This window comes from Pecten maximus, chromosome 10, assembly GCF_902652985.1.
Source record: "Pecten maximus chromosome 10, xPecMax1.1, whole genome shotgun sequence".
Taxonomy (NCBI): domain Eukaryota; kingdom Metazoa; phylum Mollusca; class Bivalvia; order Pectinida; family Pectinidae; genus Pecten; species Pecten maximus.
Window position 1 is genome coordinate 33,717,442 of NC_047024.1, and position 128,539 is coordinate 33,845,980.

At 35.2% G+C, this 128,539-nt stretch overlaps 2 protein-coding genes across 2 annotated transcripts; both read right to left on the reverse strand.

The window, feature by feature from the left end:
- Positions 1-8,107: 8,107 nt before the first annotated feature.
- Positions 8,108-21,055, reverse strand: LOC117335424 (ecdysone-induced protein 78C-like). Its single transcript, XM_033895399.1, has 8 exons — positions 20,377-21,055; positions 18,233-18,360; positions 17,465-17,606; positions 15,325-15,533; positions 14,297-14,441; positions 13,638-13,801; positions 12,916-13,021; positions 8,108-12,677 (listed from the first exon to the last, which is right to left on the reverse strand). The coding sequence occupies exons 1-8, from the start codon at positions 20,627-20,629 to the stop codon at positions 12,415-12,417; spliced, it is 1,410 nt and encodes a 469-aa protein (XP_033751290.1). The 5' UTR covers positions 20,630-21,055; the 3' UTR covers positions 8,108-12,414.
- Positions 21,056-30,481: 9,426 nt separating this feature from the next.
- LOC117336101 (DNA-binding protein RFX6-like) lies at positions 30,482-82,818 on the reverse strand. Its single transcript, XM_033896482.1, has 20 exons — positions 82,290-82,818; positions 70,973-71,156; positions 56,220-56,343; positions 55,856-55,917; positions 55,260-55,337; positions 51,829-51,856; positions 49,119-49,226; positions 47,281-47,358; positions 41,125-41,238; positions 40,619-40,668; positions 40,261-40,420; positions 39,776-39,917; positions 39,371-39,465; positions 38,821-38,938; positions 38,572-38,691; positions 38,185-38,408; positions 37,456-37,612; positions 36,699-37,001; positions 34,370-34,567; positions 30,482-34,028 (listed from the first exon to the last, which is right to left on the reverse strand). The coding sequence occupies exons 1-20, from the start codon at positions 82,456-82,458 to the stop codon at positions 33,895-33,897; spliced, it is 2,646 nt and encodes an 881-aa protein (XP_033752373.1). The 5' UTR covers positions 82,459-82,818; the 3' UTR covers positions 30,482-33,894.
- Between the last annotated feature and the right edge of the window lie 45,721 nt (positions 82,819-128,539).

The window sequence follows — 128,539 nt, forward strand, 5'->3', positions numbered from 1 at the left end:
ACAATGTATACACTGTTAGGGAGACCGTGTCCTGTCTATACAATGTATACACTGTTAGGGAGATTGTCTCCTGTCCATACAATGTATACACTGTTAGGGAGATTGTCTCCTGTCCATACAATGTATACACTGTTAGGGAGACTGTCTCCTGTCCATACAATGTATACACTGTTAGGGCGATTGTCTCTTGTCCATACAATGTATACACTGTTAGGGAGATTGTCTCTTGTCCATACAATGTATACACTGTTAGGGAGATTGTCTCTTGTCCATACAATGTATACACTGTTAGGGAGATTGTGTCCTGTCCATACAATGTATACACTGTTAGGGGAGATTGTCTCCTGTCCATACAATGTATACACTGTTAGGGAGATTGTCTCCTGTCCATACAATGTATACACCGTTAGGGAGATTGTCTCTTGTCCATACAATGTATACACTGTTAGGGAGATTGTGTCCTGTCCATACAATGTATACACTGTTAGGGGAGATTGTCTCCTGTCCATACAATGTATACACTGTTAGGGAGATTGTCTCCTGTCCATACAATGTATACACCGTTAGGGAGACCGTGTCCTGTCCATACAATGTATACACTGTTAGGGGAGATTGTCTCCTGTCCATACAATGTATACACTGTTAGGGGAGATTGTCTCTTGTCCATACAATGTATACACTGTTAGGGAGATTGTCTCCTGTCCATACAATGTATACACTGTTAGGGAGATTGTCTCCTGTCCATACAATGTATACACTGCTTAAATATCCTCCAATCCACACAATTCCCAAACCCCATTTAAACAAATAACTTTACAAGCAGTTCTGTTTAAACCTCTGTAATCTACTCCTAGAACTGTTGTATAACCACAGACAATGAACAGGGCAATGATACTTAATATGGGAAGTTGTATATGATAGGAGACCAAACTGATACTGCTCTGTATAGAGGGATAACCATTACATAATCATCAAACAGTATGGCCAAACTGAAACCATTTAAACACCTAGGCAAACAGGATATATACCGGTATTTTACATAAATTCACTTGAAAATTCCATGAGATCCAATAAATTAGTACCTATAGTATCATAACAAAATAGAAAGTTATACTGTTATCAGAGAATTAAATCTTCTGTGTGACCCATATTCTAATTTTAACCCTCATTTTTACAGCATTGTTGACAATATCATTATATAATTATTACAGTAAATGTTTAAAGTTAGTACTTTTATTAGGTTATTTTTATCATTCTAGCGTAAGTTACTAGTAATTGTCCACAAAAACAACATCCAAGTTTTTAAATCTACATATATTCACAGTAGCATTAAGTTGTAAGCACTGGTTACAGTCTTGGAAATGTGGGATGTAAAAACTGTATGGTCTTTGGCAAACCAGTATACAATGAACATGTTTTACATTGTAATACAAAATGAATATTCATAAACAAGCGATATGTGAAAAGAAGCTCTGCAACAGTGCATCATTATGTACACAATAAGTTGTTAGAGGGTTGTCTGAAATAGCACTACTACAGGTGTCAAGCCAGTAAAATACAAATCATCAGTAATCAACAATAAACTTAGGAGTATATGGAACAGAGAATGAAAAATTACAGGTGTTGTTTGTTATAATGCTTCTGTCAAATTCAGAGCTTCGTGATACAATAATTTTCACATCTTACATCATATATCTATTCAAACAAGAGTTCCAAAATGTATTTTCATGTCACATAAATAGGCTCCATGTGTCTAGTGGTAGTTTTACTTGAATTTCATCTTTTAGTTTAGAAAAGATATCATGGTTATTAGTAATTCAACAGTTATTCATTTGATCAAGTATAAAATCGTTAAGCAATTGATGAAAATAAAACAATTATGAAAAACATCAATGTGTGACTTCTATATACATACATCATAGCATCACATTATATTTAAAATTAATCCTTAAAAGTGTGATTACTTAAAAAAGGTATAAATTGCTAAATCACATCAATGGTACAAGTACAGTATAACTTGTCTAAACTGGATGTCACTCTGACTGAAATGTTTGGTCAGTTTAAAGAGGTGTCAACCCTTAAATAGGTGTTAATAGAACCTAAACTAGCACTGATTCAAATATAAATCTAGAGGTGCCCTGTTCATAGAAGTTGGGTGGATCCCTGAATTTGAAAATGTAGTTTTGAATTTATATACCTAAAATTGCACAAAACAAGTGAAAAAAACCCATTAAACAACTTAGTTGTTTACAGCAAGCTTAATATGCAACGTTAGAGTAAACAACCAAGGACACCATGATGTCTTATATCTCAATAGTTCATCTAAAGAAACGAAAAGAAAAAGAAATGCAATAAAATTTTGGGAGTTATGGATGATCCTCATCTACATTTTGGGATTATATTCAGAATAAACCTAAATCACAAAAGACACCCGACAACCTAATGTAACCTTCAAAACATTCAAATTGTGTATGCCATTAAGATTGTTGTCAATAACCACAGAAAGTAAGAAACTGGTCTATACAGAAAAGGTGTGTATGCTAAATACTGACAGAAAACGAAATATTATATGGTTTTCAGAGTAGACAGGATCTGAATTGGAAAGGTTTAAAGCAAGGGGGAGATAAGAAATCTGTTACTGACAGGGATCTGGATCAGACATGGTTTAGACAAGTTACACGGTATATAATTAGGATTAATTAATACATTAACGACAGAAATCTGATGTAGTCGCAACTCCCTAAATATGGCACTGAGAACCTCTGTACATTCTGTAGTAACAATCATCAATGAAATAAAAATGTAACAAAAATAGTTACAAAACGTATTGTGACGAGCTTACACCATGTAGAAAATGTCATAAATTTTTAGCCCTTTATTTTTTGCTTCAATCATCTCTAGACAGTTGAATGTATCAACCTCTTCGTATAATGCGGTATATATTCAACAACATCTGAAGGAACACTGCAGAGAACAGAACCTCCCTATTAGAAACTATCAATCATTACATAGAGGGCACAGACATATCACCAGGAACAAAGTCACAATGCACAGGTCAAACAGAGGTCACATAAACACTGATTACAACATACACTTCCTGAGTCATACAAAGTTAATTTTCTTTTCAAATAATAAAATATGAATACTCATTATTATAAACATATCTGAAATTCCACTGTGATTGCAAACACAATCTAACACCCATGTTCTAGTTACATGACTTTGGGCTCCAGTCATGTGACTCAATGCACCAGTCATGTGATTCCATGCTACAGTCATTGGACTCCATACACCAGTCATGTGACTCCATATCTGTGTAATGTGATTCCAAGCTCTAGTCATGCTTCAGGCACCTGTACATGTTACTTACTGTATCAGGATGAAGTACAGGAGTTTAAATTACAATAATAAACATGGAATCTATAACCTGCCATTCTAGTCTTTCTCACTAGTGCTGCTGTTAGACTTATCCGGTAAGCTTTTTAATTTAATTTTAGAGTGGGGATAACAATCACAAAGAAATCAAGATATACTTAACAGTGGCCGTCACTGGTATCTTTTGAGTCTCATAGATATTGTATTGGACATGGAAAATGTGGTAAAATTAATTCCAGTTGTGCAACATAGTAGAGACTGTTTGTACATATACCCGTTTATACTGGTTCTAAAGAAACAGATACAAGACACATAAATGATGTAAAAACAGGAGTCACACATCACACAACAGTTACACATAAATCAACAATTACCCAATTAAAACTCTATCATTAATATAATTTGGCAGTCATGACAGCAACATCGGTTAGATAGCAATTAACATTAACCACAGATTTCTGGAAAAATTTGTGCTTATCAACTGAAGTGAAGTATAAAATCAAAAAAAATCCACCCATCATGTCAGATACATATGTTAAGTGACATGATTTGTTGTCCCCATGAGCAGGTAATTCAAGATAGACAAAGACAAAGTTTGTGCATGAAATGTATGCAATAAGTTCCGGGGAGAACACTAACTGAAATTCATTTTTAATTGGTGAAAATACTCGGTAGTTTTGGATTAAAGTTTTTAAACCATTGAGGTAAAAGGATATATCAAACAGTTGATTTATATAGAAACTCTAGATTAATTTACTGTAAACAATTGACTAACCTTAGCCTAACCTGTCAACTAACCTTAGCCTAACCTGTCAACTAACCTTATCCTAACCTGTCAACTAACCTTAGCCTAACCTGTCATCTACCTTTATCCTAACCTGTCAACTAACCTTAGTCTAGCCTGTCATCTACCTTTATCCTAACCTGTCTACTAACCTTAGCCTAACCTGTCAACTAACCTTAGTCTAACCTGTCATCTACCTTCATCCTAACCTGCAAACTAACATTAGCCTAACCTTAATTTGTCAACAAAACTTAACCTTATCTATCAACTAACCTTAGCATAACCTGTCAAATAATCTTAGCTTAACCTGTCAACCAGCCTTTAACTAACCACTCATTACAACTTACTTAAACTGTCACCTTAACTTTTAACTTTAGAACAAACATTCATACCCTGCCTTCACTACTCTACAATGAACATCTGTCAGAAATTATCTGTCTGTCATCCAGAGCTACATTTAAGCAGCTACTGCCAACTAACATCAGGCTAACTTGAAAATTAACTAATCCTAACTCAGCCTAACCTGTCAACTTACCAATAGTTACTGGCCAATTAACCTTACCTGTCAATTAAGGGTATTTGTAAACAATGAACATTTACCTGTAAACACCTAAGGGCTATTTCAGTAAAATATCTACCCCATCCCAGGACTCCAGGTTTGGTTAAGGGGTACCACCCATAGAATTTATTTAGTAAATTACATAGAGGTAATAGGGAGGACATCCAACCATAGATAGAAGTGATTTATTTTGGAGTCCTGGTGTCAGGTAGATATTTTAATGGAATAGCCCTAACCACACAAGTGTTCACAATTTTACAGAAACATCGGACATACTTACTTTTGAAATATATGATTATTGTGCAAAATACTTTATAATTTGCAAAGGAAAATCAATTTTTTGAAGTATCAAGAGATAATGCTCATAAAGTGAGGTAATATTGTCTTACTAGTGACTTGATTTAATTTCATGTAGATGAAAAGAGAGTTGACTAAAGCTTGGATTTACCATTAGGATTATATCATTTTAATTTCATCTTCCCTGTACAGATTATAACCTGAAACACACATCCTCCTTGGTCATTCAAATGTTTTCATGAAAAAAAATGATTCACTGTACCATTAAAATGCATCCAAAAAAATGTGTGCCTATCCATATAATACTAATATTTACATGTTCTCGATAGTGCATTCATATACAGTGTATTAGTTTATATACATGTGTCTTAGATCTCACAACCAGAAGGCTATCAGCAATTTGCAATGATTTACTACATTTCAACTGTTAGGTATTTTTTATGTGTTTTTTTGGCGGATGCACGCAATCATGTATAAAAAAAAACCCAGCAAATACAATGTATTTCAGTGTTAATTTTTGCAATGCATCTAAACTGAAAAAAAAATCAAACAGCTTTGGAAGCAATTGCTAAAAAAAGAGAAGAAATAAACAGTTGTACTGTTGTATGATCCCAGATAATTCCAAGCTATAGTATACTGTTTCCAGCACCAATATGAGTCCTGAAAGCCAACAAAACACTTTTAGAAGTCTAAATTATCAACAAGTTTGAACAATAAAAGAAGAATATAAGTACCCGTTATTTCAGTCAGAAACAATTTCATACATAATTTACAAAGGTATAACATAAAGTGATACATGTTTTCAAAGACCAAAATGGACCAAAAGTTATTATATATTAACAACCAACCTCCAACAGGAAGAACATTAGCAAAGAAACTCAAAATTTTCCAACAATTACCACTGGAGGGACGTGACCAATGGTCTCGCTCTCAGAGAAAAGAACAAATTCTTGGAGGAAGAATACTTTATGACTGCCAAAATCTTGCATTTAAAACATCTGGTTTCTCATAGGAAGAACACTTAACATGAACACAGACGACACCGTCAGACATAGGAAGCTTAACAATGACCAGATTCTCAGTTTAAACGTTCCATCAGACATAGGAAGCTTAACAATGACCAGATTCTCAGTTAAAACGTTCCAACACCAAACTCTCACAGGAAGAACAGAGACCAACATGTTGGTTTTTTTTGTAATGTTGAAATTTCAACAGGAGGTGAAATGTAATCCTGGGCCCAGTTGTTCAAAAGGTGATTATATATGCTAATAACAGTTTAACAACAAATCATTTCTGGTAAAACTAACTTGACAAAATGTTATGAAGCTATAATGCTCCTCAGTCTTTTCCTGCCTGCCTTTCTTCAGGCATACACACACATGTTTTAAAGTAAAAGAGAAATGAGATTTTCACTAATCAAGTGATTAAGTTAATCACCTTTTGAACAACTCGGCCCTGGAGATAAAAACTTTTGTGTATTCAATACTATCAGATTAATGTCATGAGTTTAACATCATCTTTATCACTGAGGTTATTGTGTTTAACATTTTCTTTATCACCGAGTTAATTGTCTGTCACATCGACAGATAACCACCGTCAATGTATTACACTATGCTACACTTATCACTTTTAAAATTCATTAATTATTTAAATCTGTGTGGTTTTTCTCCGAGTACTCCGGCTTTCCTTCACCTCCAAAACCTGGCACGTCCTTAAATGACCCTGGCTGTTAATAGGACGTTAAAAAAAATAAACCAAACCAAACCAATATTACACTATGCTACACTTATCACTTTTAAAATTCATTAATTATTTAAATCTGTGTGGTTTTTCTCCGAGTACTCCGGCTTTCCTTCACCTCCAAAACCTGGCACGTCCTTAAATGACCCTGGCTGTTAATAGGACGTTAAAAAAAATAAACCAAACCAAACCAATATTACACTATGCTACACTTATCACTTTTAAAATTCATTAATTATTTAAATCTGTGTGGTTTTTCTCCGAGTACTCCGGCTTTCCTTCACCTCCAAAACCTGGCACGTCCTTAAATGACCCTGGCTGTTAATAGGACGTTAAAAAAAATAAACCAAACCAAACCAAACATAACCTGATCAAACTTACTATAATATGTAAAATAATAGTTTACCTACTATTTTTTATACTAAAAGGTAGCATTAAAAACATCCCCTAATTTGACTAGTATAAATGGTATTACCAACATAATCTATGTACTCCTTATTGATTAATAATAACATATCAAAACGTCCAGAGTGATCTTGTGGTTATACAAAAAATATATAATTAATTGATTTAAAAGAAAAAAATATATATTTAGAAGATTTTTTTAAGTGACAAGATTTTCAAAATCTTGGACCATACAGAGGAATTATCTTCAAAAATATTTCACTTTCCAACATGCAAAAAGCATAACACAACTCTGATGAAGTGTTTATAGATAAACTAAATATTGGAATAGTTCATTTTGTACTTTTACCGGGTAGTATTGGTGATTGACACATATCATGAATGTTCTTAAACAACTTATCCCAACTCTGTCAACAGCCAGCAAACATATTTCATGCACAGATTATCAATCTGACAGTATTTGGCAGTGGGAAAATTCGAATTCAAAGGTCATAATGACTTGACAGTGCAAAATCAATGAAGATGTAAAACAAACTGTTAGGAACATCCTTGGAGAATGTATAATTTATGTACGGTAAGCATAAATAACTTTATATGGTAAATTAGTTGTAAGTAACCGGTATTCATTGGATAATAAAAAAATATTGTCATTCAAAAAGTTCATTCTCAAATAGGTGTAAAAATTCACATCTAGTAAATATTTCTCAATCTAAATCTAGTTCTAGTCATTGTGGTAAATAGCTTTGAAATGTTATGTATGGTTACAATATACAAATATGAAAATCAGATCCTTAAGAGATTTCTATATACATCTCCTCATTCTTGTAACAAATCCATCCCCACAAGCTGGGAATTATGCAAATTTCACCGGCTCAACAAAAGTGTGTAGAGTTTATGAAATAACTGTTAATATACATAACAATAGTCCAGCTTAGTGGTTTTTTTTTAAATATGACAGAAAATATATATCAAACAGTACACAAGCCGTTTCACCATGTTCAGGTAGAGGATTATAAACCACACACAGGTGATCTTTGTATATATATATATATATATATATACACAGCACAAATGTAAAGTTCGGGGTGAAACAGTGTCCTGAGAAATACTAGTACTTATTGTCATAATGACTGAAAAGTTAATGTAGCATATAAATGGAAAATAAAGCTGAGACAAGAACTCAAACCTTGAACAAGGGTGACAAGACTTAACCCATTCCATAAACCTGATTGGTGTATATTTCTTTAACGCTGAAAAACATTAAAATTGTGTAGGAATTTGTGACAAAATGATTATGAATGTTTAACCAGAGAATAGAATACAAGCATAATGAATCCAAGCTTCATGGAGTGTAACTAAAATTAGAGCCTTGATTAAAAGTCATCAAAAGGAACATAATTTTATTTAAAGCAGTTTCAGTTATACAATTTACCATATTAGATATGTTCATTCAAAAACTGTTTCTAATTAAACCAAAACCCCATTTAACAAGTCCTTTATGCTGAAAAGTATTAAACAACGGTCTTAAAAAGCTCACTTTGAAGTTTGTGTTTCTGAAGTGTAATATACCCGGTAGTTGAGGTCAGAAGCATACCAGTATTTCTGATTGAGGCCTTTTTGCTGATTATTATAATATGAGATGTCATTTTGTGTATTTATCAACAATTTGTGGTTCTTAACACAGAGTCCCATAGCAAATGATGCCTTGTGTCAAAAAAATCTACTCGGCCATTCTGTATATCTTTTTTAAATGAGAAGTTGAGTGACAGCTAAAGGATGAATGTTGCTGCACAATGGGTTAAGTATGTACATGTATTTTAGACAGATTAAAAGCTAGAAATCCTTTATTATATTGGAATTATTTATGATGGACACAGGCAAGTTTTTTTTCTCATTATCTATATGATAGTACTACATGTACCAATGTACTCTAATGGGTAGATATCAGTGTTACTTCTAGATCTGTGTCGTCTATACAATGTAGATAATCTAGATACCTAAATTACAACTGTAATTTCAAAACTAGTTATCAATATGAAATGGATTATACACCTGTTAACACAGAGATATCTTATATAAAATGTATAACAATGAACATTGAGCTCATCCTAACAATTTTAAAAGTCACTGGCCTTCATTATCTTAAATCAGAACCCACAGGTCATGCCCCCAATATGGCTGACCATCACAGTAAAAACTTTACAAAAACATTAATAATGAAATAACATAATTCTATCCTATCCCAAACCCTCTTGAATACCAAGTAAGTATTTCTCCTTCCCTAAAACAAACAAAAACAATAGGTGTGATAGCACTAATCTGTTATAAAACTTAATCTGCACGTTTAATCGTTGCTTATAATTTGTTAATTAAAATCAATAAAACAATATATAAAACAGAAATCTTTCATTGTCAGAAGCAAAAGGATGCCTTTTTATCGAGTGATTGGAAAAGGTTTTGAGAAATTAATTCGAAGGGTTCAACCTACAGATAAACAGTAGAAGCTAAACTGTTGACAAACTTTAAATTCAGTGATGCTACAGTTTCAATACCTACTGTCAGGACTAGAAACTCTAGCTGTGTTAATCATTTTTTCTGAACATGACTGTATTCAATAATGTATCAACACCAACTGCAGAACATACAGTAAGATGAATACCACTGTGTGTAATTGTGATATGTAGTGCAAACAGAGATTTATAGCCATTTTACTTCCTGGCCAAAGAACCTGTCCAGCTGAGTTCATAATGGTAAACTGCCAAATCTGTACACAGTTCAAGATTCCATTTTTCTCTCCAGAGTTTCCTTTGATACAGTGCCAAACTGAAAATGTGCAAATTTTACTGGTGGCAGTATAACAAGATTTCACCTGGTGGTACTTGAATTTGTCAGGCTGTGCTTCTGAAAATTTGAATTCAAAAGAATCACTAATATCGGTAATAAAAGGTTTAAACTATTAAACATACTCTAGGTTCCAAGTTATCCCATGTTTCCATAGATAGACTGGAGACAGCTTAAGTAAACAAGCAGATCAAATCTGCCTTCAAAATTGAAAAGTGCAGTTAATCTATGATTGCAGAATATACATAAAAACCTTGCTCTCGTTACTGTGCTAATATAAGATTGTTTGCAGTATATTATAACAGACAAATTAGAACTATAATTATATTTGAAAATACTTCAGATTCAGTTGAAAAAAATAAAATCTAATATTCTTTTTATATTCCTTCTACAGCTGAAAATGTACAACAAAATATAAACAAGTAATATGTAAACAAGTAAAAATCATTAACAAAAACACTGGTAATTGTAGTAAAGATCAGTTTAAGCCAACTCCTGGTGAAACAAAATTGCACTTTACAGCAATATATACATACACTGGAGTTGATCATCATCATCTTATCCATTATAGTAATTGAAAACAAAACAAGATTTTAAAACAACAATAATAAAAACAATAATATGAAAACACTTGATGTTGATTCTGTTTGATTCCTTAATTATTTTCTAGCAGTTAAAAAAATAAGCGCTATATATAGATTTTCTTGGTTTGTTATACAACCAGTCAATACAACAATACATCAAAAAGTATAAACTCATGGAGTCTAGCTACACACATATATGACGTGATACTGATATGGAAATATTAACAATGCTGAGTTACTGTGGAAGCTGATCAGAGGTTTAAACCAACTAATGCAAAGATTCACCTGAGCATATCAAGACTGGCCATTTTATAGACGACCTTACAACAGACAATTCCTACCAAACATGACCGAAGACAATCTTTTAATTAAACCTGAGTTGAGGACGAAGTAAAATTCGAAAACTGACCACAACACTTGTTTGCATATATATATATATTAAAACATGTAAATTGTGATTCCATTAATGACACTTGGTTTAAACTAAACTATTCTTAGAAAATGAACTGTTTGCTAATACTCTTACAAGTCCTTTCTTGAAATAATCATAATATATCTATTAAAAAAATACTGATATGATGCTTAGTTACAAAATAACATCTTAAGTCGTTATTAAATATTCACATTTTTGTTTATGCCTGCCATTTTTCTTTTCTTTTCTAACTGACATCTTGACATAAATTCCGGATCAGGAACATTTTTTATGAATAAAATTTTCATCATATAAGGTAATTTAATGTTTAAAAGATCTGATCACATTTACACCAGGAATTCTAATGTTAGATGAATTCTGTAAAGTCACAAACAGATTTTATGACACATCCCAATAAAATTAAGATCACACTGTCAACATAGTTATTTTGGCGCAATAAATGTATAGCTCAAATTTTTTTTTAAACAAATTAACGCGATGATTAAACAATATACTAAAAACTACAATAAATACATTTGTATGCAGCACATTGTATGCAGCACAATGTTGTACTGTAAAAAATGTGTATCAGCACAGTATTTAACAGCGTGACAAAGGGTTGTACAAAGCGTAGTGATCCAGCCGACTCATTATCTATGGTATGTGTAATACTAGATGACATTGGTATCATGTGACTTTTCTATCAAAACTAATACATCGTTTCATTTTCATGATGCTTAATAAGTAAATTGTGTGAAATTTCTTGTGGAGGGTTTAACATATTAAACAAATTTAAGTTAATATGACCCTGTTTGTTATACTGATACTTAATTAACAGTTGAGGTTATTTTGGTAACAAACCAGACTTGAAATATACTAGGGCAGATGAAAGCTAAGGCACCCAGGAACTGGGTTTTATACCTGACCAGCCTGTAAAACCAGATTTGATAAGCTGCCAACGGTCAAATGGGCTAAATGTAAAAACACTCCATACAGGTGTAAAATTTCCCACATTCTAGTGAGAGGCTTCTTTGGTAGATTTTGCCAATATTTAGTGAAAGGAAGAAAAATGATTTTAATCTGTAAATACAAGTGAGGTAGATTATGAACTTTTCAGTAAAAACCTCTGATCAGCCTTCACTAGTTAGATAAAAACTAGCTAAATATGTACTAGATATATTGCCATTTCAGTGTAACATGATATAAACCCTTGGGGTTTTCCTTACTCATTACAATCTTCAAAATGACCTGAAACCAACCCAACCAGTTCCAAAATCTGCTTAAGACATATATGTCACAAAATCAGGTAATTGTCTTCCTCCCAAGAGATATCACCCAGTAATGTTAATCTCCTGGGTGTCCAGTGGATCTTCACAGGTCACCAAGTATTTAGAATCAGCTTATTGTGACACCATAATCAAGAATCATCTGCATGCTTTGGTATATCGTAGATTTCTGAGAACAGGGGAGGTAACCTGATTCTTTGCCACTGGGCACGGTACCACTGTATTATATCACTGTGCTGACTCCCTAGGGATCGCAGCTGTGGTAGCTTCACAATGGTAGTACCAAACAAGTTCTCCTCTGTTGAATGGTTTCGACAGATTTGTAGTTTAAGGGCCTCTATCAGCTTGTCCTGGATTTTTTCAACCGACTTCATATCACCTAGGCCTCGCCGATCTGAGTTTGAAAAAAAAATTAAGTGGAGTAGAATGTGCATTCATAATAAAAACATGCTAGAACCACAAGAATATCTTGACAAATAGCATCAATTTTTATCAAAATCATATATCAGTGCATTAGTGATTGTTTTATCCTTAAGTCCTGGTCTGTTAATAATCTGAAATGATATGGGATATCAGCTTTAATCAAGTGAAGATGAAACAGGAATCACATCATTTTACAGTATACAGCTTACCTGGAGTAGCCAGCACTATAGCAGCAAAGAGACCAATCTCTGTGTCGTTAAGGTTAAGTTGGTTAAAGCTTATAGCCAAGTCAAACATACAGGACACAAACTCCGGCTGGAAAGTCAGAAAAGATGTATGGAGAATATTACCTCAACCAGACTTTCTTTATTATAATAAATAGTCTATACAGATAAAGGTTCTTGATCTGCTTAGGATTAATAGTAGAGGTAAACAAGGATATGTTTGTGGTTGTGATTTCAAATTGCATACTTTGTAAATAGACAGCATATAATGAGTACAGTTTTAAGAATAATTAACATCATTCAGAATATCATTGGAATTTTCACAGACTTTTATATATGGATACAATTAAAAACAGCGTTGCTGTGCGGATTGGTGATGTTAATTTTTAGGTTCAATCATTTTTTATTTTTGTAGTACATTAAAATTTGTATTGACATTTGAAACATTTATATAATCAATCATCATTTAATTATTTTGTGATGAATGGCAAAGCTATGAGAGTAATAATCTTATACATCATGATACTATATATTACCTTTAGGGGAATCTGGAACAACAAATCTACAATGTACTTTACTACAAAGAACAATGAAGACTGTACATGTTGAACTAGTATGCAAATAGGGAAGAATACTGGACTACAAATGTATGTATTTGTACCAATCAATAGATACTTTACTAAGATCAGTCAGTATGTTAAACTTACAGAAAATACAACAGACAATTCCTCGCGCTGTATCATGTTGCCCTCCTCAAATGTCAGAAAGCCTTCATGTTTGTTGAACATGCGCGCCATTCTGGTGAGCCACACCTCAAAGAAGCTGCCCTTGATAAGGATGAGCTGATCGTCCTGAGAGAGGTCTGAAAAACCTTCAAATAAAATAGGTACATTTACAGGTGTGAATTGTACTTTAATACTTTAAATCATAAATATTTCTCTTTTCTATTAAAGTAATCTCAGTTATATCTAGCTAGCCATTTCAATCAAAATAGCCTGTTACTGGTGAAGTAGTGATTGATTTAGACAGCTTGAGAACATGTGTTTTGAATGTTTATAACAAGTATCACTACAGTGACGAAAGAATTTTTTATGGTAACTGGTTCCGTTAGGAATCACTTTAAAGTCATGATTGATCGTCACTGTTGATCAATAACTCAAGGCAATAGTGAACAGACAAAGAAATATAGATCTACAAATTTTAAGTATTCATCATAAGGATGAAAATGCAGTAAGGAATATTACGCTGTAAGATATCCAGCAATGTTTGTAAATATTAATACACGTTAAGGTAAATTTAAATGTATGTCGATCAGTGCAGAGGCAATTTCCTGAATGATCAGCATATAACACTATTTGGGATATACCTGGTATACGCTTGCCAAACTCCACTACACTGTTAATTGTTGGTGTGATCAGGGAAGCGAGACACAACCACATGGACAACTTCTGTGCTTCCAACTCCTCATCTGTAAACTGGACAGGGGTGGTGGGGATGGGTATCTGCTGCATCTGAACAATATGCATAGAATATTAGATGTGGTCAATTCGTAAAAGTTTTTATTTTCCTTTACAAGAAAAATTGATATTTTGACAGATTTTACAGTCAAATTGTTGAGGACAAATTCTACAAGTGGTAGCCATTTTGTTGTACCATTTTCACTTCTTGATGTAATGTAATTGTCCATATCACGATGTTACAATTGGTTTCTTACTGGTGCAGCCAATGGAAAATGCTCTAGGGTATATATTTGTATAGTTGGAAATATTCTCAGTGATTTGATTTTGCTATATTTGAGGTCATTAAATATAGTATGAAAATATATACTCTGTGAATATTTATAACCTGAATTATAGATGTACAATGTATATTGTACATTGTACATCACTTAAATGTATAGATGTTTCGAACTGTTTCTTGCAGAATATTTACAGAGATGTTTCGCAAAGTATAATACCTGTGAACTAGTTTTTACTGATACAAACACAAAATACTTGTCCATGGAAATCAAACAACTTATAAAGAATGCAAAAATGTTACCAAGATGATTTCACTGGATAATAGCTATATAGGCCAATAATAATGTGATCGAAGTCTTTGTCATTTAACACTTACACTTCAGCATTAGGCATCATACCTGATGATCAGTGTGGTATTTCCACAGAAAACATTGGTGATGATCACATTTGCCCTGGTGTAGCTGAAGTCACTCTCACAAAACTTCATCTCACAGGCGCTGCATTTTTATCAACACCAGACAGGGTTTTGGACAACTTGGACATCTGTCATGTATTGTAATGATTTCATATTTGATTTAATTCTATAATAATTGTATTTAGCTGTACATGTTAACCCTTTAATTTGTATGCCCTGACCCCAGCACTGTATACTTACCAGGGTAGACTGTTTCTTCTGTATATGCTTGACTTTATCCTCAGTTACAGTACAGTTGGCATGGTGAGCCTGTGAGACACTGAGAATGATGTCGTAGATAGCAAGTTGTTTGTTTTCCAAGTCTGTCTGATCCAGGTTCTGGTCTGTAGATGTAACACACTGATCGTCTTGGCTTTTGGAACGTTTTGGCACACGACCGTAACGTACAGCTGTTAATACAAAATATGATGGGGTCTTAAAACAGTATTTTTTACACTTTTCATGCAATTTGCAGTTAATTACTAAATGCAGCTGAATTTGAAAAATAAAAATAAAATCCAAGATGGCTGCCTGTCGGCCATGTTGTTTTCTGATTGGTCTCAAAATGCAATATGCATAACTAGGCACCAAGGGGAACCTACATATGAAATTTGAGAATGATCCCTTCAGTACTTCCTCAGAAATAGTGATAACAAACTTCATTTGTCAAAATCAAAGATGGCTGCCTGTCGGCCATCTTGTTTTCTGATTGGTCTCAAAATGCAATATGCATAACTAGGCACCAAGGGGAACCTACATATGAAATTTGAGGAAGATCCCTTCAGTACTTTCTCAGAAATAGCGATAACAAACTTCAATGGTCAAAATCCAAGATGGCTGCCTGTCGGCCATCTTGTTTTCCGATCGGTCCCAAAATGCAATATGCATAATAAGACACCAAGGGGAACCTAGATATGAAATTTGAGAAAGATCCCTTCAGTACTTTCTCAGAAATAGCGATAACAAACTTCAATGGTCAAAATCCAAGATGGCTGCCTGTCGGCCATGTTGTTTTCCGATCGGTCCCAAAATGCAATATGCATAACTCGGCACCAAGGGGAACCTACATATGAAATTTGAGAAAGATCCCTTCAGTACTTTCTCAGAAATAGCGATAACAAACTTCAATGGTCAAAATCCAAGATGGCTGCCTGTCGGCCATGTTGTTTTCCGATCGGTCCCAAAATGCAATATGCATAACTAGGCACCAAGAGGAACCTACATATGAAATTTGAGAAAGATCCCTTCAGTACTTTCTCAGAAATAGCGATAACAAACTTCAATGGTCAAAATCCAAGATGGCTGCCTGTCAGCCATCTTGTTTTCCGATCGGTCCCAAAATGCAATATGCATAACTAGGCACCAAGGGGAACCTACATATGAAATTTGAGAAAGATCCCTTCAGTACTTTCTCAGAAATAGCGATAACAAACTTCAATGGTCAAAATCCAAGATGGCTGCCTGTCGGCCATGTTGTTTTTCGATCGGTCCCAAAATGCAATATGCATAACTAGGCACCAAGGGGAACCTACATATGAAATTTGAGAAAGATCCCTTCTGTACTTTCTCAGAAATAGCGATAACAAACTTCAATGGTCAAAATCCAAGATGGCTGCCTGTCGGCCATGTTGTTTTTCGATCGGTCCCAAAATGCAATATGCATAACTAGGCACCAAGGGGAACCTACATATGAAATTTGAGAAAGATCCCTTCAGTACTTTCTCAGAAATAGCGATAACAAACTTCAATTGTCAAAATCCAAGATGGCTGCCTGTCGGCCATGTTGTTTTTCGATCGGTCCCAAAATGCAATATGCATAACTAGGCACCAAGGGGAACCTACATATGAAGTTTGAGAAAGATCTCTTTAGTACTTTCTGAGGATTAGCGATAACAAGAATTGTTTACGGACGGACGGAGGGACGGACGGACGGAGGGACGGACGGAGGGACGGACGGACGGACGGACGACGGACCACGGACGCAGGGCGATTTGAATAGCCCACCATCTGATGATGGTGGGCTAAAAATCTTACCAAAAGGAATATGAATATGCAATTCTTATTAATTTTGGAGATTATGTTCAATAGTCTTTTTTTATTAACAATCTTCTAAAACCATTAAGTTGAACGAAAACTTCTTAACTATAGCTCCTTTGAACCTTATAAATACCTTGTCAACTACAATGCAGATCATTTCCCAACCACTACTTTTTGAACCTAACAAAGTTACGTTTCTGATGGTAAAATAACAACTAATGATAACATAACATGCTGGAGGCTATATGGTAGTCACACATGTGTTAACTGGTTTACCTTAGATGTCAGTATTTGTAAAACTTACAGTCTCGAGACATGCCCACTGCCAGGCACTTCTTAAAACGGCAGTACTGACATCGATTGCGGTTTAACCTGATCACCATACATTTCCCATCTCTCAGACAGCGATACTCGATCTGCTTCTGTATGCTCCGACGGAAAAAACCCTGAATTGAGAAAACAGATCATCTGCAGTATTAAATATACCTGGTAGTTTTAATAACATATGAATATTTACTCCTGAATAAAGCAGTAGTTATTTATTACATCACATACAAATTACGTATGATAAAATTGTGATAAAAGTGACTTTCCCAGTATTGCATCCCAAAAATGCATTCTAGATTGATATCTGGATCTGTATATTATTACATTACATGCATATATATGTTAGATTTACATTTACAGGGAAAAGTCTATAATAGTAGTCCTTATTTTGTAATTTGCATAAAGATATGCATGTTAATTGATATTTAGTCCTTAGACTTTTAGTAAATAATATGACGATTTGACTACTTGCTTTCATACACGAATATTGCAGAATTATTTAACTTTTCAAAACTGATACATTGTGCAACGTCCTTCACAACTGTAATTAAAGTTCTGTTTTTTAAATATCAACTCCATAAACTAAAAAGACGTCAACTACAAAAGTCTGATCTTGATTTCATTTCACCTAGGCCTAATAATAGCACATATAATGAATCTCAGTTTTTATTTATTATCTATTTAAATTATCTTTATATGGATCATCAATCATTCTAGAAAAGGGAGATAATCAACTTTATTTTACCTTACACCCTTCACAAGATGTGACACCATAGTGGAAACCAGATGCTTTGTCTCCACACACTTTACAGGGAACAAAAGTCTGCTTAGGACTGTTGGAGTCAGCTGCAGCAGCCTGGATCACATTTTCTTCTGTAAAATGGTAATTATTTATCAGTAGGAACTCAAAAGTGAACCGATGAAAATAACACACTGAAAATAATCCATGCAGATTCTAGTCTAGCTATCGAACGTGCTACTTATGAAGCCATTAACCCTTTTAACCCTAAGAAACTTTAGTGGACTCCGCCTTTCTTTCATAATTTCAAGTCCAATATGGTCAATAGGGGTTAAAGGGAAAAGTATTCCCATATGCCTCAGAAATACAGCTAGTAATTATATAAGATGCCCTCTCCACTTAGACACAAGCAGCAGAGATTATTTTATGGTGACAGTAGTTATACATATAGTGTTACATGACACACCAGAAATTTCAAATTTGACTGTTCCGAAATGAAGCACAATTATTGGTCAACCGTAGAGCTAAGTTCTATCAATTTCATATTGACCAGTGTCAAATCGTTCATACTATCGTAGTGTGTCCTATAGCTAGTGATGTGTTAATTAAACTTGACCGTGATGTGTTAATTAAACTTGACCAAGATCCTTGTGTGAAATGAAAAATAAAGAAGTGATTACAAAACTTCTACTTTGATGGTCATTATCACTTTCCTTGTCATATGTTCTATATTTGTTTAACTTCAACCTAAATCGTGCACAAACATAACAAGCTTAAGTGCTAATAAAAAAAAATTGGGATGTTTTAAACCATGCCACCAGCATTAAAACTATTGCCGTTTATCTTTTTTTAAAGATACTTCTTCAAGTGTCGTTTTGGTACTTCAGTGCAAAAGATTTGTACTTAAGTGAAAAGTTTTTGCTGTTATGTGATTTTTTTTGCCATTATGTTAAGTTTTTTTTACTTGAGTGCATTTTTTTCCCATTTAAAGTAGAGCAATGGAGGGTATTATCGTCAGGCGGTTGTTATCGTCAGTTTTTACAAAAGTTTTGAATATTTCATTAAATGTTGAAGTCAAATTGCTGTTGTTTTCATTGAACAAATTTGTGATTTTTTAGAACGTTTCTGGCCTTATTTTCATTCAGACAAAGTTTCCTAACAGATAATATTTACGTTTAAATATTTTAATAATCTTCACGTCATAATTTTTTGATGTTCTTACGTCACTTAATAAGGTAAGTGCATCATATTTCTCCTATCAATATCCAAATCTCGAAGCAAACATTGGAATGTTTGTGAAATATGTGAAGTTCCGCCGCGTCTGCTAAGTTGACCCGCGTTGTATGTACATCCGGGCTTCTTCGATGCCGTAAATCGGCCTGACGATAACTGCCACAATTTGGTACACTGGAGGCAGTTATCGTCAGTTTTGCATAATCAAAATAAATAACCTAGTCTTTTAGAAGACCCAATTGTTTGTTCTAAATTAAAGATTTGATTTTAAAAGATCAGTATTTGATCTGTGTCTTCCAAGTTTCATCTGTTATTTATTGATATCGTAATATTGTATTAGCATACGTAAGATCGATGTTGAATGTAATTTTCACTGTTGCAAAGTGCTTGAAAGCTAGGGCAGCACGTGCAGAAACCCAAAACATTTCCGACAATGATAATTGCCCGGTTGCATATTTGTAAACGGTTTAAATGCATTTTTTTTTGTTGATCAATGCATGTTCTTTAAACGTAGACATGATATTTTTTGTGTTTATAACAAGAAACATTTCAAAACGCATGAAAATATTGACGGTGACGATAACTGCCTCTGTTCGGCCGGAAATACAAATAAAGTATGTTCCCTCGTATAAGTGACAAACGCTCAACGAGTCAGACTCGGGTAAACACAACACTAGCCTAAGCTTAACCTACAACAGTTATTTTATTTTTATGAACAGTATTCACTGGTAATGAAGCAGTCATACTTAACCTGACGATAATACCCTCCATTGCTCTAGTTTGTTATTTATCCTCAAACAGCCAACCATGTTTGACAGATCTTATGTTTTTTAATTACATTACGTACATTGTGATGTGTACGCACAACTGTCAAGCTTTTGATTGTACCGGTCGTTGAACTTAAGATATTTGCATACCTTTTATGTGTTTGACAGGTGTAAACATTTCCTCGCTGTGCGAACTGTCAATCAAATCCCTCTCCCCCCGGAAACCAGTGGAACTTGAAGCCGCCATCACTCCTGCCCCGAAGTCCATGCTATTTGTCGTTGACCCCTGACTGTCCACAACATCAGTGGACTGGTTGAGGTAGTGTGTCGAGGTCAATCTGCTTCTCCTGGCGTACACATCAGATAGAGAACTGCTCGCCTCAGCACTCTCCGATACCTCCATGGCCTCAGATGACGTTAGGTCAGTGAAAGTGCATTTAAGGATAACTATAAGGCCCCAGTAAATTACGAATTCTTGCAAGATCCCATTTCATCTTCATATCTCTAGTTGTCCATTTATATAAGATCTGGACATTTAGTCCAATCAGTTTCTCACAAACAATGAGAAATTTCCTCATCCACTCGACATCGCCAATCAGCTGTTCAATGTTTTATCATGTGGAGCGACGAAATATCCGCTTCAAAGAGAATGCGCGTCAATTTGATGCATATCTTTTACGTGCAAGGTAAATGATAGTTCTTACCTCCTATATAAGCTGTGTATTGCACCATCATCATTTGCAATATTTGTCACAAACCTAAATAATGAAATTCGATAAGACAAAAAACATATGTAAATGATTTCAACATGGTGGGTCTATTTACCACATTCCTGTCTGTCCGGATAATCTCCCATGATGCATTTCGAAATTATAAGAGTGCGCGAGTACTTTCGGTTTGCGACACTTTGGTATTTCATTGATCCACCTTTGATGAGGGATGACAGTAGCGGTAGATGTTGTATGAGTTTATTTCATTATTGAATGCAAATAAAATGCGATTTAATTAAAAAAAATTACATTTTATACTGTGGACGACTGACACAGCTATACTAAGAAGATTCTAATCACGCTCGACATGTTATTCAAGGTTTAGCCTTGAGTTTGAGCTCATTTGCACTTGACATAAACACTACACACAACAGACCAAGCGTAATATAGGGAAAGTTCTCAAAATTCAAATCAAGAGTACGTTTTTTGTTTACATGTCGGGCCTACATGTACCTGTATATCCAATTGGGCCTATATTAAAGGTCTCGATTACCTCCAACTAATATACAATTAACAAATTTATTTAATAAGTGTTTTCTTGCACATTTCGATCAGTCTACATAGAGAGAGAGAGAGAGAGAGAGAGAGAGAGAGAGAGAGAGAGAGAGAGAGAGAGAGAGAGAGAGAGAGAGAGAGAGAGAGAGAGAGGGGGGGGGGGGCGGGGGAGTCACACTGACATATTTTAAATTAGTCATTAAGTCACACTGAAGTAAGAAAGAAAGAAAATATCAAACCAAATGTATCATATTGCACAAAATCATATTCAGCTGGTCCTGTTCCACAATAATGGTTCCACAGCCTTTATTGGTAGCAGAGTCATGATTCATTAATTTATGTTTGTATACTGAATACAAGCATATTGTTTTGAATTTTCCCCTTTTTTGCTACAAAAGAAAGAAAGAAAGAAAGAAAGAAAGAAAGAAAGGGATGAGGGATAAGTATAACTGTCAATTGGTGATCAATATTTTGTTGGGTGGGTGCTAGGGTAATGATGTGTATGGGGCGCCGTTTTACTATTTATTCCCATTTGGTGATATCACCTATTCAAATGAGTGATATCACCCATTCGAATAGGTGATATCACTCATTCGAATAGGTGATATCACTCATTCGAATAGGTGATATCACTTATTGAAACGAATAGGTGATATCACTCATTCGAATAGGTGATATCACTTAATGAAACGAATAGGTGATATCACTGATTGAATAGGTGATATCACCAAATGGGAATAAATAGTAAAACGGCGCCCCATAGATGTGAGCGGTCAATACTGTAGCACGTACTGTGACATAATATAACTTCCTACGACAGTTATTCAGATATATATTCGTTATTCGGTTTATACATGTAATTTATCTTTATTCTTTCCGTAAGTCTAACTATAAGAAGCCAGAAAAAAGATTCGTCAGCTTATTAGGAAGTATACTGTTGTTTGACCATACATACATGTACTTGGTTTTGACTTTTGATGATGTTCTAAATGCGCTAAAATTACCCCTCATCTTACATAGCTGTGTTTACAGTAAAATGTGTGCCAATTAGAAAGTATTTGTGGATAGATTTATCAAAGTAGGCGCGCCGTCTATAAATTTATCGTCAGGTATATTGTGATAGATTTATTGAAGAAGGCGCCGTGTATAAATGATTTAATTACAAACCATACTTATCTACTATATATGTATACATTGTATTATTATTTGCATCGGTACGTATATTACCGGTCAGCAGGCAGGGTCTTTCTTTCCAGGACCTGACAGGCATGCTCTCAACAATGTACATCATTATCTTTGTCGTCGTCGTCGTCATCGTCGTCATCATCACCACCACCATCATCACCACCACCATCATCATCATCATCATCATCATCATCATCATCACCATCATCACCACCACCACCACCACCACCACCACCACCATCATCATCATCATCATCATCATCATCATCATCATCATCACCACCACCACCACCACCACCACCACCACCACCATCATCATCATCATCATCACCATCATCACCACCACCACCACCACCACCACCACCATCATCATCATAATCATCACCACCACCACCACCACCACCATCACCACCACCATCATCATCATCATCATCACCATCATCATCATCATCATCATCATCATCATCATCATCTGAATTTCGTCGACGAAGAAGACACCTTCCTTTATAGAACTCATCGTCTTATTTTCTCTTACGTATTAAAGGTCTCCACGCGATTCTATCTGTTTGTTTATATTAAGTTAGAAAAATTATATTTTTGTATAGAAAACTACTTGAGTGCAAGATTAAAGTGCTAGATTATACGTTTTTACAACAGATTGTATCAGGGATACAAACCCTCACTTAACCTGACGGAGACTTTTTATGAAATTGAGGTATAAATTTGTAAAATGCTCATTAAAAAGAGGTGGAAATGTTGCTTTCTTATGATGTACTTTAGACACAGTCTAAAGTTAATATGTATAAGAAAATAGTGCCCCAGATATGTTCCAGAAATCTGTATCATGCTGAAGTACCTAAAGTTAATATCAAAGGTAAGGAATCACAATGAGCCCTTTTTATTAAGCGCCACGTTACATATAAATGTACTTCACACAAAGTCTGGAGACCATTGGAGAACAGTAGAGTGTAAAATGTAATTAATGGTTCAAGGACGGAACCTTGCGTTACACCAGCATTTAGTATATTTAGTTTGAGAGAAAAATCATATGGAGCACAAACTTGTTAATTGCAAACTTCTTTTTTTCAATTGAATATCTCGAAATCCGTCTTTATTTATTGATTTACAAAAAATGTATTTAATATCTATTTCATTTATTTTTGCATAACACTCAGACTCTAGCGATCGCCTTCGATATACCAGAACAAAAACATTCTTCATCTCAAATCTACTTTAAAAATGAACAGTTTTGACAATTTCTCAAAAATCAACGTTTACAATATATATGAGTTCGAGGCCCGGTCAGGGCACGAGTCAAAAAGTTGTCTTCCTTCATTTGTGTTGCTATGTTATACATCTATTTATAAGTACAATGTATCATATACACTATGTATTGGTGATCCGAAGATATAGATTTGAATTTCCTGTCGTAGTTGTACCGAGAAAAATATATATAATTTATGTACAATTCGTATCCATGTATGTAAATACATTGCGATCCAGGTATTCATATAATCGTATTGACGACTTCCACAATGATCATGGCAGGGTATCGGGCCTATGGGGCGCCGTTTTACTATTTATTCCCATTTGGTGATATCACCTATTCGTTTCATTAAGTGATATCACCTATTCGAATGGGTGATATCACCTATTCGAATTGGTGATATCACCTATTCGAATAGGTGATATCACGTATTTGAAAAATGAATTGGTGATATCACCTATTCGAATAGGTGATATCACTGTGATATCACCAAATGGGAATAAATAGTAAAACGGCGCCCCATACGGGCCGACCATCACTGCGCCATTGAAACGTTCTTTTTTCAAGAACGCCGATGTGGCGCAGCGGTATAAGCTGCGGGTATTTCTGGCTAGGCGATTGGGTGCCGTAGATCGTGAGTTCGAGGACCTGTCAGGGCACGAGTCAAAAAGTTGTCTTTTTGATATATATAACTTAGCAACACAAATGACGAAGGAAAACAACTTTTTGATATATAGGGTCTAGTAAGTAACAACGACGGTATAATTCAATATAGGTACTGGATCCTAGCAAACAAATGTTGGATGCGTATTACTAGAAATAGATAATTGTCAAGTAGTAATAACGACAGTACAGACAAGTAAATTGTCGAATTTTCGAGGCAATCTGCCTCTTTATCAAGACAAGACACAGGCAAATTACATACGTCTATATGTGATCGTATGTAATTTACCTGTGTCTTGATAAAGGGGCAGATTGCCTCGAAAATTCGACAATTTACTTGTCTGTACTGTCGTTATTACTACTTGACAATTATGTATATATATATATACATGTACATTTGTATGTATGCCTTACTAAATGTAATGATTCTAACCTGATTATATGAGAGTTGTCTCGCTTGCATTACTTATAAAAGAGATAATAATATTATTATGAAGGTGTGTGATATATCTGCTATATTTCGGTGACTGTTATAAGAGACACCCATATTCTGATCAAGGTACTTCTGTTAAGGGATCAGATTAAGAACACGATTGTAGGAGGCGACTAATGTGGACCATCCTACAGAATCGAGAGGTTTCCTGTGTGTGGAATACTTCAAAAGGCAAATCTGTTGTCCCCATTGCAATACTTGTGATCTTTGTTGAATATGTATCCTTCATTCTTGATTAATCTTTCTTTCTGCGCTTTGTTTTATTTTTTGTTGACTTCACCCTATCCAGATCACATCAACACACGTAATGTTAATCCAGATCAAATCAGTACTTTTCTGTAATGTAAACCCAGATCAAATCAATACTCATTAATGTAAATCCAGATCAAATTAGCACTTTTCTGTAATGTAAACCCAGATCAAATCAATACTCATTAATGTAAATCCAGATCAAATTAGCACCTTTCTCTAATGTAAATGTAAATCCAGATCAAATCAACAACCGTTTATGTAAACACAAATCAAAACAACAACCATGATGTTAATCCAGATCAAATCGCTACATGTAATGTTAATCCAGATCAAATCGCTACATGTAATGTTTATCCTGATCAAATCAACACCCTAGATGTAAATCCAGATCAAATCGCTACATGTAATGTTTATCCTGATCAAATCAACACCCTAGATGTAAATCCAGATCAAATCGCTACATGTAATGTTAATCCAGATCAAATCGCTACATGTAATGTTTATCCTGATCAAATCAACACCCTAGATGTAAATCCAGATCAAATCAACACCCGAAATGTTAATCCAGATCAAATCGCTACATGTAATGTTTATCCTGATCAAATCAACACCCTAGATGTAAATCCAGATCAAATCAACACCCGTAATGTTAATCCAGATCAAATCGCTACATGTAATGTTAATCCAGATCAAATCGCTACATGTAATGTTAATCCAGATCAAATCGCTACATGTAATGTTAATCCAGATCAAATCGCTACATGTAATGTTAATCCAGATCAAATCGCTAAATGTAATGTTTATCCAGATCAAATCAACACCCGTAATGTAAATAAGGATTAAATCAACGCCCATAATGCTAATCCAGATCATAGAACCCGCCAGTTTTCATACTGCACACGGAAATATTATATTCTCCAATAGGATTATGATGTCGGCCATAGCACGATATTATGGTCTTTAAGGGAACAACCAATTGAAAAATCCAATTGAAAAAAATAGTCTTTTGAATCATCCCCTAAAGTTGAGCCAGCGATAAAAGGTCTGGCAGCCACTGATTGGCCAGTATGTTATGAAGTAACAAAATAGATATGTAGCCTGATAGGTAACTATCCATAAGAAATGTTGATATAAATTTTGTAAGTCCGATTGAATTTTTTTCCAAAAGTTCAAGTCATAATGATTAACAGGTAAACATTTAAGATTTTTGAGAATTTTTCCTGCGAAGTTCACCCATTTTCAAAATGGCCACCCTGGAAAACATTTGAGCTGAAGGACCCAATTTTATTTTTTGATTACGTGTTATATGAGACCCTAAACTTTTGTTATATACCATAATTGCCATATTGAATTCAAGAATTTTAATGATATACTCCAAAACGTTAACACTAAAGTAGTGGGAAAACAATTGGTATGTTGGTCCCTTTAACCTGTGTCTCAGCTAAACCTCGGGTAATAAATTATCTATGATATCTAAGACTTTCCACCGGTGATAAGACTAAAACATCAACACTTAAAACATATAGCTGCCTCAACATTTCATATTAAAATTACATATACATAGACCAAACTGACTGTAAACTATGGCAGTAGTAGTCTGGTCCTTTAGGGTGTGGGCACACGTCATCAGCATAAGGTGCCTCACGGGTAGGAGATTAGTAAGAGGTGACTAGATTTGCGATCTTTTGTTTTTCTCTTTCAAACATTTTTTCCTTCCTTACTTCTTCCTTCACACTACCTCAATTTTGAATTTATGGTAGATTTTTTTTGCTTTTGTTTTGTTTTGTTTTGTTTTGTTTGTTTAAGTTTGATAAAAGAATTCTCGCAGACTATTGGTATACCCACGTGGACAAACTGTGCCCCTCTATTAGTCGATTTTTTTTCGACGAGGCTGATTATGTTTAAAACCTTTTCAGAACAGGTAACAGATGCTTCCCAAAGTCATTTCACCTGTATATTATACATGCATTGGAAACCTTTATATATCATGTCGATATGCACACACATATACACGGCTCTATTGTCATTATCATACGATGTTGTGTTTTATCATGTCTATGCTACTATGTAACGTCAACTTATATATAGGTGTCAGATTTATATAAGTTTCTGGACTCTTGTTTCTGATTCCTTTTTGTATCATTTGTATGTGGAAATTGACAAATAAAACAGTTTAAACTAAAGACAATGGGAACTGTCATGGTCAACATCATGCTCGCATTAAGAATGACCTATTTCCCTGTGTGATGTGAAGCAGCATGTGTTCGACGTTTTTTTATATATATATGTCTGGGTGGTTACATCATCTTTTTATCATTTTGAGAAAGTGATCCGAACTTGACCTAGATTTGATCGGAATTCGACCTAGATTTGAACAGAATTTGACCAAGATTTGCATGGTTCGTGTCACTCTTGAAAATGTATACTTTGTTCGTATTTTATGCTCGTTTTATCCATTTTCAGTTACAAGTAAGTACGGTTTCGTTTGCATGTCGGTATTTTCATCCTCCATACTTAAGGAGTTAAGTTCACTTCCGCTATCTGGCCCCTGGAATACGTCCATGCTCCATCCTTAAGGAGTTACGTTCACTTCCGCTCTATGGTCCCTGGAATACGTCCATCCTCCATCCTTAAGAAGTTACGTTTACTTCCGCTCTCTGGCCCCTGGAATACGTCCATCCTCCATCCTTGAGGAGTTACGTTCACTTCCGCTCTCTGGCCCCTGGAATACGTCCATCCTCCATCCTTGAGGAGTTACGTTCACTTCCGCTCTCTGGCCCCTGGAATACGTCCATCCTCCATACTTGAGGAGTTACGTTCACTTCCGCTCTCTGGCCCCTGGAATACGTCCATCCTCCATACTTGAGGAGTTACGTTCACTTCCGCTCACTGGTCCCTGGAATATGCCCATCCTCCATACTCGAAGAGTTACGTTCACTTCCGCTCTCTGGTCCCTGGAATACGTCCATCCTCCATACTTGAGGAGTTACGTTCACTTCCGCTCTCTGGTCCCTGGAATACGTCCATCCTCCATCCTTGAGGAATTACATTCACTTCCGCTCTCTGGCCCCTGGAATACGTCCATCCTCCATCCTTGAGGAATTACGTTCACTTCCGCTCTCTGGCCCCTGGAATACGTCCATCCTACATCCTTGAGGAGTTACGTTCACTTCCGCTCTCTGGTCCCTGGAATACGTCCATCCTCCATACTCGAGGAGTTACGTTCACTTCCGCTATCTTGCCCCTGGAATACGTCCATCCTCCATACCCGAGGAGTTACGTTCACTTCCGCTCTCTGGTCCCTGGAATACGTCCATCCTCCATACTTTAGGAGTTACGTTCACTTCCGCTCTTTGGCCCCTTGAATACGTCCATCCTCCATCCTTGAGGAATTACGTTCACTTCCGCTCTCTGGCCCCTGGAATACGTCCATCCTCCATCCTTGAGGAATTACGTTCACTTCCGCTCTCTGGCCCCTGGAATACGTCCATCCTCCATCCTTGAGGAATTACGTTCACTTCCGCTCTCTGGCCCCTGGAATACGTCCATCCTCCATCCTTGAGGAGTTACGTTCACTTCCGCTCTCTGGCCCCTGGAATACGTCCATCCTCCATCCTTGAGGAGTTACGGTCACTTCCGCTCTCTGGCCCCTGGAATACGTCCATCCTCCATCCTTGAGGAGTTACGTTCACTTCCGCTCTCTGGCCCCTGGAATACGTCCATCCTCCATACTTAAGGAGTTACGTTCACTTCCGCTCTCTGGCCCCTGGAATACGTCCATCCTCCATCCTTGAGGAGTTACGTTCACTTCCGTTCTCTGGCCCCTGGAATACCTCCATCCTCCATACTTGAGGAGTTACGTTTACTTCCGCTCTCTGGCCCCTGGAATACGTCCATCCTCCATCCTTGAGGAATTACGTTCACTTCCGCTCTCTGGCCCCTGAAATACGTCCATCCTCCATACTTGAGGAGTTACGTTCACTTCCGCTTTCTGGCCCCTGGAATACGTCCATCCTCCATACTTGAGAAGTTACGTTCACTTCCGCTCTCTGGCCCCTGGAATACGTCCATCCTCCATACTTGAGGAGTTACGTTCACTTCCGTTCTCTGGTCCCTGGAATACGTCCATCCTCCATACTTGAGGAGTTACGTTCACTTCCGCTCTCTGGCCCCTGGAATACGTCCATCCTCCATCCTTGAGGAGTTACGTTCACTTCCGTTCTCTGACCCCTGGAATACGTCCATCCTCCATACTTGAGGAGTTACGTTCACTTCCGCTCTCTGGCCCCTGGAATACGTCCATCCTCCATCCTTGAGGAGTTACGTTCACTTCCGTTCTCTGACCCCTGGAATACGTCCATCCTCCATACTTGAGGAGTTACGTTCACTTTCGCTCTCTGGCCCCTGGAATACGCCAAGGCAAATTTGATGGCTAAGTCACCACCAACTTATGGATAAAATAAAAGGACTAGTTTGATCCTTTGATATACATCAAAGGAATCTCGAGATCGCAATACCGTTAAATTATTAGACTTGGAATTTCAACTTCGTTGTCGCCCTTCTGTGATCTTCAAACGAAATGCATTAACGTTGCGATTGGTCAAGTTTTCCTGAAACCAGTCGATAGCTTGTTGTGTGTCTTCAATTTGGTCATGACACATTACAAGAGTGCAGAGAGCGAAATTAAAGCTATAGAGTATTTTGGGTTTTTAGCAGAGAAAGCTTATTAGTTCTGTTCTTTGACCGTGTCAAATCAAAATCCGTAGAAATAGTACTGTCTGTTATCTGCGTAACGTTCGCCTTGCATTAATGACCAGTTCGCCCCTCGACAGTATAATATGACTTGGTTGGGGTGATGAAGGCTGTTAGCCTTATACATGGAACGTATTTCAATGAGATTGCACTATAAAACCGGTCCCTTATCGGTGATCGCAATGTTGACCTCACTGTGTTAACAGGAAGTTAAATATCCCTAATCCAATCATCAGTTGATTTTAAAGTTAAACTGTAATACATTTTCATATCATAGCGAGATATTAATGGATTGTATATGAAAATCACATGTTGACCAAACTGCATGTAAACCACCTGGGGTGCTAAGTTATATTTCATACGAAAACAAATAAGTAGTTGATGAGTTTTTTTTTTATTTAAATCACATCATTCATCAATATGACAATATTCAAGTTCAGGTGATTATCATACCGCGTCATGTTGGTGTACATTCAATGTACATACAGGTACTAATTTGATACTATTTATAATCTATTTACAACACATTCATTCTGAATAAACTAAAGTGTGGTAAGTCAAAAACATCAATGTTCATCCTGCATGAAAAACTGTCTTTACAAGCTATAAAACATTGATCAGTTAAGGTTATCTTAAAATCACAACTCACATCCATATATGATTTATAATCATACATGTATCCATCAAATAATTCCCTTTGTCCCTTCTCTTTCTATTAGAAACCGAAGTCAGTCGTTTATGTACCACGTGTCTGTTATGTATTTGATTTCGCTGCCTGTTTTATAGACAACAAATAACACTCCGTTCTAAAATTACACCTTAAAATCTACTTTCCTTTTCTGTGGGGCACACACTTTACAACAATACATATTTTTTGGCTGGTTAATGTTAATTTGAGTTAATTTGAAGTTGATGTTTCGTTTGGATTTTCTAGAAATATTGATTTATGTCTCAGGTAAATCACGATCAGATTAAAATTTAACGCAACTCCTTGTCATTACGAGTTGGGTTAACATTACAAGAGTAGATCGGAAAGTCAACGAGAAATGTTTAAATCAAAAATTAAACCAGGAATGTTAACTATCACAAATATAATTATTAAATCTTAGGGACTAAACATATTGATTCGCAATAAAACAACTAGGAATGTTTGTTTTCCTTATGAACAATTCAATTGGGAATGTTTCGTCTCAGAGGCAACTCAGTTTGAGAATCATTTGTTTGTTTGAACTTTTATTTACATCAATAATCAATAGCAAAATACTGTAAATGTGGTAATTTACTCAAGGGGAAAAATTCCGCTAATTACGCGAAAAATGCCCCCATGCGTATGATTTAGATATCAATTTGCGTAATCTTGAACTACAAATGGGTGGATCGATCGCGAAAATTACTTGGTACATTTCTATACAAATTCAAAGTTAGAAACATGAGAGCTAATCCACCTAAATGGGAATGTCTTTTGTCAAAATATTGTATTTATGTAGGGCGTTAATTTCTTATGCTAGCAACAGTTTTGCAATGATTTTTTTTATCTTCATAAAATATCAACATTTAATGTCTAACAATAGAACCAGCTGTTCCTTTCGCTATTTCAGTGTTTATGATTATTAGTTGATGGTACCTCTACAACCTTATTGTTTCCATTACATACTTATGTCATCGGTTTGAGAGATTGCATTGCAGTGACATAATATTACGCGCAACACCGGCCTGGGACATTAAACATTGCCTGAAGAGCATTCTCCTGTATTGCATTTCAGAAATTAATGGTAAATTGCATTCTTTTTTTCTATATTGCATGTGATAGATTCATGAGATAATGTCAACAGTAATTTATTATAAAAAAAAACCTGTTGTTTAACTACTCTTTTTAGGAACGTCGATTCTTAAACGTTACAAAATCCATTAATTGGTTACATTTCTAATTATGCAGCGACTTACTGCCAACCTATTTAATGTTATGAAATTCTAGCACTTTTACTAATTCATATTAGATGAATTATCACTGTATTTACTTTTGACGGCCATAAATATGACTGTGAATATCGATTTAAAGAATTCATAAGGTTTTCATTGCAATTGCTGTTCAAAGCAATACATGGGACTTGTAGAGAGGACACACAGACATTGTTATTACTGAAGGCCAGTAGGATCAATATGAGCTTAAAATAAACATATAACGTGACATTATACATAATTATATCAGCGGGATGGCTTACTCCAATTAGATAGTCAGTGGCATTTGACATAACATCAAAAACAGGTACGTACCCCAAATTAGCTAGGTGGGATTTGTCACAATAATCTCAACATTGTACCGCCAACACAAAAACGAATTTAGCTGTTTTTCCTAAGAAAAACAACTAAATATTGGTTTTACTTTAATCTACATTCGAAAAGTTCAATTTCCTTCATCTCAATTTGGAAAATATAAGAAAATATAATTTTCATTTTAATTTGACCTCTTCAGTAGAAGTGCATTTCATTTTGACCTCTTGCATATCATGTCTAAACAATTGCAATTATCCTATTATTTGAATGCTTACATTGGACTTGCAAATAATTTCAAAAATATTTGACTAACGACATCTTTGTGATTTACAGTAAAAGAAATTAAGCGACAACACGTCATTTCCGGTAATGTACTTGTATAGGTAAGCAGCATATATTACATACACACTTACTATTGCTGAATCAGTATTGATTAAATATGGCAAGACCACAGCATCTAAGATGTATTTACATTATGTTACAATCTACAGTATATTTATATACATAATAGCACAGGCATCTGAATTATATAAATGTATAATAATTATTGACTAAGGCAAGATTCGTCACCACATTATACGACACAATGTTTAAGGATGTCAGTAAAATCTTAGTGAGATACGTGTCTTTATATGTAATTTACATAATCATGTGATTCCCTGTCAAATTCAGATGCCTATGATTGTAGCGACATATATCTATATATCAGTGAAACAGATCTGCACCAGCTCCGAGATGTCTACAAAATGACAACTCATTCATACATGTATACAATTATAGATAGCAACGTAAAAATAAGGATGGGCAAGAACTAAATCATAATTATATATATTAAAATCTTTTAAATCAGCAACATTCTCATTTATAAATATGGAATCTCACAAATGTCTCTCATATATTCAAAAACGCAAATCACTTCCTTATCTAATGTAATACAATCATAAAAATCTGGGAAAACACACACACAAAATCATATTGCCGAGTTTCGAATCCATATTTTGTCAGATTTGCCTCCCTTTGAACTATCCACAACAGAAAATATACAATTTACAAAACACCAGGATCACGTGTCTTTAAATACTCATCTCGATAACAAATTGTCACCACGAAAGGTTAAACCCAAGCACCATCAGTTCGACGTCCTTTGGATTACTAAATATTTGACTTTCGATCCACAGTTGGTTTATCCATCCTTTGATGTTTGGAAAACCATCACTTGATGTTTGTTGAAAGTATTTGTTTTTTCTCTGAGCCTTCACCTGTATATTATACTCCGTTACCGGGATATGAAAGGTTTTCCAGACTGTATCCATGGGAGGGGACCAGGATTTGAAAAGTTTCCTTCATGCGCAGCTAGGAGTCTGTCTTCACGATTAGAAGCCTTTCACAACACTAAGGAGTGTGAACTACTCGTTCCTTTCTTCTGTATACATGATACTTCGAGCGGGTCGCATTATTATTCCTTTGGACCCCAACATGTAGGGATCTAACTTCCATTTTTACTTGTTCAACTTTCGTCACGTCATGAATACTGTGTTGATTGACGGTAGGGGTCCAGGGTCATTAAAATTAGGAGAAATGTCATGGTCTGCTGTCAACATGCCACTGACCGCCATTCCTATGATATCCTGACCCAAACCCTCGTGATGCACTGCAAGAAACAAACGGCATGAAAATATAAATGGTATAACATTGCGGACGATAGGGTCCGAAATAACGTATTAATGCTGAAACTCTTCATGTACATTTATTTTACAACCATTGCGACACAAGATATTAAAACGTGTAGGATTGGATGGCGAAAGGCAAATGTGCTACCACAGGGCCACCTGACCACACAATTCAAATGGTGGTTTACAAAAATTCATTGCATGATAAGGAAATTCCACGTTCAAAATTTTCATAAAGAACTTCTTTCTTCTATTTTTTATATATTTTTTTATATATGATATGTTCATGGAATAGTGTGATACGGTCTGTAAAGTTTCTTACTTCTTGGACTGTGACAGCTAGCAGGACTTCCGTTGCTATAGAGATGAAGGTCTTTGTGACGTTGGGGTTTGTCCAGTAGGTTGAGAGGGTCGCTCATGTCGTTGTGAAAAGGGGACGGGATAGGGTTCCTTTGCTGAATCACAGACACGTGCTCCACCAAGGGTTTGGAAGGCTGCGGGTAACCCTGATTGTAGTAATCTACAGAACATTAATGTAAACATTAAGTAATATTAATTAATTTATAACAAATATACACCGATATTTAATTGAAACCAGAATCTCAACAAATATAGGATACAGAAAACAAAACGTCGGGCACCTGTTGTCAGCAACTTAAAGTGTACATATGTAATGTTTATTATGTAATTGTACTGAATGCTTTGTATATATGTTCTATATTCCTTTGTACTCTTCATCTTTGGAGGCAATAAAGAGAATAATAATAAATATTTTGCAAACATTAACTGGATTGTGAGTACGGGAAGGATATTAATGAGGGAAGTACTTGTAAGAAATCCTCAACATGATAGTAAATACGGGGCTGAGACTTGATGAATGCGTGAATACGAAAGAAGGGTATTATCTGATGGTGAATATGAGGATATGTTATTGATCTGATGTCAAGATGAGGGTACCCGATATGGTATTAACCTGATGGTGAGTATGAGGGTATGATATTTAACCTGATGATGAATATGAGGGTATGGTATTTACCTGATGGTGTTTGTGAGGGTATGATATTTACCGGATGGTGTTTGTGAGGGTATGGTATTTACCTGATGGTGTTTGTGAGGGTATGATATTTACCTGATGGTGTTTGTGAGGGTATGATATTTACCGGATGGTGTTTGTGAGGGTATGGTATTTACCTGATGGTGTTTGTGAGGGTATGGTATTTACCTGATGGTGTTTGTGAGGGTATGGTATTTACCTGATGGTGTTTGTGAGGGTATGATATTTACCTGATGGTGTTTGTGAGGGTATGGTATTTACCTGATGGTGTTTGTGAGGGTATGATATTTACCGGATGGTGTTTGTGAGGGTATGGTATTTACCTGATGGTGTTTGTGAGGGTATGATATTTACCGGATGGTGTTTGTGAGGGTATGGTATTTACCTGATGGTGTTTGTGAGGGTATGATATTTACCGGATGGTGTTTGTGAGGGTATGGTATTTACCTGATGGTGTTTGTGAGGGTATGATATTTACCTGATGGTGTTTGTGAGGGTATGGTATTTACCGGATGGTGTTTGTGAGGGTATGATATTTACCGGATGGTGTTTGTGAGGGTATGGTATTTACCTGATGGTGTTTGTGAGGGTATGGTATTTACCTAATGGTGTTTGTGAGGGTATGGTATTTACCTGATGGTGTTTGTGAGGGTATGGTATTTACCTGATGGTGTTTGTGAGGGTATGATATTTACCGGATGGTGTTTGTGAGGGTATGGTATTTACCTGATGGTGTTTGTGAGGGTATGATATTTACCTGATGGTGTTTGTGAGGGTATGATATTTACCTGATGGTGTTTGTGAGGGATATGATATTTACCTGATGGTGTTTGTGAGGATATGGTATTTACCTGATGGTGTTTGTGAGGATATGGTATTTACCTGATGGTGTTTGTGAGGATATGGTATTTACCTGATGGTGTTTGTGAGGATATGGTATTTACCGGATGGTGTTTGTGAGGATATGATATTTACCTGATGGTGTTTGTGAGGGTATGATATTTACCTGATGGTGTTTGTGAGGATATGATATTTACCTGATGGTGTTTGTGAGGATATGATATTAACCTGATGATGAATATGAGGTATGATATTTACCTGATGGTGTTTGTGAGGGTATGATATTTACCTGATGGTGTTTGTGAGGGTATGGTATTTACCTGATGGTGAATATATGAGGATATGCTATTTACCTGATGGTGTTTGTGAGGGTATGATATTTACCTGATGGTGTTTGTGAGGGTATGATATTTACCTGATGGTGTTTGTGAGGATATGATATTTACCTGATGGTGTTTGTGAGGGTATGCTATTTACTTGATGGTGTTTGTGAGGGTATGGTATTTACCTGATGGTGTTTGTGAGGGTATGATATTTACCTGATGGTGTTTGTGAGGGTATGATATTTACCTGATGGTGAATATATGAGGATATGCTATTTACCTGATGGTGTTTGTGAGGGTATGATATTTACCTGATGGTGTTTGTGAGGGTATGATATTTACCTGATGGTGTTTGTGAGGGTATAGTATTTACCTGATGGTAATATGAGAGTATGATATTTGCTTAATAATGAACATGATGGTTTGACATTTACCTGATGTTGAATATGGAGTGTTGAACGTAGGATTACTCTGTACGACGTTGAAAGCACTGCTACCCTGGTTGTGGACATTGGACGTAGGATAATTTGATTGAGATATACCATTATAGCCTGAAGGATTAAAGAATGCATCAGCGCCAAAGTCCGGATCTGTAAACGCCGAATATCCGGTGTCGAGGTCTTTACCGACGGTATAAGGTGAGTGCGCGATATGAGACCTGAATGCACTAGATGTGTAGGCGTTGTTATAGCCCCCCAAGGCGTAGTTAGGTGTCCCGTTATAATCCGAGAGTTGACCTGTAATGAAAGACGTTAAAATCAGTCGATATTGATATCCCTTTTTTAAAATGCTGCCGATAATGTTGGCATATTTGTATGTAATCTCGTAAATCTTATTCCAACTATCCCGAATGTGTGTGTGTTTATATATTTTTTCTTTTTCTTTTAAATTTACATGTAAAACTACGCCTTTTATATCTCTGAAATCTACTTTCCTAAACATATAATCCAGAACCTAAATCATCATATTAACGTAAGATACAGTTAAAGACAGCTACTGATGGCTACCAGTAACAATGTATCACTGGTATACGAGCGGCATTGATTCTCGTAAAAGAAAGTTAATGATATTGTTTAGAGTTTGACATAAATTGCCATGGGATGTAAACAAGCAATAGTAGCGATAACGCTATCATTGACAACTGGGTTTACAGATTAGAGAAATTAAAGGGAGACAATCTTAGATACCAACCTAAATAAGGATATCCGGGGCCCATTAAGGACTGGTTACTGTTGCTATAGGGCAGGTTCGAGTTGATGACAGTGTTCCTTATAGGATTGACGACGATGGGTGAGATAGGGGACGGGCTGTGTGGCGTATGTTGTAGATTGTTATTTCCGGGTACAGCCTGAAGCAAAAATAGACGTTTTGATATATGAATATAAAATTTCTTACTTTAAAGAAATTCTGAAGCTCAAAATTTTCTATAGGAAAACATTTTCAAAACGACAAGAATTCAATGAATTAAGATTTCCCCTAAAATCCAATACAATGTAATGTTTTTCTTTAGAAGTTATGATAAGAATGTCTTCATTACATTTTAACTTACAACGATGCATTTATTGTGTAACAGTTACATCAATGGAATCGGTTTCATATCGATTATGTTGAGAACCTGGTTTACCCCAGCCAATATATATTCTATGGTAAGTAATTTACACCTGTATTTGGATCACGTGTTGGAAGAAATATTTCTGATATATATCAATTGGTCTTTTTTTGGATGAGCGTCTTACGAAGTCAATCAATTGTCTTCGAATATCTATTTGTTTTTGTTAATTCTACCAAGAGCTACATACCGATTTACAAAAAACTTATTACAATGTAATTTGAATCATTATTCGTTGCAGGCAGTGTTTTTCATATCTGGTACCAGTTTCAGTTGCCCACCAGCGCATAATTATGGTATCTCAACATTACCTGCGTCATAGCAGTAAGTGAATTGAGATGGTGATTCGACATCATGGCCTGGGCGTCTTTCTCGTGATTTAGACCCATGTAGAGTCCGTTCCCGTTGAACTGTGGGTCCAGGAAGTGCTCCCTTTTCACGTTGTTCATGTTTCCTCTCGGAGTCATATCTCGCCTTGTAGCTAGGAAGCACGTGCTTGGCTGAGTAGACAGATTGGGACGGACACCTGTATCATCTACAATACATTAAGATATTAATTAGTATATTTTAAAAGTAAATAACATTTTATTTGAATGTTTTAAATTTGCACGTTATTGTTGAAACAAGAAACAAATGACTCCTAGATTTGTCATTAGTAAAGACGGGAGTACTCAATAAACTCAGGAATAACGTATTACCTGTTTTCATGTGCTTTTCCAGTAGGGATTGTATCTCTGCGTCTTTCTCCATAGCTAACTGAGTCTCCACGGCCATCAGTACGTACTCGTCAAGTAGCATCCGAATCAGGTGAAATGATCCTAAAATCAGTAATGGAGAATATTGTCATCACAGGTTAATCGTTTGAATTCTGACGTATCACGTGCATTGCCTATTAATTTTACAACCGATAGGAAAGGTCGACAAAGAGAAATGTAACAGGAACTCACCAAAGCTCGTCGCGTTATTGAGGGTAAGGTTGTGCATGACTCTTGCTCCAAAAAATGACCACTTCAGCAGGAATGACGACGCTCGCTTTTTAAAGGATCGACCATTTTGTTTACTAGGCTGTAATTGAGTTAAACATCAAGAATGAATTTTTTTTTTTTTTTTTTTTTTTAAATCGAAACTATAAAATAGTAAGATTCTGCGCAGAACATTTAGAAAAGAATGAAACTTAGGACATGTATATATTATAAATATAACATAGAAATATGTCAATTCCAGTAATGTCGTTAACAGCAATAATTAATGACCTATGTCGTCAAATAGACAGGTTTGCAGCAATTAAATTAATGCAAACACGCCTTTATCGCAAAGTTCTAACAAAGACCTATGTTTATTGAAAACGATTCTGCATGCTTTATTAAACCCTTTAAAACGCAAAACTAATTTTCATGTTATACTATTCCTTATAATTACATTTTACTTTTTTTTTCCATTTCAGTGTGGAATAATAACGGAGATATACACCTATTGATTTGACAGGTAGGTACTAACCTTTATGACCTTTAACTCCACCACTCCGTCCAGCCATTCCGTACATGCTTCTACCGTCGCCTGTTTCCGTAACAATTCCTTAAACTCTCTAAGAACTGTAAATAACAATAATTAAGCCGATCCAATAATTTTGTCATGACGTATATGTACCTGTAATTTTAATAGAAATAGATCCGGCGTGTACATCTGAACCATAAAAGAAAACGCAATGCCAATAATGAAGATGATAAAATCATACAATGTTTGGTGAACAGATAGATCTATTTCATTGGCAATGTATGTTTTTAAAAGAAAATGAAGCGTAATTTATATATAAACGACAAGTCTTCCTGGTTTTTGTTCAGGTTGATTTCTCTCTGTATACCATCAAGTGTACTAATGTTCTCTATTAATCGACATGCTTACATTCTGCATTGAGCTCTGTATCAATGTCGCCGTCGCTGTTTGTATTTAGCGCATGCGTACTGATGCTATTGAGATCTATCCTTTCTACGTCAGAAATCATTTGGTTGACAACCTGGGCGTCATATAGTACCGGGCGGGCTGTCTGTTTGAATAATAATAATAAAAAAACATTTTTTTACTGATTGTGTAGTCATACTATATTGATTGCAGAGGTAATGAATCAATTTAGGAAATTTGAAACTGAGTTTGTAAATTTTGATTTTGAAAAGATAGCTGTTAATACATGCATGTTTGGTATTTCTCCGACCCAAATCAACCACTTCTGTCTTTTTTCATCTTAACGAGTCAGACAATTAAAGTTACGATACACTCAGATGTCTTATAAATAGTACCTCAACTTCAATATTTGTAAAGTAAACCCATTGTAAAAGGTATAATAAAATAAGATATGTAATTGGCACTAGGAGTAGGCATTTAGAAACTACCTGAGCAAGGTGAAGAAATGATATTTGTCTTTTCATTGATTGGGCGAACCTCCGTGCCACCGGAAGTTTACTTTCAGAAAGAAGATCAGGGAGATTCTCCAGTGACGTGGACACCCAGTTCTCCCAATGTTTGGCGAAGTTCCGTAAATCACACAGTAATCTGTAAATTTACAAAAGTAATCCGATGGAAGCTGTGTTGACCGAATAGAATATTCAATATATCAAATTCGTTACAGTGTAACATTGACAAGAAAACTTAGTTTCACGAAAAGTACCTTGAGTATGACTTAAATGTCCGTTTCGTAACATATTAGCTATGGATTCGTTATATCGTATTTTGTGATTTTGATATACTCACGTTTCTGGCATTTCTTGCATCGTAGCAGGGATAAGGACTTCAGTTAACACCTTTGAAAGAAAGAAACTCATAATTACAAATGTTTGAATATAAAACCGAATAGCAGAGGAGCGATGGAATAAATCCAAAGGACTTACAAATAAATGTTTTATGCTTAAAGATTCAAATTTAAAACACATACCATAATTTTGATAATATTTGCTCGTGTCAAACATAAAAGACCACTAAATTATGATGCGTAGTATGAAAATCAGCTGACGAGTTGAGATCTTTGTTACTGAATAAAACATTTATTGTATAATGTATTCATATATTTGATAATATGTGAAGAAGAGAACAACGCGATAGACATACACAATTGATTCCATTTTCAATTATGTTGGTATACAATGTACATTAAGTATATTTTATTGTATATTGATATAAGCATAAGCAAAGCTAAACGGCAAAGAAGTACGAATTCACGAAAATTATTTTCAACTCATAAAGTTACAATGGTACAGTACCTTGTAAAGGATGTTGTCACAGACAGCAATGATATCGATAATCACTGGGTTTTCCACCAGCGGAAGTAAGTGTTCAGGCAGACCTTGCCAAAAATGAAGCAGGAAATTTTGAATCTGAAATAAGTATTTATATGTTTTAAATCAAAACTAATAAGTATATGATGGTAATTTAAATCCTTATAATGAGATCTGGAAAATTCTACTTAAAAATAGGGTACTAAATGTATACGGCATTACAAAGAGAGTAGGGTAACACAAATAAATCTATATAGATTAACAATGATTTGATAAAGTACATTTTGAATCCTCATTCTCCTTATAATAGTATGCTAGATCATTTCTGCAGTAACACACACACACACACACACACACACACACACACACGTGGAAAACACATTTTAAAATGAATTATTTAATTAATAGTTATTGTTAAAGTAAGAGTAATGAATGTAAAATTTGCACAGTAAAGCTATTCTGTTCTTCTAGTAATCGTCAGTGATGCTAGGGACTAAATGTCTGGAAATGTAGAAGGAAGACAGGAAAATCAATACAGATCTACAGAACTATCAAAATATAGCAGGAGAGTGTGTTTTATACGATAATATATACTTAATACGTTTTATCAAATTAAACCGTACTGAATAAATAGGGGGAAACCTATCCCCATTTCAAAGAGATACACATTGGATGTGAACTGATAAGCATATGCAGCGTTTAGAAATATGTTGTTAGTACAACATATCATCAGAGTACACGGCTCCGCTTTATAATCTTATAACGAGCAAGAATAAACAAACTATATGCATATATTTACATTTTAGTGGCAACGCCACGATATGAACCAAGTAAAAAGATTTGCAGTCTATGTGAGCATAATTGACACCCAAAACGTGACATCTCAATCCATGCCGCGCATGCATAAATTCACCCACTGGAAGTACTTGTAACTAACGTAAACAATCATGGCTCTATGAAAAAAAGCTTAGGACTACGTCGTTTTTTATGTTAATTAAAAGTATTAAAAAGAAATTGTATACAATATTGTTACACAAATGATAAAAAGAATTGAACAGACTGCGTTTTTTTCGTATTATTTTAATGCACTTTTTTGTTTGCCAATCTGCACGTGACAAATGAATTTTGAAAAAAATAGGCTGTTCTATTTGTCGAACCCCATTGACAAAGTTGCTGAATATTGGCATTTTTTATACTAACACAATTTTAATTTTCAAAAATAACAAAAAGATATGTCGAGAATGTAAATATAAGCATTAAACTGTCTTTTTTGGTGTCTATGGTCGATATAGATGCCAGAGCTTTGCAAACAAACGTCATATTTGTGCAAGCGCACAATATGACGTTTGTTTGCAAAGCTCTGGCATCTATATCGATCATAGACACCAAAAATACAGTTTAATCCTTAAATAGTAGACCTTACGTATTAGCAACTGCAATTTGAATCATACTTTCGAGTCCTCTACGTGTTGAATGTCTCAGACAAATCTCTGAATTCAGTGTTGTACGGCTGATTATAAGTAGTGTATTTATTGTTGCAAACTGCCTATGTATCCCCTATATTACCTTTACTTACAAACATTACTTCGTAATCGCATTGGTGTCTTAGCCAATTACGCATTAAGTATAAACCAATAAGAGTATTTGAGTAGACGGTGCAACAAAAGGATACTACGTTCACAAGATAGGGATAACAAACTCCGCGAGATTGGGTATCTATGACTACAAATGGTTAGTGGATTACAGGCACTTTAAGCCTTATTAGTCTGTACTTCCGCCTGCTATGGGGCGATGCGTGTAGGAAAGGTGAAGATGTACTGGTGATATAGTTTGCTTGAAAAGTAACTATTAAGGAACATTCGAATATTGTTGTTTAGACCATATATTCAATATTGAATCAGCAACACACAAAAAAGTTGAAAATGGTTTAAAATGGATAGGTATGAAACGTAACTTAAGACTGATACAATGACTTGTAAAATTAAACCCCATTGTTAATGAAGTGAACAACATTTTAAGAATAAAACGTAAGCTTCGATCATTTTATTACAGATGTTCTTCAAGATGTTTTGTGAAAAATGGGCATGTCTTGAAAGTCATTGTACTAAGAGTAACTGACTGAAACTGGAGCAGCATATCAATAGTTTACCTATAGTTTTCATTCAATAGTAACATCTTAAAACCCAATATGTTCCAAACCGTGTAGGATTTAACACATGTTATCTATATTTCTCTGTTAGATTGGTTATCATGGGACTGGTATGTATATAGAAAAATGCCCAGACCTCCTATGTTCACGATGTCATTTTCCATATTGCACTTGTAAACAGCTTAATAACTCGCAACATAGTATACACCCTAGCATGTTGTCCTAACTTCTGTACAAGTCCATTAGATAGCTTCTGCCCTCATGTCATACACACGGTTGAATTCAACACCACAAAATCTGCGACGGTGTGATTTGTTAATTTTATGAGAAAGGGAGGCGACAAAGAGCAAATACCACAACATGAAAAAGGAGATCTCTGGACGTGACAAAAACAGGGGATTGTGCACCCCGAGTGTTCCGATAGTGTGAAGCACGGCTTACACGTCAATGCTTGAAGGCGAGACTCCAACACTGAGTGACTCATCTGTGTGGAAGATTAACTGTGTCTCCCGTTTATCCAGACCCCATACCGTGATGCAAATCTACTGAGGTCTGTTTGTGCAGGATTAGTGATCTGACAGATTCTTATTCAGTATGATAGCTCATAAATTCATTTTTTTTCTTTTCCATATATGGACTTGATTCTCCTTGTTATTGAATATTTCTCCTAACGTTGATAAATCAGCCGGTCGCCATATGGTCTCCCAACTGTAAACATGATGGCGTTCAAAACTCGCAACAGTAATCGAAAACTTTCTGATTAATCTAAAATGCAGTGATTTATACTGAAGCACATCCCATTAATGCATCAGCTATGTAATGAGATTTTCACCTCCGACTGATATCGAGCATTGCTGAATAATTCGTACAGATATTTGCAGTCTATGCGTGATTTTGTTAAAAAAAATGATGTCACAGAAAACCTAGCTCTATCCATCGCTGTTCCGCCCCGTTCTATCTTCTATGAACAATCAAACATATATTAAAACATTTTTTACAGTCTACACGAGTTTACCTATGTCATAGAAAACTCAACTATATCCTGTTAAGAAACGATAACATTCAAAATCTATTTCTGAAGGATATGGATAATATGGTTTTTTACAGACGAAAAACACCTATTTTAATGAATTCGATAACATAAGATATACTTTTCACAAACAAGTCTTAATTATATATCTAAGTAGCAACGCACATAAATTGAAGGATGACGCCTGCAAGGACTACATATAATGTTTACCAGAATCTCACAAAGGTTTAAGATTGGAACTATATTCCATGTACTAACGCATATTTTGCAATGTCTATCCAAGCACAATATACATTGGTGGGAATATATTCACGACCTATGGTATTCCTTTATTATGGACAGTATACACCGATATATAGCAATGACACCAAATTCATTTATATCAATTAATTTTGAACCTATATTTGAAATAAATAAATATCATATACGTGAAGTGTTGAATGAATAAGTGGGGGTTTTATGCGCATTATCCCACAGGTAGAGCAATTATTACAGAACACCCTACCGACCTTCAGTTAATCAGGGATTTACATACAGTGCCTGGAGAACATACAAACGGGGAAAACTCGAGATAAACATGTCTGTAGCTTGTTTAAGGTGATCTTTGTCACGATAGACATGAATAAATTCGCTCGGGAGATTATTCTTAAAGATACAAATCAATTAATTCAGGACACAAACACATATTTTCTTTTAGCATTTCCTCGATCCTATAGATCAGTGACACTAGAATTGGCCGGTGCTATCGAGATGCCCGTATTCTACCTATGTCTCATTTCCAAAATATTTTTAAACTAAAAAACTTTCAAGATTTAGTTATAAAATCAGACATTTCAGAGATTTAAAAGATTGAATTCATTTTCAACCCTCGAATAATTGTTAGGTATAATACACGGTATGTAAGCATTATAAGTGACATTTATTTAATCATGCCGACTTCAAGTATAACGATTAGCTAATGTTTCAATACGATCAAGCTTAGCTTCACATGAACTCATTTATAGCTTCAAAAATGATGGATTGCTAAATTCACAGCTCTTGTTCACATCGCCACCATCTTAACATTAAAGCCAACAATCCTGAAATATCTCTCTAAGGGTTTGAGAATAATCTAAATTGATCTTTGTCCAGGAAAATGAAACAGTACGTACAATTTAAAGCAGTTGGATCACTTATTCAAGGCTTGGTAAAATAACATTTCACTTCATAAGCATCTTAATTTCAACTCGAGTAATAAACATAGGATACACATAAGGTATTGTTTTCATTTGAATATCTGTCCTCGGGTTAAGTATTCTTAATTTATTATTTATAGTATATACATAATTTATTGGTCAAATAATAAAGAACCAATTTATCATTGCAATGATGTTAAGGTAAGTATTTAATTATCAACATTTACTTGGAAATTGATATTATAGTCTTCATGGGAACGATATTACATAGTAGTTGAAAGCTATCTATGATGATATTATCGTTATATCATTTCATCATCTAAACATGAAATCATATAAATGAATATCTAATTATATCGTAGACTTGAAGATTTTATTACATTTTGAATTGTTATAATATAAATGATAATGGAAAAGGGCATTTATTTTTCATATTTGTTAACGTTTTTCAGAATAACACATTTAGATATTTATTAAATAATACACATATTGTATTCCAAATCTAAAACAACCTACATGTAAAGCAATCGTCCGTGCCTTCTTTGGTCTATATATACTGTACTGTAAGACACACTAAGCATTACTCGTGAAAACGAACGGTCTTTATCGGTATAGAAGAAAGCTAGCGTGTTTGTACTGTTTTCAGGGCACTAATCCCCAGTAATAGGTAGTTGATACCTTGTCAGTGTAAGCCTATGTACGACACTGTCCTCAGAGATAACCTTTTGGGGGACATCAAACAGAGGAGGAACATCAGGGTTAATGCAAGTGTAAAGGGATGCAGCTCTGTGGTAGGAGTCGTATTCCAAGTGATAAACAAAGGTCTAAATACAACTAACTTAATCTATCATTAATATCACACTTAAAAGAAGTTCGAAACAAACTACAGCTTGTTCCGTTTTCTGTGATGTTCCCCTCCTCGATCTTTTAAAAGTGTGTTTAATGTTGACAAGCGTATTCAATAAAACCTCAGACGAGATACAATATGTAAATATTATTGTTTTGAATAATATTCCTATGTTATTTACGACACGAATGATAAATAACGGAAGACTTGTTTGACATTTTTATATCTGAGTAAAATGTACTTTAAATCCAAAAGTTTTCTGTTAAAGATTTATGCAATCGATTTTGAAGAGGATAAACGTATTATTTCAAAAAAACATTTCAACAATAATAGTTGCTAAGGCAGCTGCTACTGAACTAAGAACTTTTGTTCCAGAAATTGTATTCTGATATAATTTACCCAAATGATTCCCTTATTTGCTTTGAAGTCAAATAATCGATATTTTTTTCGAAACAAAAAGTTCACGGCACAATAGTTGCTAAGGCAGTTGTTACTAAACTCAATAAACCGTATTTTGATACTATTCACCTAGACAATCAACTTTGAGTCCTTGTAATGAATTATTTTCGATATGTGTGTATCAAGTTTGTATCATTGCGCCATCAAATCTGTAACCAGGGGTATGACGGGAAATATGAAAATACGTGTGTACGCAGATTTGTTCACAGGATGTTGAGCTAATCGAACTGTCCCACTTTGCTATCTGCATTGCAAGCTTAACACGAATTGAAAGGAAACATTCATGGAAAATGGTTTTTATATTTGAATTGTGATTTTTAATACATTACCTTGACCTGTTGACATCAATAAGAAAATCGATACAAAGTTATCGTTTGGTAATTTAACTTTAAAAACAAATAGTTTTCAAAATATTATTTTTTTGGTTTCTAAAGCTAACTATACATACAGCAGACGGGACTTTAACTGTTTGTACATTTACCTCTTCAAAGTTGGCATTAATGGCCGTGTCAAGAATGCATTGACAATGGGTCTTGTACATCATCACGAACGTCTCTACCTGGAATGACAAGGGAGGTAATTAGTCAGGTACCACCCCTAAACCTGTGTCCGGGACTGATAAAATGCTTCCTAATATCGAGTCTGATAAGCCTAATGTGTACCATGGGAAGATAGAGGGAAACATTAAGGAGATATGAATTAAATTTACGTGGTTTTAACTTTCTTGTCTGTTCTTTTGTTTAATGTCAATGGATGTAAAACCAAGACCTAGTTCCCGGGTGGGGACACATTTTGAATAGATTTATCTTAATTTTCTAATTTCTGGGTTATTTATGTTATCAGTAGTGACACAATCTTATAAATGAATATATATGACACGTACTGATACAATAACAAATGTAGCGAAGCTTGATAAATTATCAATATTATCAATATTATAGGCTGTGGATGTTGTGGAGATGCAAAGAGAAGCATAAATAATCGAATGAGTTTTAAAACTTTAGAATTGAAAATTAATCAAGTACTTATGTAGCTGATAAGAAAGATAAAAAAAACAGACAACAAAATATACTGCAACGTCAATACAGGACAAATCAGAACTCATTGAGACTGTTTTAAAGTATGAGTCATTTTGTGTCTAAAATACAGTCTAACTCATGTTTCAAACCCATAAAACACAGGTGATCTTACCGGAAGGCCAAAAAGGGAGGGCTTAATGATGGTTCTGAGGCTAACACGTAAGCCTTACAATACAGACACTAGTAAATAAATCACCTCTGGATTTATATCATAGTATACCGTCAAAGAAATAAATCCATCAAAAGTCAGGTGCATCTGGCAATTATGTATCGCCATAGGTTTGTATTGTGTATACAACTTCAGAATATTTGCACCTTGGAACAGAGAGTGAGCATTGTCGGCAGGACAGTATGGTATTCTGGCATATTTCAAAGCTTACGTTATCTAGACTCTCGTTCAATACGGCAGTTAATAGACCCACTAGTACGACCAGTATATTTAGTGAGACTGACATACGGTGAAGCTAGAGAAATTACCTTCATGATAAATTCTCAAATGATACATTTTTCCTTTTACAAGTTGTAAGGCTGGACCCACAGTGTAAACATTCCGGTGTTTGAACAGGACTAAATATTGTTAGAAGCATTTCACCAGAAGAATAAGAGTGGATTTGTAGGCAATTAATAATACTGCCGTGAGCGTAGGGTTTATCAGTGTTTCAATAAACAGTTAAGGAAATTCAATAAAATATATCAGCTCCAAGAGGATACTCAACACAGGGCCGTATATAAATTTACCTTGGGTTCGAAATCAACTCTCAAGGCATGTACTAGTTTAATAAAGATTGTAATTATTATGGAATTAATATTCCCGATTCCGTTATCAAGGCAGTCATTTGCCAAACCCTTCACAATTTATTTTGTTGCCGAAGCATTTTAGTGACATACACGTGCGCACAAATGTAATTAAGCAAACCTCGTAAATCAGATGATCTCTATTCATCATTAGGTCAACATTTCAGTAAATTTGCTTATTGAACCGTTAAGATGGATTTCAGATACTAAATAGAAACATCTTTGAGAAAAATGTCAAACGAAAAATTATTATAAAGATTTTTTCATGTTACATATACAATAGATCTATTTTTGGAAGCAACAGAATCTGATGTTTCTGTCGTGAATACTAACTAAATACAAACGATATTTAAAAATACATATGAGGTTGAATAGTCAATAATTTAACAAAAAATTGTTTCTTTGATTTGTCACATGATTTAAGAATACACGTGATATTTCATACCTTTTCTCGGGGAACAGATAGAGGAAGAATGAGATATTGCGCATTGGGAAATTCGGGCAACAATGTTCCCGTCTTCGAACTTAATGTGTATTTCCGTGTGAATCCTCCCTGAAATATACAAGAATAGAATGGAACAATGCTTAATTCAAATCCGATATTACGTACTCATGAAAGTGAAACGCATGAACAATTACATTACAAATGTCGTTACAAAGTTCGGAAGCGAAATACTCGTTTGTCAATTGTGATATTCAACTTGGAATATAGATAACAATGACTTTAAGATTCAATGTTGGTTAAAAAAACTGCAAAATACAGGACAATATTGAACCTCGAGACGCAAGTGGATATTATTACAATATCTTAAATCACATATCTAATATAAAAGAATATCTCCTCACCCATCGAAATCAAAACTTTAAGGGCGAGAATACATAAAACATTGTTGGGATTTAGGTAAATCATCATTACTGCCTATTAAAACTACTTATATCAAAGTTGCCTGGTAAAGGTGAAATAAATTTTAGTGTTGGGGTTGTAGTTGCGTTGTTGTGCCTTGTACATCACTACTTGTGTGGATATAAGAGGTTGTTTACTTATCGATAGTGTTGTGATATGTATGTAGTTAGTATGATATGATAACCTCTTAGACTCGTAAATGATGCGATACGATGATGTTAGATGCTTGATACAGCACTATTAGGTCTATTTGCGAGTCGCGGATAAAGACAGGCGTGCCTCGGTTGGTGGCGACAGCGGAGGGATTTAAGTAATAGTGAAATTGATAGTTGGTTTAATGTTTGAATGTTGTGATAAATTGTAAAATAAACAAAGTAGATGTAAAGTCAGTAAAATGGATAAAGAGAGAGTATATGTAAATAGAAATCATAACAAATAAATACGAGATAGTTCCGACTTTTATCTTCCTTAAGAATAAATATATGAATCAGTCATCACTCTGTCCTTATCAACAAAGGTGGTGGACCTGTTTAATTCAAAGCCAATTGTCACGACGATACAACAAGATACATTCTGAATGACGCATCTCGTTATTTAGTATAGAACCTCAGTGTACTCCGTTTCGTTAGTCTTTAATGTTTAATCATTCCTATGCATTTTAGTGGTGGTTATGGTTAGGATAATATAAACCCAATACTGGCAACGAAATAATACATGTATAATGTTACAAAATAATATGGAACGATCAAATTTAATGTTTTAAAATTATCTTATTAGATACAGAAAAAATATAATAATAATATATATATAAATATATATATAAGAATTATAATTTAAAAACGAAATTACAACCATCATGAATAGTCCTGCTCATCATTTGTATATGACAATATATGTGATTGTAAAACGCACATATTAATGAAAATATCATCCATTCTATGTACATGTAGTGTTTATGTTATCTAAATATGGCCTTCACCACGAAATAAATAATTATTTCAGTTAAAACCGAGATATCACAATTCAAAGTTATCCGTTAATTTCTCCTAAAACAATATGGCCGAATTAAAAGAATTAAGACACTTAGAAAAACGACAACAACAAAAACAAGCAAACAAACAAAAAGATAAAACAAGAAATATCTTTAAAAAAAAGATAAACGGCATAGTTTTAATGCTGGTGGTTATAATGTAAAACTGCTGGTGAAATAAAAAAAAAATAACGAACTTAGGCGTTTCAGGACGAATAACAAAATTATATCGGTTTGAATAATTTTTGGTGAAAAGACTGCATTTGAATCAGGAATATAATTTTATCAATGCGTCATTTGATAAGATACATCCACTTATTCAGCTTCAATCTAAATACATTGTTTCGTTTTTAACTGCATATCTGCATTTTGCATTTACCGCTACATTGACCAATCACATACTTCATCTTGACCAGTAACTCCACCTGTCGCGTCATATACGGGGCCAAAAGAATATTATACGGCTATGCCGAAAAAAAACCCCATTAGATTGTATTACAACCACGGGTGTACATAGAAGTGATGGTTCTGAGACAAATGCTAGCTTCTATCTGAAGTAGCCGTCGCCGGTTTTAGGAGATCAGGTGACATCAGGAAGCACGATTTGACAGGATACCATGGGGATTCCTATCTAGTCTCAGAATGTTTACAGTGCAGTAGAGATACATTCCGAAACCAAGAACATCTACCCAAATATATCATATTCACCAGAGGCTTGGGTGTATAAATGTCACGAGAGGAGTAAGGATTTTAGACGATTAAATTTGGTGACAGATTTCAGCCAGGGTTTGCTGCTAAATGATCCAGTGTCTACAGAAAATAGGTAGCTAAAAGGAGTTTTGACTTTGATGCGGTTTTTCTCTAAAGTGGGCTTTTGAAGATTACAGATAACACATAGAGACCCCGATTGGTGTGACGATGAAATTCCGTGACGATCATCCTCCTACCCCAAACAACAGCACCCAAAGACAAGGACGTTAAGTCAACTCATGATTAATGTATTAAGTGTATTATTTACGTTGGACAAGGTACTATAGTAGTTACATTCGTTAACTTACATCAGAGATTTGTGGTAAAAAACAGATTTTTGCATTTAACTCACATATTAATAATGACAAACTGGCCGCACTGAGTCCAAACATCAATGCGTTCACTTATCATTTTAATCCAATATTTAACAAACGGAAAATGAAAATATTTAAGAAGCGCAAGATTTCTTACCTCGTTTTTAAGCTTGCATCCAGAAAATCTGTAAATACAGAAACAAGAATATTCATAATTTATACAGATTTTATAAGTACGAAACGCAGTGTGTATCCTATAGCACGTTTAAACACATCAAACGTACAATACCCCGAAACTTTAATGCTGTAAAAGGTAAGATCATCACAAAATGTAATGGTAATTTTGATAGTATGCTTAGGAATTGAACAAGACAATGGGCGTTCTGAGAGGGAAATTAATCAATATGGATAGTAGTAAAAACAAGATGAACTCCTGTAAAAGCAAGACTGTAACATTTTTTTCTCCCTAAAACATCTTGAGCCGGAAACACAAAATATAGTCCCCACAATATTGTTTTTTCAATTGTGTCAAATTATTTTTTGTTTTGTTTTTAAATGCCAAACTGGTAAGGATTTTTAGGATTCTACAATGGACGTAAAGCAAGATTATGTTTTTTTTGTTTTTGTTTTTGTTTCACTGCCTTTGTTGATGAAATTCATCTTGCTCATTTGGCCTTTAAAGCATCTTACTCTTTTGGCCTAAAACATCTTGCTCAATTGGTTTCAATTTTTGGATCTTATTATAAAGCAGTGGTTTCATCCACCGTGCTGCCGATCAGGATATATGTGACCATTTTTTCTATCCCTTTAAATAAGTTCAAGATTATATAACTCGATCAACATGCTGAAATCTATAGTTTCTGAATATAGAGCATTTTTAAACTGAAAATTTTAAAGGAGTAAATATAGCAAAGAAGATATTTTTTGGTATCCTTATAAATCATCTCTCAGAACGAGATTGGATTTGTTCATAAAGAAGATAATACTATTTGTTGGCTTATGAGGGGTATGTGACTTTCGGAAGTACTGGAATTACTGATTACATAAAACATTTGTCCCCTGGGCCTGGAATTTTGGGACTTGAGATACGTGGAGACTTAGTAAGGTATTAATGTTGTATCCGTTAAAACGTAACAGAGACAACGAAATGACATCAACACATGTACAGATAAGAACATACAATGGAATATAATATAGCGCTTATTTGCTTATCCGACTTATCACAGTGAATATCTCCTCGTGGGATCAAAGTATGTAACATACGGTATTTAACGTACGTGTATATATATTGAAATATATCACTTCAGTGAGGAGGTAAAGGGCAGTGATGTAGCTAGTTATAAGATATTAACTGACAAAGACAAGATAAATACTCAAAAGCCACGCAGCTGACCTTGACAAAATCACAATACAAAGCCAACAAAATCGAACAGGTACTACCACAAAATCCACTGCTAATTATTACAGTGTAAAGACTATCGCAAAATCTCATTCTCTTCAAAGGTTCAAGGCATAAGTATATATGCAGAAATATATTGTGTATTTTTGCTATTCGATTGATAAAAAACTAAAACTAAAAATGAGTCGTTAAAAGCACAACGATAGAAAGACAATGTGGTGTACACATTTTAAAATTGATTTGGACTCTTACTGTGATATTTCCGTGACATATTTACAGAATTATTACAGCAACATATCGTACACTTTATAACAATACATTTCGCATGGAAACAAAAAATCAATAATCTTTATATCAATGCATTAGTAATATTCGTATATTTGGACATTTAAATTCTACTCTTTACTCATTTTACTAAACATAAAAAAATAAGTGTGAAGTTCATGCCGAACCTGCATTAGACTCGGGCATGTTTACAACCGAGGTTATGAGCTTCTCGATGTATGATATACCCCCAATTTACGTAAAACACGTCCTATAAAATGGCCATTAACAGTTCCCATGGGGGTAAATTGGCTTTTTATAATGTTGATATAAAAAACAGATATACATGATAGTTGATATGAATGAGGATTGGTAATAAACGACCCGGAGAGTACTGGTTATAAAGGCTCCAGATCCACTTGTAAATGTGTAAAAGTGCAGCATAAGTAGTATAAATCTGTGAAGATAAACAATGCATTGTAATAATTTCTCTGTGTTATAAATCATCACCGTGAAGGTTATCCTAAGTCCTGACATGCTATGACGGTTACAGCACAAGTCAAACAACATATTGGATTCTTAAGAAATAAAACGTGACTAATAGCGTATGTTGGCATTTCAAATTAAGTAAAAATTACCACCACAAGGTGATGTCCTTTGAAACTGTAAAGGCCCTTACTTTCAAACTAATACTGAAATATACAGTTACTTGTGAAGATTTACAACTGCCATTTTTGAATAGCTCAAAGTGTTGAAAATAACGACTTCAAGAGATCATCAGCGCCTATCGTGGCACAATGTACACTTCTTAGAAGGGAAATTTACATCTCTGCACCATATACCTGTCTACAAAAGACCATTCGCACCTACATTTTGCTGTTACATAACTGTGTAGGTCATTAGGTCCTCTGTAAATCTACACAGGTATGAAGTAGCAGGCTTATACCTCGGACTCTCTAACAGAGGTGAGGATAGGAACGGGGGCATTTGTAAAGATTAGAATGTATACATAAAGTCAGGTTTTACAACGGCTTCTTACATCGGGATTAGATACTGAATAAATACATTCTGTAGAATATTGCGTCTGTGACTAATTTGTCATCGCAATAATTACATGGCGTAATACACAAAGTGTGAAGATAGTAAAATCCGTGTTTCTTTGGGATTTTTATTCAATACAGGTTTCTGAGTAAGGAATTAAGTCAAGAAAAGTTAGAACATACCTTTTGTTATCAACATCAAAAGAATAGCAAACTATTTAAGTGGTAAAAAAGTCATGTATAATGACAACGCATTTATAATCTTCCCTGGGGACTAAAATTAAATAAAGCCCTCATTTCTGTCTTCAATTTTTATATTAATCTTTTATTCTTTACTTCGCGAACAAATATTCCATGATAGTGCTGTAGCTTATAATCACACAATCATTTGTGCATTGATAATGAATATTTTATTATATTTCAGATAATTCGTATTTGTCCGACTCATGGATTGTATGCATTCATATTAGTTCATAGTTTGCATTATTGCATTATCAATGAATATTAATTAATATAATTAATATATAAAATTTCATTCACAATCAGCATTAAACTTCATATTCTGTATATACATGTATTTTTCACTATAAATGTTTAGGATGAATAACAGCACACTGTGTATACATCCTTTTTTGAATGGTTTACATAACGATAACGTTGATCTTTGATAAATGTCTCCTGGTGATACATGGTAATCATTACAAACAGTAACCTATAGCTATGAGTATTGAATCAATGAAGTTTTTATACAATCTTCCTGTAACCCCCCCCCCCCCCAACTTTCGTTTTACACCACATAGGTGTCCCATATACATTCTGTTTTTGCTACTGTTTCATATGTATGCGTTATGTATACTGCATAGAAGAATTGGGATAACATCTCACCTCGTGAGGCCCTTGCCCGTGTATACTGAGTGGTAATATTGGCTAGTCTCCTGTATTCCAATGCCGTAGTAATGATATCTGAAACGAAACCAATTAATGTTGTCAATGTCAGGATACAAATGGTATCACACTATTCTAAATCAACAGAGAATACTGGTTTGAATAGATGTCAGAATTGTACCTCAAAATCGACAAAATGAGGGGAAATCCGACCAACAAATATTTATTTACATGGAGACTCTATGAAAAGGTACAATGAGAAAAAGGTAAGCATCTTTTGCTTCAACCAACATGATTCCCGCAAAAAACAATTCATAGTATACATGTTGGCTTCAGTGGTAAAAATATATTTTTGAGTAGCTTGCTTCAAAAGCTTGTCAAGCTAGGTATTTCTTTAATTCTATGATGATCAGTAATAGTAATTACTATTGTGTTAGCTATTTTCATGGAAATCAAATTTCTTGTTTAAATAGCATTGTAAACATTTAAATATGACCGGCAGTGAAGCGGTTATGCACATGTGACGTCACAAGCATTAAACGTCAGAAACGTTATGTTGACGACGATTTGACAAATAACTAGTATCGTGCACTTACTTTGAATGGCCCCGTGTCCCCAGTCGTCTCGTCGTTAGATGAGGAAACTTCTGTCGAATTGTCTGTAAATATGATCACCATGTTAACATATTTTATTGATGAAGAAGCCATTGCGACAGTTTCTTTCTACTGTATATCTGGACATATGACGAAATGAAATACATAACACCATGAAAAATGAGGTAAGAGTGGTCATATCTTGCACGTAGAATATTAAAAATTTTTAATACTTTGACCGTTTCTCTATTCTGTTCTTTGAATTTATCTAGGTTAAACGAGGAATGAATCAGAGTGGATACTATTGATGTGTTATTGTAGACTATAAATGGCTTCATTAAGAATAAATATTGGAATGTGACCTCACCTTGCCAAATGTAGCTGCACATGCTGGTTCTAAGGACTCTCTGCGACAGAAGTCGAGGTAATGGGCGTACAGTATACATCTGGGGAGACACACACCTTCACATATACAGTAGTTTTCTTCAAGCCTGCAACAATTTAACAACACACCCGGGTTTATAGCTATGTTTCTAGCTGTATCGAACATACTTGATTGGTTGCTAAGATTTTACACCTTCGCAACAGCTCGGAACACATAAAACCGGAGCACACATATATTTGGAGCGCAAGAGATCAAACTGTCATCACACTGAACATTTGATATGGTAAAATGGCAACTAATTTAGGCACCTTAATAAATACATAAGCAGTGCAAGCGTTAGTTGTCTCATACGTTCAATATTTCCGGTGGCGATTTTTTGTGGCAACACTCCGTCGTTACATACATCTGACGTTATATCCAACAACATTGGTATATACTGTAAGTGCACTATTTTTAGCGTACTCACGTTCTAGGGTATACCTGAATTTGAACAGATTAATGCTATGATGAATTAGTGAACCCACAGTACTTACAATATACACAGAAGTGTAATAATAGTGTTCAACATGAAAAGCGCTTAAATAATATTACCACTAAAATATGTACGCTTACAGTAGTCATATCTAACCTCAGAAAAGTGTGCAAAAGACATAAAAGATATTAGCGCACATTGATACCAATTGAGACTTAGATTCAGTGGAGCTCAAAGATGAAAAAATGCGTAGAATAAATATATCAACTTCTAGGACTCGGCAGTGACGCAAAAGGTCTAAGTTTACTTTGGTATTGTTTAACGTCCTATCGGCAGCTATGGTCATTTAAGCATGCATGAGTGTGGTGAGTACGTATGTGTGTTTCAGGAGACAGCAGTATGTTCGTTTGTTGTCTCCTTGTGGTAGCGCATAACTAGTGCCGACTTTAAAGTGCTACCTCACTGAAGTATACTGCCTAAGACATATACAGGACACAGAAATCGGTCATATTATACTGATAACAGACGACTCAGTGGTCAAACTCCCAAAACGTCAAGCACTAAGCATGAGAAGTAACTATCATTTTTACAGACTCTGGTACTTAAAGCCAAAAATACGGCAGTGTCAGGAAAGACATTAGGAAGAACATTTTTTAGAAAAAGGAGAAAATCTTATGTTCAGTCGCCTCTTACGATCATGCAATATAGGCAGCAGGTACAATTATTACACTCTACCTGCAGGGCAATGCAAAAGGTCTAAAGATACCTCAGAAATGTGGTAATGTTACGATTGATATATGATTACAATGTGCAGTTATCCCCAACTATACTTGAAACTACTGGTCGTTTTGATTTTTCAAAATTGTTACAATCTTGAAAAATGTGAAATGTATTATAGAAGTCGTGCCGGCCATCAGCTGTCAGGGGTCTGATGAAATCGGGTCCCTATTTGTCCCTGTTCCTACCTGTACCCTAGGTCTACTCACACCACTGACAGTTTGGGGCCATTTCCCGTGCTGTAAAGAAAACATGACAAGTTGTGTGATATATGTGGCCGACCTTAGCCATGTGTGTGGTTTATTACATAGGTGCCCGATAGCGCCTGAAATGTCCCCCCCCCCCCCCCCCCCCTAACCATACCCTATTTTCTTCCTTGAACATTTGTAAAGATTAAGCAGTAAATTGCTGAAAACTTCGAGGATATATAAACAAAGGCAAGACTACTGGACATGTCCAAACTTATGAGAGCATGGTTATCAAAACGCTTTGATTAATTCCTACGCAAGATGCAATGTAAGTCGGTGCCACTGTATTGTGAAAGTGTCGGAGATCATGACCGGGCCGGGTGGGTAAACAGTCGCGGTGTATTGGTATCAGCTAAACAAAGAGTGCCAGGTAGGCCCCGGTTTCTCTGTCGATAACACTGTTGATATTAACAGATAAACTTGCTCTGCTCCTCTGATCTTATTTTGTCTTGGGAATTATTTTCGAGTGATTGAGAACTCCCCCACCGATCTTGGAACAATCGATCGAGAATTTTATTTTGTTTTGAAACATTCACCTGCAAAGTTAATCTTACTCGGCCATAGGAGAGCGTCCTCTATCATGTCTATCACTATTCTTAAAACATTTAAACTTCCTGATACGTTAAAGCGAGCGAAGCCAAGAAGAGACAAGACAAAACATATCTTGAACAGTTACAAATACACATTAAGACAACCAGTACTTCGTGGGCAAATATTTTATACGATCGACATATTGCATGTCAGACAGCCTTTTCATACTCATATCTAAATATGTTATTTCCCTGTGTATGTTTATACAATCTTCTCACAATGTTTTAATTTTCAAATCTTAAGTCATTTCCTTAGATTATGACTAACTTATACTACGTTATATGTGGTATCAGTTAGTCACAATGGTGTCAATCTAAGTAAGTCAGTCAAAATCACATTTTGAGATTGTGATTTAACCCAGATTGAACCAAGATTTGAGTGGCGTGTGTCGTCGGTGAAGTAGAGGACGCTCATCCTTCCTGAGTACCTGGTTTTATTACTATTGTGCTTTCTCCGTGCAAATATTCATCTTGTTGATATTTTACCCTAGTTATATCGAATTTGAGTTGGAGTTATGGTGACGTCATTGTGTTGGTAATCCCTGTTGTTTTTATACTAGTCTATCTCCTCACTATACAAGTTGTCGTCCTGTTGTATAGATATTTAGATATAAGACACGAAGAGTCTTATTGTATGTCCAATATTTAGAAGTAACATGTAAGCTCTCAGAAAATGTTTTACATGTTACTGGAAAAATCCTATAAAGTAAGTCTTAGATATATGTACATAAGTTCACAATAAATAAAATATGTATGATATTATCATACAAAATTGAAAACCTGTAACAGTAAATTTTTCCTAATAAAAATTTACATTTCACGAGTAAAATCCATATTCGTCCAGTGCGTTTTTACAATAAAAAAGCTACACTGTATATATAATTTTAATAATATTTACACATCAAATGGTAAAATTAAAAATGTGAGAAACACTAAAGCTCTCCATCGTAAGTATTTATTTTGGGAAGACACACATGAAATAGCAGATAAAGAAAAGTACATAAATAGTATCCGTATTTTAGATTATTTAGGTTATTTTATCGTTTATTGATGAAGAATGTCATATCAAATTTAACAGTTAGTACAGCTGTTGTATACATTTAATAAATACCAATGTATGTAACCAATCCTCGCCAGTCAGGCCGTACAGTTCTGTAACCGACTACCCAGCATTCCATTCCCTCCCGGAAACTCTAGGTGTGAAGGAGCTACTGAAGTGGGCTCTTACAAATGGCGGCTGCTGATGCACAAGACATCAAATTAATGGTACGAAGTTCGGGGTTAAATGCTAGTCAGTAGAATCGGCGTGTGTCACATGTAATACTATACATTACAGTGTCCTTTAGCGGAGATCACAAAAAGACCGAGCACAGGAAATAGAGCTGGAGGAATTCGGCATTCAGTGATATTTATCAATGTTATACAACACTTAATTAAACGTCTTAGCGGTAAAGAGTACAAACGACGTGTGCCAGGTGTAATAAAAATAGACAAAATACATACTGATGTTCTTACGTTAAGTTCTCGGGAAAGTTGAACACAGGAAATAAGGCCAGGAATTTGGCATTCAGTCATATTTATCAATGGTGTGTCTTAGTTTAATCGGCAGCGTATTGCACATTAGGGAATACATTTGGCTGTACAGTCACCCTCCCAAGGATGTAGGACTCATTCAAAGGTCACGAGGGTCTGGGGGAGGCTTGTATGCATTGCGTTCTTTGATTTATTTTTGGTCTTGTCATGTGAGTTATTGCAGAAAAAACGTATTACAACGGTATGCTAGGTCAGTTTGGTGTATATACGAGATACATGTAAAATATAGACATCATCATTATAGACATACACTCAGCTAAACTAGAAAGCTGAACAATATTTTTTTTACATCTGATCATAAAAAACCCTGAAAGATTTGTCCGTTAGTTTATCACTCTGGTTGGTACAGTGCCAGGTAGCCAAGTTCGAACAGTGTATCTTGATATTTATACCTCGTAAAATTTGCTGATGTGGTGAGAAAATCAACGCTTTTTTACAGTACTTCCGGTTTAGCAATGGATTCTTTATTGATGGTTCTTAGCATTTTATTTTGTGTTACGGTTAACACACACAGATCTAGATGTAAGCCTTGACTTTCTAAAATGGTATTTCGGATAAAATGGCTCTGGAGAAAAGATCAATTAGGCACGGACCTCGCACGAGATGTGTTGTCTTAATTCTCCGAATAAATCCTCTTAAGTTTTGAGTGACATAAGGGGTATCGCCTCTATAGTCAGTAGTTCGGTAACCATTGGGTGCTCTTGAAGAAACACTTACAAACAATCGAAGGCTTTCAGTACTAGTCCTCTGTCCTATACACAAACCTCTTCATGTTTACTTTCTGTGAAGAAATCAAAGACAAGTATACGACCCGGTACACATTATAATACAATTTGTGAACTTTGTTGGCTAACTGCTGGGCATGTGCACGGGGCACCATGTGTAATTTGTCACGGACAGAATGACAGACGGACATACCGGGATCAGTGTAGTTTTTAGATCGATTTCGCCTAAATCTCGTGAGAAATTGAATGAAATTATAGTAGTTGTGTTATCAGAGGTAGGACAGTTTACTTTAATGGAAAGTGAGATAAAAATGATAACGTAGAGACATTAATAACAAAATCATCGCCAGGAAGTTATACTCCCCCTTTTATAGATTTTAATAATCTGATACCTTGTGGCGGCAATTTTAGTAATAGTGAGTGTAATATCCGGTTTTGTGTACGGGTGTTATTTTGTACAATGTTTTTACAGGGGTGATACAGATTCTACATCTTAAGTTTGTGTTGTTTCTTTTCGGTTTATGGGTTGCAATTGTCATTGTGGCTCATTATAATAGGGGGTGTTTTCTGGTACTGTGGAACTAAAATTTTGGTTTGGTTGATTGATTATTACTAGAAATGCAATATATGTAGGTACATGCTGTATGTATCCAAGGGAGACGGTTTATTTTATGTCTACCAGGGAATAAGATGGAGGAAAATGGTACCTCGAACTTAGGTAGAAGATTGAGTTTTCAGATAAATCTTAAACAGTAATGATTGGTGTCGTACCTGGGGTTGGGGATGGTTTATACCACCAAATAACAACTCCTGTTTACAGCGTCTATCCGAGAGGGACATTTACAGCGTGACCCCTATGTTTGACTAGGGATCAGTGTGAGATGGAGAGTTGGGTCTATAACAGCCCCCGATAAAAGGGCCCGTTGTTATCTCAGGGCTCGGCTAAATCCTGGATCACGGATTTAGTGCCATGCCTTCGACAGTTTGAGACTCCAGACTTAGTGGCATTAGCTAGTGTCTCTGTGTCTGGCCATCCTGTCAATAGGCTAGGACGGACATCACTCGCCAATCAGCCGTCCTCAGCATATTGTGCTTGATTTGTTAGAGAATGAATCAAACTCCGATGCATGCATGCTGTATTCTAAATAAAATATTGGTTTATGTAAAAACCTTTTTTATTTGTAAGTGTGCATTAAGAGTATATAATGGGCCAAAATAAACTACCCAGAAAACTTTGGTATGTTTTCTTTGTTGCTTTGAACATGAATGAAATCTTCAAATTATGGACAGTAGGTCGCACCCCTTTATCAAACATACTCCCAAAGACGCGCTACTGGACCTCAACCTGAACGGAGCTGCGATGCATATATTATTATATTATTAAATGTTGATAGCAAATCACTATAACATTAACGCTAGCGTTTGTTGATGAAATATCGTGCACGACAAAAAGTTCGAATTTAAAAATGAATTATTGACACGTCAAAAACATGTCGTTGTTGTACTTGGTTTTTGGTTTTCAACAGGTCAAAATCTCAACTTTAGCCATTTCCTCTACATTTATTATCGGTAATGAGTAAGCATATTTTCTTCATATTCTTGTGCATAAAATATATTTAGTGTAAGCCACTTGGTAGAGACGGGGTTAATTAGCACACGATATTTTACGGTACGGGATCTTGTTTGTGACGGGGTGGGAGGGGACGATACTTTACGGTACGGAAGCTTGTTAGTGACGGGGTGGGCGGAGACGATACTTTACGGTACGGAAGCTTGTTAGTGACGGGGTGGGCGGAGACGATACTTTACGGTACGGAAGCTTGTTAGTGACGGGGTGGGCGGGGACGATATTTTACGGTACGGGAGTTGGGTAGAAGTAAACAGCTTCGTTATCGGCCGGGTCAGACTTTTACTCTCACATACCCCGGTAGTGATGTAGTGACCGCTCTACAGATTACGAGGGCTCGCATTTGTTGACAAAAGTAATGTATCCAGTACATGTCTCAATTTTGCTCTTCATACAAAGATACTGCCTGGTATTTCGGCTCTGATCCTTCCAACTTCCAAATATCGTCGTTTCCTTAAAATATCCGATTCGATTTCGCTGTCACCGATCTAGACATAAATCCATCGCCTCCGACACAAATATTACTTCCGTTCTTACTCGAAATGCCCAGCCTTAATTTTCGTGACATCGCTACTTTATCCTCTTCTTGACTTCCATTTCATTGTTCTAACATTCATACAATGCAATGAAATGTCTCCAAAAATCCCCCACATCTTTATTAGAACGACATCAACCTCAAATCTGTTTTCTTGTTTTTAAATGTCTTGGTCAAGTTGGATTTAGAAGTCTCGGAGACAATGACAATAATTAACATGAGCTTTTTGTACCAGTATGTTACGGTTATACGCCAACGACAAAGATACTCCAGAAAAAAAAGACATGAACAGATATTTCGGATCTCAATATTCCAAAATTCCCTGCTTGAATTGGCGCTTATTTTCACAGGCGTTATTTGACCTTTTGTTATTTTTCTATTTGTTGGTTTTATTAATAACATTTACGAAATGAAAAAATAATAATTTTTAGAAATATTCATACAATGTATATTTATTTCCTGCTAGCGATGATGTAATGTGTATTAAAATGTTTCTGTTCGTCGTATAATAATAATCACATACAATTGCAATTTGAGTCATATGCATGTTAAAACAGAACTCATTGTAAAACTGCTAGTATGCACAATACAGAGTATATGCAGTACTCCAGGAGTTTTTAAAGAGGCCTTGGTATGTTATGTAGAGTGTTGGGAGTTTATGACGGTCATTAACATTGAACACATCAGACGCGTTATTTCTTTATCTTAGCGGGTGGTAAAGATCGTTGTTAACTGCAATCGTGTTTACAAAAACAGAGAGAATAAAAATGTCAACCGGTCAGATGGACGAAAGTGTCAAACAGGTAATTAGGGAATCTCGTGCGACCCTTCGTAAGGTGATAAGGGTTTGTAACGCACCATGTCTGTTAGATAGCACTTACAGTATTATGTAATGGGAGATTTACTCCTAACTTGATCAGAGATTCTTTATTATTGATTTTGAAACAAAAGTCCAAATTCCATGGGTTTTTAATATTACGATAAGGGAAATATTCGACATTTTTTCACTGCATGACTTTATATATTAAAAAAAGAAATATAAGAGTAGTATCAATTAGTAAAATAAATGAGTATTTGATGAATATAATTATCATTTCTGTTCCTATTCCATTACTACCTTTTACAAACACTTGCATCATAACATATTTTGAACTAAATTTACCATATAGATAATTCTATTCACATTTGTCAGAAAGAATTTGTTTTATAAATAAATATAAAACAACTACTCTGGTAAGTAATATTTCGTTAACTCGATATCAGCATTCGAGATAACCGACATTGAACTAGATTTTCTATAAAGAATTAATCAGAGCGTGACCTGGATACCACATCGATATATCCAAACTTTAGTCGACCAGTAATTCGACTTGATACCCGACGAAGCGTTGAGGCGTACATACAATGCCGAAAACTAGGACGATGATTTTGTAATATTAAATATGAAAGTGCTTGGTTATAGAATGTCTGAATGATTGACAGGTTTCAGTAGGTGGTAGGGTCGGTAGCGTACCGGTGGTAAATCAGTCCAGCAGTGTCTCCCGATAACATTGATAATAAATATCACTCGTGCACACTTGAAACCACAAGTATAGTTATTCCAACAGCAAAAACAAGAATACAAGTAACCAAAAGTTAAATAGTGGCGGTATGCTTCTCTGTTACAGTCAATACCTGTCCTTAGCGATCACCTGGCGATAATTTAAGTAAAAAGCTTTGGTGAGTACCTGTTTAAAGCGACCAAATAGCTACAGTAAAATACAGAGAATATCTTACATAGCGACAATCTGTCTATAGTTATACAGCGAAACACGCATTAGAGAATGCCTGTTCACACTGACCACCTTTTTGTAATTAGTTAAACTATCCTTACTGATTACCTGTTTATATCGACCACATGTGCAAAACTAGCGTGACATACACATAGGGAATACCTGTATATAGCGACCACATGTGTATAACTATAGTTTAAAACATCTTAGAGAATATCTGTTTATAGAATCACCAATTTCTGAGTGAATGCCTTTCTATGTGTTTGTAATTACATTTACAACAGATTATGTTTCCATTGACTACCTATTTATAATAAGAATAAAACCTGCCTTGCAAACTACCTGTTTAGATTTGTTGTCAACCCTGTCTCTAGCGACCGCCTGTTTATAACCAGAGTAAAACCTGACTCAGAGACCATGTGTCTTTACTACAGTAAACCACTGACGGAGAACATCTTAGTGTAACGATCATCTTTCCCTATAACAACAAAAAGACGAATCTAGAGAATACCTGTTTATAGCGACCACCTGTATAAAGCGCCTATTTGTATGATACTATGCCTCTGAGACTACCCATTTAAAACAAAGAGATTACATTGTCTTAAATACCATATGGCTGTAACTACAGTCAAAAAGACTCACAGATCACATGTCTTAGCAAACGTTAAAAATCACCTGTCCAATGTGACCAATGTCCACAAGTCAGATGCAGTACGTGTATTCAACATGTTGAGATAACTGTGGATAGTGACCATCTATACAATATCAGAGGGCGCTAGACATTACTTAGAAGTAAAATGAAGAACATAGAAAGTCAGTTTAAAATTTCACAAATGTCTCATTTTTGGAAAAAACCCATTTCGGATTACTTCAGAGATGAGAGTTTAATAGGAAGCTTTTATCCCGATGACTGGAGTGTGTCAGTGATTATATAACTACAGATCGACTTAGGAGAGAAATGGTAGAAATATTTCGGCCACCTACCTAGAGTGTGCTATAAGGGCTTCTGTTCAAGTTTGTTTACTATTTTAAATATTACACGTATCTCAAATTACTGTTTATATTTAAACAAAGACTGCGAGTGTCATGAAGGAATGAGATTTGTCCACAAAACTTGCCTGTTGTGTGAGTTGAGGGAATAGATAGGACAGGACCTCTCTAGATAAATGTATTAGCGTGTTTACTTGCAATCAAAGCGTGTGTAAAAGTAAATACTTCACAATCATCCTTCATTTTCTCTTCAAAATCAATTGACAGATCGGAAGGTACTTAATTGTATACTGCAAGTAATATCGTTTAACAATCTTGTCCTTGAAACGGGACAAAGGACGACAAAAATGACGAAAACAATGAAATAAAGTAATGTTATTGTACGCAGTGTATTTAACGTTTCTCCTCTTTGCATAAGGATTATGTCAAAACGGAATATACCAGTTTTAAGTGAAGCATCACGCTTTTTTATTGTTTTTTTTTTTGGCAGAAGTCACGCTGCACGTTAACGAAACATTTCAATAAAGACAAATTACAATTATACAAATATGTACGTAAGAGTTTTTTTTCGCTCTGTGCCATCTTGAGGTTGACTTGTTTTTCATTAAGTATGATTGATTCTAAAAACTCGTATTTTTATATAAATGCTTTTTATTCAGAAAGCACTTTAAATATTATTAATAGATTGCGTTGAAGGATTAAACAATTTTTTTTTAATTCACAAATAGTATTCTAGATTGCGGTGAAGGATTAAACAAGATTTTTTTTTAAAGTTCATAATACCATTCTTACACATTAACCGCTTACATGTAACACCATTTAAAGCAAGATCTCGATTTCTCACGTGACATAAATTATAATTTTGAGCGTGATTTGAACAAACTCATTTTAATAAGCCACCATCTTTCAATCTAATAGAACACGTTAGGCAAACGACCTTAAGCGCCATAACTGGTAGGAATTTTCGAACCTTCTCAATGCGCAATCAGAAGAACGAATGAACGATCATTTTAATATTTGAAGATTGTCATATAGTTAATCTTTTCTGTAAATTATTTTGTTAATTGAACTGCATCATAGAACAAACTTAAAAGTTGTGAGCGTCAATATATGAACAGAGTCTGGCATTTATCACCAGTCATAATGAAATGCAATACAGTTCCCCATATATTTTCCAGATTGTATTCCATACGAAAGAGAGAAAATGTTAAAAAAAACTTCAAGCCACTGTATAAATAAACTTCAAAACAGTTTCATAAGAAATGCTAACCCTGACGGAAATTTTAGTAAAATCCCCTACATCGATTTTCTACACACTACCTCCAAGAATTCAGAAATTATAAATCACATCAGAAATAATAATATGAAATACAAATTACCGATTAGTCAACACTAATATACGAAAATAAATCCGCCCTGTGTTTTACGACAGTGCCCACCTCAGCGCCGACAATACTACCCGTAGTGGATTGTACCTGTAATCTTATCGTTTGATCTTGGAACTCAAACAAAAGAAGTATCGATATTAAAACTATTCTTCTGTTCCTGCGAGTCTTCCGGTAATATTCTGACCGTTATAAATAAAATGGGACAACAAAGTTTATCTTAATATTAAAAAGATTTATGAAACGTTTACACTAGATATTTAATACGAATTCAGATGTAATTATAATTTATACATCTGCATTCGCTATCAAAACGGATTACTGTTTCAAAGCATATGCAAGTTTTTTTTAAACCTACAGGTTACAGATGATTTAGTGTTTGAAAACAAAATAATTCTTTGCCTTAGAAAGGATTTGTTAAATTTGCGAAGATTTATTGGGTGAAATTGACGATAAATATGGCGCTTAGTAGCATTATTACATCTGACTCATCATGATAAAATGCATGTTGATCGCCCGGGGGATCGTCGGGGTCCTAGTGGCGCTTGATGCAAACAAAATTAACGTTAATAAAAACGGGACACATAAGTCCGCGAAATCCTCCGCGGGCAGACTAAGCGCCGCGATTCCTACAGTCCGCATATAAACACCATATCTCATCGTCCTCCATTCAGAAAGTAGCTATAAAGTATAGATCCGTGAGAGTTATGTAGGAGAGGAATCTCAGTATTGGATCAGGTTTATCTGTCAAGGAAATAATTTAAGATCATTGATAGAAAGAAATTTTATCCACAGGAAGTCGAAGAATACACTAGTATGGCGACCAATTTACCGCGTCCGCATCCCTCCACTTGAAAAAGTAATCCAGTGTATTAGGTATGAGTATAGTTACAATAGATCAAGGGAAACGTCATTTCGAATCTTGGATTTATCTAATTCACTAATATCTACATGGAGAAAAACAACTTAGAACAAGTTAGCAAAACTAATTAGATCAAACTTCAAAATTATCTTTCATTTAAGTGAAAACCAAGAACAAATAGAGAGAGAATAAGGTAATGTTGATTCTAGACCCCAAAAAACTATAGAAAGTACAGAGTTCTAGGAACAAGTGTCGATAATATTTCAAATTTGATAATTTGGAGACATTTCAACTTATGACCTTCAGGTGACTTCTTGGCTGACCGTATGACGTAGGTCATGCAGTACGTCGTCGTGAGCAAGCACGCAGCCGCCATCGCTGGATCGCCTGTGTTCGAACATTATCTCAAATTCATGCTGACAGTTCAAGCACTGTTAGAAGTTATGTCGATAAGGTGATGATAAGCTATATACAAATCGCCCAGTGGCATTTCAGGCCTCGATATGACTGCTGAAAACGCCTGTTTTAAAATTTCCAACGTCATATTACTTGGATAATGTAATTATCCTTATAATCTGGGAGGGATGCGTGTTGGAGTAAAATAAGATTAATAGGGTCAAAATATTAAATATTGTGTGTATTTCCAGGATTCTGAAAGAATAGTTCAGTTCGGGTTCCCTGATCCTTCTTTCTTTTTTTTCAGGTATAAATATATTTACGATATTTTAATGTTATAAGATTTGGTAATTCCCGTCTTTTTTTTCTACGCTCCGACCCACTAATAATTCAATAATCAATTGTTGTTAAATATCGTTTGAACACATCTTGGTCATTGTAACCGCTAAGGAACACAAACATTTCGAAGACCTAAACTAATATAAACCTAGTCTGGCTTTCTTACGTTTGTCAGCAATACCAATTTGTGTTATAGGCTCATAACACCATTCTATTAATGATTCATTCCATGTTAGTTTTTCAGTAATTCTTATACGTGTTACAAGACTATAACAGCAATTGCTAAAGCAATCTTAGTAAAACAGCATGAGAATCTCAACTAGTCCCGAGTAAAGCATTACGTAAGTGTTACAGGTGTAGCGAGAGGAACCCGGGTCAGGCGGAGGGATACCTGGGGAGCTCCTCGAACAGGTGTGTAGTCAGCGAGTGCCAACCTGTCCGACTACATCTGGGCATTCAAAATGTCGACTGGCGACATATAGATATCTAACAACAAGTGGGTCCTTAATGGGAATGGAAGAATTGCTAACGCAACGCAAAGATCTTATATAAATATATATGCATATAATATAAGGTGTCATTATTCTTCATAAAGAATATATTATCGTGTCCTGACATAATTTAACGAGAACGAGGTTCGAGAGTACTTGTAGTGATATGAGTCGCCCAGGAATCACGACTGCATTTGTAATACTCCGAGTGCAGTAACAGCAGGAATCCACACATCAAACACGCCGTGTTGGTATGTGAGCAGCAGAACTGTTTTTAGTTCTTATCCTAGTAGATAAAGTCAACACATCAAGTGACTATTCTCTCTGGGATTCGGACAAAGTGTTTCTAAGTCTGACGAAATAATCTTACAAGAGACAGAGCGTACTGTTAAACCTACAGGAATGATAATATATGTCTAATTCAATACCCTGAGAATATGAACACACCCAGCTTGTCTGTCTCGTCATGTTAAAACGTCCTGAGTTAGATAACTTAACAATGGTCTTAACAAAACATGTTCTTTACAATACATTGTCTCACTAGTCAGCATTCTACAGAATGATGTATTGTCTTCAAACGTCTATCGAGTGACGATGTTGTTGTTCTTGTTAGTCAGTTTGCTGGTTATACTGACAGGCGTGTGGTGGAAAGTTCAGGATTTCAACAACAAAATTGATCCTTTTAAAACATAAATCGAATCATTGTTTATATCTAAATGACAAAAAATGTCTTCGCATGAGGTTGAGATGAACTTGCTTCTTGAAAGGTTGTGTAAGCTTTAGAGTGAGAAATATAACCCCTCAAAGGGGACCCTTCCTCGCTCGTCAGCACGACCGCGACCCTAACAGTCAAAGCCGGAATCCGAATCCCGCGTTCGTGTATGTTCTGCTAACTTTATACACATCCTGCCACTTCCGTTGGCGTAAGGACTCGCCTCAAGTGTTTCAATAATGTAAATTTAAATATTACATTTGTGTGATGTTATTGTTCATTTATGTCCCGTTTTTATCCCCTGTATAAATAAAAGAGTTCTGTGTTTGTAAACATGCCTTTCACAGTTTGAATTTAATACGTAAAGTTCGTGGGTTTTGAACAAAGTCTTTGTAAACTATTTTATGAATATTTGACTTGCGATAATGATCACGCAGCTGTACAGAGCTGATAATGAAAATCGTGAAACAAGAGTCGTGTGTTGATATATTGATTTTAAAGTTTACGTTAGCGATATTACAAAACCACTACAGACCCATACGGCTCGCCTACTGGAACATCGTCGCACCTTCACAAGCATAAACTGTTCAATACTATCAAACCAACAATGCACAGCCAATCCATACCCAGATACTGTGTGTAATTGATGTATGTCATACTTATAACTTCAGGAATGCAAAACTTGTCAATGGGCTAAGCTCACACATCATACACTAGAATCTAGTGAATGAATTTCATCCCATGCTTTTCTTTATCAATCATCATTCATGCAATTTTTCATGCTTTATTTATTTCAATCTTTTCTTGAATTGATTTAATTATTAATCTAATTAATCAAAATGTGATTTTGAAAAATTATTGTTATTTTGTTTAAACTATCTCTCATGTGATAAATTGTGTTTTTTTCCCCAGTGTGTTCGTTTGCTAACACTTAATATAGCGAACAATATCGCTAACAAAATGAAATAAAAAAGGAAACGTGTGCGTGTTGATAAAAGCCATTAATCTATTAATATAGATCAATCAATACAATATAATGGCTTCAGATGGACGTCATATCTTAGCCAAATTAAAAATAAATGTGTGAAAAAATAAATATGGAAATAAGGAAAACGATGCAGATATTATAAATGAAAGAAAGAAAGAAAGACAGAAAAAGAAAGAAAGAAAGAAAAAGAAAGAAAGAAAGAAAGAAAGAAAGAACACAATAATTGTACATACCATTTAAGCGTGAGAGCTGTCTGTTTTTTCTTGTCCCTCATGATCTGTGCAACAGTCTTCTTTTGAATCTGTTGCTCATCTGATGTGATGTCACCATTTCCTGTTTTCTCCTCTTCATCCAAAATGCTCTCGTCATCAGTAAATGCGGGACTATTCAGAGCAGGACTGTCTCCTCTGTTCGGTTCTGTTGAATGGAGATAAGGGGCAGATAAGTATTGGTTTATCGACATGACAGTACACTAAACTTATTTCGTTAACTGATGAATAAAAGATAGGGTATATTTGATTTTTACGGGAAAATTATATCTAAATTTTTGAATAGAACGACCGGTCAACATTAATTCGGATGCATTGTTCTCTGTTGTAAATATGGGCCATTGAATGGTTACATATACAGGTATTTCGGTAAACTATCTTTAAAACACAAGAAGTCTCTTAGTTAACATTAATTAAAACTGGATTCATTTTATATGTAAATATCACATGCATGTATATCTATGTAACTTCACATCAATAAAAGTTTAAATCATGCTTGTATTTAAATCAATAAAAGTGGAAAATTTAAGTACAGCACGTTAATCCGGTAAACGAGAATATTATATACACAGACATCTCTTTATCCGGACGGACACTCCGGACACCACCAATGAACCTGTATAAAGAGGAACCTCTTTGCCCTGGTCGATATCCTATATACTTGCCTTTTAAAATTCCATTATTCCATACATACATAATCCTTGTGCAAATAGGAATTACGTTACAACTCAACTCTAGTATCCTGATTATGAACCCTCCTAAGTCCGAACCTATGTAATGCTATATGCAAAGGAACCTTACTACTACGGACAGAAATAACTGTGTAAAATGAAACCTCATCAGTCCGGACCTAGAAAAGATCATGATATATATAACGGAGCCTTAGTAAATAGGATATAGACAGCCTTATATACAATAGAACCTCGTCAATCCGGACCTAGACGATAGTGTAAGAGGAACTATCGGTCGATAGACATGATTCTAACTCGTGTTTACAGTAGAAACCGTTGATTCCGAATTCAGACATAAAATTACACAAGGCAAATACGATACTCTGAATGATATATTCTTTCGAAATATAATACAATTGGTTTCCAGGAACATTTTCATTTAAATCTCGATTTAGAGCCTTCTGCTTAGATCATCGACCTCAAACATTGTCAGTAGTTAATAATGATGTTTTCAGATGCAAAGGAAATTTTGATACCTGTAATAAAATATGATGTTCATGGTGTTATAAACATAATAGCTCATACTTGATAAGTCAACGATAAAGTGCTTGAAAAGGTATTTGTTACTTTGATGATACATAAATCATGTTTGACAGATATTAATAATCATTTGCTTGTTAGCAATAGGAACAGAAACTTAACTAACCACAAATGAACAAGCGTAATGTACCAGGTGAGTGACCGTGTTCGAACCCCTTATCTCGATGTCACGTGACGAAATTTTCCTAACTGTCATATGATGCAACATAAGGAAATTTTAACAATTTTCTTTGAAAATTTTCATAACCACGCCACAAGGTCCCGTTTGTCTGAAATTTTCACAGGACGAAATAGCCTTGTTTCGCGTGAAGAGAGCGACCAACTCATAGCCCGACGATCCACTCATAGTCCAAGTACCCCATGACAAGGTTTCGAACTTGATAAAGGAATTTTGGAGACTTTCTTAGAAATCTCCAGCATATGAGGCTAGATTGAAGTCTTAGACACAGCATGATACGGAGATATCTTTATTTAAAACAGCATGCTAGAAATATTGGTGGTTTGAACACGGGTACTCATCTATTTTTTTTGGATCAGACAGGGACACCCACTTTTTTCTTGTCATAACAGACGGCTATGAAAGGTTAGATTAGGGGCCGAAACTTGTTTGCTGGGATCATCACTCCATCAAGAGTCATTGTCTTTATTTTAGATGAAGTCTCCGTGTAGTAGTGGGTGGCTATCACAATGAACATCAAACGCCGCTTGCTATCCAAGATCTTTCTTTATCAAGATTCTTAATCAAGGACAAAATCGTCTCCCACGACTTAAACCGCCACGAGTAGGGATCGAACGACACATCTCGGACCTTCATCTGATGTCTACCGACTGAGCTATCGCTTATAACTTTAATGTCGTGAAAAACAGTGGATATACAAAGGCTACACGTATATCGTGTCTCCATAACGTGACGCCATATCTTATCATTACTGAACTTAATTGGCATACATTAGGGTATATTAGTTAACTTGAATTATGTTTCCAATGAAATAATGAGAAGATGGTAAAAATTGCGTTACCATTTTTTAAAACAAAAATCAAATAAGTACATAATTATGTCAACTCGTTGGCTGGAAATATACAGGCAATGGCTTCTAACGTCAGGCTTGACTAAACATTTAAATAAATATAGCATAACAAATCCAAAAGATTAACGTAACTTCTTATATACAGCTTAAGTGGTCAAAGGGATTAACGTTATCTTGTGGCTAACTCCGCTGACCACCATTGACCACCGGTTATTAGGCCGACATCCTAGTAACAACACTTGGCTCCTTTACTAAACCGAGGGAGATATATTACATATTAATTAGGTTTATCTCGGAAACTATTGGTTTAAGAAACAAACCTAGATATATATTGGTAAATCGGGGATTACGTGATAAAACGCCATACTTGGTTGCGTGTTAGATTTTTTTTTTCTTTTAAAAAACAACAAACTTTATTGGTTTAATATGGACTTATTGTAGTGTTTATTTCTTTATTTACATGAAGTGGAAATTTATATGTAAGTACAAGATGTATAAAAAACTTCCCTGTTCAATACAGCTATCCTTCTTTTCCCTAGCTATGAAACTTAATTACCACTGTGATGTTTGCCAATAAAAATAAACGTATCTGTAGGAAGGAAGTTTTAGATGCTTTTTATCACATATTCAATAAATAAATGTAGAATCCCATTGCTAAACACAGTACAGTATGTTTAAATCTAATGCATATTTCAAATACAAATTTATATATTTCTAGTTATCTAACAGTTATTTTGCGTTGCCATCGTAGTGGGACTTGTGTCAGTCTCAGTTTGTAAGGGTTTCCCCTCATAGACAGTCAGGGTAATTATGAGGTAGGGTTTCTTTGTAGTAGTTGGTGACTACCTCCCTGGACAACATAAGGGAGGCCCGTCGCAGGCCATCCACAGCAATTAGGGTGTCTTATCCATGGACACAACCACGATAGCACTGACCGACCCGTTTCTCAGCTTCCCCAACCGACCCGGTTAGGGAGCGTCGAACCTCGTACCTCGGATCTTCATCTCTCCTCCAATCACTCCACCTCACCAACTTTATTCCAATCTAGCTTATTGTCTCCCCTTGATTTCACTCTCCAACCCCAGACTTTCCAACACTCCACTTCCCTCCCCTTATTTGTAATATTTCAGACCACCATTGAAATTGAAGACGTATTAATCGAAAGGAAAAGTATTTATTAAACATGTCGTGTTATTAAAGAAGTATTTAAATAAATTGTAACTTGTTTGATTTCTTCAGAAGCGATTTTTTTCACCATCGTCGGAAAACGAGACTGTCAAACGCCAGAGGTCCGTGTCCGGCCAGTATTTACACGACGCTCAGTTATAGACATTTTTTGAAACCCTTACGTTATACACTCTTCTGTACGTCTATAAAGTGGTTATTCGATAAAATTTCTACATCGCCTATATTTGATTATTCACGTGAATAGAACTATACCATACGATATAATATACCTTTTAACATTTTATTGTGAGTTTGGTGTATTTTCTTTCTGTGAATGTCCTTCTAATCTGGTGTTGATCGGCCCTAAATGACTTAAATGTTCGACGAGTCATATAAACAATACAGCAATATTTCGAAATAAGTTTGTAAATTCTGTAATTTTAACTAAGACTTTTCGGCATAGCCGTATAATTTTCTTTTGGCCCCGGATATGACGCGAAATGTGGCGTTACTGGTCAAGATGAAATATGTGATTGGTCAATGTAGCGGTAAATGCAAAATGCAGACATGCAGTTAAAGACGAAACAAAATTAAGATTGAATGCAAGCTGAATAAGTGGATGTATCTATTCAAATGACACATTAATAAAATCATATTCCTGATTCAAATGCAGTCTTATTATCACCAAAATTGATTCAAACCGATATGATTTTGTTATCCGTGCTGAAATGCATTTATGAATTAGTTCGTTAATTTATTTCACCAGCAGTTTTACATTATAACCGCCAGCATTAAAACTATGCCGTTTATTATAACTACAAAGTAAGGTAAAATGAAATTTGAATAAATTCTTTCAAAGTTTAAAGTGTAAAAAAGATTTTTGTCACACTGCCCAGCTCTCAAAATAAGACATATATTTGATAGGTTTGAAATCACATCCGAATTCATTTTCAGTGACAAGACAAATATTGTATATCTTACTGAAATAAAGACATTGAATTGGTCGTGTGTATACAATGTAGATACAAAACTTTGAAGTGACAGACGTAACCGACAGTGTTATTGTAGCGATTTCTTTTGACTCTGTCAAATCCCGTAGGTAAAAAGGGCTTCTTGTAGGCCATACCTACATCTCATCAAACACACCTTGTGAAATATTGTATAGTATTAGGTTATATTATGAAGGAAGAAATCCGAATTCCAACTGTAATATATCCGTCAATTAAATCAATGTCTATGTGGGTTTGCATTGTTATTCTCAAACTTATATCAAATATATCAAACGGATTTTATTATATTACATTTATGAAAGGAAGAACTTTTGATATTAAGTGAATTTCAAACCGACTGTTTACGATAGCGGCTAAAATATCAAGATAATTACTAAAGATTAATCGAACTACGTGTCGACAGCACATGCTTTATACAAGTTGAGTCCATGTTATTAGTATGCTTCGAATAAACCAACATCATGTTTACAGTTTTTTTATAACGTGAAAATTGATTTAAGAGTCACGATATATCGCTATTTACAGGGAAAACAATTGTGGTATAATATTGGTTATTGCTTAATTGTTTAAATATAAATTGTACTGACAGGTGTCACTTTTGTTGATAAACTGCAATTGTAATTAATTAAGGATTGTTTTATATAACGTTAATGATGCCGTCCTATTAATCAGATGTATCAAACAAATATATTTATGAGTAATATGGTTAATATTTACGACGTAACAGACAAGATCAGAGTAACAGAGAGACTAGCTATATAGGCTGTGTATTAGTCATAATATGACACGTACATTGGGTATAACTTAGCGCCCGTTCGACTACAGAAAGGGAATACTACAGTGGTATTGTATTGTATTGTATTGTATTGTATTGTATTGTATTGTATTGTATTGTATTGTATTGTATTGTATTGTATTGTATTGTATTGTATTGTATTGTATTGTATTGTATTGTATTGTATTGTATTGTATTGTATTGTATTGCATGCACATTGTATTGTATTGTATTGTATTGTATTGTATTGCATTGCATTGCATTGTATTGTATTGTATTGTATTGTATTGTATTGTATTGTATTGTATTGTCATTTACTAACCAACCATCATATTATGTCACAGGTTTAAATTTATAAACAATGAACATATAAATCTGTTATGATATGAAGCCAGTTACCGTTGTTAAACTCACAGGGGATTTACACGTTCTTATGACCCAAAATGAAATATCAAACTTCAGGTTCCGACCCCTAGATCACTTATAATAATTACATTCTGGGTTATATCAACGTGTCAAGCCCCTGTGTTTAGGTTCGCTTTTGTAATTGGTTGTATGTCTGTGAATGAAATTCATGATGGTTCCGAAACAGATGTTGTTTTTGAATTTTAATTCAAACAATAACACAAGTATTATCAGCTAAACAGTTTGTGTTACATTTGAGCAGTTGCACCAAATTAACTTTTTTATATTCTGAAGCTATTTAGTCCTTTTCGGTGATAGCATTGGTAAGGATGAACATTTGATTATGTTACCAAGGTGAGTGACTGAAATCGTGTAACGTTTCACCAGCAGCCATTGTTTACCTGTGTTTGTAGTGTCTAACAGGAAGGCTATAATAATCAATTTCTGACAGGTGCACGTGACGCGTGCTAGGGAATAATATTTGGTCAAATTGTACAGTTTATTTAAAAATCAGACCGAAATAGTAATCCTCTGTTTGCACTAACATGGAAAGGCTACATGTACTTTTAATTCTACAACATTGCTTCTTTTGAATAAGGGATACATATCCATTATCATTGAATTATTCACATGGTTTGTGTACTTTTGTTCTTGTTATTTTTTTCAAAACTATTTTGGAAAATAAAAGCGCATTTGAAATACGATTTAAAATTCGGAAAAAGCGGAAAAATAAGATATCAAGCATATATAAAAATCGATTCAACCGGAGAAATTAACGAATAATACAATACTATGAAATATGAAAATATCATAAATTGTTTATAATATGGCATGGACATTTTAAACACACAAACTAGCGAGTTGAGTGATTATATAGTGTTCCTGCTAGGAGGGGTGCTATTTATTTCGTTTCCACTATTTCGTCATTAAACAGACAAATGATACGCGTCTCACTTCTGATCAAGGTAATATTTGATATGGAAAAAAAAAAAAAAAAAACGATTTCCTTTTCTACTTGAGATGTTTTTTCTGCTGTTTGGGGCAAATAAAAAATCGTCAGTTAAGTTATGTATACATCTGCATTAATCTGAGCACTTCATCCTGCAAAACTACAAACTCCGGCCCTCAACCCGGGGCAGGAAATAAACTTCAGGCCGAGTATACCTCCCTTCCTCCTCCTCGTCAGTACCAAATATCGTACGATTTCCCCAACAGTTTGGTCTTAACCAGCCACCTGTTTGACAAAAGTGATAACCCGATTTCCTGGTGTGGTATAAAAACACGCGAGGACGAAACAAGGAATCATTTATATCGATAAAATAACTATACGAAAAGTGGCCGATTTTTTAATTGGATATTAAAACTATTGTTAGGATTATACATTTGATTTACATTAACACGTTTGAACAAAAATTAATTTCCTGAATTATAATAAAAATATTTACCCAAACAGAATGCTAACTATGTTTTAATCGTAAAATGTACAGGGATATTATTGTGACAGGTTTGTAAGTGTGAGATTGTGAATATTATAATATATAAAGAGAATATAATGGTAGCGGACGTAAAACCCTTTAAATAAATAAATAAATAATGAAATGGCTTTAAAAACAAAGCTAAAACGTAAACTATACTTATAAAAATGCCCTCAGATCGATTAATTGTTTTGATATTGGTGTTATGCATGATCAAACAACTGAATTTATTTTTGTTGATTTAATTTTAACCAATGATATTATTCCATATTTGAATCTTTATAAAGTTATTCATGTGAAACCTTAATACGAATAATACATAATTATTGATTTTATCAGGTAATATTTTTATTGGGATTTTTAATAAATTTCATTTGGTCGGTTAGGTGTAGATTGGAATGTTTTTTTCAGTGTTACAGATCGTCATATGGTCCAAGATCTTTGTAATATTTACACATATTTCACCAGTCTGTGTTAAACCTCAATAACCACAATGGCAGACCACAATCTTGTTTATAAAATAGACAGTTAATGACAATTTATGCAGCAGTTATATGGCAGTGTCATTTTGTGCTGATTTCCCGTTTTCAATGATGATATACATATTACTACCTAAGTCCTCATACTATGGGGGACATGCCATATAGATAATCCTCATTACAAAGGCTACGTCCATAAATATACTGTCAGATAGCCTATCGTTATAATGATTCATCTACTAATTATGGGATATTTTTATCGTTAGTGATATAAGTTCAGCATTTCAACAGAATTATATGATCTTGATAATGAAAAAGTTATATAACAATATGTCATGTCAGTATCTTATGTTAAAAAGGCTGTTCCATATACGTATCGGAATACCTGTTAATATATACAACTGTATCATATAATATTATATCGGAATACATATTTATATATATTATATGATATCATATCGGAATACATATTTATATATATATCATATCGGAATATATATTTATATATATATCATATATCACATAAGAATACCTGTTTACATATAATATCATACTGTTTATATATATTATATAATATCATAGCGGAATACCTGTTTATGGATATAATATCATAGCGGAATACCTGTTTATATAAATTATATAATATTATATAAGAATACCTATTTATATATATCATATAAAATCATATCGAAATACTTGTTTATAGATGTATTATCATATCGGAACATCTGTTTATATTTATCATATAATATTATATAAGAATAACTATTTATATATATGTTATAATATTATATCGGAATACCTGTTTATGGATATAATATCATATCGGAATACCTGTTTATATAAATTATATAATATTATATCGGAATACCTGTTTATATAAATTATATAATATTATATCGGAATACCTGTTTATATAAATTATATTATATTATATCGGAATACCTGTTTATATAAATTATATAATATTATATCGGAATACCTGTTTATATAAATTATATAATATTATATCGGAATACCTGTTTATATAAATTATATAATATTATATCGGAATACCTGTTCCTAAAGCCACCATCTGCTGATTACTGTCACTACATCCTTCCCTTTACACCTCTCAAAAAAACTCAGTACAGTATAAAAACACTGTCGTTTCGTAAAGAATACAAACCCACACATTAATATTTGTTTTGTACAGATTATTATCGTCAGTAATGTTTTATATAAACAGTTGCACCCGAGTCGCCACACAGACAGAGTATGTACATAGTTAGATTAGGTTGTAGTGTCGGGGTACGAATAGATAGCCGATCTCCTAGTCCTACTGTGAGCAATGACAAATCATTCTATCTTCCCTGCCGACATTTCAAAAACTTCAAATAATCTCGATCTTTCCACACTGCGGTCATCAACGTTTGTTTAGAAATCTCTCGCATACTCAACCGATAATATTGAATGTTGAGAATGAGCAAATCCTCGAAATATGATCAGAGAATATTTTAGAGTTTTATCTTAAATATCGAGAGTATTGTTATTACACATAAATTCCTATATAATTCCAACATTTTCTTATCAGTGCTATATCTGTTTGACTTCATCTGGGTCAAGATATCTCTAGTTAGGCTCCGACACGAACCGTAGTCCGGTGTTTTGTCCAAAACCACTGTCGGCGATGGGAGGATATTGTATGACTGTACGTTAGGGTGGGGTGGGGTGTGGTGTTTAGGGGCGGGGTCATACATATCTCCCACTATTTTAACCGTTTCCACGATATCCCAAACATGTACAAAACACCCAGTGTGTGTGTGTGTGTGTGTGTGTGTGTGTGTGTGTGTGTGTGTGTGTGTGTGTGTTTAAAAAAATCATGTCAGTTCAACAATATAGAGTGACTGATGAGTGATAAATTTTCTTCTATTCATCTTATGAGTACATAACCAGTTTCTATTTCATCTAAATCGGGGGAGACGCGTCATAGTAGAGATTGTGAAGGGGAAAACCACCCCCCCCCCCCCCCCCCCCCCCCCAAAAAAGAAAGAAAGAAAAAGAAAAGAAACAAATGATTGAAATTAGATACACAATGCAGGCTTATACAATTCAAACTCAGACTGGAACCAACGAAAGTATATGTAATGTCAAAATTATATTTATATTTCAACTTTTTGTTAGAATTGATTATGACACACATTTCGTTTCTTAAACATTTAATAAATATTCACCTTTATTCTTCCTATCACTAATAAGGACGTTGATAGCAAATATAAAAAAAAGGTTGAAACAGCGACAAATCAGCATGAAAAAGTAAACACTTAAAAAAGAATCTGTGATTGGCACAGAAGTAAATCTCGGCGGTTTGATTGTAATAAATAAATATTCGGGGGATTATGTAATAAGCAAATAAAATCCGGTTTTAGGTCGATAATTTATTGATTTATAGCAGTAATTAATTGAATTTTATAGCCTGTTTTTATGATGAGTGAGAACAGTAAACAATGGTAGATTTCTTAAAACAAACAAAATTGGTTTTTAAAAATCTGTAAAATATGACTTGGATTGCTCCACAAAATCTTAAATAAATATCGCCCCAAAAGTTGACTATAAAATCGTATTATATACCGATCCGGGTTTGTAATGGAGAGAGCCAATAGTGTATTATTATAGACGGAGTTGAAGCCGGGTTCCTAGGTTTCCGGGTACGACGGTCATGAGTTGGTAACTGGGTTTGGCAGATTGACTTTTTCGGAATGTCAGCTCGTGCCACACAAGTACACGGACGAATACACAATCGTAATGTTTATGTCCGGCCGTATGTTATTGTCACACACGTGTAACGCACGTGTAAATCTTTATTTGTTTAGGTGTTAAGAGGCACATCACCAAATACGGATATGGGTTAATTATTTATTTACACTCACTATACACACGACTGGTTTTTTTTTGTTGTATATGGAGCAACTTATAAGGACCGATTTTTTTAAATTTATAATTCGTGTATACGATTATATAATTACTGAATCCTTAAAACATTTATACTGTATATACACAAAACAAATCTTACTACCATTATGATTATTGTAATTAGAGTAACCTTATATGGTCATCGCTAAACTGGCGATTTCCTAACTTTGATTCGTGCAATAACATTTCACTTCCACACCATACATGAATATCCACCCTACATACATCTCAGACCAATCAAAATGATCTATTAATAAATTCCTATTATGTTCGAATATTTTGGATTGAGTGACACTTAAAAAGAGACGTTTGAAAGATATTAAAATCACATTGTCTATACGAAGGAAACGATTCATTGTTTGGGGATTTCTGCCGACGTGTACTATTGACATCTCATGCATCGTGAGCTTGAGAAAGTCAGTTGTGTTACTAGACGGGTACATTATTTACAATAGTCTTTAAAATATAAATACTAAACTTAGTATCAAAGAAGGAAATGCAGTCCTTCATTATCATTCCTATACATTCAAATATAACCACTGAAATGTTTCCGTATTCCAGATTTTATCATGCAAACGATAATTGAAACCTTAAATGTAGTCTACAGATCAAAATATAAGCGTTTATCTGTGTAATTTCAAATTCAAATTGATTTTATTCCCTTTATGGAGAACTTTCATCGTCAAATCCTTTTAAAACATGCTTCCGAGTGACCTTACCGTTTTTGACTCCTCGTTTCCGATATTTCCGGCGTTCGTCCGAACTAATATCCGGGGATGTACTACTGGTTTCTATGGACTCACGGTCCGTATCTATGCTACCCTCTCTGCACGTGATTTTCGCAGGAGTTTGCATCTCTAAGAAATCCTTGTCAGACGTACACGGCATATCCGTGTCCACTTTTGGTCAGTCCTGGGTAGCCACAGTTGTATGGTTTCTCTGTATTTACCTACGACAGAGTACCGTCCCGGACAGCTCACCAGATGGTCCTTGATAGTCGATATTATTTAGGTTATACCATATTTTTTATCAATACCTTCGTAAATCACAGGTATAACATCTAAAAAAAAACTCAGGTAAATGATGTATGGGCCGTCTCGCCCTGTTGGTATAATTCTACCTAGAGTACACAGTTGATTCACAGGTAAAACAAATCCAGGTAGGACAATATATGTGAAGAAAGATGAGGTTTCGGGTGGGCTTCCCCTTGCATTATCACAGACATATCTTTCTAATGGCTATCACTGATTTGTCGCCAATATTGATCCCCACGACGTCACACCACGTGACACACACTAACATAATGACCGATATGGAAAGATAAGAGTTTTAATAATAACTACCCGAGCGAGGTTGTTATCAGCTCATGAGTACCCGCCCCCTGCGATAACCATGATCGACAGTTTTGATGGGCGGTCAAACTGGCACAAAGAAATTTACCTGAACCTTACTTAGCGGTCAGCGGAATCGTGTTTACCTACATGGTTGAACAATGCAATTACGCAAATGCTATTATCAGAGACGTATATAACACATGTGATTGATTATATAACGTTTGGAAATGCACAAATTGAATCATCAAAAATAGGATAAAACGGAGATAAACAAAGAATTAAAATAAATGAAAGATAAAATATGAAAAATAAATTAAAGAAAATCACAGGTGCTGAAGTTATAAACAAAAGTCTTAATACGACAATCATAATAAATATATTGTTTAAAACGTATCGAAAAATAAAGGAAAACAAGAAATTCAAATTGTTAGTTACGTGTATCAGTGTATACAACAAACCGCTGTCTGGTCCAGTGTCGGGTACTGATGTTAAATCACCGTGTTACCAGTATAATGGTCAGACCCTTATCTGACCACTTACCTGTACAGGTCCATCTAATACGTGATCTGTAGAACGGACACACTTATCTCTAAGACGAAAGGCCAGTACTGTTATGTCAAAACTACCTAATTACGCGGAACACGATTTCTTTTTCGTTTATTAACTAAGAAAGCTGTAATATCAGTTTTATTATGTCATTTCCAGAGAAAATATTAATGTTATTATAAACTAAAGGATTTACTTTATGGAGCTGCAGAACAAGGAGTGTAGTTTTAATGTGGTTTTAATGTTACCAGTACCGAAAGGGTCGGAGGGCACTCGAGAATTTCCGTTCTAATTCAGGATCATTCCTGTTTCACAATCACGTATTGAGTTACGGAACTAGCCGAGTGGCGGCCGGGATGTAAAGCGACCGGAGCCAAAAGACGATACGTGTTTCTAATTAATATCCACAAGAAAATGTTGTTTTCACAAATACATTTTTTTTGTATGTTCAATACCAATTCTCGATTCTTGACATTTTCGAAAGTTGTCATTTTTTTTCTCTCTCACAAGGAATAAATAAAAAATGTATCGAAAGTTCACACTAAATGAAAATGATATTGTATAAAATTCACTTATCCGTACAGAGTTTTGACATAACCGAGTCCAAAAAGGAGCAATTGTTTAGGTTCGGTTAACACGGCCATCCGGTATACATAGTAAAAGGTCGGTTGACACGAGGTTCCGGTATACATTGTAAAAAGTCGGTTAACACGACGTTACGGTATACACAGTAAAAGGTCAGTTAACACGACGTTCCGGTATACATAGTCAAAGGTCGGTTAACACGGTGTTCCGGTATACATAGTAAAAGGTCGGTTAACACGACGCTCCGGTATACATAGTAAAAAGTCGGTTGACACGACGTTCCGGTATACATAGTAAAAAGTCGGTTGACACGGCCGTCCGGTATACATAGTAAAAAGTCGGTTAACACGGTGTTCCGGTATACATAGTAAAAAGTCGGTTAACACGGTGTTCCGGTATACATAGTAAAAGGTCGGTTAACACGACCATCCGGTATACACAGTAAAAAGTCGGTTAACACGGTGTTCCGGTATACATAGTAAAAAGTCGGTTAACACGACGTTCCGGTATACATAGTAAAAAGTCGGTTGACACAACGTTCCGGTATACATAGTAAAAGGTCGGTTAACACGGTGTTCCGGTATACATAGTAAAAGGTCGGTTAACACGGCCATCCGGTATACATAGTAAAAATGTCGGTTAACACGACGTTCCGGTATACATAGTAAAAGGTCGGTTAACACGACGTTCCGGTATATATAGTAAAAGGTCGGTTAACACGGTGTTCCGGTATACATAGTAAAAGGTAGGTTTACACGGTGTTCCGGTATACATAGTAAAAAGTCGGTTAACACGACGTTCCGGTATACATAGTAAAAAGTCGGTTAACACGACGTTCCGGTATACATAGTAAAAAGTCGGTTAACACGGTGTTCCGGTATACATAGTAAAAAGTCGGTTAACACGGCGTTCCGGTTCTGGATATTGCTTGGCTTTCCTTTTGCTTAGAACATGACCTGCCTTGGTTTTCTTCTTATTTTCATTTAAATATTATTTTGTAGGGCAACGATGCCCTTGAATCAAGCCGTGATAGCCATTTATAATGTACACTATACGGTATCAGATCTGACCACAGTGTGTGCTGTTTTATAAAACGTTTGACTTTCTGCCTTTCTGGTTATACGACTAGCTTACTGGTTATTTTTACCTAGTAAAATTTCTTATTAAACTTTTAAGTTATTTGTAAAATCGGAAGTGTATCTCTATAAGTAGAAATTCAGTGGTGTTTTTGGGCGATAGAATCGGGAACAATATAGAACGCGTTCGTGTAAATTTTCACTCTTATCACCAGGAACAAAAATATAACGTCCACAAAACGTAACAGAACAGTGTAAATTCTCGAACACCCCTTTAGTCCTCTTATCAATACGTCAGAAGTTACTACATGATCGTTCTTTTTTTTTGCATGTTTAACGCCCTCTTTGAAGCCAGTCAAATGAAGGTGCAAATATGCCAAGATCAATCAGGGCATCATTGATACCCACTAAGCAAAAGACAAAAGGAAATATACGTCAAGTAATGACTATGTCAATGTTCAATTGTTATTAGCTAATCTTTGAGGACCACATATCATTTATGATAACAGTAAAACAATTTCCCAAATCACCGATATTCATCGAACACAATGTAAATGACATATAGATGTTTGGCAGTTTACATTGACTCAGCGCCGCCATCTTTGTTCTTCCTGTTCTTGTTCCTAAAGCTTGTTTTGTAGCACTGTGTTCTCGATGTTCGGGCGGTAAGAACATTGTTCCCGTGTTCGATACAAGAACAATATTCTTGCTGTCGCCCAAAGACATCCTATATGGTTTGTCTGTCATGCATTGGAATTGTATAACATACAGTGTATATATGATCTCTTGCTGTCTGAGTGAAATAGAAAGTCTTTAAGTCTTAGAAAGCAGGATTTCTCTGGAGTATAATTAGAGGAACATCTATATGTCAGTTGTCACTCCGTGACTCTTTTCCGGTGTCGTGTTACATAGAATAAAGATACGGGCGTGTACATGACATAGAATACTGGGAACAAAGCACTTCAAGTTCTTTATTAGTCTGGAGTCTTCTGATTCATCAGTTTTACACTCATAATTTGTCACAAACTCTCACAATATCTCTGATTATCCAATATCAATGCTCGATGTCTAATACTACAAGGTACACATTCAATTATAGCGATTTGCATTAGTCGTATAAATAAAATTATTTTCTGTCGGTAAATTTAAACACTGGCAATGTATTTCCGATACCTGGTTATAGAAAATGTTCTCGAACCTTAAACAAAATCTGCATAAAGAAAATGCATGCTTTTCGTGTATATATACTTTCTGGTGTAGAACGACTATGTGAAGCATTTAAATGGGTTAGTCTAGTCGCGGGCTTGTTTGAACAGTGTGAGTTAAGCGGAAAATTAATAATGTACAAATCATTAAAGTGATATTAAACATGGGCTAATTGATGGGGGCCATTCTGATGCACACGCTCTGTTTGGGCTGGCCGTGAGTTCATTGTGCATGCTTTTCGCTGTATAAACATTTATATTAATTTTCAAGTATCATTAGTGCGCCTAGGTATTTTCATGCAGTTTAAAATACTAAAGCAAATATGGCGTGTACACGATTGACAATGTTTAAACGATGCACGGGTGGTTATAATAACAGCGGAGTACCAATCTCGCGACCTCGAATGACCTTGGGAGGGGCGGGGCAATAGTGCTGGTTACGTAAGCAAAAAACGTTTTATCAAATCGGAAGACCTACATTTGATATACAGCTTTCTAATGAAACCATATTGATATCGGTAACTATATTTAGGATATATACATACCCAGTAGACAATCTTAAAGTCTTTACATTAGAGAGCAATTTACCACGCGAAACATATTTTATAAAGTATGAAGGAGAAGATAGATCCAGATTTAACTGCTCCTCTACCATACCCTACGATCTCCGACTACATTGTCACTGGCACGTGGTTACTATTTTTTGATGTTGTCAATGTTATGTAAATTTGTATATATTGTGTATGTATAGGATACTGATGAGTCGGGTGACTCAAAGTTAATAAAGAACTTGAACCTGAACTATGATATGGGTATCATATAATGCACATTGTATCTTTACTAAACAAATGGCGTTTTTTTCTTTATTTTGATCACCAAAGCCATATTCACCTCTTACAAGTTATAAGGAATAAATGACAGCAAAATGTTTGATGGATTATTATATGCTAGAATAAAAAATGACGCAAGATAAGACGATCAATCAATTGTGAAAATAAATGGATAAGTAAAGATATCAATGGATGTTAAATTGACCTTATGGAATAGTTGTGTGCACGCTTCTGTTTTTATACTGAAATATGATGGATTCAGATTAAATCCTTCTTCGCATTATTACTAGTAATTTGGTCTAAATATGGTTTAAATGTATATTGTACTACATATCTCTTTGGACATAAAATCCATTACCGACATCTACATTTTCAAATTATCTCGGAAAACAAAATATAACTTGTCATCGGATATCTGCGGGTTGGATATATCGTATTGTTTATGTTTACGCGATAAAAAAATCACTGACCATGATATGGATCGTTTAATTTATCGTGATTCTATATATATTACAAGTTATAAGTCAAATACATAATGTAGTTACAGTGGGAATTTATTGCTGGTGAAACTGTCACCAGTCACGCAGAAGGAGACCCAATCTCCATTTACTTATGATGTTATACACCTTTCTCAGTTCCTTAATGTAGACAATTGCTCTTTCTTCTGCCCCGCCCTATAAGTGTTACGTCACCTACATGCATGACGTCATACATACGTCATACATGCATATAGACTGGCCGTTGTGGGCAGATAATCGATCCCTCCCACGTTATCGCCGATTGATGCTTTGTCACTTCCGTTACCGCACCTTTGTATGTAGATTGAGGAGTTTGTGAATTACACGTTAGTTGCATTTGAAAAGTCAAGTTAAATGATAAAAATATATTATACAAAACTTAGTTGAAAATTGTAAACAGACGTAAACAAACTTCAATTCATTGATAAGAGACGTAAACAATTAAATCGTTTACACGGCCCTACTTCTGGAAAAATCTGAGCTCACATTCCGTGCGTAGTAGCCACAAAAACTGCATATTTCTCCATAGAAGACGAATGGCAGTCTAAGACACGTATACGAGAAAATGTCTCTCACTTTTGTCCTAAAAACGACGGTCGAAGTAAAAAAATACCAAAAACAAAAAACAAAAAAAAAACAAAAAAAACTGAAACATTTTTCAGTTTTCAAAATTCCATTGTGAACTCTCTATGAGCGAAACTACGTAAAAATACTGTTTGAAATAAATAAATAAATAAATAAACAAACAAACATCATAAAATAAATAGAGGTTGATTATCATAATAAAAAAAATTATCTGAATTTCCGCGCTCCTATTAATCGCATCACTGACCATCCCTCTGAAATGCATATCTCTTTTTTTACCAGCGTCTGGACCCGCCCATCAGTGTGGTCAGTATGACCACCGCCAGGTAAGTGACAGGTATACGTCAAAGGGTTAAGGCACGATCCGCCCCTTTGATGTTACCGCTCAGGCCAGGTACAGGCGATAACACATGAAACACGACAAAATCCAAATGTAGAATATCATACACGTTATCAGATAAATGGAGAATTTCCCGTCTTAGGCGGTCACTGAGAGCGATAAACCTTTAAAGAAAATGTCAGTTATTTCATTTCTCGCTAGTTCGGCCATTTTTACTCAATGTACCTTGTGTACAATCTTTGAAGTGATTGGCCGGCTTACCACACAAAAACCTCGAGCATAACACAATGACAAGCCGATAAAAACGAGATTGAAAATAATTTCAAAGTTTGAGTGATAAATGGGTGTTTGATAAGTTTGTGTAGGAAGTTGAGCAGACAAAGTGGAGGCAATCGTACCATCCCATAATCCCCTGTTCAGCAATAGAAATTTTGAGACTCTGGTCGAATGCACGCTTTAATACTACCCGGTATATCATATACATTGTAAACACTACCAGGGACGTACCTATTTCTACCTACTGGTTACAGTTTTAAATCCACCCTTCCACATTTCCTATGAAATAGATCTGAGGTACCAATTGAACATGTACTTGAAAAAATCTGGGTTTGACCTTCGGTTTGACTTTCCTCTAAGTGAGGAAGCGTACATGTACGAATTCTATTCTCTGACAGAAGCAAATCTAAGTCCTTATATTGGATGGTTGGTCGACAGGTTTTTCACCTCTTGTAATCGCTGCCAAGAGCTGCGTGCAGGCGACGTAGGGGGACTGGAAGCCTAGTCCGCTGGTATCTGTAGGAACGGACATAGGCGTGGCATCTACGGCAGACTGGGTAGTCTGAAGGCGGCTTTTTTCAGCATGGAATATTGATACTTACTGCTCATTGAGATAATGCATTCAATCAAATACAGGGGAATGTTCAGTGACGTAAGTCATTTGTATGACTATCCATTTGTTGTGACTGGGCGAGAGTTTTGATCGATATTTATCAATATATTGTCAACTAGCTACATTCAAATTAGTACATTTTATTTACAATATGACGAACAATATATAAAACGCATCGGTGCGTTTGTATTTCTCGACAGGTGAGTAAATGTATAATCAAGACTAGTTGGTCAGTATAAATGACTGTGGACTGACTTAGTTTGTCAGTATAAATGACAGTATAAATGACTGTGGGCTGACTTAGTTTGTCAGTATAAATGACTGCGGACTGACTTAGTTTGTCAGTATCAATGACTGTGGACTGACTTAGTTTGTCAGTATAAATGACAGGACTTACTAAGTTTGTCAGTATAAATGACTGGACTGACTTAGTTTGTCAGTATGAAAGACTGTGGACTGACTTAGTTTGTCAGTATAAATGACTGGACTGACTTAGTTTGTCAGTATAAATGACTGTGGACTGACTTAGTTTGTCAGTATAAATGACTGTGGACTGACTTAGTTTGTCAGTATAAATGACTGGACTGACTTAGTTTGTCAGTATAAATGACTGTGGACTGACTTAGTTTGTCAGTATAAATGACTGTGGACTGACTTAGTTTGTCAGTATAAATGACTGTGGACTGACTTAGTTTGTCAGTATAAATGACTGTGGACTGGCTTAGTTTGTCAGTATCAATTACTGTGGTCTGACTTAGTTTGTCAGTATGAATGACTGGACTGACTTAGTTTGTCAGTATCAATGACTGTGGACTGACTTAGTTTGTCAGTATAAGTGACTGTGGACTGACTTAGTTTGTCAGTATAAATGACTGTGGACTGACTTAGTTTGTCAGTATGAATGACTGGACTGACTTAGTTTGTCAGTATGAATTACTGTGGACTGACTTAGTTTGTCAGTATAAATGACTGTGAACTGACTTAGTTTGTCAGTATAAATGACTGTGGACTGGCTTAGTTTGTCAGTATAAATGACTGTCGACTGACTTAGTTTGTCAGTATAGATGACTGTGGACTGACTTAGTTTGTCAGTATAAATGACTGGTCTGACTTAGTTTGTCAGTATAAATGACTGTGAACTGACTTAGTTTGTCAGTATAAATGACTGTGAACTGACTTAGTTTGCCAGTATAAATGACTGTGGACTGACTTAGTTTGTCAGTATAAATGACTGGACTGACTTAGTTTGTCAGTATAAATGACTGTGGACTGACTTAGTTTGTCAGTATAAATGACAGTGGACTGACTTAGTTTGTCAGTATAAATGACTGTGGACTGACTTAGTTGTCAGTATAAATGACTGGACTGACTTAGTTTGTCAGTATAAATGACTGTGGACTGACTTAGTTTGTCAGTATAAATGACTGTGGACTGACTTAGTTTGTCAGTATAGATGACTGTGGACTGACTTAGTTTGTCAGTATAAATGACTGGTCTGACTTAGTTTGTCAGTATAAATGGCTGTGGACTGACTTAGTTTGTCAGTATAAATGACTGTGGACTGACTTAGTTTGTCAGTATAAATGACTGTGGACTGACTTAGTTTGTCAGTATAAATGACTGCGGACTGACTTAGTTTGCCAGTATAAATGACTGTGGACTGGCTTAGTTTGTCAGTATAAATGACTGTGGACTGACTTAGTTTGTCAGTATAGATGACTGTGGACTGACTTAGTTTGTCAGTATAAATGACTGGTCTGACTTAGTTTGTCAGTATCAATGACTGTGAACTTACTTAGTTTGTCAGTATAAATGACTGTGAACTGACTTAGTTTGCCAGTATAAATGACTGTGGACTGACTTAGTTTGTCAGTATAAATGACTGGACTGACTTAGTTTGTCAGTATAAATGACTGTGGACTGACTTAGTTTGTCAGTATAAATGACTGTGGACTGACTTAGTTTGTCAGTATCAATGACAATGGACTGACTTAGTTTGTCAGTATAAATGACTGTGGACTGACTTAGTTGTCAGTATAAATGACTGGACTGATTTAGTTTGTCAGTATAAATGACTGTGGACTGACCTAGTTTGTCAGTATAAATGACTGTGGACTGACTTAGTTTGTCAGTATAGATGACTGTGGACTGACTTAGTTTGTCAGTATAAATGACTGGTCTGACTTAGTTTGTCAGTATAAATGACTGTGGACTGACTTCGTTTGTCAGTATAAATGACTGGACTGACTTAGTTTGTCAGTATAAATGACTGTGGTCTGACTTAGTTTGTCAGTATAAATGACTGTGGACTGACTTAGTTTGTCAGTATAAATGACTGGTCTGACTTAGTTTGTCAGTATAAATGACTGTGGACTGACTTCGTTTGTCAGTATAAATGACTGGACTGACTTAGTTTGTCAGTATAAATGACTGTGGACTGACTTAGTTTGTCAGTATAAATGACTGTGGACTGACTTAGTTTGTCAGTATAGATGACTGTGGACTGACTTAGTTTGTCAGTATAAATGACTGGTCTGACTTAGTTTGTCAGTATAAATGGCTGTGGACTGACTTAGTTTGTCAGTATAAATGACTGTGGACTGACTTAGTTTGTCAGTATAAATGACTGTGGACTGACTTAGTTTGTCAGTATAAATGACTGCGGACTGACTTAGTTTGCCAGTATAAATGACTGTGGACTGGCTTAGTTTGTCAGTATAAATGACTGTGGACTGACTTAGTTTGTCAGTATAGATGACTGTGGACTGACTTAGTTTGTCAGTATAAATGACTGGTCTGACTTAGTTTGTCAGTATCAATGACTGTGAACTTACTTAGTTTGTCAGTATAAATGACTGTGAACTGACTTAGTTTGCCAGTATAAATGACTGTGGACTGACTTAGTTTGTCAGTATAAATGACTGGACTGACTTAGTTTGTCAGTATAAATGACTGTGGACTGACTTAGTTTGTCAGTATAAATGACTGTGGACTGACTTAGTTTGTCAGTATAAATGACAATGGACTGACTTAGTTTGTCAGTATAAATGACTGTGGACTGACTTAGTTGTCAGTATAAATGACTGGACTGATTTAGTTTGTCAGTATAAATGACTGTGGACTGACTTAGTTTGTCAGTTTAAATGACTGTGGACTGACTTAGTTTGTCAGTATAGATGACTGTGGACTGACTTAGTTTGTCAGTATAAATGACTGGTCTGACTTAGTTTGTCAGTATAAATGACTGTGGACTGACTTCGTTTGTCAGTATAAATGACTGGACTGACTTAGTTTGTCAGTATAAATGACTGTGGTCTGACTTACTTTGTCAGTATAAATGACTGTGGACTGACTTAGTTTGTCAGTATAAATGACTGGTCTGACTTAGTTTGTCAGTATAAATGACTGTGGACTGACTTAGTTTGTCAGTATAAATGACTGGACTGACTTAGTTTGTCAGTATAAATGACTGGACTGACTTAGTTTGTCAGTATAAATGACTGTGGACTGACTTAGTTTGTCAGTATAAATGACTGTGGACTGACTTAGTTTGTCAGTATAAATGACTGGACTGACTTAGTTTGTCAGTATAAATGACTGTGGACTGACTTAGTTTGTCAGTATAAATGACTGTGGGCTGACTTAGTTTGTCAGTATAAATGACTGTGGACTGGCTTAGTTTGTCAGTATAAATTACTGTGGTCTGACTTAGTTTGTCAGTATAAATGACTGTGGTCTGACTTCGTTTGTCAGTATAAATGACTGTGGACTGACTTAGTTTGTCAGTATAAATGACTGTGGACTGACTTAGTTTGTCAGTATGAATGACTGGATTGACTTAGTTTGTCAGTATAAATGACTGTGGACTGACTTAGTTTGTCGGTATAAATGACTGTGGACTGACTTAGTTTGTCAGTATAAATGACTGTGGACTGACTTAGTTTGTCAGTATTAATGACTGTGGACTGACTTAGTTTATCAGTATAAATGACTGGATTGACTTAGTTTGTCAGTATTAATGACTGTGGACTGACTTAGTTTGTCAGTATAAATGACTGTGGACTGACTTAGTTTGTCAGTATAAATGACTGTGGACTGACTTAGTTTGTCAGTATAAATGACTGCGGACTGACTTAGTTTGCCATTATAAATGACTGTGGACTGGCTTAGTTTGTCAGTATAAATGACTGTGGACTGACTTAGTTTGTCAGTATAGATGACTGTGGACTGACTTAGTTTGTCAGTATAAATGACTGGTCTGACTTAGTTTGTCAGTATCAATGACTGTGAACTTACTTAGTTTGTCAGTATAAATGACTGTGAACTGACTTAGTTTGCCAGTATAAATGACTGTGGACTGACTTAGTTTGTCAGTATAAATGACTGGACTGACTTAGTTTGTCAGTATAAATGACTGTGGACTGACTTAGTTTGTCAGTATAAATGACTGTGGACTGACTTAGTTTGTCAGTATAAATGACAATGGACTGACTTAGTTTGTCAGTATAAATGACTGTGGACTGACTTAGTTGTCAGTATAAATGACTGGACTGATTTAGTTTGTCAGTATAAATGACTGTGGACTGACCTAGTTTGTCAGTATAAATGACTGTGGACTGACTTAGTTTGTCAGTATAGATGACTGTGGACTGACTTAGTTTGTCAGTATAAATGACTGGTCTGACTTAGTTTGTCAGTATAAATGACTGTGGACTGACTTCGTTTGTCAGTATAAATGACTGGACTGACTTAGTTTGTCAGTATAAATGACTGTGGTCTGACTTAGTTTGTCAGTATAAATGACTGTGGACTGACTTAGTTTGTCAGTATAAATGACTGGTCTGACTTAGTTTGTCAGTATAAATGACTGTGGACTGACTTCGTTTGTCAGTATAAATGACTGGACTGACTTAGTTTGTCAGTATAAATGACTGTGGACTGACTTAGTTTGTCAGTATAAATGACTGTGGACTGACTTAGTTTGTCAGTATAGATGACTGTGGACTGACTTAGTTTGTCAGTATAAATGACTGGTCTGACTTAGTTTGTCAGTATAAATGGCTGTGGACTGACTTAGTTTGTCAGTATAAATGACTGTGGACTGACTTAGTTTGTCAGTATAAATGACTGTGGACTGACTTAGTTTGTCAGTATAAATGACTGCGGACTGACTTAGTTTGCCAGTATAAATGACTGTGGACTGGCTTAGTTTGTCAGTATAAATGACTGTGGACTGACTTAGTTTGTCAGTATAGATGACTGTGGACTGACTTAGTTTGTCAGTATAAATGACTGGTCTGACTTAGTTTGTCAGTATCAATGACTGTGAACTTACTTAGTTTGTCAGTATAAATGACTGTGAACTGACTTAGTTTGCCAGTATAAATGACTGTGGACTGACTTAGTTTGTCAGTATAAATGACTGGACTGACTTAGTTTGTCAGTATAAATGACTGTGGACTGACTTAGTTTGTCAGTATAAATGACTGTGGACTGACTTAGTTTGTCAGTATAAATGACAATGGACTGACTTAGTTTGTCAGTATAAATGACTGTGGACTGACTTAGTTGTCAGTATAAATGACTGGACTGATTTAGTTTGTCAGTATAAATGACTGTGGACTGACTTAGTTTGTCAGTTTAAATGACTGTGGACTGACTTAGTTTGTCAGTATAGATGACTGTGGACTGACTTAGTTTGTCAGTATAAATGACTGGTCTGACTTAGTTTGTCAGTATAAATGACTGTGGACTGACTTCGTTTGTCAGTATAAATGACTGGACTGACTTAGTTTGTCAGTATAAATGACTGTGGTCTGACTTACTTTGTCAGTATAAATGACTGTGGACTGACTTAGTTTGTCAGTATAAATGACTGGTCTGACTTAGTTTGTCAGTATAAATGACTGTGGACTGACTTCGTTTGTCAGTATAAATGACTGGACTGACTTAGTTTGTCAGTATAAATGACTGTGGACTGACTTAGTTTGTCAGTATAAATGACTGTGGACTGACTTCGTTTGTCAGTATAAATGACTGGACTGACTTAGTTTGTCAGTATAAATGACTGTGGACTGACTTAGTTTGTCAGTATAAATGACTGTGGGCTGACTTAGTTTGTCAGTATAAATGACTGTGGACTGGCTTAGTTTGTCAGTATAAATTACTGTGGTCTGACTTAGTTTGTCAGTATAAATGACTGTGGTCTGACTTCGTTTGTCAGTATAAATGACTGTGGACTGACTTAGTTTGTCAGTATAAATGACTGTGGACTGACTTAGTTTGTCAGTATGAATGACTGGATTGACTTAGTTTGTCAGTATAAATGACTGTGGACTGACTTAGTTTGTCAGTATAAATGACTGTGGACTGACTTAGTTTGTCAGTATTAATGACTGTGGACTGACTTAGTTTATCAGTATAAATGACTGGATTGACTTAGTTTGTCAGTATTAATGACTGTGGACTGACTTAGTTTGTCGGTATAAATGACCGTGGACTGACTTAGTTTGTCAGTATAAATGACTGTGGACTGACTTAGTTTGTCGGTATAAATGACTGTGGACTGACTTAGTTTGTCAGTATCAATGACTGTGGACTGACTTAGTTTGTCAGTATAAATGACTGTGGACTGACTTAGTTTGTCAGTATAAATGACTGTGGACTGACTTAGTTTGTCGGTATAAATGACCGTGGACTGACTTAGTTTGTCAGTATAAATGACTGTGGACTGACTTAGTTTGTCAGTATAAATGACTGTGGACTGACTTAGTTTGTCAGTATAAATGACTGCGGACTGACTTAGTTTGCCAGTATAAATGACTGTGGACTGGCTTAGTTTGTCAGTATAAATGACTGTGGACTGACTTAGTTTGTCAGTATAAATGACTGTGAACTGACTTAGTTTGCCAGTATAAATGACTGTGGACTGACTTAGTTTGTCAGTATAAATGACTGGACTGACTTAGTTTGTCAGTATAAATGACTGTGGACTGACTTAGTTTGTCAGTATAAATGACAGTGGACTGACTTAGTTTGTCAGTATAAATGACTGTGGACTGACTTAGTTGTCAGTATAAATGACTGGACTGACTTAGTTTGTCAGTATAAATGACTGTGGACTGACTTAGTTTGTCAGTATAAATGACTGTGGACTGACTTAGTTTGTCAGTATAGATGACTGTGGACTGACTTAGTTTGTCAGTATAAATGACTGGTCTGACTTAGTTTGTCAGTATAAATGGCTGTGGACTGACTTAGTTTGTCAGTATAAATGACTGTGGACTGACTTAGTTTGTCAGTATAAATGACTGTGGACTGACTTAGTTTGTCAGTATAAATGACTGCGGACTGACTTAGTTTGCCAGTATAAATGACTGTGGACTGACTTAGTTTGTCAGTATAAATGACTGGTCTGACTTAGTTTGTCAGTATCAATGACTGTGAACTTACTTAGTTTGTCAGTATAAATGACTGTGAACTGACTTAGTTTGCCAGGATAAATGACTGTGGACTGACTTAGTTTGTCAGTATAAATGACTGGACTGACTTAGTTTGTCAGTATAAGTGACTGTGGACTGACTTAGTTTGTCAGTATAAATGACAGTGGACTGACTTAGTTTGTCAGTATAAATGACTGTGGACTGACTTAGTTGTCAGTATAAATGACTGGACTGATTTAGTTTGTCAGTATAAATGACTGTGGACTGACTTAGTTTGTCAGTATAAATGACTGTGGACTGACTTAGTTTGTCAGTATAGATGACTGTGGACTGACTTAGTTTGTCAGTATAAATGACTGGTCTGACTTAGTTTGTCAGTATAAATGACTGTGGACTGACTTAGTTTGTCAGTATAAATGACTGTGGACTGACTTAGTTTGTCAGTATGAATGACTGGATTGACTTAGTTTGTCAGTATAAATGACTGTGGACTGACTTAGTTTGTCGGTATAAATGACTGTGGACTGACTTAGTTTGTCAGTATAAATGACTGTGGACTGACTTAGTTTGTCAGTATAAATGACTGTGGGCTGACTTAGTTTGTCAGTATAAATGACTGTGGACTGGCTTAGTTTGTCAGTATAAATTACTGTGGTCTGACTTAGTTTGTCAGTATAAATGACTGTGGTCTGACTTCGTTTGTCAGTATAAATGACTGTGGACTGACTTAGTTTGTCAGTATAAATGACTGTGGACTGACTTAGTTTGTCAGTATGAATGACTGGATTGACTTAGTTTGTCAGTATAAATGACTGTGGACTGACTTAGTTTGTCGGTATAAATGACTGTGGACTGACTTAGTTTGTCAGTATAAATGACTGTGGACTGACTTAGTTTGTCAGTATAAATGACTGTGGACTGACTTAGTTTATCAGTATAAATGACTGGATTGACTTAGTTTGTCAGTATAAATGACTGTGGACTGACTTAGTTTGTCGGTATAAATGACCGTAGACTGACTTAGTTTGTCAGTATAAATGACTGTGGACTGACTTAGTTTGTCGGTATAAATGACTGTGGACTGACTTAGTTTGTCAGTATAAATGACTGTGGACTGACTTAGTTTGTCAGTATAAATGACTGTGGACTGACTTAGTTTGTCAGTATAAATGACTGTGGACTGACTTAGTTTGTCGGTATAAATGACCGTGGACTGGCTTAGTTTGTCAGTATAAATGACTGTGGACTGACTTAGTTTGTCAGTATAAATGACTGTGGACTGACTTAGTTTGTCAGTATAAATGACTGTGGACTGACTTAGTTTGTCGGTATAAATGACCGTGGACTGGCTTAGTTTGTCAGTATAAATGACTGTGGACTGACTTAGTTTGTCAGTATAAATGACTGTGGACTGGCTTAGTTTGTCAGTATAAATGACTGTGGACTGACTTAGTTTGTCAGTATAAATGACTGTGGACTGACTTAGTTTGTCAGTATGAATGACTGGATTGACTTAGTTTGTCAGTATAAATGACTGTGGACTGACTTAGTTTGTCAGTATGAATGACTGTGGACTGACTTAGTTTGTCAGTATAAATGACTGGACTGACTTAGTTTGTCAGTATAAATGACTGGACTGACTTAGTTTGTCAGTATAAATGACTGTGGACTGACTTAGTTTGTCAGTATAAATGACTGTGGACTGACTTAGTTTGTCAGTATAAATGACTGTGGACTGACTTAGTTTGTCAGTATAAATGACTGTGGACTGACTTAGTTTGTCAGTATAAATGACTGTGGACTGACTTAGTTTATCGGTATAAATGACTGTGGACTGACTTAGTTTGTCAGTATAAATGACTGTGGACTGACTTAGTTTGTCAGTATAAATGACTATTGACTGACTTAGTTTGTCGGTATGAATGACTGTGGACTGACTTAGTTTGTCAGTATAAATGACTGTGGACTGACTTGGTTTGTCAGTATAAATGACTGGACTGACTTAGTTTATCGGTATAAATGACTGTGGACTGACTTAGTTTGTCAGTATAAATGACTGCGGACTGGCTTAGTTTGTCAGTATAAATGACTGTGGACTGGCTTAGTTTGTCAGTATAAATGGCTCTGGACTCACTTAGTTTGTCATTATAAATGACTGTGGACTGACTTAGTTTGTCAGTATAAATGACTGTGGACTGACTTAGTTTGTCAGTATAAATGACTGTGGACTGACTTAGTTTGTCAGTATAAATGACTGTGGACTGACTTAGTTTGTCAGTATAAATGACTGTGGACTGACTTAGTTTGTCGGTATAAATGACTGTGGACTGACTTAGTTTGTCAGTATCAATGACTATGGACTGACTTAGTTTGTCAGTATAAATGACCGTGGACTGACTTAGTTTGTCGGTATAAATGACCGTGGACTGGCTTAGTTTGTCAGTATAAATGACTGTGGACTGGCTTAGTTTGTCAGTATAAATGACTGTGGACTGACTTAGTTTGTCAGTATAAATGACTGTGGACTGACTTAGTTTGTCAGTATGAATGACTGGATTGACTTAGTTTGTCAGTATAAATGACTGTGGACTGACTTAGTTTGTCAGTATAAATGACTGTGGACTGACTTAGTTTGTCAGTATAAATGACTGGACTGACTTAGTTTGTCAGTATAAATGACTGTGGACTGACTTAGTTTGTCAGTATAAATGACTGGTCTGACTTAGTTTGTCAGTATAAATGACTGTGGACTGACTTCGTTTGTCAGTATAAATGACTGGACTGACTTAGTTTGTCAGTATAAATGACTGTGGACTGACTTAGTTTGTCAGTATAAATGACTGTGGACTGACTTAGTTTGTCAGTATAAATGACTGTGGACTGGCTTAGTTTGTCAGTATAAATGACTGTGGTCTGACTTAGTTTGTCAGTATAAATGACTGTGGTCTGACTTAGTTTGTCAGTATAAATGACTGTGGACTGACTTAGTTTGTCAGTATAAATGACTGGTCTGACTTAGTTTGTCAGTATAAATGACTGTGGACTGACTTCGTTTGTCAGTATAAATGACTGGACTGACTTAGTTTGTCAGTATAAATGACTGTGGACTGACTTAGTTTGTCAGTATAAATGACTGTGGGCTGACTTAGTTTGTCAGTATAAATGACTGTGGACTGGCTTAGTTTGTCAGTATAAATTACTGTGGTCTGACTTAGTTTGTCAGTATAAATGACTGTGGTCTGACTTAGTTTGTCAGTATAAATGACTGTGGACTGACTTAGTTTGTCAGTATAAATGACTGTGGACTGACTTAGTTTGTCAGTATGAATGACTGGACTGACTTAGTTTGTCAGTATAAATGACTGTGGACTGACTTAGTTTGTCGGTATAAATGACTGTGGACTGACTTAGTTTGTCAGTATAAATGACTGTGGACTGACTTAGTTTGTCAGTATAAATGACTGTGGACTGACTTAGTTTGTCAGTATAAATGACTGGATTGACTTAGTTTGTCAGTATAAATGACTGTGGACTGACTTAGTTTGTCGGTATAAATGACTGTGGACTGACTTAGTTTGTCAGTATAAATGACTGTGGACTGACTTAGTTTGTCAGTATAAATGACTGTGGACTGACTTAGTTTGTCAGTATAAATGACTGTGGACTGACTTAGTTTGTCGGTATAAATGACCGTGGACTGGCTTAGTTTGTCAGTATAAATGACCGTGGACTGACTTAGTTTGTCAGTATAAATGACTGTGGACTGACTTAGTTTGTCAGTATAAATGACTGTGGACTGACTTAGTTTGTCGGTATAAATGACCGTGGACTGGCTTAGTTTGTCAGTATAAATGACTGTGGACTGACTTAGTTTGTCAGTATAAATGACTGTGGACTGACTTAGTTTGTCAGTATAAATGACTGTGGACTGACTTAGTTTGTCGGTATAAATGACTGTGGACTGACTTAGTTTGTCAGTATAAATGACTGTGGACTGACTTAGTTTGTCGGTATAAATGACTGTGGACTGACTTAGTTTGTCAGTATAAATGACTATGGACTGACTTAGTTTGTCAGTATAAATGACCGTGGACTGACTTAGTTTGTCGGTATAAATGACCGTGGACTGGCTTAGTTTGTCAGTATAAATGACTGTGGACTGGCTTAGTTTGTCAGTATAAATGACTGTGGACTGACTTAGTTTGTCAGTATAAATGACTGTGGACTGACTTAGTTTGTCAGTATGAATGACTGGATTGACTTAGTTTGTCAGTATAAATGACTGTGGACTGACTTAGTTTGTCAGTATGAATGACTGTGGACTGACTTAGTTTGTCAGTATAAATGACTGGACTGACTTAGTTTGTCAGTATAAATGACTGTGGACTGACTTAGTTTGTCAGTATAAATGACTGGTCTGACTTAGTTTGTCAGTATAAATGACTGTGGACTGACTTCGTTTGTCAGTATAAATGACTGGACTGACTTAGTTTGTCAGTATAAATGACTGTGGACTGACTTAGTTTGTCAGTATAAATGACTGTGGACTGACTTAGTTTGTCAGTATAAATGACTGTGGACTGGCTTAGTTTGTCAGTATAAATTACTGTGGTCTGACTTAGTTTGTCAGTATAAATGACTGTGGTCTGACTTAGTTTGTCAGTATAAATGACTGTGGACTGACTTAGTTTGTCAGTATAAATGACTGGTCTGACTTAGTTTGTCAGTATAAATGACTGTGGACTGACTTCGTTTGTCAGTATAAATGACTGGACTGACTTAGTTTGTCAGTATAAATGACTGTGGACTGACTTAGTTTGTCAGTATAAATGACTGTGGGCTGACTTAGTTTGTCAGTATAAATGACTGTGGACTGGCTTAGTTTGTCAGTATAAATTACTGTGGTCTGACTTAGTTTGTCAGTATAAATGACTGTGGTCTGACTTAGTTTGTCAGTATAAATGACTGTGGACTGACTTAGTTTGTCAGTATAAATGACTGTGGACTGACTTAGTTTGTCAGTATGAATGACTGGATTGACTTAGTTTGTCAGTATAAATGACTGTGGACTGACTTAGTTTGTCGGTATAAATGACTGTGGACTGACTTAGTTTGTCAGTATAAATGACTGTGGACTGACTTAGTTTGTCAGTATAAATGACTGTGGACTGACTTAGTTTGTCAGTATAAATGACTGGATTGACTTAGTTTGTCAGTATAAATGACTGTGGACTGACTTAGTTTGTCGGTATAAATGACTGTGGACTGACTTAGTTTGTCAGTATAAATGACTGTGGACTGACTTAGTTTGTCAGTATAAATGACTGTGGACTGACTTAGTTTGTCAGTATAAATGACTGTGGACTGACTTAGTTTGTCGGTATAAATGACCGTGGACTGGCTTAGTTTGTCAGTATAAATGACTGTGGACTGACTTAGTTTGTCAGTATAAATGACTGTGGACTGACTTAGTTTGTCAGTATAAATGACTGTGGACTGACTTAGTTTGTCGGTATAAATGACCGTGGACTGGCTTAGTTTGTCAGTATAAATGACTGTGGACTGACTTAGTTTGTCAGTATAAATGACTGTGGACTGACTTAGTTTGTCAGTATAAATGACTGTGGACTGACTTAGTTTGTCGGTATAAATGACTGTGGACTGACTTAGTTTGTCGGTATAAATGACTGTGGACTGACTTAGTTTGTCAGTATAAATGACTGTGGACTGACTTAGTTTGTCAGTATAAATGACTGTGGACTGACTTAGTTTGTCGGTATAAATGACTGTGGACTGACTTAGTTTGTCAGTATCAATGACTGTGGACTGACTTAGTTTGTCAGTATAAATGACTGTGGACTGACTTAGTTTGTCGGTATAAATGACTGTGGACTGACTTAGTTTGTCGGTATAAATGACTGTGGACTGACTTAGTTTGTCAGTATAAATGACTGTGGACTGACTTAGTTTGTCAGTATAAATGACTGTGGACTGACTTAGTTTGTCGGTATAAATGACTGTGGACTGACTTAGTTTGTCAGTATCAATGACTATGGACTGACTTAGTTTGTCAGTATAAATGACCGTGGACTGACTTAGTTTGTCGGTATAAATGACCGTGGACTGGCTTAGTTTGTCAGTATAAATGACTGTGGACTGGCTTAGTTTGTCAGTATAAATGACTGTGGACTGACTTAGTTTGTCAGTATAAATGACTGTGGACTGACATAGTTTGTCAGTATGAATGACTGGATTGACTTAGTTTGTCAGTATAAATGACTGTGGACTGACTTAGTTTGTCAGTATGAATGACTGTGGACTGACTTAGTTTGTCAGTATAAATGACTGGACTGACTTAGTTTGTCAGTATAAATGACTGTGGACTGACTTAGTTTGTCAGTATAAATGACTGTGGACTGACTTAGTTTGTCAGTATAAATGACTGTGGACTGACTTAGTTTGTCAGTATAAATGACTGTGGACTGACTTAGTTTGTCAGTATAAATGACTGTGGACTGACTTAGTTTATCGGTATAAATGACTGTGGACTGACTTAGTTTGTCAGTATAAATGACTATTGACTGACTTAGTTTGTCGGTATGAATGACTGTGGACTGACTTAGTTTGTCAGTATAAATGACTGTGGACTGACTTGGTTTGTCAGTATAAATGACTGGACTGACTTAGTTTATCGGTATAAATGACTGTGGACTGACTTAGTTTGTCAGTATAAATGACTGCGGACTGGCTTAGTTTGTCAGTATAAATGACTGTGGACTGGCTTAGTTTGTCAGTATAAATGGCTCTGGACTCACTTAGTTTGTCAGTATAAATGACTGTGGACTGACTTAGTTTGTCAGTATAAATGACTGTGGACTGACTTAGTTTGTCAGTATAAATGACTGTGGACTGACTTAGTTTGTCGGTATAAATGACTGTGGACTGACTTAGTTTGTCAGTATCAATGACTATGGACTGACTTAGTTTGTCAGTATAAATGACCGTGGACTGACTTAGTTTGTCGGTATAAATGACCGTGGACTGGCTTAGTTTGTCAGTATAAATGACTGTGGACTGACTTAGTTTGTCAGTATAAATGGCTGTGGACTGACTTAGTTTGTCAGTATAAATGACTGTGGACTGACTTAGTTTGTCAGTATGAATGACTGGATTGACTTAGTTTGTCAGTATAAATGACTGTGGACTGACTTAGTTTGTCAGTATGAATGACTGTGGACTGACTTAGTTTGTCAGTATAAATGACTGGACTGACTTAGTTTGTCAGTATAAATGACTGGACTGACTTAGTTTGTCAGTATAAATGACTGTGGACTGACTTAGTTTGTCAGTATAAATGACTGTGGACTGACTTAGTTTGTCAGTATAAATGACTGTGGACTGACTTAGTTTGTCAGTATAAATGACTGTGGACTGACTTAGTTTGTCAGTATAAATGACTGTGGACTGACTTAGTTTATCGGTATAAATGACTGTGGACTGACTTAGTTTGTCAGTATAAATGACTGTGGACTGACTTAGTTTGTCAGTATAAATGACTATTGACTGACTTAGTTTGTCGGTATGAATGACTGTGGACTGACTTAGTTTGTCAGTATAAATGACTGTGGACTGACTTGGTTTGTCAGTATAAATGACTGGACTGACTTAGTTTATCGGTATTAATGACTGTGGACTGACTTAGTTTGTCAGTATAAATGACTGCGGACTGGCTTAGTTTGCCAGTATAAATGACTGTGGACTGGCTTAGTTTGTCAGTATAAATGGCTCTGGACTCACTTAGTTTGTCATTATAAATGACTGTGGACTGACTTAGTTTGTCAGTATAAATGACTGTGGACTGACTTAGTTTGTCAGTATAAATGACTGTGGACTGACTTAGTTTGTCAGTTTAAATGACTGGACTGACTTAGTTTGTCAGTATAAATGACTGGTCTGACTTAGTTTGTCAGTATAAATGACTGTGGACTTACTTAGTTTGCCAGTATAAATGACTGTGAACTGACTTAGTTTGACAGTATAAATGACTGGACTGACTTAGTTTTCCAGTATAAATGACTGGACAGACTTAGTTTGTCAGTATAAATGACTGTGGACTGACTTAGTTTGTCAGTATAAATGACTGTGGGCTGGCTTAGTTTGTCAGTATAAATGGCTGTGGACTGACTTAGTTTTCCAGTATAAATGACTGTGGACTGACTTAGTTTGCCAATATAAATGACTGTGGACTGACTTAGTTTGTCAGTATAAATGACTGGACTGACTTAGTTTGTCAGTATAAATGACTGTGGACTGACTTAGTTTGTCAGTATAAATGACTGTGGACTGACTTAGTTTGTCAGTATAAATGACTGTGGACTGACTTAGTTTGTCAGTATAAATGACTGTGGACTGGCTTACTAACACACCACCACTCCACGTGATATCTGTTTTTTTTCTAGTGAGATATTACACTTCAGTTGTCCATTAGTCATAAATAGTCTTGTCCTCTGTGAAAACAGTCATCATTGCGCCAGGCATTACGAGACGTTAAAATCGATATAAACAAACCAAATCATACCGTCATACAAAAGAGACTTTTTCTAAACGGGGTTATCGTTCCTTAGTTAAGATGTATATCTTGAGGGGTTTCCTTTGCAGTATCCCCCGGGGTTTCTAGAGCAAGGTGACAGCTGACGTGACAGCAGTGTACCCCGAGAAAGATTGGAACGACGAATTAACCCTAATGAACTCTGGATGAGATTGACACAAACTACATTGGAGCTATGATAGTTCTTCTACTTCACGTTTGAATTCATTATCTATCGTACAAAATGTACCATCGGGGCTAATTTTGATATTGTGGGCAACAATCGTTGTACATTTGTTCTAATACCATCCGAAATCGTACGACCAACACAGTGCTCGTTTATATTGGTGTATGTATCAGACGAACACCTCAAATAAAATTAATGCATTTTTTCCAGTATTGATTGGAAGGGTTCCCACCAGAAGAGTAGTACCATACAAAAATCCAAATCTGCTTCGTGCTACTGCGTTGACGTTCCTAGAACCAATCATAGTAAATAACACACTATCTATGAACCTTCCAAACGTCCGCCCAAATTCAGTGTACCGAAAAGCTATTCTAGATCCCAGATATCTAATCACGATATAAACATGTAGTTCCAGAAGAATACATCTGTATTTCCATTAAAATCAACCATAAGCCTTTCCAAAACATGGTCAATCCAAAGTCCCTCCAACAAATGGACGTATATAGAATGAATCATCACTTTACAGAACCTAAATACTGACTATCCAAATAAGATTGCTTGATTTCAAACACTTTAATGTAGTTCCTTTAAAGACAGATGGCAAGTTCTTCACTGACACCAAATCAAAGGCTTGTATAACAGACACGCGATGATAGCACCTGTCAATTCAAATGTAGAACTGAACATAGTAGAGCAAACAATTAACCAATTCTTCTAGGACTCGAAAGGAGGCATCAGGGAAAACTCAGAATAGGTCTAAAGTAACGTCCAGATCAAAAACGGAAATCCTAAACAACAAGTTTGATTTTTATAAGAAAATTAGACCCAATACATTTTATAGACTAGAAACAAAAATTTAATATATCTAACCAACATAACACCACCTTAGAGAGTATCAACATAACAAATGAAGGGATTATACTCCTAAGTTACTAAAACCCGATCATATCAAACCAACTTTTTCAAAAGAAATGACCAAAGAAATATTGCTCAATCAAAGCTGGTGCTAAGGCGGCTGACTGGAAGATTGCATATATTTCACGTTTTTGTAAGAAAATAAACACAGTATATTCCCAGTAATTATTGGCATATCTACAATACTTTCATTATAGTGTCAGCTCATTAATTTCACCTGCATTATGCACTTAACAACATTCTATATCCTCTACATTACGGTCGTAGATAATATAAATCGTGTGAAAGCCAATTTATTGGAGGACATTTCAAGTAATCTGGAAAATAGATAAACTGATATTTCATCCTCGATTTCTCAAAACATTTCCATAAACTCAATGATAATATGTTACTCCATAAACTTCATCACTGTGACATAAAAAGGAAATATCCACACTCGGAGAATCGGTCTATCATTCGTTTTCGGAGATACCCATTGTTCACGGACTAATTTTGTTGAACCTTGACAATGGAGCTGTTTGCAACTGACACTATTGTGAACATTGCAGCTTAATAAAACTGAACTTCACGCATCCTACTGAGCAATCCTGATGAATTAGCAAGCGGGGGAAATGTAGAAGAACCGACGATCTTAAAGTCTATTTAAAGTATCCTAGAACCAAATCAGAATGGAATTCATCTCACGAAAACGTTTAGTCTAATTTACACTCTTTATGAATCTTCTGAGCTTAATCTTCACCCTTAAAATGATATGTCCTCCCTGTCCTGCATAACTCTCTCATTGACACAAGCCTCTGCAGGATGCAGTGTATAAAGTATTTAGTAGTAAACTTACAAGTGACATATACATACAGATATATATTTGATATACCTATCAATCGTATTGTGCACGTACTTTGTATCACTTGTTTAATTGAGCAGGCTATTCCACTATGATACAATCATGTCCATGATGGTACGTATGTATACAAATAATCACATGACTGTGGTACGTTTTACTTAAGGCGATACCACATGACCAAATTTTGGATATTTTTTATACACGTACATGGCTCGAGATTTTAGATCCTAAGAGACTGTTTTGATTTATCATTGAATCATTCAGAGAGGTTTTATATACTCTTTAACATAAAACATTCGCTGTGTTAAACTTTTCCCCGTGGTTGCTATTTAACTACGAATATAAGTACAACATGTATTGTTGTATGTATTTAAAATTATATTATTACATCATTAAAATCATAATATTGTTATATATGTATTATCATTATATTATAGTTGTAAATGTACAAATGTATTATTAATATATTATTGTTGTAAATGTATTATTAATATACTGTTGTTGTATATGTATTATTAATATATTATTGTTGTAAATGTATTATTATCATATACGTTGTATGTGTATTTTTAATATATTATTGTTGTAAATGTACAAATGTATTATTAATATATTATTGTTGTAAATGTATTATTATCATATACGTTGTATGTGTATTATTATCATATTATTGTTGTAAATGTATTATTAATACATCATTGTTGTATATGTATTATTAATACATTATTGTTGTGTATGTATTATTAATAAATATTGTTGTAAATGTATTATCATCATGTTATTGTTGTATATTATTGCTGAATATGTATTACCATATTATTGTATATACTAGTATTTATCATTATTGTGTTACTGTTGCACTGGCTAACCACGAAAGTTGTACCCACGAAATGTATAGTTTGAAACCACCAACCCACGAAAGTAAGTACACATTAGCATTTTATGATATTCAGTTGATTTTCCAATAAAGATACGTGTCAGTTAAACTATGGAAATCCTTAAAATTACAAATCGTTTCTTTAATTACATCAAAAAGATAATCGATGGCTACAATATATCTGAGAAAAATTAAACCGTGGAACTGAAGTCTACCGAAATCTCAGTATTAAATGTATCTACATTGTGTTCGTCATAACAATGTATAGTATCAATCAGTGTCGACCAGTATTAGGTAATATATTCCCTAATATCAGAGACTCTATCGAAACCGCAGTGGGGTTGCTATTAAGAGAGACAACTCGTACTGAAATAGATGTATGCTTGCAAAGATAAGACCGGTAACAACACCATATCAAAATGGTACCTTACAAGAATAAAATGGTACATTACAAAAATAAAATGGTACCTTTTTCGCAGTTGCATATTAAGTGTAAAAATCGCTGGATATCTAAAAATGAAGGTAATATTAGTGATACTGTGTAGTCATGTCAGTTTACATATGAATCATGCAACTTTCTCACCTCAGAACTCTCTCAGTAAAGAAATGCCAGTCACAGTGAGGTAGAATTTATCTTAAGAGAAGGCTTTGTCTGTAAGGCCACGTTCGTATCTATCCGAGACTTAATTTCTTAATGGAGGTTATGTTGACAAAGTTATTAGAGAGATTTGTTTTGTAAATAGATAGAATGCAAGATATTGTCAACTCTGAAACTTTAAAGGTTTTGATAAATATCTATTCTGGAAAAAAAACTAAACTTATCTGACTCACATTTATTCTCTCTTTTTGTTGTAGGTGCCAAAAGAGACAACGCCCATGTAATTACCTTATAACGATTCACGTCTCTGGATGTTGGGAAGACTTTAAACTCCAGAAAAAAATACTAGTATATGTCCCAAAGTAAAATTTTACAACTCAGTCAGTCCGCGCTCGGCCTACCCTTATATCTACAAGACAGTTAATAGGAAATACTAGATTGTCTGCAATATATTTTTAAGAAAGGAGATACTGCTTTTGGTCAAAATAAAGATATCATTAAAGGTAGTTTATTTGATGCATTGTTTGTTTAATTTAATTTTGCTTTGTTAAATGCATCACTGTTGCATTGTCTGCTAAAGAATTAATTGACAAAATGTTTAATAAATGAATAATTAGACTCCCATTTCCAAAAAAAAAAAAAAACCAAAAAAATCCCAGATTCACTTTATTTTAATTCTAATGTCATCTTGTGTAAATATCCATGTGTTATCTACCGTTGTTGGGAAAGGGCTTCATAAGTTAAAAAATATTGTTAATTAAAAAGGACAGATTTTTAGCCGTTACAGGTATTTATTTAGATGTTTTTGAGAAGCGAGACTATTGAACTTATTGCGAACCATCACTGTTATTTGTAAGCAGAATCACAATGCGATGATTTGAACATTGTACCTTTAAAATACAACAATTGCTTTGCTTGTTACCTAATCCTACCAAGCCCCGACTGAAGCTAATACAAAGTAGTTAAATGTCAGTGTATATTGATATCAGGAAGAGTACCTTATTTTATCTACTGTTGTGTAGGCAATGAAGTGTAATCATAACGAAATCCTATGTAATGAATAATGTCCAAAACTATGTATTTATAATTTCGGAATTTAATGTGCTCTGTCAAGTTAAAAGCTTTTCTTTACTCTATATTGAGACGAGCCATATATATTTATAAATAATATTTTATCAATTTTACCAGGAATAGTGTTTAACATTCGGACATTATCATTATGAATGTATATTTAGGATGATTTTGTTGTTGTTATCTATGACCCTAGGACAATCAATGGTCTACTTCATAGTGTCCAGTCTACCAAACTACGACGTTGTAATGGTCAGTGAATCCTCTTATATCACAGATAATTATGGATCAATGCGTATACACCGATGTCAGTTTACTTTCGTTTTCCGTAGGATTAGTATGGATCAGGCCTGTCAAACAACACTAATCTGTTGTAAGGCATGTTACGTGAACAGGTTACTGACACTTCGGACAGATAACATTGGGTGACCACTGATCACAACACCTTATACAGTATAATCATTGTCCAGACGTCTTAAAGTGTCAAAGTTCAACATATGGTCTATTGAAACTTCAATTTATTTAATTTGTATAAATTAATCAGTTGACATAACTGTTCATTTTGAATCTATCTTCAATTGTGATATTGTATGAGGATAGTTTACGGGTCTTAACTTGTCCAGCATATTGTCTAATAAAGACTCGAGATTATAGCAAATTTTACCAATCGTTCGACGTACACAAGTTTCTAGTGAAATACTACAATATCAGACGCCCACACAAATAAACAATTGTTAAAGTATCACATATGTAGATATTAATTGTTCAATATAAAGATATTGAAATATCATTAACTTACGAATGTGGCACGTAATAAACCAATTATAAGACTATGATCGTCGTTATGTCCTGTTAAATGATGGTTAGATAGGGTAATGACATTCTGTAATCAATCAGCATATAAAACAGAAATACTACCACACATATATCTACATTATATATGAAATGAAGCCGCACGCATGTGGTGATATCAACCATATCCGAGTGGTTTAAAATAGTTAATTAACTTTAATTCAGATTTAGTTTTAACTACAAAGTAATTAATCATGTGATGTCCTCAGTTGGCTCGTCATAATATAATTAACTGAAGGTTTGGCAAACGATGTAAATGTCCAATGGAGTGTATATCTATCATGAAAAAACCCCCCCAAAAACCCACCTGTAACACCCTCTAATGTCACAGTTCATGGAATAATATGTGTTACGGTATCAATGCTTAACTTACTACTGTAAGAGATACTAGACAAATTTAACGTCTAAGTGTGAACTACTGATATATCAACTGTTCAGTAATGAAGTACTGAAATATGTCACCTTGACTTAATGGTTACTGAAATACAATCATTGAGATTCAGAACGATTGCATAATACAAAACATTATACAACCATATTTATTTAAATATCAATTCTCTAACTATGAGGTATAAGCACGGATATATCTATTGTTTACGTATGGGGTATATACACTGAAATATCTATTGTTTTAGTATGAGGTATATATCCTGAAATATCAATTGTTTAAGTATAAGATTTATACACTGAAATATCTATTATTTAAGTATGATGTAAGTATGAGGTATATATACTGAAATGTCTATTGTTTAAGTATGAAGTATATATACTGAAATATCTATTGTTTAAGTATGAGGTATATACACTGAAATATCTATTGTTTAAGTATGATGTAAGTATGAGGTAGAAACACTGAAATATCTATTGTTTAAGTAAGGTAGAAACACTGAACTATCTATTGTTTAAGTATGAGGTATATAGTACTATATACACTGAAATATCAGTTGTTTAAGTATGATGTATATACACTAAAATATAATCACTGAGATGCAGAACGATTGAATAATACAAACATTACACCTCCAAATTACACCACACATGATATCTGTCATATGTAATGAGCGCCTATTTTCTACAAAGCAACAGTATAAACGCTTCTCTTCTAAACTATCCAATAGGATAAAGAACACAAACACAAAAGTTGTATTTCCCAGCGACATAGGCACTGACTAACTGATGATTGAAATACATGTTGATTTTTGTAAATAAAAAAAATAAAAAAATTGCATAAATGATTAAAACGTAATGTAATAACATTGTTTTCAATATCCCACTTTACTAATCGTCCATTCAGTATTGACGTAAATAATTTCTCTGTGTCATTTATATTATAAACGTCACATTTCTCATATACATATGTGATACACCTTGTTGGCCTAACCGATGCAAAAATTCCTATGTAAAAATTAAGAGATTGATTAATAAGGACACAAATATACAATAAGAGGTTATTTAGTTCTTTTTCTGTATCATATACGGGTGTATGTCTAAATATTCCGTAATTAACACTCATCTCATTATTAGGCTTTCCTTGACAGTCTATGTCTATAATATGACTAAGAAATTACCAAAAGGAATTTTGTTATATAATTGTGTCAGTGTTTCAGGTTATATATTTTAATACACTATCAATTCATATCTCCCTTCTGGTGCTAATAATCTCTCTTAAGTCTTAATTCAAGGTTCTAAACCTCTCTGTACTAATCTCATATTGTTGTATACAGATCTACCATTATATACTATGTACGTGTAAAGCATCTGTTTACATTATGCTTTATATTTCTCTTTGAATGAAAGATGTTATTTTATATTTTGAGGCTGGTTGTTTTGGGATGTTTTGTATGTAAATATATCACAAACTGGTTAAAAAATTAAATCTGGAAAATGAACAAATTGTTTACGCACAAGTCAACATATGACTTTCAAAATAAAATCTAAAATTTCAGTAAAATTGTCAATCGTCACCTCTCCATTTGACACTTGACCTCCAGATCAACTATCTTCCTAATCCGCATGGGTAAGCGTCTTCTCTTTCACCGACGACACCCACCATACAACTACACCCCACCATACAACTACACCCCACCTTACAACTACACCCCACCATACAACTACAGGTAAAACCTCGGGTTAAGTCACATTCTCAGAGTGAGAGTAAGGGTTGTGACAACTGAACCACAAGGTACAATGTGTATCAGCAAACTGACTTCGTATCACACAAGGAAATAAAACATTTTCAACTGTACGCAGACTTATTCGTGCAATCTTTGAGGAGGAAAAATACAACTTTGTCGTACAGACGTATTAAAAAGTTGTAATTACGAGATATAAATCGTACCAAGGAGTTAAAGTGTTAAAAGTAGTAAGAACGAGATAAGAAGTCGCCTTTGTCAAGAATAAGCTTTCGTTCATAAGAAACCATGATGTCGACCGAGAATCTTTTCCATGGTCATCATCAACCTGCATCTCGCGGACCTTTGTGTTTTTTTCCAGACAGTAGTTGATATCCGTAACAGAAATCGTGATGATGGGAACAAGTCCTTGAGTATCGAACCAAATGGGGCACCTTAGCTAGGGGATATCTTTCGACGTATACTATGCAAATTTTACCCTCAAGTAGGAGGTAGTCAGTGAGACAGTGTACCTTCAGAACTGTAACATGTTACACTTCCGTTTTTTCCTGGTGACCTCCATTCCATATTATAAAACCAGAAAGGCACACACTGATAACTTTCTACTGAAAGAGTTTACATATTTGACCATATATTCCCGTTCAGGTATATAACACACGTCATCAATTTGGAAGTCTTAAATGTCTAGCTACGAATTAAATTAGGTCTCCCTATTAACCTTTGATTATCATACCAGGCCTGTTACTAGGTCTGACATTGAACTCTCTTTTTATGCACACTTTACCATTCGATCTATGTTTGACAATTCTTTTAAATCGGGACTATTTCTTCTGCATCCTGACTATTTTAGTAAAAATACCGTTTTCTTGGAGAAACCAATAATAGACAAATTAGCTATAACTAAAGCCTTTTTTAACCGTATGATAATGTCATGTTTCCAGCCATAGACATCATGTCCTTTTACAGAATATCACATCACCACCATCACTGATACGACATATACCTACATCATCCCTCTAATTCACAATCCTCTTTACCCGAGTCAATTACAGATATCAAACCTCTGTCACACAACCTGGCCAAAAACTCTTTACCGATATTCCAGGAGAGTACAGACAGTTTAGTTAAACCCGATTTCGCGTGTTCCATGTGTTCCCCATGTGTTCCCATGTGTTCCCCATGTGTTCCGTGTTCCCCATGTGTTCCCCATGTGTTCCCATACGTAGATTTATCTGCAGCAGTTGTGATAACAATACTTGCTCTTGTTGGCTAGCTATCCATGTTGACAGTCTCACCGTCATATGATTTACCGGTGACATAAATATTGTCTCTTACAAGTATATCAGGATTGTTTGTCGTCAGAGTCTTTAAGACGCTTTACAACTGTGTAAAGTTACGTCAAATCGGTTCTTTCAGCTTTAATGAGCTATTCTTCACTTTTTGTCAACATTGTCAAATTCTATTCCGTTCTCGATATTCAGTTCATAAAGTACGAAGTCGCATTATTTATCCTCATCTCGAATCGCCAACAATGTCAATACAGACGAGGCCGTCTTTATAGAACGACAGAGTAAATCGGTTACCGTTTCAGACAGTCAAACCAGGCTCCATCATGATTTAATTCATCTGAAGATTAACGGTATCATATTTCATCTTGTTCGCGTCGTTAAAGATGTTCAATTCCAGAGCAAATGCAAGAGCATTTTCAGATAAAGTAAGTTTCTTTTCAATTGTATTTACTCTGCTGATTGTCTTGGACAATATGGCGTCTACGTCCTTTACCTGATGTTCTATGTGTCGAGTTTTTGGATTTTTTTATACGAAATTTAAATGTTAAGATAAACTGCATGTAAATCTGTGTTATCAGGCATTTTAGCTTCCTTAAAATTGGTGCTTAGAGAAGGAGGTTCAGAAGTGTTGTTCACACTCTAACTCTTATTTTTGTTCTTCTTGCGCTTCTTAGATATGTTGTCCAATTGTACATATGTCAATACACGACTGTTTGGAATTAGACTATGACGATGAAAAATGGCGACGTGGACATTAACAACGCCCCCAGGTAAGACACGTACATCATATGTTACAAAGGGGACGTACGCAGTCCAAAGAGATGTCGAATTTAATAAATATCAAATCAAATAGATTCCAGTAATTCATGACATCACCTTCAGGAATACCTTACACTGTCATACCCCGAATTGATATGAGTTAGTCCAGAGAATGCCATATCATACTCCGACAATATCAGCGCACAGAAGAAAAAGGCAAATATAACCTGTACTGTCGAATGCCATCGACTTGGACGCTGTTGAGATATTTCATAAATACTTCAAGAGGTTCATAGAACTGCCACGCGAGTTTCGTTATAGTTTCTGTCTTGTTGTATTATGATATCAAATTATGCAAGTAAACAAAGCAAAAAAATTACATGCACAAGTACAAATACTGTAGTTTTGCCGACAAAATAGTGATGTGTTACAAATACGTATGATTTTATTTTACAGTTGAACATTGCAAGAAAAAAATATTTTTTGACAATGAAAATGTCAAGTGATGTTTACGGTTCTAATTAAGCATATTTGGACATTTCCATTCATAGATACTACTTACGAAAAATGTGTTTCTAGATTTTTTTCATAAGAAGAATACCATTGTTGGAATTCTGCCAATTCGACCCTTTTGACCCCTCTGTAGTCTTTGTATGCCCATATTGCTTGTAGTCTTTGTATGGTCAGGGGCCTCTTATAGAATATGGCCAATTCGTGCACATTTTGTTAAAATTAACTCTGTGATTTTAGCGAAGAAATGGAGGAAAAAGCAAAAAAAAAAAAAAAAAAAAACCAAAACATTTGATGTCTAACGACAGCCAATCGCTTGAATGCCGTACTTTCCTCGTCTTGGATGCATCGAACGAAACCATTTAAAGACGTATATTGATGTTGACAGGTAACTGTACAGAATTAGTATAACTCGGCACTTTAGGGTTAACGTACTATCGAAATACTAATAACTGGAAGTGACTTTTACTACGAGGTGTAACCTATCATAGCGTAAACCGAGAAACCGGGACCATCGTTTACATGCGTACACCTTTCAATAGAAATAAGCATATTATGTGAAATATTTTATCGTCATAAAAACTGTATTTAAATGGGTTTTTATAACTTTTTCTCGTACACTCGTGCACTAATTCACTCAGTGTCTGTAAATATCCTTATCATCAGGAAGATCTTTACAAAGTAGTGAAGTTATCATCCCGATCTTAACATAAAACTGGAATGACTCGACTATTTGTCCAAAAATAAAGAGAGAGAGAGCTCAGAAGTTGAGTCTGTTTGGATATTGCGTTATACCGGAAGGACATGTTGAGCCGCATTTTGACGATGATCGAATACGTTATACAATGTAATGCATTTAACTGCACATTGGCGGATAAGGAACTTTTTTTATTTTTTATCAAACACAGCATACTGTCTACGAAGGCATACCATGTCCGATGTATCAAAATTACATGACATTATAAATTCTAGATTACAAAAGAATGACAAACAACTCAAACATGAAAACGTATTCTACGATTTTACAAGAAAAAATGTAACAATGATAATAAAGCACACTATTCGCAAAAAAAAAAAAAAAAAAAAAACTGTTATGGAGGTCAGGGAAGTATAGGTTTTGCGATGATACAAGCGACCATTCGAGACAGAAATATATCGGTATGTGTAGATTTCTCGCGCGTGGCACACTTCACCAGTCTCGCGACTGGTACATCTTCACGACCGGAAAGGCTACCACAATTTATCAATAGATGCTCCCCGACATATTTGTGGTGCTCCCCATGACGTGTTAATGAGGGGATGTGGGTAGACACATTACTCGATCTACGTAAATGACCATTGCTCGGACACTAGGACCAGGACCCACATTTGTTTTGGCATTCATTGATATAAACGTTTAATAAAAGACATTTACGTGTAATAGGGTTTCTTCTATTAAATGAAGAATATTGAAAATAATTAAATGAAAGTGAAGAGTCGTTATTATAACTTAATTCAGATTGTGAGGGATAAGAGGTCAGTCGATTTGATTGAAAGCAAATATAATTTAATCTCGTTTTTATTTTGATTCGAAAGGATGATTGTCGTTGTGTAATGTTAATGGAATGTATACATTTATTTATCTTAAAATAAATTAATATTACTTTATTATTTAAATGCGAAAAATATATCGAAATTCATCATTTTGAATTCGGTGTAAGAAAGACTCATGGAAAATCAGACGAATTTAAAAATTCATTTTTCCGGTGTTTCCGTGTCTGACGTTCTTTAAAATATTAAATAAGAAGTAAAAATAAAAAAGAATTAATAAAATGATATTGAAACAATTGTTCTTTATGTTATAAATCACGCTTAATAGATAATTTCGATATTTGTGTTGTATTTATATCAAAAAAATCTGAAAAGGAATCAGACCTATAAAAGTAAATATTATGGTATGGGTGACTTACCATGCTTAGCTGGCCAGGATCGTATGTCCACTGGTAACGGTGTCCGAAACAACATACTGTTCTGCATATCGCTCTGACCAAACTGACCAAATCACAGGACCTCCTTATCCTTTAATTTGAATCTTCAAACGCAGTTAAGCCTTTTAAAAAGGAATTTCTATAATTTGCATTGGGAACTGTCAATGTATAAAAAGAATGAGTCTATGTAGGGGAAACCTTTGACAGATTAGCCACGAGTTGAGGAAAGCGCGCCTGTGTTGTGAGGGTTCGGCGCCGTACCCAACTCCTGGATGATGGTAGAGCTATTTGATAAACCCCAGAAGTGAGGCCGAAGCCAAGAGAGGCAAGTATGTCGCCGAAGGTCCAGACTCGCCAACAAGCACCTGTGATACGACAAAAATTTTGAACGAGACGAACATACTTTTACCTGGAATTTTACGTCATTTCCTGTTCTGGATATCGAGCACATCACTTCCTGTTTTGAGATGACCAGTATAGAATTTTTATGAATGTCTCTACTAGTTGACTGGATTATTATAGATATCGATATCATTGTGCTTATAAATCAGTAGATATTCCGAGGCCAATTTTTGCTGGCTTCTATTTGTGTAGGCTGTCACTAAAAGGCAATGCAACAGACATTCTCATGCAGAAACTAACACTTATACTCTACAATAAACGACAAAATGGCGTATTCTACTTGCTTATGTTTTCATCTTTCAACCTGACAGTCCACAGTTTAAGATGTTGTCGACACCACTTTAAACCATTTTTCTGTTCAGTTCGTGTTACTAATGTACCCAGTTCTCACCGATTCTTTAATCGAATGCTTGCTTGCAATTGGCACGTGATATTTCTCACAGCGGTATTCCCATATACTCCGATACTCTGTTAAATGTGTACTTCATTATGTATCTAATACTCCATTACCCGAGTATATCGTACTCCGACGCCTGTCCACAATACACTAATATACTCGTAAGCCTGTATACTTTACATAATGTCACTAATACTATACCCCAAACATCAATAACTCAAATACTCGAAAATACAAATACTATTGTATAGTTGGTTATATTGGCGGGATGTTCGCTTTATACGTGGTCCTTGAAAATAGCGCGAAAATACAAGTGTTTATTGCTGACTGTTTACAAGGCGTGGTTGCACGAACTTTAATACCAACGAACTATGTTCGACTCGGACAACCGAGAAATATTAATATTGAAAAATATATATCAAATATATTAAATATTGATATTTAACAACTAAACAGGCATGCCAGTGTAAACAAACATGGTAACCGACAATTCTAAACCAGATGTTTGTAAACCCAATACAAGTAAAAGTATTCCACTTAAAAAATGTACTCAAACCCGCAAATACGTCAAATTCTGTACTCGTATACCTACCCGAAGTTTGGATTCGTGGACACGCCACTCAGTGATACCGTCATCAGTCACTGTGCTATCAAAGGGATGCGTAATTGTTGTGGTTGTACGTACGAAAGTTTCCGTCACGTGAGATAAGAGAGCTAGACCGCATCTCTCTACTCATCCCCGTGTTTGCTTTCATTAACTGTCCCCTAATTCCCTTTTTGATGTTCAAATAATCCATCTAGCTGTAATACCTATCTTAAGTGTATACAAGGATCGTAACAGCGATCTCTGTACCCTATCTCCCTTCTCTCTCCCCCCCCCCCCCCCCCCTCCTCCATCCAATCTCACCAGTTATCGAGTACCCTGCTATCCCGTTTTACAGGGATATATAGCTGATGATACAACGTAAAGGAAACAGGTTATTTACTCATTTTTTCTTTAATTTTCATGAACGGTTAATTTAGATTGTCCCCGTATCGAAACCCAGATTGTTTTGACCGATTTCCAAAGTCATACACATGCATGTACATGAATATATGTTTGTCTGTTTCAAAAAATCTATTGTTTTAGCGTTTTTAAATAGAATTCTTTTTATTATTTCCTGTTTATCGGTATTTCACTGTTATATCAAAGACAAGACACTGATTCAATAGAAACATCTCATTGTTGTAGCTGGTGGCTACGTCAATAAATTACCTACGGAAAACCGGCATCGCATGGTTTCCAGGACAATTTGGATAATATACATTGCCCAAGTCTACGCCCGGCCTAGATATGAGTGGTATTTTATGTAAATGTTATGTAAATGGTTGGATATAAGTTTAAAATTAAATCTGCACTAAAATCGGTAAAGTTTGAAGTGAACAATGTAAGTCTTTTTCCTAATATAAAATTTTCGAGATCTCTATTTGACCAGTCTCAAATCTACCCCTACACAAGAAAAGCTAGCTTTACAGGTAATAGATTCCCCCCACCTCCGACGCATGAGCAGTTTGAAAAAAATCATGTTGAACCTATGTTGAATATCTCTGTTAACATGTAAGTGATGTTTATTTTAGACAGGTTTTAGGAGAAACGTCTTATCGATGGAGTCAATTTTTTGGTTAACTATAATATTTTTTTGGCATTTTTTTTTGCATTTCTTTCAGGTGGTAACCATGGTATTCACAAGTATTGAATATAGGAAAACACCTTTTTATACAATTTTCGCTTCTTTAGCAAAATTGCAACTATGATGGAGTTTATAAATAGACGTATTTTGAATAGTTCCCCTGCTATGTTTACATCTGTCAGAGTTATCTCTTTATTTTTCCGAAACCTGGCAAACTACTGTACAGTGCTACATTCGATGAAATTTTTAATGAAACATTGAAATTTCTTAATCCCAACACGCATGCCCAGTAAAAACACACTGTACTTAACAAAGTATGCCTGCAACCTACTCCTCAGCATTTACAGCGTATACACATATTTTGATTTCAACTCAAATTGGACTCAATGGATCTTCTCAATTTTGCCCGTTTCATTTGCAATTGGATTTGACCAGATTTACAATGTCTGCATGAATAAGTGCCTAATTTCATACCATCAAATTATTATGTTTCCGTCACATAACTTGAAATGCTTTAGAGGTTTTTTTTTCAATAAATTTTGAAATATTGACGAAATATCTCTTTGCGTAATATGCAGTCTGTATTTAGACATTTTATCAGCATTTTGCATGATAATGACCATTATGTAACAGACTATTTTTTTTACATAAACCTGCAAAGCTCTGACATGTACGTTGGGTATCGAATCTGGCTTTGTCGATCTCATGGGGTGATTATCAGCATTGGTCTTCTAGCTCATTTTCGCTGTTAATGTTGAATTTGTCTCAAGACCGACCCAATTCGACAAACATAATTGAATTTATCAATGTTACGTTTGCACTGTGTTTACAGTGAGGGGCGCCCGTGGGGTGACTATGGGGCATTAAGTGTATTGGGTAACGTAGCGCGAGATGCACGTGCTTTACCTGTTATACAGGTGAGTTCTACAGGTGTACTAGGTACGTGGGTCATTCGAGCTTTTGCAGCGCACCTCGACAGACGCTATAGTGACCCCCCCCCCCCCCGCGCCCACCAAATTTATCTTGGAAAGAGAAGATGTTCTTGTTTTGTTTTCTGTGTTACAGGTCTGTAAGCTGGACAAGGACGTGGTAATAAGGTCAAAGAGCAAGGACTATTATGGCGGTATCGCGTGTGATTATGGACATTGTCGTGATTTTTGTTTATGAAAATGAGTGCCCTGTAAATAGCGTCAGCTGCAGTAAGCGGTATTCTGAACACAGTGTGTTGAGATTTATTTGATAAATAATTTATGTTCGTTTGAACTGGTGAATTAGAACATAAGATTCATTCCTTAATTGTTCTTCTGGATTTTTTTTTGTTCCGTAAAGACTCGTTTGATTCGGGCCTTTAAGGAATTAGCCGAAATTGTTGCGATTGATGTTTACAAACATGTTCTATTTTGGGAAGACTTTTGAAAATCCATACATTGGTCTTCTCTTGGTATATCAGTAAGATGATCACTGTGGTACCTCGTGATCTGTTCACGCCTTGGTTGACCTCATTTGAATCTAAGCAACTACAAATAAACCAACCAACCTTCAACTGTTCACATATCTAGATGAAGTAATTATTCATTGGACAGGATAGCATGGTATGTAAATACCTTTAAGTGTGAAAACCGTCTAGTTCATGAGTAAATATTGAGAGTCACTGTCTACGAAGAAATATACCGATTCGTAAACGTGAGCCAGAAGTGACTTTAAAGTGTTATACCGGGTATCAGTTTCTATGAATTCCCAATTCCATTAGACTTTCTCTCACCAAAGATGCTCCCTTCAATACACACACTGGATCACATATGTTCCTTTGTGGCTTCTATATATTGAACTCATTGTTTTGATGGTTCATTGGTGAATGTACACCATGTAATAGATACAGAATGTGTGTCGAACCAATGATTCGTTAAGTACGTATACGTGTATTGCGGAGAACTGATGAATTCTGCCTAAATTAAGATCCCCAGATATCCCCTGTAGGTACTCCCCTTTTCTAACGGACACTATCTTGTGTATCATTCCTTAAAATGTTTTCACTGTATCCTACTTCAGCAAACGTTTGATACCAAACAAACTCGAGTATATTTTCCCTCTTCATCATACCCCGGAGTGTAAACACACACTGCCCTCATAGCCGTTTGTCACCCCGACTGTCACCGCTAGGGGGCGCCCTTCACTCTAATTGGTTTGGTGATGCGCAAGGAACGCTTGATGGCAGTGTGGGTTCGCTATGCATCCTAAACTTGGTCATTATTGGAATTAGGTGTTTGGATAAATAGAAAAATACACCCATTTGTTACTGATATCAAGCATTAACTTAAAAATTTTATTCATTTTTTGAAAGCTTTCATCTTTTGCCTCTAAGCATCAAGCTTGAAATACCTAACACTCATTACCTTTGTTGGTTTAAAACCGAACGCATTGGGATAAAGTCACGTTATAACTTTAATTTACTTCAAATGTTTAGTTGTCCTTTAATATTCCTTTTGTGCAGTCCAGAAAAATCAGAATAAAGATATGAAGATATTTGAAATAACTTAGTAAAAGTTTATATAGCTAAAGTCTATTAAGAAATTATAGTCCTGTAGGAGATTAAATCATTATGACGTCACAATAACAGCCGTGTTTACCGACTTAAACTTAATTTCTTTGAATCTAAAGTTTTTCCTAAAGACTGAAAACAGTTACGACGATCAAAAATCAGTTCTATCGGGTTCGTGTCTCAGAATTTAGTTACTAGATTTATGTTCACAATATATTTACATTTACTGTGCATCCATCAATGCTATATATTGAGAACGAGAGGCAACTAGATAAAGCATGGCTACTCAATCGGACCTTAAGAAGTTTGTCAGCAATAGTAACACGTTTGATAGGACCACAACAACATTTCCTAAACATCGTAGCCATTATAACACGAGTGTCTAACATCTCCTGTTTGACACACTTAGTTCGGATGTTTTGTTTAGATTAGCCATTTTCATTATACATGTAATATGCAAATTGATTTTGTCATAGACTTATTCCCTCTCCGTAAACAATCGCTATACCATTGGCAGCATTTATGGTATAATATTTATATTAGTGAAAACATTTTTTTCATACTAGTACCTACAATTAACATCATATACATTACAAAGTTCGCTATCTCCAATTGTGATAATTCGAAGATCCTTTTTAATTTGAAATAAAAAAATTACGTTCCGGCAGTAAAATTATATCTAATATATACTTGGCAACTTTAAAAACTTGGAATAACTCGATTTTTCCATGACCTTACAAACTTCGAGATAACGGGGTTCTACTGTACATGCTGTAGTTAGTCATTATAAACCAGACGTATTCGACAGAGCGACGCTATACCAATACCAATCTTAACACAATGCTACAAAGTAGTTTAACTTCTAAATTATAAGATGGTTGACACTGCTGAGAAAAGCTGGTGGACTATACATTCCCGAAACAAGTTTTAGGCATTACCTCATTCACTGTGCTCACAAATATTTTGAAGAAAAACAAAACCTGTGATCTAATGACAAGTCTTTAATGGACTGAATATATCAGGTTCACTAATAATATGTCTCGTAGTTTAATACAATTCTACCATTTTATTCTAGTTTTGTTTTGATGTCACAATTTTAAGTTATTTCGCGAGTTCTGATGTTCGATGTTGTTCATGTATGACGGTATAATAACTATCCCCTCTCATATGTTTCTGGCGTGACGTATGTGAGACATTGTTAGGTCATGTTGCAACACTTGGCCCAGGACAAGGAAGGAGACATGAGGTGTATCAACACACTGTTAGGGAGGAATGGTATTTACTTACTATCATCTGTGACACAAACATGTAATCTATCATCAGGACCAGGCGATACAGGGACATTTTATGTATCGGCTAACGACGGAATTGTTTCCTGTCTAGTTACACCTAAATATATAATAAATCTATACTGTTTGAAAGTATCTACAAAATCAGACGTATCCTGAACAAACAGTACATTGACCAAACATTACCTCTTCCCTGTTATATATATCTATCTATCCTGTTCTGTTTAGCTGTTCTAATGTTGCCTTGTCCGGCTAAGCTAGCGCATTTGAGAGGGATACTACTTTAATGCATTCAATTAGCAATTATCAACTAAAGCAGTAGCGCCAGTAATAGCATCACACAAGTAAATACCAACATGATGCAGTTATTGCTCAAACATCAGTTTGTACATTGTACATTGTACATTTGTTCTCTTTCCTGCCTCAGGTGTTTAACAGCTGATAGCTTTTAAATCATAAAAAAGTTACATATGGGATAGTAAGAAAATTTTTTAGCTCAGTACCAGATTTGATATTCCAAAGAGTTAAAATTTCTAAAAATACATATTTTTGAAATGTTGTGAACATACTAGGCTTACAGTAATATCTGTTGAATATAGCTATGTCGCAGTTAAATTTTATTGAAAATATAAACAAAATTTATTGATATATAATAAATGAGAAATGGAAATGGATGTAGAAACTGAAGTATATTGTAATGAAGTTAAATAATACTTAATGTAAATCCTATTTTGGAGACAAAATGCAAGTAATCGCATAACATTTAATGACTTATGAAGTCTTCATAGAAACAATTGATGTGAGAAAAACCAATCCCTTTTAAGTTTGAATGATTTAGGCGTACGATAATATCATGGCGAAGTGTCTTTTTATTTTACATTCAACTGCAATGTTTCAATTCCGTCAGGATTAATCATCGTTTTGTGGTTTATTTTATCTTAATTTTAAACCATAAATAACTACGGGAGTATTCGACGTCATTTAGAGAGTATTTTATGATGATCTGTGTTGACCAAACGCTTGAAACCCCCGTTTGATAGTCTGCGTTACACGACGGTAGTCGGAGTGTTGGTGTATTTATCAGGAGCCGTCTAATCCACGTTTTACCATACTGATATTTATTGCAAGGATCCCCTTGAAATCTTTACTACGATAATTCAAGGCCCTTCATGTAACAATGCTCGCTGTAGAGGACAAACAGACGACCTCGTTCGGTTAAGTACATCTACCGGCCAATAAATTCACCCACTGAAAGTTCATCTTTTTACAATTATGAACCTCATTCATGTCTAATGATATACAATGTACAATGCTATATAAAAATCTAACCACTCACAAAAATCCCATCTTATAGTAAAATAATATTAAATCTATATAACAATTTAGAGTACAATAAATCCATGTTTAAAACATTGATTCTGCACAACAGTATATTTGAGAACACTTTCTTATAAACAAGCTAAATGCAGTTAAAAGGATAGCGAAGAGGAAAATTTGGTTGGGTGTTACGCTGAGTTGCTGATAATTCCCGTTCCTTTAGGGAAAATCAAAATAATAAAATTTCAAAATATAATTCAACAAAAACATTAAAAATGCCTTAGTTCTTTGAGACGGAGTTCACCATCTAGATGCTGTACTCGATTCCTGTATTTCCCCTACTTTGTACATTGCCATTTTCCATTCCAAACTTAAGGGACACCTTCGTTATCTTGTTCTCCTTATGATAGCTTTCTTTCCCGAGATAGGCGAATGGCATTATATAAGTAGGTCGTTGTGAACTATAGGGTAACATACATTTTATATATACACAAGATGAAAAGAACACCGTTGTTGAGTAAAAGGTAACAGTGACCTGGAGAAGTCTTTCAATTTCACTTATAAGTAAATTGACGATATGGTATGTCCAATAACAAAACCTCGAGCCGTATACCCTATATGACTTGAAATCAAGGACACTTCATACTCTTCAACACACACTTACCTTGAATTTTACTTACAACGTGACCAACAGGGACAGCTTATAATCGTGCTGCTTGACAAATGTCATGCTTACAATTTCCCAAGTATTAATTTTCCATTTCTTGGTAGTAATGTCCCTGCGTTGCCTACCTAAGGAGCATTACTTTTTATATAGTTTAAGATAGTATTCCTTTATAGTTTTGTTTTTGTTTTGTTTTTTGTTTTTGTTGTTTGTTCGTTTTTATCTTTTGAATTATAGGGATACTTTTTGAAGTAACATTTCGCTTCTTTAGTCTTAAAATACTTGGTAGTATTATCTCCCTCTTCTTACGACCGAACTTTAGATAATATAAGAATGTAATTCAGGTTAACAAATAGCTTGAAGATTTGTTCTTACTTATATAACACATCAACAAATAAAAAAGAAATGAAGAGGTGTATACTTTGACTGGTGTTGTGTTCGTATCAGATCTGTATATACATTATGAATGGAGACCAAATAAAATGCTGTGAACAATTTTCGTGGATGTCTTTTACTATAATTCGAACAATAGCCAATGCTCTACTGTGGCAATGTTAGGCAACACACACCAAGATGATAAATTTGCATGCAGTTCATTTTACCTGACTTAAATAGAAGAATACTGACTAATAGACTAATAAAATATTGACAAAGTATGAAGCATTTATTTTCACAGATATTAAAAAGCCAACACAGATTATGGCTAGATGTTCCAAAAGGGAGACTAGATGTTTCTGTTTCAACGACGAAATCCGTCAAGTAAATCTAGGTCACATCCAGTTTTAAGAATGAGAACTGGGGTAGTGTATTAATAAGATTAAACAAAAGAAAGTATTTTTATAACTTGTAGTATCGATCTAATAAAACTTCTAAGAATCTAATAATCTCCTATACTCTTCCAGGATAAAAATGCTATCTTCACTCCCTCAAAATGTATCTCCACTATGCAAATACATTCGATTTGTGAATCTTTATTGCTTTTTAAGACGCGTACAAATATTATACAATGCAAGTTAGAGAACAAATATATATATTCCACGGGAAACCGCTGAGTGATATTCTGATCTACGAATATTTATCCTATTTTCATTCATAGCTAAAGGTATATAATATTATAAGATACGTTTTATTTAGACACTGTAAATGAGTAAGCTGACATTTTTGTAATACATCAATGAAGACGTCGTACACATTTCAGTACTGACATTTTATTAGCGACTTTTTTTTGCAAATGAACTCCTATAGAATTGTTTCTGAGTACATAGAAATATCTTCATATGGATCGTCTCCCTTTGATATGACTCTCAGCGGGAGGTGAATATTTGAAGAGAGTGGGGGATCAGTCAGTGGGGAATAGACATAAATTGTATGTTAATGTTAGCGCTGATATCTGTATTGCGTGCAGAACTGAGTCATTCTCATGAGCCATATACTTTAACGAGTGGGTTGCACTCGACATGGTGACAGTATGACAGACATATTACGACAGTTTATAATCCACTGGTTGTTTTCCACTAACCTGAATTAGATGCGTGACTTTATGTTTTAGACTTGCTTGTATATAGATATTATGCCATGTTCGTGCCAAATGTCAAGACACAAGAGGTTTTGATATTATATCGAAAGCAATAAACGGAAGACACGTGTCATTGAAACTATTGTCAGTAAGCAGGTTGGCCTAATTATGGAACCAAGATTTGTTTGTTTTAGTTCAATTTATGAACAGTACTGTAAGGCATTATATGAAGTTTTTATTTTAATCGAAGAAAGATTATAGAAATCAAGTGTTTTCATCATCATACAATGTAGCATTTGTGGTTTTGATTGCCGTAAATGAGCTTAAATGATTAGTCATTGAGTACAATATTGGTATGTTTATTTATCAATAAAACATCATAGAAACTATCGGTTATAGTATTTCAAAGTTATTTATCAATGGTCGAGCGGTAATATATATTTGCAAAAAAACATTTAAAATATAAATAACATGACAAGAAGAGGATACGGTGTTTGTCGAATACATGCATGTATTTGTGAGAAATGCTGTTATGATTGTTGTTGTCATTTACAGGGTTCACATTACAACTGAAAGCATCCAACAAAGTTTCATTCCGACCTATTCAATGAGGTCCGCTATTGCAGTTTGTAGATAATGTTTGAATAGCAATGTGATGCATCATTAATGTTATATCAATGCATTTTAATTTTTTTATATCTGAAATATCTTCAAAAACTGTTTATTTGTTTTATTTTCACGATGATTCAAGAAATGATTTCAAGAAATAATAGAATTGCTATTTAAGCTGAGCAAAATAGAGGGTTCTATAATTGTACAATTACCAGAGGGTTCTATTTATAACTAACAGTCAATTTCCCACTTGTGTATTGATTTACGTTTGATCGTAATTTTCAATATGTTTTATATGTTACTGTTTTTATGATATCTTCGTGATTTTTTCATTATTATTGTGATATTTTTGTGATTTTTTGATTATATATATATATATAAATTCTATTTATATATTTTATACATTTATATCAAATATATTATCTTTGTTCATCTATATTTATTGATTATTTTATATTGATATTATTGCAATTACTTTTATTTAAATCGTTGGTGAATTAACTAATTGAGACCGTTAAAAACAGTTATTCCAATTTTACGTTCATGTGTAAAAAACCTAATGATGATCGGGTTGGTCGCGCCAGTGTTTCATATTAACTGATATAACATACTATTAACATATTATCTG

Excerpts from the sequence above, each read along its gene's own strand:
- LOC117335424 (XM_033895399.1), bottom strand. The coding sequence starts at position 20,629 with ATGGAGGTATCGGAGAGTGCTGAGGCGAGCAGTTCTCTATCTGATGTG. Across the intron at positions 17,607-18,232 it reads CATCTTGTGAAGGGTGTAAG|GGTTTTTTCCGTCGGAGCAT; the intron begins GTAAAATAAAGT and ends TTCTCAATTCAG. Across the intron at positions 12,678-12,915 it reads TATAGTGCTGGCTACTCCAG|ATCGGCGAGGCCTAGGTGAT; the intron begins GTAAGCTGTATA and ends TTTCAAACTCAG.
- LOC117336101 (XM_033896482.1), bottom strand. The coding sequence starts at position 82,458 with ATGCCGTGTACGTCTGACAAGGATTTCTTAGAGATGCAAACTCCTGCG. Across the intron at positions 38,692-38,820 it reads CAATAACGCGACGAGCTTTG|GATCATTTCACCTGATTCGG; the intron begins GTGAGTTCCTGT and ends TACTGATTTTAG. Across the intron at positions 37,002-37,455 it reads CCCCGGATATCCTTATTTAG|GTCAACTCTCGGATTATAAC; the intron begins GTTGGTATCTAA and ends CTTTCATTACAG.